At 38.9% G+C, this 117397-nt stretch overlaps 4 protein-coding genes across 12 annotated transcripts in view; all 4 read left to right on the top strand.

Moving 5' to 3' along the window:
• Positions 1 to 20122: 20122 nt before the first annotated feature.
• Positions 20123 to 50055, top strand: LOC104605493 (uncharacterized). Its single transcript, XM_010270277.3, has 3 exons — positions 20123 to 20521; positions 25769 to 25849; positions 49192 to 50055. Exons 1-3 carry the CDS (start codon positions 20363 to 20365, stop codon positions 49603 to 49605), a joined length of 654 nt encoding a protein of 217 aa, XP_010268579.1. The 5' UTR covers positions 20123 to 20362; the 3' UTR covers positions 49606 to 50055.
• Positions 50056 to 64635: 14580 nt separating this feature from the next.
• Positions 64636 to 71855, top strand: LOC104605492 (uncharacterized). 3 transcript variants are annotated; one of them, XM_010270274.3, is made up of 3 exons: positions 64636 to 64839; positions 66180 to 66856; positions 71337 to 71855. In XM_010270274.3, exons 2-3 carry the CDS (start codon positions 66288 to 66290, stop codon positions 71401 to 71403), a joined length of 636 nt encoding a protein of 211 aa, XP_010268576.1. In that variant the 5' UTR covers positions 64636 to 64839; positions 66180 to 66287; the 3' UTR covers positions 71404 to 71855. The 3 variants fall into 3 exon arrangements, with proteins under 3 accessions (XP_010268576.1, XP_010268578.1, XP_088744942.1); XM_010270276.3 differs by having other exon boundaries at positions 64642 to 64839; positions 66213 to 66856; XM_088888816.1 differs by lacking the exon at positions 64636 to 64839 and adding an exon at positions 64896 to 65809.
• A 13115-nt stretch (positions 71856 to 84970) lies between these two features.
• Positions 84971 to 92008, top strand: LOC104605491 (light-harvesting complex-like protein OHP2, chloroplastic). 5 transcript variants are annotated; one of them, XR_016076652.1, is made up of 4 exons: positions 84971 to 85686; positions 88918 to 88987; positions 90178 to 90404; positions 90665 to 92008. XR_016076652.1 is itself a non-coding variant. In XM_088888802.1 (3 exons), the coding sequence occupies exons 1-3, from the start codon at positions 85241 to 85243 to the stop codon at positions 90704 to 90706; spliced, it is 558 nt and encodes a 185-aa protein (XP_088744928.1). In that variant the 5' UTR covers positions 84971 to 85240; the 3' UTR covers positions 90707 to 92008. The 5 variants fall into 5 exon arrangements, 4 of the variants coding, with proteins under 4 accessions (XP_088744928.1, XP_088744931.1, XP_088744934.1 ...); XM_088888802.1 differs by lacking the exon at positions 90178 to 90404; XM_088888805.1 differs by lacking the exon at positions 90665 to 92008 and having other exon boundaries at positions 90178 to 90643.
• A 25069-nt stretch (positions 92009 to 117077) lies between these two features.
• The window catches only part of LOC104605600 (TSL-kinase interacting protein 1-like), a 6154-nt gene continuing 5834 nt past the window's right edge, over positions 117078 to 117397 (top strand). For all 3 annotated transcript variants that reach the window (XM_088889303.1, XM_088889300.1, XM_088889301.1), the window contains exon 1: positions 117078 to 117393. The gene's annotated coding sequence lies outside the window, so the exon portion shown is untranslated. The remainder of the gene's footprint in view (positions 117394 to 117397) is intronic.

Here is a 117397-nt window from a genome sequence, read left to right as displayed (position 1 = left end):
CTTTTCTGTTTTACATAGCTTTGAAAATCGGACTGGACCATACGATCGGACCAGTTTGACCTAGGAATTAGTCAAGGCTTTGGGTCTGGTTTTGGACCCCAAAACCATCCAACCAGGCTTCGGACTGGATGGTCGAATCATTTGACCCAAAAACCGGTGGCCAAAAACGGTCCTCACCATTTTCTATCAAAGTAAATGCAGCCCTGTGAATAACCTCTATATTGCTTTTGATAAGGGCGGGGGGTTCCCACTTCCCACCATTTGGAAAAAATAAAATAAAATCTTGGAAAGCCCTAATCATCAATTTATATCTTACAACTCATAGTCAAAAAGAAAGGGACATAAAGAAATTTATATTACATTCTCGGTCAAACCAAACAAACAGTGAGCCGTGTTAAGAGGAATACTTTGAGCACCATCAACCTCACGTCACACCGCACCACCCACCTTGGGCTTGGCCTTCACTTTTGCTACGGTGCAGTTTTAACTTCTAGTCATGTGTAAAACAATGAACAAAGGCCTTTGATGTATTGCTGTAATCCCACTTGATATTTCATCCAATTCAAGGTAGGGTCATAATAAATTGATAATGTATTGCTGTGGTCTCACTTGATGTCATTTCATCTCAAATGTTGTTTATTGTGGTTACACCAATACTTGAATACTATGATTTCCGGTTTATTTATTCTAGCAGAGGTTTCTCCTTAAGGCTGTGTTTGGTTGCAAGTATAAAATGCATGGGAGTGCAATTGTAAAAAAATGTAAATTCTTGTTTAATTTTGTTTTAGATTTTACTTTATTATGCTTATTGTCTTAATTTACTTCATTTGTAATGCAATCAAACAAAATAAACTAAAAGTTGAAATAAAATTAGGTTATAATTTACACTTAAATCATTTGCACTGTCATGATTTTGCATCAGTGCAAATTTATTTGCATTGCAACCAAACACGGCCTAAGGGAAAAACTTTGGCTGTTGGGAATAATGTTCAAAAGATTGGATTAGGTACCGCATTGAAAAGGGAGAGATTTACGAGTTAAAGGCTCAATTGAGATCGAATTAGAGTTCAAACCGAGATTATATATAATGCACAACTATATAATATACACTAGACATGTTTATAGGTTAGGCTTGGACTTAGCTTTTGCCAAATTTTGAAAAAATTAATCATATTTAAGGCCATAAAAGACATTTTTTGACGAAAAATAGTGGGGCAAAGCACCTTGTTAACACATAAATCTAAATCTTTATTATATTATACAACTATTAAAAACGTGAATGAGAGTGTGGAACTTTTGCCCCATAAGAAGATCATGAACTTTTCCTCTTGCCATGTGCAGGCTTTCCTCCTACCATGAGCAGGTTTTCAATTAACTTTCTTTCCCTGGAAACCGTCATTGCTTAAACCTCTATCCAAGGTTCAAAGTATCCGAAACGCTAAGTGTATTGGAAAGCCAAATTTAAGAGACATATCAGAATACACATGGATACAGACGATAAACTAAGATACACAGAAATACATGAAAACACTACAAATACTCCAATAAATCATAAAAATACATTAATAGCATTAAATATAAGGCCTAAATGAGTTATATATACATGAAAATCACATTTGTAGTGATTTTTATGAAAAAATATATCATAATCAACATATCGGAACATAAGGGTACTCTTTAATAAGGTTATAACTATAAAATATAAGCCTAATAGTTATTTAAGGAAACATTTTCTTTAATTTTTTATACAATTATTTATTTCTTATTCAGATAATTACTTTATTTTTTATTCCAAAAATTCTAACAAAATTAAAAAAAAAAATGTAACAAAAAAATAACTTATGGATGTGATAGATCATCCATAGATTTACAACATGGTAAATATTATGGTTAGACCACACCAAAAATTAGAAAAAAAAAATATTTTGTATTCTAAAAATTAAAAATATATAAATATTTCACAAAAATTTTCAATAAATCTATGAATTAAAAAATTAGAAAAGATAAATATTTTTTTCAAAAATTACAAAATGTTTTAAAAATAAATATTTTTTATTACAAAAATTATAAAAATTAAAAAAATGAATATTTTACATGAAATTTCAATAGATCTATGGAGATGGTAGATCACCCATAGATCTATGACACAATTATTCTTTAAGGGTAGATTACACCAAAAATACAATTTTTTTGTTATTTTATATTTTTTCTGAATTTTCTTTAAAAATTTACATAGATCTATTTAAAGCACAAAAAAAGGATTATCAATACAAGGAGAATATATCAATCTATATAAAAGCATTTCCAAGCATCAAAACAAAAAACAAATACAAAATATTGCAACATATTATCAAAAAAATTGAAAAAAAAATACCTATTTTTGCAATTTTAGAAAAAAGTTGAAAAACTTTAAAAATCTTGAGCTTTTGAAGGTTGTTTTTGGGGTTTTTTTAAAAGATCTTGCAACTAAAGAATGTGTAAGGATGATTTGGTGAGTTTAAGAGAGAAATTAGGCTTTTAGAGAGAAAAGTCTTTTTTTTTTTCTCGAAGGTTTTAAGTTGTTTTTCACCAATAGAAAAGTCTTATTGTATCGATTGATGCACTTGATACACCCCTAATATGCCCATAATACACCCTGATATGCCCTCGATACACCCCCGATACACTTTGATATGGTCATGATATAGGGTTGGCACGACGATAAGATACAATATGAAGGATTTTGTAGTGTTTCCCGTGCCAACCCTTTAAACATATGACACATATCGACCGATACGAGCCAATACATTGCAAAATTTTGAACCTTACCTCCATCATCTCTCTCTTTTACATTGCTTTGCTCCCCCCGCCCCCCCTTTCTTCTTGTTCTCTCCTATTCTCATTTTGGTAGGAAGTCTTACAACTCATGGTGGATGAAGATATGTTGAGAGATCTATCACGTATACTCTGCCAAAGGGTAACAATCCAATTGAGGCGAGAGAAGATGATGCTTTGCCTAGTGATTCTTGGCGACGTTCTTTAATATTCAAGGTCTTGTCTGATAAACCTTTCAAAGTTGCAGGTTTAATAGAAATGGTCTCAAAGGCTTGAAAGATTGAGAATAGTGCAATTCTTGACTTCTCAACTAATAACTCAGGGTGAACTTTCTCAATAGTTTTGAAAGAGATCGAGTGTTGGATTGATGTCCTAGATCTTTGACAATAATATATTGGTCTTGCATAAAGGTGAAGCAAAAAATATCCCTAATGACTATATCTTATATCGTGTAGACTTTTGGATTCAACAATGGAGTCTACCAAAGGAGTATTTGAATGCCAATGTAGTCAAGTGTATAGCCTCAAAACTAGGTAAACCATATGAACCCTCACGTACAAACATCACTAAATGGAGCAAATATGCATGCATTCAAGTTTCTTTAGATATCACTAAAGCATTGGCCCAAGAAGTCCCTTATAAGCTTAAGAGTGGTAAAACTATTCTTGTTCGTGCTCTTTATGAGAGGTTGCCTAGATACTATACATGTGTTATGTGCAAGAATTGGTCATGAAGCTTCTAGTTGTAGGGTGAAGTGACGATGTGGGAACCGAAATTATTGGCACATCAAATTTGGAAGGTGGAAGTACACCCAACACACTTGAGAGTGATTTCATTAAATTAAGCAAGCCACAATTCATTTCTCCACCTTCTATTCACATTCCACTTATGGTTTCCGTTTCCAATTCTACCTCTTCTTTATATTTGAATTTAAAATCTCTAACACCGTTACCTATGGACATGGACCGAGATGAATTGGCTAATGACTACTCTACACAATAACCCACATGTACAAATACCAATGGCATAACTCATTTGCTAGTGGCAGGAATAACGGATGTTACAACAAAATCTTCTAGTCATCTACATGATAATGTCCAATCATTGAATGATGACCTTGGCACCAAAGATGGTAAATGATCATGGTCTCACTAATGTCGAGGGGACCTCCCAAATGTCTACTACATCAATGGACAAGGAAGCAACCAAAACAAATCTTGATACTTATCTTGAAGCAACACCTATGATCTTGGATAATAAGAAAAGAAGGTGTGAGGCTGTCAACCTTGCTAATAATATCAATAAATCCAAAATCAAAGATGGAGGTCTAATTAAGTGTAATCTAAAGGCATAGCTCATGTTGCCTTTAGTACTTTACGAGTGGAGGAGGCATGCCCTAAACATGCCCCCCATCATCCATGAAAGTCCTTGCTTGGAACTACCAAGGGATGGGGAGCCCCAAGGCAGTTCACTATATTGCTAAGCTCCTCGCTAGTACAAGGCTTGAAATTGCTTTCCTTTTTGAAACTAAATCCACTATTGATCGTGCAAAGAGAACCTGCATGTCTTTTAGGGGGGATGAATTATCATTGTGTTGATGCAATTGGACTCTCTTGTGGCCTCTATTTACTTTGGGATACTAGTGTTACACTCGGTATCCTCTCTAGCAACCAAAATCTCATCATTGCTTGGGTGATAGATGCAATTGGTAGAGGGGAATGTCTATGGATTTCCCAACCGAGAAGACAAAATTCACCTATGGAAAATGATTCACTCCTATTACATATAAAATGATGTCTCATGGGCTCTAGTTGGAGATTTAAATGTTATTCTCTTGGCTAAAGAAAAAACATAGTGGCACAAAGGTCTCACCCAAACAGATTAGGGAGTTTGCTAGTTTCATTAATGATTGTGGTTTACTTGACCTTGGTTATCAAGGTCTAGCTTACATTTGGACAAATAGATGTTCATCTCACTTGTTAGTGAAGGAACGCCTTGATTGTGTCATTGTCCATTCTTCCAGGCTTTCTTCGTTCCCGAAGGCAACAATGAAGCACTTACCAGCCCTAGGTAGTGACCACAACCCCAATTTATGTTGACCCACTGGTTTCATCCAAAAAATATAAGCCCTTAAGAAGATTTGAGGTTGTATGAACTACCTATGCTGACTACAATGATACCCTTAACAAGATATGGATTTCAAGTAATGGCGATTTCATTGACAAGTGCAGAACTAGAAAATCCAACTCAGTAAGTGGTACCATTCTATGTTGCAATTCAAAACTCGAATGAAAGAAATTAAAGCAAAAATACAAGAATTATAAGCTGAAAATTTGGAGGAACATCCATTTGTTGAGAAAAAATATATACTTTGGAAAGAGCTTACAGTCTTGTATTATTAGGAAGAACTATTATGGAAGTAGAGGTCTCGGTGTGATTCGCTTCACTATGGAAACAAAAATATTCGCTTCTTCCATATCTTAGCCACAAATAGAAGAAGAAAAAATATCATTTATTGGCTCAAAGATAGTAATGGGAATTGGACTTTAGACCCAGAGGTAATTAATAATGTGATCACTTCATATTATCAAAATCTCTTTTCTTTAATTTGTCATCCTCTAGCTAATGTTGATGAATAGCTTTTTTTTGCCTACTACCATTAATGCGAAGAATACTACATTAACCAAACCTCTGGATATGTTGGAGGTCAAACACACTTTGTCTAGCATGGCATCTCTAATTAAGAGCACCAGGTCTAGAGGGATCTACATGCTCTATTCTTCTAGAATGGATGGAACATGATGAGGACTGAACTCAATGATTTCATTTTTGGTTTATTTGTGAACCCTTTTCTCATCACCTCCATTAATGATACTTTCATTGTCTTATTGCTAAAAAAGGAAGAGGTGGAACATGCTTCTAACTTCAGGATGATTGGTCTTTCCAACATCACGTATAAGTTGGTAATTAAAATCATTACAGCTAGATTAAAGCCTTTGCTATAAAGAATTTTTCCCCTTACCAAAATTCATTCATACTTGGCAGACTGATCCCAAATAACATTGTGATTACCCGAGAGATGGTTTATAGTACAAACAAATGCAAAAGAGGACCAAGATATTTTATGCTAAAAGTTGACCTTTCGAAGGTCTATGATCGAGTAGAATGACCCTTCTTCATCCATTGCTTGTCTTTTTTGAAGACTTTTGTACTCTCATTCAGTCTTCTATGGCTTCTATGCGAGTTCTTATTAATGGGACTCCAAGTAAACCTTTCACTCCACATAAAGGTTTACAACAGGGATGCCCATTAAGCCCCTACCTCTTTATTATTTATTTAGAACTCCTCTTAAGAATGTTATCTAAGGATGTTGTTGATGAACTTCTCAAGGGTACTAAACTTGGAAACCTAGGAATAGTATTAAATCATTTGATGTTTGCAGAAAGTGTTACAGCTAAAGTCAACTCTTGATTTGCTTTGTAGTTGGTCTGGCCAAGTAATTAATTTTGAAAAATCATCTATCTACTTTAAAAAGTGAATTACTTTAAAAGTAAAAAAATGCAATTATGGCTACACTAGGGGTATTTGAAATGAAAAACAAGATATTATCTTGGGGGCCCACTACTAGATGCTAACAAAAAAATTTCACCATGAAAATTTATTGTGGACAAAGTGAGATCAATGCTGAAGGGCTGGAAATCAGGTACTCTATCTCATGTTGGTCATAGTACTCGGATCAAATCCACTTTGTTGACTATGCAATTGTTTTATATGGTCACCCATTATATTCTCTCATCTAAAAACAAGGATTTGAATGCCATATGTCGAGATTTCTAGTGGAGGAGGTCCCTTTCTACCATAAGATGTGGTGCTCTTTCTTCAAGCCTCTTAAGAAGGGTTGTTTGGGCTTTAAACAACCATCTATTATGAATAGAGAACTTTTAATGAAGTTGATATGGAGATTCCTTTAAGATGATGACTCTTTATGGGTCAAAATTCTTAGAGAAAAATATGTTAAAATGATTCCTTTTGGAAGTTACATAAGAAAAATTCAAAATCCCCTCAATGGTCTTACATTCTAGACTATTGAATGGACCTTATAAAAGGAAGTAGGTGGCTCATTATAAATGATTGGAAGGTGGGCATATTCATTGACCCATGGGTTAATCATGAGCTACTAAACAAGCAAAGTAAATGGCCTAAAGACTTAATAAGGTGGCTATGCTTATTTAATCCCAATACAACATGCAAAATCCTAACTATTCGTCTCCCCCGCTCTAAACCCTATGTTGAAGAAAAACTAATCTAGGTTCTCAATCCCCACAGTAGGTATTCTTGTAACTTTAGATACAAATTTCTTAATGCTCATGAGAGTGAATATTCAAAGGCAATCTGGGTGTCTATAGGGCTTTCTTGGAATTCTCTATCGCATAATAAATTTCTCATACCTCATATTAAGGTATTTTTGTGCGATATTGGTTGGGTGCTCTCCATGTTTGTGTTGTACTAGCCAAGAGATCCAACCATATTGATCCTATGTGAAAATTATGCAACTGCGATGTTGGGACTGTTGATCATCTATTCTTCCATTTCCCAATCATTACACCAATCTGGCTTTCTTTGTTGGGATTTCATTCTGACGTAGGTCAACCCATGGGACTCACCTTTTGGTTACAGGAGTGGTGTCACTTGGATTTCAATCTAGAAAACATTAACAACACTAATTCTTTCATTGATATGTTCTCTTATACATTACTACACATCTCTTGGATATTTCTGAGATTCAAACTCTTGACGCCAACATTGTCTCCACCAATAAGATGCCTGGAGTGGTTGATTCAAGATGGCTAAAACCCCTAGTTCATTATCTAAAAATTAATTTTGATGGTGCATGGATTCCATAGAAGGTTGCAATCAAGAATTATCATTCAAAATCATTTTGGATCATTCATTGTCAAGAGAGCTCTAGTTATGAGTTGTTCCTCCCTAGAGGAGATTGAAGTTGTGGCAACACTTGAGCCCATATTACTAAATAAATCCATGGATAGATAATTTTATTCTAGAAGGGGATGCTAAGCAAATCATTATTGCCCTATCTATTGGCTTTGATCCTCCTTACCAAGCTCTTACCACGGTTCAAGATTACAGAAGGCTCATTTCCTATTTCTCCTCTCTAGAACTCAACTATACATCTCATTCTTGTAACATGGTAGCCCATGGGCTAACTCACTTCACTCTTAGCGTGAGATAGCATTACGACATGGTCTTTTATTTCGGACTTTATTAGGTCTATTGTGGAGAAAGAGATGTAATCATATCTTGTTGAATGATTGTGCCTTTGGGCTTCCAAACAAAAAAAAAGAGTGTGGAACTCTTGTTTAACTAAATACCCATTTTTTTAATTTGGCCCCTTTATAATTTTAAGGATAAAAATGTAACTTGAACTATAACTTTTTTTTTTCTGATTCAAATCCCTCTTATTAAATAATATATTTAAGGTATTAACTCCCATTATGATTCATTGAATCCTGTTTTTGACTAGAATACCCCTATTTTTCAGTTTGGTCCTTCTCTAATTGTGATGACAAAACGTAATTTGAATTACTATATTTCTCCTCTATTAAGTCATATAATTAGGGTATGAACTTCCATTGTCTCATTGGATCCTATATCTAAGTTAATTTTTTCATCGATAAATTCTATCAATTGTATTTATATTGAATACTTTTAACAATATAAAACACATGTTTTTTAAAATTAACCAAAAATAGAACCATTATTCCATCCTAGTGGCAAGTAAGTAATTAAACCATTTGGGTCAAATGAATCAATTCATCATGTCATAATTGAATAAAAAACTTTTCAAATATAAATAAATAAGAATATAGAAAATTGGGCACATCTATAATGTTCTATATTAATCATATTAGAGAAAAACAAGTGTGATAAATAATAACTAGTGAGGATTGATCAATACCGAATTATTGGGAGAGTAGAAAATGAATAAAAAACAAAGGTGATTAAAAAACTAATTTAAGTTCTTCAATTACGAAGATCGTATCGGTGTGGAATGATTATCCTCCCTCTTAGTTACCTTTTTTTTTAAATAAATATTTCTTTTACAAAATGCTTTTAACTTGAATTCAAGATTAGGTAGGACCCATACATGTCTAACAATCAATGTCGATGCAATCAATGGTGAGAACATAAGCCTTTTTATTGCCTTTAATGGTATAGATCCAACGGGGGGTGAATTGCAATCCATCCCTTTAAGTAGGCATAGTTACTCTCAAACTAGAAATTTTGTAGGTGGTTATCCCCTTCTACCAAAATTTGTTTCAACAGTTGCACCACTATATTGAACATTTTTTGTTTGAAAAATTAAGAGGAGGGAAATTTAAGTGTTATATTCTAATGGATATTTTAGGCAAGAAAGGAATATAGGAGAAAATTTTAGAGAATAAATTTAAAAAATGGAGAAATCAACATTTTATTGCAAATAGCCATGTTGAATTTAGAAGCTTAACAGTTGAACCACGACTTGTTTACAAATTAAAAATCCAAAATTTTTGATACCTCACCATATCTGGGTTCCCATTTTCCATTTGAGCCTTTTCATTGGAAAAGAAACGACCACTCAATAAGATAGACACACCTAACTTGTAAATAGCCTTTGATTCCACAAAAAGTAAAGCAAAAGTCCACAATCATAGAGTGTTAGTGGTCCAGAAAAGTCTCCCAAAGGTCACTAACCACCTCTGCTCATATTCCATACCTCCATTCAATAGCTAACAAAGCCAACCAAAATAGCTTCTTGGCCACATCAATAAATGAATTATCTCCCCCAAGATGACCTTGTTCTTATTGAAAAATACACTCAATCAAGTTTTAAGCAAATGCTTCCATGGCTGGCTTACTAGGCAAACACACTAAACATAGTTAAAATTCTAATAGCCAAAATATGCAAGACTGTGAAGCTTCAATACAGAGATAGCATTCGACAAAATAGGACGACAACATGTGTGTGTATGTGTGTGTGTGTGTGTGTGTGTATATATATATAAGGAGACCTTATAATTCCATGTGAATATCTTGGACAACTACAAACTGCGCATACCTAATAGCATATCAAATTTTCATATCAACACAATTGGATATTTCTCTGCTATTACCACCCATTTCCTAATAAAAGCATTCACAAAGCTATTACCAATCTTGAGACCCATTTGAAAGAGCTATTCAGATTTTAGTCTAAACCCCATGCTTCTCAAATTGTAAACCTTAGGGTCCAAACCTGATGGGTGTAAAATTTTTCATATGAAATAGCAAATAAAAACATTGAGGATTCATCTCTTGTAGCCTCAAACATAAACCATTTCCAACCAAAAACCCATAAAACATGAAATAGAGAGAACACCTTTGAAGTATAAAAACACTAACAAAAACAAATATATATAATGAAAGTCCACTAAAAAATGGAAGAGAAAACAAAAAGAAGTAAACTAATAATACCATTGAAGTAGTGAGTGTTGAGAACAAAGGGTCTACTAAGAATTGTAAGGGCCTTTTCGACTTAAGTAAGCATGTTGCATAAGGCAACCTATTTGCTATTGATCTCAATCTATCTGCATTTAAACTATACACCACATATTAGAATCAATGAAGGCCTTCCTCTATTCCAACATCAGGACCAAAGATAACAATCACTCTACCATCACACCTAGGAATGCCTTCCTCAACTCTAACATTTGCTCCCTTTTCCTGGTATACTTGTGATGGAATGGTACCACCTTTGCCAATCACACCACCAATCTCGGAAGCAGTATATAACATATGAAAAAACCTATGTCTTGATAAATAAAGCTAAATAATAAACAAAAAACATGAAAAACTTGGATTAAGTAATGAACAAATTACAAAAAATGGCTACTAACTTGAATGGGCCCATGAAATAACAAAGTAGCTAGATGTTGCTATCATCTCACCAACAATCTCATTGGCACAAACTCTCTCTCATTTGAGCGTCTCTTACTTGCTAAGTAACCAAGCCAATAAGAAGACACACTTGAAGGAAAAAATTTGATATAGTCATACGATATAATATGCTTAAATAAAGAAAGAAAAGGCATTATGAGCTCTAGGAGCAACCACTTTGTTCTAAAGTTTTGGATAATTTTAGTGCACATTTCATGCCCAACCCCCTGTCCATTCAACCCCCTAAGACCCTGGATATAGCTAGGACTTGCTTTGGGTAATGGCCTACTTTTATTGTCATCAAGTGTAATACTTAATCCAAAAGTTCAAATGAAATAAATAATCGAGATATCAATTTCAAAATCAACCAAAATCTAAAAAAGAAAGGTTAATAAAAAGAAGGCCCAAACTATTGATGGCATCTAAGCAGTACTAAAACTTGCACCATATCAATACATAAATGAAATTTCCTTTCTCTCTCTCTCTCTCTCTCTCCCCTCCTCCCTTAGCTTCACCCTCTCCTAAGGGAGAAAAAGGGAAAAGATATTGGATGGTGCTAACCAAAAAAAAAAAAAACTTGAAAACTTATAATCCAACAAAAGTAATTAACTATCTATGAACCCAGGCTTGACTTCTAATCCAAGAACAATTATAAGCAAGAACACTCCTTACATTCTTAATAAAAAAAATATTAGAGTTCCTAGGAACTATAGCATATTGTAATCTTTCTAAGAATGAAGGACACCACTAATTGATGTTTGAAGTTCGATTCATTCCTTTTTTCATGTTTTTTGTATATGAATTGGCTGAGCTTAACTTATATCTAGACCATCATATACATGGAATATCAACAAGATTTTAATGGAAGAGAGAATTACAAAAAGAAATAAGGTGGTAAAACTATTGTTCCATTCAGTAAGAGAGGAAGTGAAGAGAAAAAGTAATTTCAAAAAATTAAGAAAAAAAACTAAACCTAGATGGACAAAAGCCATTTCCCTTATTAGTGAGTGAGACAAAGATAGTAATGGAAGAGATAAAGGGATATTACAAAGAAGAGAAAAAATATAGCAGAATAGACCATGTTCTATTTAGAGTTCAACGAGACAATTAAATAAATTAAAAGGAGAATAAGAAAAAACAAGGGACAAAACCCTTCTTATGTATGCATACACACACTCAGAGGGGAAGGAGAGAGATGATTGGGGGTAGGCAATATAGTTTAAAACCTTTATTTTTACTTATGAAGGACAATGCAAGAAGAAGATTCCTAGATTAAAGGAATCAGTGAAGCCTTTCAATTTGTTATTAAGTACGTCTCCCCATCTACCTACCAGTATCTATCAAGGCAAAGATACCAAGTGGGAAAAAGTTGCAGGAAAAGCTTTCAAGACCAATAATTCACTTTTGCTATTAACAATGGTCAAAGGAACTTTAATAAATGACAAAATAAAAATATGCTATTTGGAAGATCCAATCACATGAAAAGGGTAGCTCAATTAATTAAACCAGGCTCTCTTCAACTAAATTGGAAATATGTATTTAATTCAAGTATATTTTAGGTCAGGTTTGAATTTTTGAAACAAAATTTATCTAACATTTAAAAAGTAAAACAAAAATCAAATGTCTCTAGTTCATTTTTTATGCAATATAGAAGATTTAATCATCACTAGAGTAATAGATATTGAATCTAGTTAGGTATGACCCACAACAATTAACAATAATAACCAATTTTTCCTATAACCCAAGTATTAGATATGATCCACAACAATTTTCCAATTTTACAAACATCATTGACAATATAGATACATAAAAACAATTGGAGATCAATATACCATGAAATGAACTTTGAAAATTTGACAAGATGGGAAGTTATTGTGTCCATGTATTTCCTCCTAAGATAAAGGCATAGGACCTACAATTCTATGCTACATAACTACAAAGAACAATAGAGTTATATATGTTGGCAGAAAGCCAAATAAAAAAAAAAAGAATCCTAGTCCTAAAACAAATGAAGTTGATAGTGATAAAAAAGTAAATAAATAGAATTTATTCCCAAGCTAATCAACCAAAAATGAGAAAATCTTTTACATCCCAAAATTATGCACATGTTGGTTATAAAAAAGCCCTAGTTTAATAAGAACTAAATAATCATTATAGGTGTAACTAAATAATCATTATATGTGAATTATGTTGAAAAGCTTCAAGAAGTTAACATCTGGATTTGGCATTAGTGGTTTGGAAAACATGCAGATTATCATTTTTCATGGAGTATCCACTTTTTGTGGAAAACAATGCTATAGGTTAGCACCAAGAAAGCCAATGAGGACACAATCCAGAGAGTTTAAGATATTGTGGTTTTTTTTTTATATTTATATTTGATATCTAGGCAGTTACCTCCCACCTTGCAAATGTATTGTTCCCTTTTCTCTCTAATAAAGTGTCTTTCATTGTAATGTGAAAAATGGTAATAAGAAATAAATGATTGCAACAATACAAGAGGCTTATTCTCACTCTTTATATGATGACCTTCTATTGATGTCTATTTCCCAATAGAAATACCAATGTACCTATGGCAATAATTCTACATTTTTTTCTTTTAATTTTGCCACTATGCTCATTATATGTAACTTTGTGGTCTTTAAGAAGCATCATTTAATGTTTTAACGTCTTTCACCAATTTTGATTCTTGGAGACACCTAAAGATGCACATTTACTTGCATGTATTTTTTTTTCATTTCTCTTCCTACATTTGTTTCATATGTGATTCCTTCTTCTCCATTTTTCCTCCTACATTTCCTAACATCTCATATAAGCTCAAAATCATCAAATGAGCATGTAGAAAAACTAAATCCTAAGAAATAAAAAGAGAAGAAAGCATTATACCTAGAAATGCAAAGGTTGTTAGAACTAGACGAAACACCAAAAAACACTGTAAGCACAAAAGTAGGGGTGCAAAAGGATCAGATCATGATCCGATCTAATTCTATTTGGTTGAATTTGGATCACCCCTGTTCGGATCTTCAGATCAAATCAGATTATTCGATCCAAGAAGATCTTATCCAATATATATTATATATTTATAAATATAAATATATATATGTATATGTTATTTATTTATTTATAAACATATTTTTATATTATTTTTATAAATTTGTTATATTATTTTTTTTGTAAAAATATGTATATATATGATGAAAACAATTAAAAATACTTGTATTTTTTGTTTTTACTATATTTAAATTTTCTTTTAATAATTTATTAATTTTTAAAGAAAACAAGTCAGATCAGATCATATCTGAAGATCCGACTTACCGATAGGATTCGAATTTAAATCAAGACCTATCAGATCCGATAGAATCTTCAGATCGGGTCAAATCTGACATGAACAGTATCAGATCGTATTCGAATATACATCGGTTCAAATCCAATCCAATCCATTTGCATCCTTACACAAAATCATCCAATGAACATGTAGAAATACTAAATCATAAGAAATAAAAGAGAATAAAGCATTATATATACCTACAAATGCAAAGGCTTCCATGACTAGACCAACAACAGAAATCCCTCGAGGAACTAGAGCTGACATTAGAAAAACATGTAAGAATTAAATGATACAAAGATGAAAGCAAAGGAGTAAGGTGAATGGAAAATAAAGAAATATGAAACTTTTTAGTGAGTGCATGTGGATTCAGGGGAAACTAATGTAGAGGAGAGGAGGAAGGTGAAAGGAAAGTGGAATGGAAATGAGTGAGGGGGTACATGTAGAGGGGGAAGAAAGAGGAAACTAATGTAATGATTAGTGAGTGCATGAGGATTCAAAGCCTCTAAACTATTGATTGGGCAATTTGTTATGCAAAAAAAAATCCCAAAATCATCAATATTTATATAAAGATTGAAAGATTCAATTCAATTGCTGAGTGGCCAGGTAAGATATGATACCTACAACACTCAACAAAATGAATGTTGCAACTAGCTCTTCAATTCTCAAGGAAACATGAAGGAATAAGGATTGAACTCTCTTGAACCAAACGACACCATGAACCCTGAACAACCAACTCTGCACTTGAACAGGCGAATTGAACATTCTCGAACCAAATCCAAATCATAGTGAAGCCACTTGGACCAACGCCAAATCATAGTGAATCCACCTGGAATAAGAATGTCCGAATGGTTGGAAAGTCTCATCCTCCCCTGTTCTAGGATCTAAGAGCTTAGGGGGGGTCTGTTTCCAGTGTCATATGTCTGACATATTAAACAATAATAAGTATGATAAATAAGAAATTTTTTATTAATGATGAAAATGGAATATAAAATTAAAACCAATTGGAAATAAAACTATTTTTTTATTCTTTCTCATTAAAACTTATATCTAAGATATATTCTTTCATTAAATCCTATATTTAAGATATATTTTTCTCATCATTAAATTCTATTAATTAAATCCATAACATTAATTTTAATAGTATAAAAATAAATATTTTGAAAAGTACTTTAAAAACAAAACCATTTTCTTCCCTCCCAATGGTGGGTAAGCAATCAACCATTTGGGGTCAAATGGGTTAATAAACAATACCATAATTAAATAATAAAAACTTAAAATAAATAAAATATGTAATGTAAGAAGTATTTTATTAATCATGAAAATGGAATGCCAAATACAAAATCAACCTAGAAATGAAATGATGTCATAGTCAAACAATAAAATTTAAAAAAAAATAAAATACAAAGAATCACAAAAATAAAAAAATAGAGAAAAATTTGGATACATATCTAATTCTATATGTTTATAAAAATAAAATATTGGGTACATCTCTAATATTAAATTCATTATATTGAATAAAAATAAGAAATAATATTATCAATGATGAAAATGTAACAAAATTTAATGTCAGCCTAAGATCAAAATATTTTCCTTTTTGAGTGGTGAATTAGTGGTTTGGGTCAAATAGATTAATCAATGATCTGATGGTTAAAAAGTTATATATTAATTATGTCAAACAAAAATTCAGTGTAATGAGTAAAAATTATTTATACAATATAATTTAAAACTGATTCAAAAGCGGAGCTATTTTTTCTTATCTAGATGGCCAGTCAATGATCCAACTTTTCAAAAGACTCATGAAATCATAATTGAATAAAAAATATTAAAAAAACATGAAACACAAAAACTGAAAAAATACAAAATTTTGTCGAAAACATTTGGGAACATTTCTAATGTTATATATTCATCATATTAAATAAAAATAATTGTTAAAATAAAAATTATTTTTATTTATGACAGAAATAGAATACAAAATTTAATAATAATAATAATAATAATAATTTATTATTATAATTTAAAATTTCCATATAAAATGCATGTGCACATTTATTACAAACATTTAAGTTTATTTTTAATCATATTGTTACTTTTGTATATTTTTAATTTCTATCTTAACTATGATATATATAAAATTCAAGTAATTAATATGAAGAAAAAGTTTTCACATGTAATGCACATGCTTAATTTCTAGTCTTCTAAAATTAAAGAAGAAAGTTTTAAGTCATGAGGAAGAAGTAGAGGGTTTTGGTGTTTGAGGAAGAAGAAAGTTTTGAAGAAGGCATGATCATCAATTGGCGGCATGTTTGAAGTGTGAGTTATGAAGAAGTAGAAGAAGAGAGTTTGCGACTGGTGGTATGTTTGCAATGCGAACACGTGGGAATCTATAGTAAGATTCCATTTTGCATAAGGGAAAGCACCCCTTTTGCAAAAGGGGAAACCTGGATGGTTGAACTGCTAACATAAAACAGTGATCAAAGCAGCTCCATTACGGGTTGTTTTATAAAACCTTGGCCCGACATGTTAATAGAAGAGACTTGGATCAAACCCCATTGCCACCAAGATTAGGGTTTAAGAGGATTAGGGATGGGCTACCCCCACTGTCTATCCACATAAAGCCAAAAAAAATAATAAAAAAAAGCGTGAACTAGTGCCAAGGGTGTCAATGGACTAGTTTTGTATTGGACCCTGTCCAGTCCAAAATCAATTTGGATGGATTGGATGGACCAACAAGACATGTTGGATTGGACCAATCCGGTCCAAAATATTTAATAGATTGGATTGGATCTGGTATGTCCGTAACAAATTTATATTGGATTGGGTTGGATTAAGCCAATATCTGGTCCATTAATATAAGATAAGAATATATGTGTCAATGGACCGGGTTTGGGTTGAAACCAATCTAAATCAAAATGATTCAAGATTGGACGGTCTAGACATTGAATTGGATTGGTCCAAAACATTCTTTGGATTGGATTGGACCTGGTCTATTTATAATGGGCTCACTCTAGACATTGAATTGGATTGGTTCAAAACATTCATTGGATTGGATTGGACCTGGTTCATTTATAATGGACTCACATTGGATTGGATCGGATTGGACCAAATCTAGTCCAATTGACACCCTTAACTAGTGTTGATTCGGATAATGAAACAAGCATCCAACTAAAGAGAAGTTCATCCCACTTCTCCCAAGAGAGAAATGTTGGATTAAGCATGGTTTTCAAACCATTGTTGACCGGGATGGTAAGACAATTCGGCCCATAAACCGTATTGGCAACCGATTCTATTTCACCTCTAAATATGGAATTTTTCTAAAAATCGTTGACTTGGTCAGTGACTCACTGACCTAGGCAGTCGAATTGTTAGACCCAAACAGTGGTTTTGACCATTTTTTATTTTAACTATTTTTGTTTTTTATTTTTATTTTTTAAATTGCAATGAATTATCCATTTGGATCAGACAAACAAACCATTGACCAAAAAACCAGTGATCAAAGCGGTTCCAATTCCAGGTTGGTTTTTAAAACATTGGGATTAGGAAAACAAATAGTAGTACTACCACCAACTAGCCGATGAGGATGGTGAGGTGAATTGTTCAAGTCATGAGCTTGAACCATCAAAATAACGAAGCAAGTCATCTGCTTCAAGAGCAGTTTTGACCAAATACTTTTGCGCGATACATATAGTTGGATCCATCCAACTATCTCTAGTTCATTGAGATAGTTGTTGACAAAAACATGGCTTGTGAACAGGATATTAGGCTTTGATACAATGTTATATTACATGTTGATGAGAATTTCTCACAAAATTGAGAGAAAATTATATGATTTGTGTTATATATTGTGTGAAGTACAATTGAGTAACTATGCACATTGAAGAGATAAGTTACAAGTAAAAGGTAATTCATAATACAGTCAAACAACAATGTATGGTTAGGATAAGTTATCCCATGATGATGTGCAAGAGTCGAGTAGGGATATACTCCCAACAGAATGCTCCTAACATTGTCGCAATGGATCACTGCAGCCGCACATTGGGAACAATCTCCCTTGTCTTCCAATTCCATGTGCAGATGTTTACGATGTATATCGCTAGAATCATAGGTTGGGACGTTGTTGGGACCATTTTTTAGTAGCTGATCTGAACTCTCATGAGTCTACTATAACCTATTCAATTTAGTTTTGTTAAAAGGATGTATGATAAACATATTTTAGATACATAGGTGTGGGATAATCAACCTCCCAATTGGTTGACTAATACAAGAAGGGAAGTGCAAGTGGAGTTCAGATTGGCACCCCACACACATCCCACATGCACATCTCAATGTGCATTGGAAACATCTTCCATACATCTCATGGGGAGATATTCCCAATACACGGTTAGGATGTGTTGTGGGGCGCATTCTATGAAGCCCCATGTTTGCATTAGGCTTAGATTTATGGGCTGGGCTTGGGTCCAAGAATAGTAACCATGAACACTAGGAGAATACAACTCGAGAAACCTCTTCAAATAGCACAAATATCATGAAAACATAGAAAAAGAGGGTCCCCTACTTCAAAAAACATGTTTTTGAATCTGGTTTGAAAAACATGTTTTCATTTAATTATTCAACACCACATTCCATAAATCATACAATTCCTATATTGGGAAGTTTGTTTTTATTTTAAAAACCAATATTTTGGGGGGCGTTCTACAATAGAATACTTTTATTTTCATTTGTTTTTGGACTGACCACATCAGCAAAAAAAACAGATTATGTTTTTGTCTTCAAAAGAAAAAACAAGTTGGTTTTATTTCATAAAGCAATAAATGTTTCTGGAACCATCAAGATAATGGTTTTTAAAATTAAAACAAATTTTACAATGCATAAATTATATGCTTTATGGAAATAACCAGATAAAAGCATGTTTTGAAACCAGAATTCAAGAATATGTTTTTAGTTTCATTTTTGAAAAAAAAAGCACTCACACAACCAAAAACATGTGTTTTGTATCTTTGTTTTGAGAAACAATCTGTTTTCAAATCAGATTGTTTTGATTTGTTTTTGGAACCAACAATAAGAAAAACAATTCATGTTATAAAGTGCCCCCTTGCTTTTCCTTTTGAAAACAAAAACATATTTTTGTTTTTGCTGATGTGGTCATTCCAAAAACAAATAAAAGCAAAAAACATTCATATTGTATAATACCTTCTAAGGGTCCATTTGGTTTGCAGTTGAAATCAGAATCGGAATAATGGAATTGAAACCAGTAGTAATGAGATTTCATTCCCAAGAGAGTGGCAGGGAATGGCCATTCCCTCAAATGGGGGAATGCCATTCCAACAAGAATGAGAATGAGATTTCGATTCCATCCAACGAAACAGTTGAAATCTGAATAATTCCGATTCCAGACCCCTATTCCCACAAACCAAACGGGGCTTAATACTCTCTGGAAACCTGTAACAAACACCACAGCCTTAGTATCTCTTCCTAACAGAAAGAGAGAGATTCAGAAATGTGAAACCGTGAAAGAGTGGGGTCAACCTTTTTGTTTGTTCTCAGGTCTCCCTTTTCCTTCACCATTTTTTCAAGGAGAGAAACAAAGAAGGAAGCTACATAGTAATCTTATTCTTGCAACCAGATGAAATAGACAATTGACAGCCTCTAAATACTTAAATTACCACATCACCAATCATCAGGTGACACATTTACTAAATTTGAATGGGCCAGGGCCCAGATTTTTCTGAGTCAAGCTCATACCCAACTTGATCTCCATAACATCCATGTGGGCCTGGTCATATGCATGAATGCAGAAGGATAAGAAGTCCATCGTTCTTTCTTGCTACTGCATCACATGCCACGTATTCTGGTGGGTCCTGTCCTAGCTACGTGGGCCAGGTTGGTCACTTGATCAATGGACGTGGCTTAAAGGGGGAAGAATCTCAGGTCTCAGGACTAGAGTCCTACTACGATAGGTCACTTGATCAATACGAGATAATACGATTCTCTCAAAGGAAAAAGAAACGAAGTTACAAAATATAGATTTTGCATGTTGAGGGGTATGCGCACGATAGTTATCCTGTCGTACCCCTCACCTCTTCTTCTGTAACTCGGCAATAAAAACAGAGAAACCCCATCGCCTCTCTCCCTTTGAGAGGTTCTGCAACACGGAGGTTGGAGAGAAGAACTTCCTTTGTTGGACCTTTTTAGGTTTTCTAGGGTTTTGGCTGTGGGGGAGAGATCGAAGGGAAGAACTGTACAGGGATTCTCATGGGGAAAAAGAGGAAGTCTGACGCCACGCGCTTGGATGAGGTCGATCGGACGATATACACCACTTTCTGCAGCGCCGCGAATTCGCTGTCGCAGCTTTATACGCAGGCCATGAATCATCAGAAGCTCGTGTTTCAAGCTGGAGAGCGTCATGCATTGGTTATTTTCTTGCTCTGTCTCCTTTTTCTTTCATGATCGTTTATGGGTTTGATCTGATGGGTTTTTCGTTGTTTTGGGGTTGCGGATTGATCTTTCCTTGTTTTTCTTTTTTGTTCCTTGTACGTGTCTGCAGTGGTTTAGTTCGTCTGGTTAGTCGTTTCTTCGATTAATAACAAACTTTAATTGTGTTTGTTTTGATTCCATAACTAAGTCCAATTATAGGGATCATCTAACGTGCATCATTTGATAATTGTAATCTCTGATTGCATTATTGGTCGATTTAGTTTCACAGAACCCCGTCCCAAGCAATCGAAGCAAATTAATTGAGAATTAAGTGTTTTTCTGGAATGCATGGGTGTGCTGTTCTGTGAATGAGATGTTAATTGATTTTTCGTGCAGTTCAAACAACAAAATGGAATTTTGGAGGCTTTATCTTGGGAGGTAGTGATGTTACTGAGGTGGAGATGAGGACTTGTGATTATTATTTAGGGAGAAAAAGGGCGATCTCGCAGTCTGAGAAGCAAACTTTTGGAAAACAGTTGGCAATATGGGCAGGAATTGATCGGGCCAATCTAGACATAGAAGTCCTAAAACGGTAGATGAGCATGCTAAATTTTACATTCGTGATGATTCAAATTGTATATGGGGTGTTCACCCTAGAAACTAAGGAATGTATTTTGTTTCTTCTTAACGAGTTTCCTCATTTAGTTGTTGTTCTTCACCTTAGTGGCATGGTGGAATTTTAATTTACTTTGTAAGTTAACCCCATACAGGTCAGTTTGATGTCTGGATGGAGACAGGATTAACATTTGGTAGATCTGTTATTCAGGTAGTTTGCCTCACTTGACTTAGATTAGTGTGATAGTCAAACCACTCAGGCTTCTAAGAAAAGGAAAAATAGAACCAGGAAAATGAGCTGAAGCTCTATAGCATTCTGGGAAAACATTAGATTCAGCATTTGAAAGGTAGAGCAAAGTAGTTTTTTTTTTTTTTTTTTTTCTTTTTGAAAACTGTAAAGTAAAGTGATTTCATTAAAAAGCAACTATAGAAACCCCTGTATAAAGAGAAATGAACAGAGGATATACAAAGAAACCAAAACAGCCCCATGCAGTCCTCAATCCCCTAATCAAAAAAACTACTCCCTCCTTACAAACAAAAAATTACTCAAAAAAAGCACTTGGGTGTCTGTCTTTAAACAACGGGTGTACAGTCAGCCAAGAGTGGATCATCCCCATAATTTTCCTCAGAACATCTTCTTTTGATTTTTGAATTCCTTCAAATAATCTGTTATTTCTTTCACTCCACACAGCCCACAGAACAGCTGCGGGAATAATACTCCAAGCCCCCTTTCCAGCTTTACTCAGACCACTCAGCCACCAAGCTTCTATAAGTCCCCTAACATCTGCCGGGAAACATAGCTTAGCACCAAATAATTCCACCTCTCTTAGCCATATCCAGTGAGTAAAATTGCAGTGTAAAAGCAGATGACTGGATGATTCCACATTCCCAATACATAGGGGACATGCCATGTCTACCACTTCTAACCCTCTTTTGACTAAATTGTCCTTGGCTAGAATCTTATCCAGCCCTGCTGACCAAACAAGAAAGGCGATCTTTGAAGGCATGGTTCTAACCCATATTCTTTGACTTGGGAAAGATATAGCTTCTTCCTTTGAAACTGCTTTAAAAAACGATTTTACAGAGAACATACCTGACTTCTCAAAACTCCACACTCTTTTATCTTCCCCCTATTCCAGATATGTTTGAGTCATACAGAAGCTGGAGCAATCTGATTAAGGATGCCACCGCCCAATCATTTAAATTTCTCCTGAACTGAGGGTTCCAAGAGCAATGACCATTCTGCCTTTCCAAACATTCAGCAACAGTTGCATTTTTGTTTGTGGTGATTTCAAACAGGTCCGGGAAAACATTTTTTAAGGGGCTCTCTTCACACCAATTATCCTTCCAAAAAAGAACCCTCCTACCATTTCCCACTTTGTATTTTATTCCCTTAGAAAAATGGGTCTGGATTTTTTATATGGCCTTCCAGATTGAGCATCCATAGGGAGAGCTTATCTCCTCTTTTTCCCAATTCCTGCTACTTAACCCACATTTGGTTACTATCAACCTTCTCCATAGAATTTCTGTCTGATCATTAAACCTCCATAGCCATTTACCACGAAGAGCTGTGTTTACCTCTCTTACTGATCTGATCCCTAGGCCCCCATTTGTCTTGGAACAACAGATTTTCTTCCGATTCACCAAGTGGCATTTTGATTCCTCCCCCCAACCCCTCCACAAAATCTCCCTCATCTTTTTTTTTTTTTTTAATGCAGCAGCCCATTTAGCCGGAATAGGGAATAAGGATAAGTAGAAAAGTGGGAGGGAAGCCAGCACACTTTTAATTAAGGTTACTTTGCCGCCCTTGAATAAATATTTTGTCTTCCAAGAGGCTAATTTCTTGTCTACCTTCTCCATGATAGGTTCCCAAATAGATTTGGATTTTCAACTTTCTCCTACAGGCATGCCCATGTATCTACAAGGAAGCTTTCCGACTTTACATCCCCATTCCTCTGCCCATTCTTCCATGTTTAGCACTTCCCCCACAGCCATTAATTCACTCTTCAAGATGTTGACATGCAAGCCTGATACCACCTCAAACCATCTTAATATTACCTTTTTGTTCCCAAGAGGCATCACAGTGAAATAGCATGTCATCTGCAAATTGAATAAGAGCTATCTCCACCTGCCCACTGCCTACTTTAAAACCTTTCAGCATTCCTCCCAATTGTGCTCTTTCTACCATCCAGTACAGGACTTCTGTCACACAAATGAACAGAAGGGGGGAAAGAGGGTCCCCTTGTCCCAGGCCCCTAGAACTTCTAAACATTCCACAAGAGCTACCATTCACCAGGACTGAGAAAGATGGAGAAGATAAGCACACTTTTATCCAATTTCTCCATTTCCTCCCAAAATTAAACCTCTTCAGCATATAAATGAAACAGAAATGAAGAAGGATTGCATGAAAGTGTGAGATGCATTATAGTCCTATTCTTATGGCTAGACTATCTGCAAGGGTGTTGACAGACCTCTGTATTCGTCTGAACAAACTTTTTTCCTGTCATATTTGGTGCCTTAGTGACTTGGGCTATCCAAATGGTTCTTCATTCACTTAATCACTGCCATAAAAGTCCCCCTGGGGCACATCTGGCCTGTCCAGGCTCAAGATGTATCCTACTATTAGATCTTGCAATAGGACTACAATTTCTGTCATTACTGCTATACTCTCTGGTACCCATTGCTGGAAATGTGATCACCTATGGTTCCCAGATGTGGATACAGAAAATGGGGATTTGACCTTCCATTTCCAAAATCTTGGACACAGATATGGTATTGGTATTCCATATTATGCTTATTATCATGTTTTCACATCTAGTTTTTTAAGATAAATGTCCTTTCTGAAGACTTATGTCTTGCCAACTTTAATTAAATTTTTATCACATGCAGATAGTATAATTTGTTAAAACATACAATTTATGAGATGGGAATCCATAAAAAGAGGTTGGAATGTTCTCAGATGATTTATAAATCCCAGGGTGCACCTGTCACAAATGGGCGGTTCTTCACCTTATATCCTCCCAGAGCTTCTCTTCTGCCTGATAAAAATGGGAGAAATATGGATGGATGGGAATTTATGAGCAGATTTTCTGAAAAATCAGCTTCTACCTCTTTGAATTTTCATTTGTTATCATGGGATATGGTGTGTAGGAAGGATGATGGTGGAATTGTTTACCTACATTATCATATTCATGAGCAAAGTTATGTCATGAAGTGGCTGTGGAGATTTTGTGAGGAGATCAGCATTTTATGGAGGTAAAGCAAGATCTGGAGCAAAAAATAGAAAAAAGTATTGCTTGTGGAATGCATATAATATGTAGGACGACAACAGAGCGGGGTGGGGCGGGGTCGGGTTTTGCATACCCCCATCCCCAACTCCAAACTCAAATACCCTGCCCTGTCTTGGCCTTGTACCTCATTGGGGCTAGAAATCCTAACCTCATCTCCATCCCCATGGGGAATGGGGATCCTCAAATTTGCCCTGCCCTGCACTGGTCATTCCTACTTGTATACCTTTTTTTTTTCAAATTTCTTTGAAAACCTCCTACCTACAACTGTTTTATATTATGTAATATAATATAATAAAGTATACACACATAGACACTTTTAATTGGGGTGGGGTGGACAAATACCACCCCTGCTTTGTCCCCGGTCACCAAAGTTTTGGGTTTCCCCAAAACCCACCCTGAACCTGATCAGTGCCCCACTCGGTGGGGGTGGGTCAAATTTCTATCCCTAATCATATGATTACTTCTGCAAGGAACAGGTTTATCTCAGTTAAAATCATATGATTCTATAATGCAAATCAATTTCTTAACCATGTTATGCAACTTGGGGAAGGGGCAGGGGTGTGCTCCAGAAAAGAAATATATTTTCAAGAATGGAATTTCACGTGTTTCAATTGGTATGCACACTTTGCCTTTTGTCCTATAAGAGCCATTACATAGATAGAAGTAATAATTCTGCATGTTATGGTTGAACTTATTCCTATAGTTGTGAGGTTTTCTTGGATGTTGACCTAGGTTGTTGAGGAATCTGTTTTCATCCTCCTCTCCTAAACTTATCAGCAGTTCAGCACAACATTGCCTTGAGATATGTTACATTTTCTTATAAAATACTTGCCTATTTGATATATTTTTTTTGATAGATATTGCCTATTTGATATATTCATATATACACAAATATATACATAGATAGTCAGATGGATAGATGGATGGATAGTGGAGGGAGGGTGGCGGAGTTTCTATTTGTCTGACATCTTGGATATTTGCATTATTTAACTTGACTGCTACTAGCCTTCGTTATCATTTTGGTTGATTTGGACCATAGTTATGCTACAGTTTCTTATACAATACTTGCTTATGTGGTACACAGCACACACACATACACACTTGTGCACATAGGGGGGGGGGGTGAGAAGTTTTCTGCTCTGGTGCATTGCTTAACCTGTTGACTTGGATAGTCTTTATCCCTGCTGTCTTGGATATCTGCATTGCTTAACCTGTTGACTTCTACTAGCCTTATACTTCTGTTATCTTGAATTATTAACTGATAGAGTTCTTTTAACTTTGTAGCCTATAATTTTTTATGATTTTACTAATTTCAGCTTCTTCACTTTGCCTTATGCAGGATAAACTGTACCAATGGATCTTGAGGCAACAAGAGGAAGGAACAAGAGTGACGACAACAGATATACTAGCTTACCTGCAGGTTTTAAGTTGACAATGCCTTTCCTTGTGGCTCTTTTCTGATTTTGGATTCTTTATCTGTACTTAACATATTAATTAAGATGTATTACTTGTATGGCTATTTGGTAAATAATATATCCTGCTTATTCTTCATGATTTTTTTTTTTTTTAATCTTGTTTAGTGCTTTTTTGCCATTTTATATATGTTTATGATTGAACTGTTGAGTGTTGAAGTTGAATTTTGAATTGAGCTTTTAATTGTATTTCTCATTAGGCTGCTCTAGGCTACTTTAAGTTGTTAAGAAAAGATTAGGTTTGGTGGGTTTATATGGACCTTGTTTTATTAAAGGTAGTTCAATCAATTCTATCTGTGATGCACACTTCACATCACAGTATATAATTGATAAAGTGACCGCAAGCTTTCTATCCTCTCAAGTCTGATGGCTGAGGCAATCAAGTTTAATGGTAAGCTGTTTGGAGTTTATGGGCACATTCATTTTTTGGTTATGCTTTTTTTTTGGGGGGGGGTGATTTAGTCAATGGGAAAATGGTTGCCATTGACTAACAATCCCATGTTCTGTTTAAGGATTCATGTGGAGCCTTTACTTTCTCACTTTCCCTTTCCTGCCTGGGGGGAAGTTGTTAGCACATGATGGGACAATATTGTCCCTTCTAATTTTGTCTTTTTAAGGATAAAATGGTCATTATCTCACTCACTTGAGAAATAAATTACCCCGGTAAATGGCCAAAAGAAGAACAAATGGGGCCTATATTTCAATAATTTGGTCCATTGGTAGGAGTGAGGATTAACGGAATGCTTTCTCATGTTACAAATTCTTGTTTTTTTGTAGATTGGGAGGAGGCATGGAGGGGCTTGGTGATGAGAGCCCTACCTAGACCTATTTCGGATCACTGTTCAGTTAGTTTGTCACAAGAGAGGTTAGGAGAGGAGGACCTTGCCCTTTTAGGTTTGAGAACATGTGGCTACTGCACCCGGACTTTAAAAAGAGAGTGCAAGAATGGTGGTGGGAAGAGGATTAGGTGACTTATAGATGGAAAGGGTACATATTTTATAAGAAGTTCCAAAAGTTGAAAGCTAGGTTAAAAGTTTGGAATAAAGAAGAGTTTGGTAGAGTGGAAGGAAAAAAAGGAGAGTTTGCTAAAAAAGGATATAATATTTAGATGGGGCTGAAGCAAAGAGGAGAGTTAGAAGAGAGGGAAGGGAGATGGAAGTTGAAACAAGATTTTAGAGGAAACCCTTAGGAAGGAAGAGATAAGCTGGAGACAAAAGGCGAGATGCAAATGGTTAAAAGAAGGGGACGGTAAAACAAGGCTCTTTCATAATTTGACAAGTGGGAGAAAGTGGAAGATTAATGTAGCAAGGTTGGAGTGGAATGGAGAGGAAGAAATTCCAAGAGCTTTTTTGGAGCATTTTAAGTCCATCTATGACAAACCTAGCAGAGTGAGAGAGACCCTAGTGGACTTTGATTGGTAGGTTGGAGATAGGGAGCTTCTGGAACCCTTAGAGAGGCCTTTTGAGGTTTAGGAAATAAAAGATGCTTTGTTCTCCATGGACAGATCAAAAGCCCCAGGCCCAGATGGATTCTCAATGGCCTTCTACCAATATTGCTGGGATATACTAGGACATGATTTGATGGAGGTTTTCTTGGAGTTCTATAAAAGGGGGAAATTCAACTTTGGTGCAAATGCTACTTTTATAGCCTTGATCCCCAAGAAAGTAGATGTAATTCAACCCAAGGACTTTAGGCCCATTAGTTTGATTGGTAGCATGTACAAAATCATTGCTAAAGTTCTTGCCCCGAGGATAAAACAAGTCCTCCCCTCCTTAATTTCCCAAAATCAAGGGGCCTTTGTCCTAGGGAGACAAATTGTTAACCAAATTCTAATTGTAAATGAGTGTGTGGGTTTTAAGAAAAGAAAGGGAGAGAAGGGTTTGATAAGAAAACTTGATCTTGAAAAGGCGTATGACCTAGTGGACTGGGATTTCTTACTAGAAGTCTTGAGGAATAGAGGATTTGGAGATAGATGGTGCAAATGGATTAAAGGTTGTATCACTACTTGTAACTATTCTGTCTTGGTAAATGGAGTAGCTTGGGAGTAGGGACTTCTTTCCTGCTAAGAGGGGCCTTAGACAAGGAGACCCCCTTTCCCCCTTCCTCTTTACACTTTTAGTGGATGTTTTTGAGCGCCTTGATCTCTAAGGCTGATTTAAGGAATTTAATTAGAGGTTGGAGAATTGGGAGACAAGAAGTGGTTGTTACTCACCTACAATTTGTAGACGACATCATAATTTTTTGTGAAGGGGATCCAGAGGAGATGGTAAATTTGAAAAGGTTAGTGACACACTTTGAAAGAGTCTTGAATTTGAAAGTCATTTGGAACAAAAGTTGTGTGGCGGGAGTAAATAAGGAGGAAGAGGAGCTGTTCTTTGTGGCTCCTTAGGTTGTGAGGTAAGTGGGTGGCTTTTGGTCTTTTTGGGCTTGCCCTTGGGGGGAAATCCAAGATAAAAAAGGTTTTGGTACCCGCTTTTGGAAAAATTCACAAAGAGGTTAGCAGAGTGGAAAAGAAACTATATCTCCCTTGGGGGTAGAATCACACTAATCAAGTCCACTTTAGCAAACCTACCGGTGTATTTTTTATCCACTTTCAAGATACCTGCCAAGGTTGCAAGGCAAATTGAAAAAAATGAGAGATTTTCTTTGGGAACCCGGTGACTCAAAAAAGGGCCATTGAGTAAAATGGGTAAGTAGTCTCTAGGAAGAGGGAACAAAGGGGTTTAGGCATTGGTAACATTAGGTTAAGTGGTTGTGGAGGTTTCCCTTAGTCCTGGACAATTTGTGGGACTCTATAGTAGAACGCATACATGGCTTGGCAGCAAATGGATGGGAAAGCCATTGCTAGAGTTTTGTCTGCCTTTCAACCGTTTGTTAGGTATGATTCGTGCTCAGGTAACAAAATTCTGTTTTGTGATGATATTTGGTGTGGGAACACTCCCCTAAAGGATAAGTTCCCTTCTTTGTATTCCCTTTCCTTAAATAAATTCAAGACTATTTCGTCCTACCAAGGGTCTGAAGGCTCTTGGGACTTGGGCCTAAGGAGAGGTTTGAGAGATTTAGAGGTGAGTTGTGCAGACGCTTTGTTTTCTTTGTTATCCTCCGTCTTCCATGATCAGTCTTGTCTGGATAGTAGGATTTGGTTGAAACCCTCCTCATGGTTTTTCTCTTGCTCTTCTTTCTTTAATGTTGGGCCTGCATCCTTTCCTATGAAAGAAGTGTGGTCTTCTCTTGTCCCACCAAAGATTAGGGTGTTTTGTTGGGAATTGGTACTCCAAAAGATCAATACCTTGGATTTGCTTCAAAGAAAAAGGCCAGATCGGTGACTTTTCCCTAATGTTTGTGAAAGAATGGTAGGATCCATCTAATGGACGCCATAAAGGTTGCGGAATGGGTGGGGCGAATTTCAAAAATTTCCTACCTTCTCCCAACTGGGAATCATATTCCCTGAATTTAGAATACAATATTCAAGGATCTACTTGAACCCTAATCAAACCAGATCTGTACCAAAAGATAAATGGGAGGATTATACCTGATCCGGAGAAGCAGTATCTCCCAAAGTTGGTGTTCACGCCCAAATAATGCTCCAAGATCTGTCCCTGCTGAAGATGACACAGCTGTGGATGGAACAGAACCAGCAGGGTGCGCCCTACACACTGGATCCTTCACAAGAATCCCCTGGATGTACTAAACACTGAATTCTTTCAGTCTTTCTTGCAAGACTGATGTCAAGAACTGGTTTCTTGACTTTCTTTTCTGCAAAGATCAAATCTTACAATAATGCAGATGGCGGCGGCAGGAGGAGATTTCCAGAAACGAAAAGGCTGAACTGTTTTCTTTTCTGGAGAGAATGAGATCTAATCTCAATTCGCAGGAACCCTTCTTGCTTACCAGAACCTCTTGGATCGAAATCTGATTTCCCTCTCTTGGTTCATTCGAAAATCTCCTCCCTTTCTTCTTGATTAAGAAATCTCCTAATTAGGAGTTATCCCAATCCAAATCAGTATTTGGATAGGGGATAATCTTAATCCCTTTCCCAGATAGAGTTAGCTTACTCCTGATCTTATCAGGAGGTTACCAGATTCAAATCTGATTTGAATTTGGTCTCTAAGAGTGGATAAGGCTAAGAGCCCAATCCTTTTTGCTAACTTCAATCTCAAATTCGCCCCATTGATGGGTGATCATATCAGCCCACCTCGAAATGGGCTTTTGGCCCATTAAGTATTCAGTGTTTAATTAGTTTCCAATCTGCTGCCCAGTTGGGCTTCTTTGTATGGCGTGGGACCCAAGCATTGATCTACACACCAGCCACATGGGTTCGGCTCAGCCTTTAATACAAGGCTCAGCCGAATTCACTGAAAATCTCAATGAACCCCTTGAGTCCATCGTATGAACCCTATGGGCCCAACACTTACATTAAGTGGTCCCTGGGCCAAGCCATCTTATAAAAACCCAGGGACTGTGGGCAGGTGCAAGATTAGCCCATTAGGTATTATCCTAAATGGTCTTACACTTAACCTCTCAGCCCTTAATGATCAAGCACTGCCCGACAAGAGAGGACCTCTCCCTCGGCTGCAAGGAACAGTGCCGCACTCTCCTCTCACATGGATCCCGGGAATTAAAACCATTTGCAAACATTTTGAAACCGTACATATATATGTAAATATATTAATTTTGCAAAAACAAAATTCCAACGATTGAAATCAACTGCCGGCAGTTTGGTTTCCATCAGAGAGAGTGCATTCCCGATCATTACCCTTTGTCCGACAAAGTGGCTGATTCTGTCACTATGACCACCCACTCAGATGAATTCTCAAACTGCCCCAACATACCCAGGTTTTGATCCCCACTAAGGATCTCACTGATTGGCATATCAAAGGCAGCCTGATCCAGCACCTAGTGAAGTGTCATAATCGAGTCTAGGGGTCAGGTGTAACTTTCCAGTTTTGCCCATCTATCTCCAAGGTCCAGGGCAAGACTGGAAATCTGGTCCGGTTCAAGGATTCAAGTAATCCCATGCTGTATGTGCCTCGGGTCTTACCCTGATGGCTGAGACAGGCCATCCCAACACTTGGTGGCACACCAGTATCAGCCTTGGCAGGATAAATCTCCCCAGACTTATCCAACGGCTGTGAACATTTAAAACTAACATGAGTCTCTACAAATGTCCAGTTTTAGGGTTTTACACAGAATTAAACCAAACAACATGAATCAAACATGCACTTTATTTATTTCCACTAAATAACAAAAGTACATCAAAATGATTGAAGCTAAGGGCATACAAAACTGTCTAACAGTTTGTTGCCTCTGTTTAAGGAGTGGTGAGATGGTGGCTCATCTATTTTTGTTCTATCCCTTTGTTTCTTACTTTTGGGATTGGTTATCCTCTCTCTTTGGGTGCAGCTGGAATCCCTCCTTGTGTGTACTAATCTTTTTGACCCTAGTTTCTTCTGTCAACCAAAGAAAAGGGGTAGGGTGATGTGGAGATTAACAACAGCAGCCATTCTTTGGTCGATTTGGGAAGAAAGAAACAACAGGATCTTCCAAGGAAGCACTTGTTTGAGGGCATTACCATCAAAATTTTACATTGTCTGAAAATTCAGTTCACGGACTTCTCTTATGATGGTTTGCTTAGAGGATGGAGTGTCATAGCATCTTCTTCCACCCATTCTCATACTATGTAGGAGAGTTGGTCCCCTTCTCTGCATGCTAGAGTAAAGCTGAACTTTGATGGTAGTTCTCTAGGCAATCCGGGTCCTTTAGGCATTGGAGGAGTCTTCAGAGATGAGGAAGGAAAGGTGCTGGCCCTCTTCTTAGGTCCAGTTGGGGTAGGAGACTTACTAAGGGTAGAAATAAAGGCCCTACTACAAGGGTTGAGATTGGCTAAGCAGTGGGGTATGCAACAATTAGAAGTGGAAGTGACTCCAAGCTGGTAACCAATTAGATGCAAGCAAAAAGTTTAGGAGCTTGGCCTTTCAGGCAATAGCTAAGGGAAATATTGTATTTAGCAATAGAGTTAAGGGTTCACTTTAATTGGGTAGGGTTAGCTAATGAAATGCCTAATGCTCTAGGTAAGCAAGGAGTAAATAGGGGGGCTTTATTTTGGGCTTGCTTGTACAATGATTTTTCTACTGGTTTCATTAGCCATCCTTTGGGTGGTGACAATTGTACTCTGTTAATCTCTTTAATGAAAGTTATTGTTTCCTATCAAAAAAAAAAAAAAAGAGAGAGAGAGAGAAAGGGGACCCCTTTCTCCTTTCCTCTTTACTTTGATTGCAGAAGTGTTGGGGAGACAAATAGAGAGGGTAGATTCAAGGAATCTAGTGGGGGGGGGCGGAGGGTTGGAAAAGATAGAATACCCATCACTCATCGAGAATGTCAAACATGAAGGTGAACTATGATAAGAGTTTTGCGATGGAGAAGACAACTCAATGGAGGAGCCTATTCCCATTCCAATAGAGCAATACACTCTCCTTACCGAATCGGAGGAATAGGAATATTTCTATTCACAGAACATAAATTCAGTGGTTGAGGGACAAAATTCTAAGGTGGATTTGGATATTACAGTTAACAAAATAATAATAGAACCAAATACACTCCCACATTCTCCTTAGACACAAGGATTGGTGGCAGACCCCAACCACCTTTTTGGGACTTCAGACCTTGCGTCCTCGCCCCTTACTGGTCCAGGTATGTCTGTCAATTCGGTTATTGGTACTGACGTGGGTTTTGTGCTCCAAATAGGTATCTTAGCTTTTCAACCGGAAAGAACAACTATTAGAGGGGAAGGTGTGGGCATAGATAATGGTTGTGTTGAAAAGGAGAGAGAGCTTCTATTGAGAAAAAAAGTAGGAGTTAGAGAGAATTTGGAACCTAATATATGCTCTTCTAGAGGAGTACACACAAAGGGAGAAGTTGGGTGTGGATTCTGAGAGCGTGGACAAAAACTGTGGAAATGAGGGGGGAGAGCTATTCTTGAAAAAATTGTAGGAGGAAGAATTAGAGAGGATTTGGAGGCAAATTTGTGCTCTGTTGGAGGAGTATAAGCTCCAAAAGGATTATTTGGAGGAAAAACATATATGAGAATTGGAACAAAAAAACTCTCCAAGCACTCGGGGAGTGAGAAGTAATGGAAAGAAAAAAGAAAAGAACTGAGGTAGAGAGGTTGATTTCAGATATAGAAGGGGACATTGAGTTTAATGGTAGAAGGGGAAGAAGAAAGGCTCCCAAGTAGGAACCTTTAACCTTAGTTGGGCTCTAAAATTTTGTTTCCCATGAAAATCATTAGTTGGAATTAAGTGGTTTAGGGAGTGCAAGGAAAAGGAGGTTAATTAAAGAACTTTTCAGAAGGAGTAGGCATGATATAGTGATGCTATAGGAGACCAAATTAGCTGAATTTGATAGAAAATGGGCCAGAAGTGTGTGGAAGTCAAGAGGAATAAGTTGGGCCTCTGCACCCTCTTGGGGGGCTTTAGGGGGTATTGTCACATTGTGGAGAGAGGATGTTGTAGAGGCAGAGGAGGAGTTAATAGGAAACTTTTCAGTGTCTATAAAGTCCAAGACGATGGACGATGGTTTTGTTTGGGTGTTGATCAATGTGTATGGCCCAAATATCTATAGAGAGAGTAATGATTTTTGGGAAGAGTAATATGGAATACAAGGGCTATGGGAGGGTCCTTGGTGTTTGGGTGGTGATTTTAATGTATTTCGCTTTGTTAATGATGAAGGGATGAGAGATCCATCATATGGATGGCTGAATCCTACAGGTAGGTTGGGCGAAATTTCAAAAATTTCTCTCCCATGTGGGAATCACATTCCCTATTTTAGAAAATTGCATTTTCAAGGATCAATCTTGAATCTAAACCAAACCAGATCTGAAACCAAAAGGTAGGAGTAGTAGTAACCCCCCAATGAAGGTGTTCACGCCCAAGGAGATTACCAAAGACTGCTCCCATTGAAGATGACACAGCGTAGGGTGGAGCAAAATCAATAGGATGGCTCTTCAGCAAGAACCTGATTCTTTACCAAGAATCTGATGGAGGGCGAGTGAGCACGACTTCAGATCACCTTTTCTGCCAAAAGGTGATAACAAGAACCCTTCTTGATCGCTCCTACAGGTGGAGATCGAACTGGTAATGGCGGCAATAACAGGAGAAGGCAAGAGCAAAAGATGGCGTCAGTCTAACTGTATGCTGTCTTCTCTCTTGAATCAGTAAGACTGAAGGATGAACTGGAGGCTCGCCTTGCCAAATCTTGTATTTGGATCTGGACTCTCTTTAAGAGATAAGGATAATTCCTTATCTTATCTGCAGATAAAGATCAGCCCTCCTAATCTAATTAGGAGTTTCCTGATCCAAATCTTTATTTAGATCTGGAATCTCTGAGTGGATAGGGACAATCCCTTATCCTATCTGTTGATCTAAATCCCAGAACCCATCAGGTATTACCCTCAGTGGTCTTACACTTAACCTCTCAGCCCATAATGATCAAACACTGCCCGACAAGAGATGACCTCTCCCTCGGCTGCAAGGAACAATGCTGCACTCTCTACTCACCTGGATCCCAGGAATTAAAACATTTTGCAAACATTTTGAAACCATAATATATATGTATATATCTCTATATAAATATATTTTGCAAAACAAATTTCAACGGTTGAAATCGGCTGCCGACAACTTTGATTTCCATCAGAGAGAGTGCATCCCTGATCATTCACTTTGTCCGACAAAGGGACTGATCCTGTCACTAGGATCACCCACTCAGATGAATTCTCGAACTATCCCAACATACCCAGGTTTTGACCCCCTCTAAGGATCTCACTGATTGGCATATCAAAGACAGCCCAATCCGACACTTAGTGCAGTATCATAATCGAGTGTAGGGGTCAGGTGTAACATTATAGTTTTGCCCATCTATCTCCAAGGTCCAGGGCAATACTAGAATTCTAGTCCGGTTCAGGGTTTCAAGAAAACCCACACTGCATGTACCTCAGGTCTCACTCTGGCAGCTGAGACAAGCCACCCCAACCAACTTGGCGGCACATTAGTGTCAGCTTTGGTAGGATAAATCTCCCCAGATCTATCCAATGGCTGTGAAGATTCTAAACTAACACGAGTCTCATAAGCGTCCAGTTTAAGGGTATTATACAAAAACACACCATAATAACATTAATCAAATATGTACTTTATTCATTTACATTAAATGTCATAATGTACATCATTCTGATTGGAGCTAAGGGCATACACTGTCTAACAGCTCTCACTGGCACTTAGGTCCAATCTGGTATAAGCTGGAGTCTCATGCTTTCCACGTGTTTCTCAAACACTTTTTGTGCCAGTGGCTTAGTCAATGGGTCTGCTACATTTTCCGCTGATGCTACCTTCTGAATTAGGACGTCACCTCTTCCAATTATTTCCCGTAGTACATGGTACTTCCTCTCGATGTGCTTCGACTTCGAGTGGGCTCATGGCTCCTTAGCTTGAGCACTAGCTCCAGTGTTGTCACACAACAATGGAATGAGTGATGTGCTAGATGGAACTACTCCCAATTTGTGATGAACTTCTTCATCCAAACGGCTTCTTTGGCAGTTTCACTTGCAGCAATGTATTTGGCTTTGGTTGTGGAATCTGTCGTGGACCCCTATTTGTTGCTTTTCCAGCTAACAACACACGATCCTATCGTGAAAACGTATCCAGATGTAGACTTTCTATCATCTGGATCTGACTGGAAGTCGACATCAGTATACCCTTGGATCTGTAGTGAACTACCATCGAATACCAGACAAAACTCTTTTGTCCTTCGAAGGTACTTGAGTATGTTTTTCACAGCAGTCCAATGCTCCTGCCCTGGGTTTGACTGGAATCTACTTACCACACTCACTGCTTGAGTGATGTCAGGACGAGTCCACAGAATGACATACATGATGCTCCCTACGGCTGAGGCATAGGGAGCGTCCTTCATGCCCTCAATCTCCTCGGGAGTCTTGGGAGACATACCCTTGGAGAGAGTGATTCCATGCCTGAAAGGAACATTTCCTTTTTTGGAGTTCTCCATGCTGTATCTCTAGACTATCTTGTCAATGTAAACAGATTGGATAATCCTATTTATCTTCTCTGATCTATCTCTATAGAGCCGAAGACCTAGTATATAGGAGGCTTCTCCAAGATCTTTCATGGAGATTTGCTGTGAAAGCCATACTTTCACCGTAATCAACATTCCTACATCATTCCCAATGAGTAGAATGCCATCTACATACAGAACCAGGAACGTAACCTTATCCCCACTGGATTTCCTATAAACACAGGGCTCATCTGGATTTTGCTCAAAGTCAAACTTTTTGACAGTAGAGTCAAACTGGATGTTTCAACTCCCAGAAACTTGCTTAAGTCCATATATGGATCGGTTTAATTTACATACCATGTGTTCCTGACCCGCATCTATAAAACCTTGCTGCATATAGATATGTTCACTAAGATCTCCATTTTGGAACGTAGTTTTGACATCCATTTGCCAAATCTTGTAATCATGGTATGCTGCTACAGCTAGCAGGATCCTAATGGATTTAAGAATGGCCACCAGCGAAAAGGTTTCCTCATAATCGATTCCTTCTTTCTGAGTATACCCTTTCGCCACAAGACGAGCCTTGTAGGTCTCAACCTTACCATCGGGGCCCTTCTTCCTCTTGTAGATCCATTTGCAACCAATTGATTTTACCCCAGGGGGCGGATCTACCAGAGTCCAGACTCCATTGGTTTCCATTGAGTCCATCTCGGCTCTCATGGCATTTACCCACTTCAAGGAATCTATGTCCAACATAGCTTCCGTATAAGTCGCGGGATCCTCCGCACTGGTCGTGGCTTCCACCAAGTAACTATCCTGGTCATAGCCGAAACGAACTGGAGGCTTGGAAACTCGGGTAGATCTTCTAGGTTGGTCATTACCTGGAGCTTGTGGGACATCTCCCACTACCCCTGAGCTTTCCTCATCAAGAACAACTTATTGACGATGATTGTTCAGGATGTAATCATCTTCCAAGAAATGGGCATTTCGACTACAGAACATTTTCTGTTCTCCTGGGTCATAGAATAGGTAACCCACAAAGCCTTTGGGGTAGCCTACGAATAGGCAATGACTGGTCTTGGATTCCAATTTGTCCACACTCGTTCTTTTAACATGTGCCGGACAATCCCAAATCTTCGAGTGTCTCACACTTGGTTTCTTACCGGTCCAAAGCTCATAGGGAGTTTTCGGAACTGATTTGGTTGGAACCCGGTTCAACACGTATATCGCAGTCTCCAATGCGTAACCCCAAAAGGATGTGGGTAACTCTTGAGTGTACGAGAAGTGATCGGACCATATCCAATAAAGTCTGGTTCCTCCTCTCTGACACACCGTTTAGCTGTGGTGTAGTAGGAGGAGCTAATTGTGATACTATCCCATTGACCTTCAAGTAGTCCCTGAATTCATCAGAGAGATACTCGCCACTTCGATTCGATCGAAGGGTCTTAATTTCTCTCCCTAACTGTTTCTCGACCTCTTGTATGAACTCTTTGAACTTTTCAAAGGATTCAGACTTGTCTCATTAGGTACACGTAACCATACTGAGAGTAATCATCGGTGAATGTTATGAAATAAATGTGCTGGTTACGTGTCCTAACACTCACGGGACCACATACATCAGTATGTATAAGGTCAAGCGTGCCTGTACATCTTTTAGCCTTACCGTTAAATGGCCGTTTTGTCATCTTACCCTGGAGGCAAGGTTCATAGATTGGAAGATCTTCTATAGTTAGAAAATCCAAAGGACCATCCTTTACCAACCTTGTGATACGATCTATGTTAATATGGCCAAGTCGGTAATGCCACAGACACGTGGGATTAATTGTATCACGGGTTCTTTTCTTGGGGATATCATCCGACGTAGTTTCGGTTATGTTAGTTTCCAGAGAAGGATGGAGTACATAGAGACCATTCTCAAGCTCTCCGTATGCGAGGAATTTGTTATTTTCTTTTGATAGTAATCGTATTAATAAAGAGAATAGAATATCCATCCGCACACAGTTTTGAAACATAAATCAGATTTCTTCTCAAATTCTGTACATAAAGACAATCTTTTAGTACAATAATTCCTTCTCTGAAAATTAACTCTACAGTTCCTATAGCTGTAGCTGCAACACTTGCAGAAGTCCCCAAGTAAAGAGTCACTTCTCCGTCACTCAGTCTTTTGCTTATTCTGAACCCCTGTAGTGAATTACATGCATGAGTCGAAGCCCCAGAGTCAATACACCAGGAAGCAGAAGTTACCAACAAATTGGTTTCTATGACAAAGGATTCGAAATTACCTTGTTTTTTTGGATTCCAGGTATTGAGGACAGTTCCTCTTCCAGTGGCCGGCCTACTTGCAGAAGTGACAAGCATCTGATGGTTTGTCCTTCCTCTGCCTCTTGGATTTAGTAGCTTTCTTCTGAGGCTTTTTCTTAGCCTCCCCCTTCTTCTTGCCCGATTTGCCAGCTTCAACAAGCATGGCAATGGGCTCATCCTTCTTGATCAGTTCCTTGGCCCTCTGCAACATATTGCTGACTTTTTGGATGCTAACATTTAGCTTCTTCATGTTATAGTTCATGATGAACTGATTGAAGGAAGGAGGCAAAGAATTTAGGATGGCATCCACCTTAGTGACATGGTCAAGCCCGAATCCAAGAGCCTCAAATTCATTGATTATCCCATTATCTTTGGACAATGGTCATGAACCTGTTGGTTCTTGGACTTCTGCGCAGTCATGAACTGTTTCAAGACCTTCTGTCGAGTAGAATGATTATGCTCTTCATACATCGTCCTCAGTCTGTTTAGGATATCCTTGGACAATTCGATCTGATCGAATTGTCCAAGGATGCTATGATGTAGCAGCGAGCAAGGGAATTTTTCTCTTCCCATTCTTGGTAGTCCCTCCTATGGGCCTCAGAAGCCCTATCACCCAGACGTTCCAGAGCAGGGTTTTGAGCTACTTTGTCCAATTTTTTTGATGTCAGGACCAGCATAAGGTTTTGGTACCAGTCAGCGTAGTTTGGGCCTTTGAGTTTGTTGTCATCCAACAATTTTGCGAATTGTCCGTTTGCCATTTCTGATAAAAAGCAAATATTAGTCCACAACCTTATTTGATTCATGTTATCTACATAGATATGGCTTTTAATCTATGTTCTATTCCCATTTGTTCATCTCTGAGATTTCCCTCCTATCTCAGTAGCGGATACTGCGAATTATGTATCTGGAAATGTGGAAAATCACATAGGGTGTATGGAGCCAACTGTTTCAGCTGCACAACCCCACCACCTTTCTGTGAAGGATCATATCCACTCATCTTATGAACTTTCTCTTTGGCCTCTGTCAGACATGGTTCATTGCCATTTTAGGTTAAACCTTTCTGTCCAGTGAGTGCTCACCCATCATATTCGTGAACGCCAAGGTACCGTGAGAGAGTCTTCCATTTTAGGATAGGCCCCTTCCACATCGGTCTATGACGCCCCTATCATCTTATGAAACATTCCAACAGATCCAGCAACAAATGGATAGCCCAATTTTATGGTGTGTTTCCTCATTATTGAAGGACCCATCTTCATGCTAATGATAGAAGGCCTTTAGAGAGTTCATCATATGAATCTCCTTATTACATGCACTCATATTTCAGCGGAGGGAACAAAAATTACGCCCTAATTTAATTTAGGTCAAACCAAAGTGGCTCCCACCGACTTTCATAAAGCCAGATTTCGATGGGCCCTAAACGGCTAGGGTTCTGCAAGGTTCCTCTTGGGGAGGTGTGAGGCCCACCACGAAGGGAGATCATCCAATGATCTTAAGGACACCATGGCAATGATGTGCATTCAGCCATGGTGTGTGTAAGAGCCACTATCGTATCAGCATGGGCCAAGTGCTTATGGCCCATGAACGTTGCACATCACACATCCATACATCACATGCAGTAACAAAATTGATCCAATCAATTAATATCTGTAAAACCCATTATTAAAGCCCATAATAATCCATAATATTACTGATTAATATTATCTACGTATATGGGCTGAATTGCAAAGAGCAGTTCGGCCCATATAGCTTTTATGCAGTTAATGGGCTAAAGCAGTTTTAACACATTAAAACTGGGTTTTATAGGTGTGGGCCGAATTACATCTTGTAATTAACCATCAACCCCTAGACCCAAGAATGAAAAATTAGGGCTGAGAACAACCCCCATCAAACCACAGATTTGGTCCAACCAGTTTGGTCCAATCTGGTTCGAATGGGTCTAGGGTTTGATCTTTAAATCAAGATTATGATCTGAAATTAAATTACTGATAAAAGACAGTCAAGAATCAGTACAGGGGCTGTTCGTAGATCTGCTACCCTACAAAACAGATGTTAGTTCGTAGTTTACAGTTTCTCAAACTGTAAATCGCAAACAGCCGAACCCTAATCTGCGAAACTCCTTCCTTCTGTGCAATCAACTTCGAATTTGAATGGAATAAAATAAAAAACCCTAATTTCTATTAATATTACATCAAATCAAATTCCTATACAATCAGTCTAAAAATTAAAAAAAATTAATTACAGACAAGAATGTAAAAGAACTACAAAACGCAGATTTCTTGCGCCAATCAAGATTACGATCTCCATCGTACGAACAACCCATAAATCAAGATAAATATAAAGAACTATTCTAAATATATATCAGATTTAAAAAGATTTAATTTCAGATCATCGCCCTTCATCTGGGAACCGATTTCCCAGAAAATCAATAATCTGCGCAAATCGGGTAGAACGCCTTCTGTCCATTTGTGTAGTTTCAGATCTGACCAATTTCGGTTCAAGATTTGAACCTCGCTCTGATACCACTGAAGGGATGAGAGATCCATCATATGGATGGCCGAACCCTACAGGTAGGTTGGGCGAAATTTCAAAAATCTCTCCCATGTGGGAATCACATTCCCTATTTTAGAAAACTACATTTTCAAGGATCAATCTTGAACCTAAACCGAACCAGATCTGAAACCAAAAGGTAGGAGAGGGATATACCTGATACGTAGTAGTAGTAACCCCCAACGGAGGTGTTCGCGCCCAAGGAGATTACCAAAGACTGCTCGCACTGAAGATGACACAGCATAGGGTGGAGCAGAATTAGCAGGATGGCTCTTCAGCAAGAACCTGATTCTTCACCAAGAATCTGATGGAGGGCGAGTGAGCACGACTTCAGATCACCTTTTTTGCCAAAAGGTGATATCAAGAACCCTTCTTGATCGCTCCTACAGGTGGAGATCGAACTGGTAATGGCGACAATAACAGGAGAAGGCAAGAGTAGAAGATGGCGTCAGCCTAATTGTATGCTGTCTTCTCTCTTGAATCAGTAAGACTGAAGGATGAACTGGAGGTTCGCCCTGCTCCTCTATTTATAGCCTTAAAGAGAGCATCTCCTAATCCCATTAGGAGTTTCCTTAATCCAAATCTTGTATTGGATCTGGACTCTCTTTAAGAGATAAGGATAATTCCTTATCTTATCTGCAGATAAAGATCAGCCCTCCTAATCTAATTAGGAGTTTCCTGATCCAAATCTTTATTTGGATCTGGACTCTTTGAGTGGATAGGGACAATCCCTTATCCTATCTGTTGATCTAAATCCCAAAACCGCCCCTCTTTAATTAATCTAATTAAGCCAGTTCGAATTGGGCTTTAGGCCCATTAAGTCCATGTGCTCACTTATCCTCCAAACTGCTACCCAGTTGGATATCCTTGTATGGCGTGGGACCCAAACATTGATCTGCACATCAACCACATGGGTTTAGCCCAACCTCTGTTACAAGGCCTGGCCGAATTCACTGTAGGAGACGGTGAACCCCTGAGTCCATCACCATGGGCTCTTAATGGTCCTTGTGTCAAGCCACCTTATAAAATCCCAAGGACTGTGGGCAGATGCAAGATTAGCCCATTAGGTATTACCCTCAATGGTCTTACACTTAACCTCTCAGCCCATAATGATCAAACACTGTCCAACAAGAGAGGACCTCTCCCTCGGCTACAAGGAACAATGCTGCACTCTCTACTCACATGGATTCCGGAAATTAAAACCTTTTGCAAACATTTTGAAACCATAATATATATGTATATCTCTATATAAATATATTTTGTAAAACAAATTTCAACGGTTGAAATCGGCTGCCGACAACTTTGGTTTCCATCAGAGAGAGTGCATTCCCTGATCATTCACTTTGTCCGACAAAGGGGCTGATCCTGTCACTATGATCACCCACTCATATGAATTCTCAGACTGTCCCAACATACCCAGGTTTTGACCCCCTCTAAGGATCTCACTGATTGGCATATCAAAGACAGCCCAATCCGACACCTAGTGCAGTATCATAATCGAGTCTAGGGGTCAGGTGTAACATTCCAGTTTTGCCCATCTATCTCCAAGGTCTAGGGCAATACTGGAATTTTGGTCCGGTTCAGGGTTTCAAGAAAACCCACACTGCATGTACCTCAGGTCTCACCCTGGCAGCTGAGACAAGCCACCCCAACCAACTTGGCAGCACATCAGTGTCAGCCTTGACAGGATAAATCTCCCCTGATCTATCCAACGGCTGTGAAGATTCTAAACTAACACGAGTTTCATAAGTGTCCAGTTTAAGGGTATTACACAGAAACACACCATAATAACATGAATCAAATATGTACTTTATTCATTTACATTAAATGTCATAATGTACATCATTTTGATTGGAGCTAAGGGCATACACTGTCTAACAAATGAAACAAATAACCTCCAACAACTCATTACAGCTAGCATGAGAGAATTTAATGATTTCTTAAATTGTAGTGAGCTCAAGGAGTTTCTTCTTATGCAAGGCCTTTTTACTTGGGCCAACTTCCAAGAAAGCCCAACTTGCTTGAAGTTTGACAGATTTCTTTTTAATGAGAGTTGGGAAAATCATTGGAGAGACTTGCTATCCAAAGCTCTACCTAGAGTTACCTTTGACCATTTCCCCATTGTCATCTCTTCAATCTTCCTCTTTGGTCGTTCATTGCCTATAGTCTATAACTTCTAACATCCTTGAGCCTTCATCTTCAGTGCTTGTTAGTATGGTTACTTCCGAATATTCAACTGTTGGCATGCCACTATTTCTTCATCTTCGAACGGTTGTGGTCGTTAAACACTTGAACTTGAACCTTTGTGGCTGAGTGGCTCTGTTATTCCATCACCGTCAGCATCGTTGGCAAAACACCACCCTGTGCTGGAAACTAGCACGTCTCCCTCTTTTGCTGTCTCTCTCACTCTTTGACTCAGCCATTTAAACTCAGAAATGGGAGGGTTCATTGCAACCAGCTTCCAGTTCTAGATCTAGAGTTCCAGCCAGCAATAAGGTCATTGCACCCGGTCCATCGCTCGGGGATGCAAGTAATTTGTCTCTTAAACCGTAAGTCTTGTACTCACCCACTATTAATCTGTCTCTTTCTTTTCTTGTATCGTGTATAGTAAACTGTAGATCTTCTACTCGCTGAAAGTTCTCAATAGTTAATAATCGGATATTCGTTAAGATTAGCGGACCGAATTCAAATCAGCCTTGGCAGATTCTCTAGCTAAACAAGGGGCCTCAAGGGATTCTCTGTTTTTGGCTACTTTGTAACTGTAATCTGAAAAGAGTTGGGTTTGGAACCACCCTTAAGGGGATGTAACACCTAGTGCCTCCTCTTAGGGTGCTTCATGCTTGGCATTATTTCTATCTCTATTTAATAAAATACTATTCATTCATAAAAAAAAGAGTTGTCTGTGGTGAGGATTATTAACATGGCGGAGATAGCAATGCTGGAGAGGGCTAAAATTCTAGGGTGTGTGGTATCACCATGGCCCTCAAATTATTTGGGGATGGCTTTAGGGGATAATCTGAGGAACAACAGCTTTTGGAGCCCTGTAATTGATAGATTCGCAAAAAGTTAGCCTGTTGGAAGAAGAGTTATCTATCTTTGGGTGGCAGAATCACTTTGATAAAGTCCACTTTGTCTAGCTTGCTATTGTACTATTTATTTGTATTTAGGATCCCAGAGAGAATAAGCAAAGTCTTGGAAAAATTGATGAGATATTTCTTGTGGAACCAGGGGATGGCAGGAAAGATCATAGGGTGAAATGGGAAATAGTATCTAGGAGTAGGGCTGGAGGAGCTTTAGGAATAGGTAACATTTGGGAGAGAAATGAAGCTTTGTTGGGAAAGTGGTTGTGGAGGCTAGTAGGGGATAGAGATAAGTTGTGGGCTAAGGTAATATTGAGTATTCATGGGACAGTTGTTGGCAAGGACTACTAGAGCTTCTCCCTGGAGATCCATACATGCCATTCTTCCTTCCTTTCTACAATACATCAGGTATGATCTTTGTTTTTGGAACCAAGTGAAGTTTTGGGAGAACCTTTGGGTGGGAGATGTGCCTTTGAAAGATCAATTTTCCTCTTTATTTCTCTCTCCCGGTATAAAGGGGAACTTGTGTCTAATTTTCTAGTCCCTTCCGAGTCAAACTTTGGGTTTGATTGGGATTTGGGGTCTTAGAAGAGGCCTTAGGGATTTATAATTTGAAAATGTTTTGGATCTAATCCAGGTTTTGAATGGGGTGGTATTGGATCCTTCAAAAAGGGATAGTAGAATTTTGGACTTTATCCCCCCTGGTGTTTTTTCCTGTGCTTCTTTCTATAAGTCTTTGGTGCAATCTGTCAACAACAATGTCCAAACTTTCCTAGTAAAGGAAGTATGGGGTAAACTGATCCCTCTAAGGATTGGAGCTTTTTTTGTTGGGAATCCTTCTTGGAAAGATGCAATACTTGTGACCTACTCCAAAGAAAAAGGCCTAATTGGTGCTTGTGGTGCATCCTGTGCAAGGCTAATGGTGAAAGCTCCTACCACTTATTAATTTCTTGCCATTTTGGTTATGATATTTGGGAGTGGTTTTTAGCTTTATTTGGTGTTTGCTGCTTCTTTCTTTAGGTGGCCGAAGACAAGGGGTAAAATCATGTGGAAATGTGTGAGAGCTGCCATATGCTGGACTCAATGGGAGGAAAGGAATTCAAGGACCTTTTCTGAAAAGGAAAGGAAGAAAGAAGATATAATTGAAGTTATAACAGTTGGGGTGGTGCAATGGTTAAAATTTTTGGATCTGTTTGCTGATGTCTCTATGGGTATGCTGCTTAACAGTTGGAAGGAGGTGGCAAATTCTGCACTAGCTCATTCAACTACGTGTCCTCTGTGGTCACCACCAGCCTCTAGTTTTATAAAGTTAAACTTTGATGGTAGTAGTGAGGGCAATCTGGGACCTTTAGGAGTAGGAGGTGTTTTCAGAGATGAAAATGGGAAGGTGGTTGCAATGTACTCAGGTCTCATTGGGGTTGGTGACTCTCTTAGAGCTGAGATGTCTACTTTAATGAAAGGATTAATTAAGGAAGGTAAAGGAGCTGAATATTCAAAAGCTAGTTGTTGAAGGAGACTCAAAGCTGGTTTTAAACTGGTTAGAGGACAGTGGACTCTAGAAATATGCCATTGATAGGAGGGAGGTTAACTGGTATTCAGGGGTTGGAAGTTCAGTTTCATTGGGTGAAGAGAACAGCAAATGCCTTTGCAGATACTTTGGCAAAGCAGGGGGTGGGAAGGGATCAAATGTTTTGGGCCATTTTAATAGTATAAGTTTCTGTTATTGAGCAAAACAAAAATTTTCAAACTCTTGGATATGAGCAGTACTTTTGTCAGGCACCAACATATAACCATCTGATGGATCTCAGAATCCCCTTCATTGTTTTCTTTTCTCTGATGGGTAGGAAGTTGGTGAAAGACATGTTTGATTTGAAGGGACTACATGATAGGGTCTTATATGGATGCTTGAAATGATAAGGCACTCTGTTTGTGTAGACAGTGGATTTTCCTGGCTTATTTTCTACCATTGACATGTTCAAAGCTCAATGACCTGGCTTTCATATACTGAGAAAAAATTAATCTGGAACTTATCAACAAAGAAAATGAAAAAGTAATCTGGCTTTTATAATTTTGGCTTCATGATATTACTGGAATATTTGAGTCTCCAGGAAATGATGGAGAAATGAAGTTTATGGAAGCATCCGATAAATGTTTTAGTACCAAGGGCCTCCTGGTGGTGATCATGGAGTTGGCTAGCATATGTTGTATGGCACATTTGGCATTATTGAATCCCTTTTTTATCTGGATCCTAGAAAATGTGGGTGAAATTTAGAATCTTATGGTTTATTTCCAAAGGGGTAGATGTTCTCCCACATTATCCTGCTAGATGAGACCTCCTTTCCATGCTTAAGGTTTGTATTGATCAATATTTTGAAAGAGATGTTATCAAGTTGTTTCTGGTTTCCAAAAGGGATAAATGGTTCTGAAGAGTCTTTTGAAAGTGAAGCTAATGGAAGTAGCGAGGGCCTTGCACATGCTAACAGGAGAGCCAGTTGGAACTTATACCATATGAGTCCTGGTGGTGACCATGTAAGTTGAGCAAAGAGAAACTGATAAAAAATCCATTTTTTATCTGGATCCTGGAGGATCAGGATTTGAATCTTATGGTTTGTTTCCAAAGGAATAGATGTTCTCCCACATTAGCCTGGCGGATGAGGCTTCCATGGTTAAAGTTGGTATTGATTGGTCTTTTGAAAGAGATGTTATCAAGCTATTTCAAAGAGAATGGTTTCTAATGTGGTTGGGAGATCTTATTATTGTGTTTTTTTATAGCTTTTTTGTGTTTATTCTACATCCTCACTTGTACTCCCTTCTGCATTTGCTTGGCTTGTTCAAAATGAAATGTCACTCCTCTTCAAACACATGCACACACACACACAGTAATTTGATGTAATATATATATATATATATATATATATATTACCAACAAACAGTAATTTGATGTAAAATGTATTAATAAAATTTCACGGCACCTAGCTTGTTATTTTTGTCACCTAAACAGTCGCATTATCTAGACGGACACCTTGTTGATATAACTTATGGCATTCAGGCTAGGTGCTTACCTATGGTTGTCTTATTTTCCAAGGGATGCTTTGACAGCTGTTTTTATGTGTTTTCAATTGCAAAAGTCACGGGAAGTTTGTAAACCTCCACAGAGGTGTGGGTCCCAGTCATGAGCCAAAACAAAGCTATGGAATCTCTTTTAAGGATTCAAAACTCTCACAGGACAAAAAAGATGGCTTTATCACGTCTCCCGGAGTTTTAGGGAATAGAGAAGTATCAAGTTAAAGCCACCTGCCACCTCAGATGGCTCTAAAGTTCCCTCAAATCAAATTGCTGATAAGTGGGAGGAGCTGAGGTGACCCATATGCAATGCAGCACTGAAATTGACCTATTTGACATAGAGAGTCCAATGTCATGGTCATTGTGGACAAGGAATAATGTTAAAAAAGCTTAACTAGAGCTGCTGTGCTTTGGAAATTTGGTCACAGCTCTCTTTTATGAGAGCAGAGCAGATTCTCATGGTTGATTCAATTTGAATCTACTGGAACTTTGCAGAAAAGATTATATCTCTAGAATGCTGTAATTTTTTTTTGACCAGCAACAGAAAATTATTAATAACGAGATAAAGTTTCAGCCTTTAGGTAGCCTCGGTTACCCAAAACAAACTTAAGCACAGGACATCAGCTAACAGAAGCTACAACTTTTTTACTTTACAAGTTAGCCGAGAAACACTGTTCCCTGTTTACCTCTTGCTTTGCCAAGTGATCTGCTAAACTGTTGGCTGATCTTGGGATCCATTGAAAAACCAATTGCATATATATCCCTTGGAAGGCTGCTAAACCTTTTGATTTCATTTTTGAAACACCAAGGAGTGACTCCTTCAACTATCAGCTTCCTTGCCCCTTACTCCACCGCTTTTTGAATCCCAAAGACCACTGGGAAAGGCAAAGGGGAAGTAACTGAAGAAGACAAAGATTTAAAGAAAGAGGCACAACTGAACACCCCTGAAGAAGACAACCCAATATGGCTATCCCCCTTACTGTCATTAAAGAAAACCCCATCAAGAATTTGTAGGAGATCTGAAACTAAACCCAATTCTGTATCTCTTCCAACTCTCCAACCCTACCCTATCAGCTTTGGAGATCAATCTGCTGAACACCTCTGCATGAGAGTAAACAGAAAGGAGGTAGTTATTTGCCAGCTCTGGAATGCTGTCATTATATGGTAGTTATTTGCCTGGGGTATACCCTGACCTGGCCCACAATTTTCTGGGTTTGGTAGGTTTTGCATCCAGGTCTAGAATAGACCAGGGCCCAATGCTCATACGCTTGTCTAGGTTAAACCAGTTATACTAAGCCCAGCCTGGCCAATGATCATCCTTACTGCTTGTGAGCTGAAAGGGTTCCTCCTTTTGAACTGATAGTTGAATGCATTGGCTTTTCCCCTAGCACTGTGACCGCTTGGTCTAGGATTTGTCATGGTTTAGAGACTACCACACATAAGAAAGGCTAAAGCTGGGCTATGGCAACACATGGGCCAAACTAAATCACAAAATTTGAAATAAAGGACCTGTAATTCTTTCACTTTAGAACATTTAACTGGACAGTGGGGTCAAGATTGTTTCTTTTGAAGGCTGCCTCACTAAAGAAAAGGTTTTTCTTTTGAAGCTAAAAAGAGCTGTATTAAAATACCCGGCTTAGATGGTTAAAGTATCTATTCTGATATTTTGTACAACCATTGCTTTACTTGGGACCTATTAAATAGTAGTTCCTGATTGTTGAAACATGGGATAGGTGGCATTTTATTCGAGCCTCAAACCTGTCTGTGGGTTATGTGTCTCCAGGGGGGACCCAGGGGAGCCATGGTGTCCCCCTTGGCCCTTCCATATAGATTTCCACCCTCTCCCTAATCCATGTTAGGTTTTGGTCACCCCAAGAAAAAATCCTGGCCCTGCTCGTGTGCTCCTAGATCCAAGATGCTCCTATTTAGAAATAGATTTTTAACTTCGCTTGTATATAAATGTCAATTATCCTTGCAAGGTGCCAATTAGCTGGTTGGTAAGGTCTCCTGCTTTATAGCAGAGACTTGGGATTGAATCCCGCTTACACCTGGGTTGGCGGGGGGGGGGGGGGGGTGTCTGTTGTATAGACCGTTGGAACAAAAAAAAAAAAAAGAAAAGATATCAATTATAATTGATCTTATGATTCTATGATCCTCTTTAATCTAAGCTTTATTTTTTTTTCTTTTTCTTGTGTTTTTCTGATCCTCATTGTAAAAACTTATTTCTGATCCTCGTGTAGAATGAAATTGATTATGGTGGAGAGGAGCCATCAATGTCCCCCAGGCAGCCATTCCAAAATCAACACTCTCAACCGACAATGCACTTTGTGAACCCAGCAGGTGCCCAGATATCTTCTGGTTCGTTTGGGTTGGCTGCTGCTGGGCAAGGTCCTCGGTCTGTTCACTCTGATAATCAAGCTAAGAATTCAGTCTTCTCAAATGCTCTTTCAAGTCCAGTTCGCCGGAGCCTTCAGCACTATCATTTAACACAGGGAGGTTATTATCCTAATAGTGGTATGCCCTCTGGAAATGTAGCCCGGAATGTTGAAGCCAGCTTTTCTCATCACCAAAACAGGGATTCTAATTCCCCCAGCTCCAACGATTCCTCCATGGACATGCATGCTGATAGTCCTGGTCATGAATCTCCTTACTGATGAGGTGCTTCACAGGTCGACTTCCATTATATTGGTCAGTCTTGAAACAGAGCTGCAATTCAGTCTCTATTGGTTGCTGCAACTCCATATAGATGAAAAAACATGATATGAGAAAGGTTGCTGCTTGTGGAAATAAGCATGTGATGCTTGTGTCTTGGCGTGCGGTTTGCAGAGCATAAAATTAGTGGAATGTTCTCGTGGAAGAGAATGCAATGTGATGGATGCCAAAACCGTCAACTGATTTGTTGAAAGGTTCTCTCCAATCTTTTTGCTTTGGTGTTCTATGTATTAAAAATATTAGGTGCTCGTTTTGGATTGTTTCTGGATATTTGGTAGTAGTCTTTACAGGTTCACATTGACAGTGTTTAGTAATATTCTCTGATGTTTTTTAGGATGCCTTATTGTAGTGAACTCTTTTCTATGTTATTAACGTCATTGTATTTGTAGATATGTACATCGCCTATGCATTCTGTGTGGCTGTGGCTGGTTTCCAAAATTTACCATGTAATGGGTAATGTCGACTTTGGCTTCAGAATTCAGAGCTCACCCTTTGCAAGCTGAAACCTTACCAAGTCATTTTTACACTTACTTGACAGGAGAACGGGTTCTATTTCATTCCTTGCACTTACTTGACAGGAGTGAAGAATTTTATTTTTTAAAGAGAAAAAAGGAAAGCTTTATTGATGCAAACCAATGGGGGGGGGGAGGTGACCTGCCCTCTAAAAGTACATCAGGATTCAGGAGCAAAATTACTCTATAAATCAGCAAACAAATTAACGAAAAAAATGGTGATGACCCTTGTTTTTCCTTCCATCCTTGGAATTCCTTTTCTTTTGGGTAAATTGTTGAAACATCATTTCCTGAAATTTCTGTAGTTGTTTAAATCTCCCCTGAAGTTAGGTAATTTCCATCATCTCTAAACTTTTTAACATAGTTGCAATTTGACTCCGTCTATTAGATTCCTCAATCCTTAACAAGAGGCATGGAAGTTTTTCAAATTTTCTCTTCATTTCAATTGTTATTCCAAAATTTTCCAATCTCTTTTCTGAAATTGATTTATTTTTTAAATTCTCTTTTTTTTTTGTTTATACCGTTTGTATTGGTTTTTTATAAATCAGATTCGATGGAAACTGCATGGGAAATGGGCGTTTTGTGCCTCGATTTTAATAAAAGGGGTCTAATTGCAATTGTGTCAAAAAGTTTAGGGGGGTTTCAGCAATGATCAGAAACTTCAGGTGAGGTTTCAGAAATTTACATTTTTCTTTTTCTCCACCTCATTGTTTTCCTTTTTGGGCTTTTTGGGCATTTGAAGAAGATTTGTTTCTATTTGTTTGTCTCATCGTTAATTAGATCACCCTTTAACTTTACATTCTATCATTCTAAGGCCTTGTTTGTTTCTTGGGAAGTAACTTACCTGGGTAAATGCACACCCGTGTAAGTGTCATGTTCTTTTATTTTTCAGATAAATAAGATTAATGACCATTTTAACCATAAAAAACCATTATTAAAAGGAGCATTTTTGTCCATTTAAGTGTTGACAATTTTCTCTCTAAGTGGGAAAGGTATTCATTTGAGAGATGGTTTCACTTACCTAGGGGAAATAAATTTTTCATAGACCCTATATAAATCTTAAAAAAGAACATGGATATCTTAGTCAATGGGAACAAAAATCGCATGAAACCAAAATTTTCTATTGAACCAAAATCCTATTAATTGACCAAATGTCCCCTTTTCAAAATCTAAAAAATGAATAGGCCCTAAATGCCTTGTAGCAAGATCTTGTTATACAACCATGAATCAAACCAAGGTTTTAAAAATCGAACCAGAAATTGAACCATTCTAGCCACCGGTTCGATTGTTTGGGTCAAACGGTTTAAATATTTTAACAGGTGATATATCATATTATTCGTTAGATTGGAATATTAGGGTAAGATGCATATAAATATAAGAGAAATAAGGTTTGACTGTTTGAGAACAAGAGAGATTTGAGATGCTTTCGACGGCTAAGAGAGTTTAGAAGAAGAAGAAGGTCACTTGCAGGCTGCAGCAACGACAACGACGGAGACTTATAGAGGCAACAGTGATGGCGATGGTGGCAAACTGGCAATGAAAGTAGATATGAGATTTCTTTCAGTCTTAGATCTCTCTCTCTCTCTCTCTCTTAGATTTGTCGTCTAGACTCTAAACTAACTCTCCCAGATCTCTAAATGTGAGATCTCTCATATCTCTCTCATTGTCTCACACATCCCTCTCTCTCTCTCTCTCTCTCCAGTAGATCTCAGATCTGAGAGATATTCTCTTTTCATTCTTGTTCTAACTTGTTGGAAGTAATAAATCGCAAACCGTTCTCTAGGTCGAACGGTTCAACGGTCAAACCGTTTGGGTCAATGGTCCGTTGACTAATTCAACGATTTTTGACCAAGGACCAGATTTGGGTAAAACAGAACCAGTTGTCTGAATGGTTTCCGGTCCGAACGGTCCAACCGTCCGGGTCAATAACGATTCGAAAACATTGAATCAAACAGGTGGTCTCCTTCGCCCCCGCGCCCCAGTTTTTGTTAATGAATGGAGCGACGTGGTGATGCCATACCCTAAAATACCTCAGCTGTGAGCTGGGAAAAATAGCATCTCATCCAAGTTAGAGGTCTGTATACTGTGGATTGATATGGACCAATATACATGTCAAGATGAACCGGTAACTTGACAAGGGCAATAGAAATCCCCTTTTTTATATATTTTTAACCCCAAACAATAGAAATCTCTTTTCCTAACTGGAAGGGAAGATGGGTGGGGGCGGACGTAAATGCCTTACCCCACAAAAGAAGATATACAAGAAAATGGCCACTCGATTCAAAAATATAGAAATCTATTTGAATCACCTTATTTTGGTATAAAAAAATTGTGGGAAGCTCCTTAAAGCCTGAGTGACCTTTGATCCATGGTTTTTGAATTGTTGTTGATCCAGACGGTTGGACCATTTGATTTAGACATCATCCAAGCAACTGGTTTCGTTTAATCCCAAATTCAGTCCTTGGTTAAAAATTGTTGAATCGGTTAATGATTCGTTGATACAAGCGATTAAATCATTGACCCGTTGATCCATTCAATAGTTTTTGGCTGTTTTTTATTTTTAATTAATTTTTTATTTTTAAAATTTTTATTGTCAGAACATGCCGTTCATTTGAATCAGACAGTCAAACTGTTGACCCGGAAACCGGTGGCCAGAACGGTTCTGTTTCTGGGTCACTTTTTAAAACCATACTTTGATCTATCCTTTTCTTTAGTATCACGATTTTTATAAAAAAAATTGAAAATAAGGAACCAGGCACAGAGAGAGAGAGATGAATAAATACTTGACTATCATTGTAACTTGCAACCAAGGATCAAAGTATGAGGTCAGTGGGTCATTAATCAGTTCAACGGATTTGGCAAAATAGCAGTTTGGGGTCAAAACAAAACTGGTACTAACAGTTCTCGGGCCAAACAGTTTGGCTGTTTGGATCTGCGGTTTGAAAACCATGCCTAAATTGACCTAAATTAACTGATTGCCCTTGGACACATACATGTTCATGCAATCTATCTATCTGTGTGTACAAGAAATATGTAGATGAACATTATTTCCATTAAATAATAAATTGCAGACCTACAATAATTCAAAATAATACAACATTATTTTGAATTTTGAAATATGTAGATGAACATTATTCACTGGTTTGAATTGCAGACCTACAACAATTCAAAATAATAAATACCTCCACCTACAACATTATACCTGTGAGTGAATTGGCATCAATTCTGAGCTGTCACCCACCCCCAATTATACGGTGGAGCTAGGATTTCTGAGATGGACAGTAAAAATTTTATTTTATTTTTAAATTAGACTATGAGACCTAAATGAAATATACACATACAATACACCCGGATGGGAAAACCATTTTATTAAAAAAAAACATTTATCCAAACTCCCTTTAAATAGTCATATCGGGAATCAAAAGATACACTCATACACCCCAAATCAGGCATATTGTATTGAAGTTTTGAATGTAGAAAACATGAGTGAGAAACATTTGAAACCCAGCTGACCTGTGAAGCTCGATCATGCCCAAACCCTGCCTGACTTGTGTTGGGTTTAACTCAGGGGTTGGGTTTGGATAGGCAACTCTGGCTCTTACATCAGGTGTAGGCCAAGCCTGTGCCCGAGATGTAGGTCTCAGGATTGGGCCTGGTTGACCTTAAAACCAGCCCAACCCACCCAAGTTGCATCCCTATTCACATGCCAACCCATATATAGATAGATGGACTAGCTAGGGTCTAATATTATACAAAACGAAGGACAAAAATAAGAATAATTGATTGATATCTAATGGATCAGAATCTCTATCTAAAATCTTATGATTCATTAAGCATAATATCTAGTTGTTATGTTTTTGAAACCAAAGAAGTTTAAGACTGCATTTGTGGTTTCACTAAAAAACACTACAAATCAAGAATGTATTTCATGTGTTTTTGTTTGACCAAAATAATATTCATTCAAGCCATTTGTGAAAATTCACATTGGAGAACACTCCTCAAGTTTTCAAGGTCAACAGTTTTACTAATAAAGAAGGAAGGTGAGCTCTCAAAGAATCCATTTCATTTATGCCTTTTCTAATTAAGCATTTCCTTTATTCTAAGCTTTAATAAAGCATCTTCTAAGCATAGGAAGAAGAGTTTTCTTTTTGGTAATTAATACAAAAGATGAAGAGAACTATTGTTATGGTCATACACATTATAGTCCCTACTCCCTACACACTGCTCATGATCCAACACTGACTAAGCTCCACTCAATAGAAAAGTGGTTGAACACCTTTATGGGGCACTTGACTTTTAGTCTAGGGCTATGTATGTGTCAATCGCTTTTGGAAGTTCTATCTTCCCCAGGAAATCCAGAGGGAGGTTGCTTCATTCCATCTGTTCAAAGTACAATTAAGGGGTTCCTTGTCCTTACAAAACTAGCTTTTCCCACAAAGGCACTGTATATCTTTTGGCTAGTGTTAATTGTGTGAGAAAATGTAGGATAATCTTGGTCTCATCCTTTAAGTACATCTCCCAATCAATTTGGGGTTCTACATAGATTAATTATAGCTTAATATATAGAATTTCTAGCCTGTCTTAAAAAGCATGATATTGTCCTGTCATCATTATTAATTGTTAATTCCATACTTCATATAATTAATCAACAGAATTAATGGAAAACTAGCGGAGGTGCCCTGCTTCGTAGGGGCTGGAGTGGAATTATTAACCCGATGATCCGTTGATCTGGTCTTTGCCCAAAAATCGTTGAACCGGTTAATGATTTATTAATCTAAGCAGTCGAACCATTGATCCGTTGACATGTTTAATGGTTTTTGGCTGTTTTTTATTTTTTTAATAGGCCATTCAGGCAACTAGTTCCGTTTTATCCTAATCTCGACCCGTAGCAAAAAATCGTTCAATTGGTCAACGATTCATTTTTTTTAATTTTTTTAATTTTTATTATCATAACGGGTCATCCGTTCGAACTGAACAGTCGAACCATTGACCCAAAAACTGGTGGCCAGAACGGTTCCGTTTTTAGGTTGTATAAGCCACACGCTTGAATGAAATGACACGTATGGTAATGCTTAATGGACCTCACACACTCAATTTTTTGCATGTAATTTTTGTTGTCAGAATGTGTCATTCGTTTTTTTATTTTTTTTAATTGGAAATTGTCCAGGCAACCAGTACCGTTTTACCCCAATCCTGGTCCCTATCCAAAAACAATTGAATCGGTCAACAACCCATTGACCTGAGTGGTCGAACCGTCAACCCATTGACCCGTTCAATGGCTTTTGGTTGTTTTTTATTTTTTTTAATTTTTGTTGTCAGAACTGGTCATCCGTTCGAATCAGACGATCGAATCGTCGACCCAAAAACCAATGGCCAGAATGATTCCATTTTGGGGTCGTATGAGTCACACACTTGAATGACATAACATGTATGATACTGCTCAATGGACGTCACACACTCAATTTTTTGCCTATAATTTTTATTGTTAGAACTAGACTGTTTGTTCGAACGGATGATTGAACCGTCGACATGAACACCGGTGGCCAAAACAGTCCCGTAAATTTTTGCTTATAATTTTTTGTTGTCAGAACGGATCGTCCGTTCAAATCGAACGACCGAACGGTTGATCCAAAAACTAGTGGCCAAAACGGTTCCATTTTCGCGTCGTATGAGTTACACGCTCAAATGACATAACATGTATGATACTACTTAATAGACCTCACAAACTCAATGTTTTGCCTATAATTTTTGTTGTTAGAACGGACTGTCCGTTCGAACCAAATGATTGAATCGTTGACCCGAAAATCGGTGGCCAGAATGGTTCCGTAATTTTTTGCTTGCAATTTTTGTTGTCAGAACGGGCCATCCGTTCGAACCGAATGGTCGAACAGTCGATTGTCAGGACGTTATTAACAATATTTATCAATAATAGTAAGTAATTATACTATTTAATTAAATAATCATTAATGATAGTTTTAATAATATTATTTAGTTATTTTTAATATAACAGTAATTGTTAAATTTATGAACAGGATTTATTAACAATATTCATTAAATTAATAATTACCAAAATTAAATTAAATTAACAGTATTTATTAGTAATAGTCAGTAATTATAGTATTTTATTAAATAATCAATAACAATACTTTTAATAACATTTTTAATCATTTTGAATATAACAATAATTACTATATTTATTAACAGTATTTATTAATAACAGTGTTTATAATTTTAATTTAAAGTAAAATTTAAGTAAATATCTAGTTATTAACAATATTTATAATAACAGTAATTATTAATTATAATAACTAATTATATATTTATTAAATTACTGTAATAATCAGTAATTATTAAAATTTGGGTTACTAAATTTATTAACAGTATTTTTTAATAACAATATTTATAATTTTAATTCAAAGTAAAATTAAAGTAAATATCTAGTTATTAACAACATTTATAATAACAGTAATTATTAATTATAATCACTAATTATATATTTATTAAATTACTGTGATAATCAGTAATTATTTTATTACAGTAAATAATTACTGTAATTAATTAGTAATATAATTACACTATTAATTAGTAACATAATTAGTAATTATTATTACAGTAATTATATAATTACACTATTAATTACTGTAATTAATTAGTAATGATTGTTATTAATTAGTAACTAATTACTGGAAATGGGTGCATGTTATTACACTATTAATTACTGCAATTAATTAATAATTATTGTTATTAGTTAGTAATTATTGTTATTTTTAACGGAAAATGCCAATTTGATGAGTTATTTATTGTAAACCCATCTTCACATTCTAGCAGATCTGCTTATAAAGTACCCATCTGAGAGAAAAAATCATCTTCTTCATCAAGTTTTTCAGGGATTAATTCTTTACCCTTGTTGCTACATGCATCACTGGTTTATATGTTGAGCAATAATCTTTTCAGCAGCTATAGATGAAGACACAGCAACTAACAAGGTTATACTAGGTTTAAAGTGGGAGGCCCAGTAATGTCTGTACTTCCCAATGTTCACATGGATCACTCTTGGCTTTACTCTCATGTCTCCTACTCTCCTTTACATCTAAATCAACTCTATCCTTTAAACTTGACTTCACACTGAAAACGATCCTCATGGAATGTCACTCTGACCCTGCATGAACTATTCTACGTACCATCCCTCTGCTCTTAGATGATGCAACTCAGCTAGACTCTTCAGACTTTGGAGGTTGTGACTTGTGATGACACATGCAGGGAAAACTCCAAAATGGGGTGAGTTGACTCAGTAGTTAGATAAAATTTCTCTACAACATCAATATTGATCAATCAACCACTGCTTGTCATCCTATGTCTGATTAGTGATAACCGACACTTCTGGGATATGTTTGACACCTTTTGGTGGGGCCTAGTAATGCATAAAGCAGACAATTGGCATGGGCCTCCTCCGGCTTTCAAATGCATCAATTTATGAAATGGAAATGGCGATCATCTAGATCTGTCAATGGGTCGGGTTTATCCAATTGAGCCAAACCAATCGAACCAATCATGTTGATTTTGAGTCTGTGGTTTGTGTATGTTCTCATTAATAACTGATTAATAATTGGTAATCACCCCTCTATACTTAGATCCAATTCCAAGGTGTTATTATCATAGGTAATTAGATCCGATTATCCTGATTAATAATTGGTTCAATTCTGGGTCTAACCGATTAATAATCGGTTTCGGACTGATCCACCCTATCCTGAACCAGACCCAGCCCATTGCCAACTCTATCTACAATGCTGAGGTCTCATTTCTTATTTTTTTCTCTAATGCTTTCCTATGGGTTAGCAAGCTCACATTACCCAACAAACCTTTAACCCACAGCACATAAAGTTCAACTACTTGGTAAAATAAAAAAAAAAAACCTCTACTTGATCCAAGAGAATATCCATTTCAGGACCCTGATCTGCTTGAGAACCAAGAAAAGTTTCATCTTTGGGGGTTACAACTCTTGCCCTTTTTGACCATTTAATCATTCATCCAACCATCTCTTCCTCTGTCTAAGCCTACATGACATACTTTCCAAGCATTTTTAGATATAAAAATGTATAAAAAGTGTCCCCAGTTTATTTGTTATTACTGGTTTCAGACCCATGATGGTGATTAGCATAATTGAGGACTGTTGGCTCGAATTTAAGTAGCTTTATTCAAACACTGATTTGGGATTTATTTTCCTCCAATGGGGACTCATAAAGATGACAATATTAGTTATCAATGATTTAGGTTGCAGTAATGCAGTCCCACCTCACCTAGTCAAAGCAAACAGTTGTATATGGACTAATGGACATCAATGCTCCAATTGACATGTGATTTAGGTCCTAAGCTATAAGACTATAGCCACGTTCTTCATCAAGCTTCTACAGTTGGGACCATCTATCTAATGTGGCCTAGCCTAGAGCAACCATCAGTAGGAGGTCTGTTTGGTATTGTTGCCATATCAGCACAAACAATATTGTCAAACACCCTTTAAATTTTCCATCAGATTTCACACATGGGGTGTTGGAAGAAACATCAAAATAATGTTTCTTGAATCAGGGGAACGTTTTTAAATCACTTTTTCTGGTGCAAATATGTTTGAAATAATGCCAAACGGCATCTGGGTTTGATGTCATTAGAGCCAAAAGTGTTAATATATATTTCAATCTGGTTCAAGTTAAATGGATGGAACCACCAACCAAACCAAATGATGGTTGACAGGGCATTCTTTCTATGTTTCTTTTTTTTTTTTTTTTTTGGAAAAAAGCTGAGGGCCCAATACATAGTCATCATACTCACCATTATTATCACTTGAGTCTTAAGCTTGCTGAAGGAATCTTATTCATCAAGAGATTTTGCCAAAAGCAGGTCCTCATCAAATATTCTTGATTGTCACTGATCTAAACAGTTCAGTCTTTTTTTTTCTTAAAAAAAAAAAGATCTCTCATTTAATGCCATTACCAAGTATCTTGGGATGCATTAGTTTTTGATACGTTCATATTCATCCATCACAATCATCTTGATTTTCTTGGTTTCTCCATTATTCTACTTCATAAATATGTTTATCTCAACAAGGACCATTCTATATTGGTACTGGGGATGATCAAATCAAATCTCCTATCACTTTTTTATAGATTTTTGGTACTTTATTATTATTATTATTATCTTGTGGATAACAGTCATGAAAAAGAGTGGAGGAGATTTAGAGCTGATCATATCTGCCAGGCCTACCCGACTAGGGAGGGTAATTTCCACCCTACCCAGCTGGTATCTATCCCTTCCTGCCCCATTGGAGTGTTCTTTTTTTTTGTTTGGAAAATGGATTTTAGGGAGGGAATGGCTTTTGAGATTTTATAATCTATACAGGTAGGGCTGTAAATGGATTGGATTGAATCAGATATAGGCATATCCGAATTTAATTTGTTAACATTCGAATTTGAATCCAAATCAGATCATATCTATCTAATATCTAGCGTATTCGAATTGAATTCAGATTATAATCAAGTATTAAATAGTATAAATAAATTAGACTAAAAATAACCAAAATATTATATATTATTAATAAGATGAGCTAAAAATGACTTTAATAATATATTTTATGAACAAAATATTGAAAATTACTTGTATAAAACTTGAACATATTACAATTTAGGGAAAATACAAACATTAAGACCAACTACTTCAATGACAGATATAATATACTTTTTAAGTATATATGAACATATATATTTAAATCGAATCAAATTGGATTATATTGGATCAGATAGGGTAGGTCCACACTTGATCCAATTATAAATGGATCAAATTCAGGTCAGGCTTAATAGGACGGAATTCGAATTTGGAATCAGATAATCGGGTACTGTTTGCAGCCCTACGCACAAGTATGGTTAGGGTATGGTATTTGGCTAAACTCGACCCACCCCTAGTGCTTATACATGTTTCAATCAAATAATTGGAAACTTTGATGTTTGTTCATGTTATTTTACTTGCTTATTGATCATGTATAATATAAAGTTAGATACAGTTGATGACGACTTTGCATTTTCATATTTGAGGAGAATTTGAATCATGAAAATTCAACCTATTACAGGTTTGGAGATGGTACAGATTGAGATCTTTTGGGAGGTGGGGAGGGTCTAAAATTCACAAAATCCTCTCCGAACACGCACCCTTGCCATCCCTATACCCAATCCAAAAACTTTTGGGCCTATGCACAAGTTTATTTGAATATAAATAGATTTAAATTTTAAGTTTCCAAAAATTAATTTCATTACCTTAAGTGGTCAAGCCTGGATATTTTGCTCATCCCGGAATCGTTCTTACTGGGATTGCAAAACATGTTTCACAACCATGGATCAAGGTTTTAAAATCTGGCCCGCAGGTTGAGCTGCTTTCCCTCTTAATCAATGAACCAGTAGTTCAATCATCTGGTTGAACCAGTAGTTAACCCAACCCGCGAATCCATGATGTCATCAATATAAAAGATAAAAAAAGGATAATATAAAAACTCAATAACCCACTAAACGAGTAAGATGGGTCAATAGTTCAACGTTTATCAAATCAAGGAATCTATGCAATTAGACTTGGCAAAAAGTTGGCCCAACCCGCGAATCCAATCCAACCCAATCCGAAAAAACAGGGTTAGGGTCTCATATTTAGTTACCCGAATGCGAAAGCGACTGACCTGAACCGACCCGTAAAATATGATTGGATTGGGTTGGGTCATGGATCAACCCGTTGACCCGATTGTCAAGTCTAATTGAGGTTATTTATGCATTGTTAGAAGTTTCCACTCTTTAATTTTTTCTATTTAGTCTTTACTTTTTATTGTTTACTCTTTAAATGGTTAAATGTTCAAGTTTTTTATATTATATTTGGAATTTTAAAGTTAATTATTTTAGTTTTGACATTTTTCATGTAATTTTTCTTTATTTTTTTAAATTTCAATTATTTTTTAGGATGATCCAAATTGACCCATGGATCAATCCTAACCCGAATATTTAAGGTTAAGATCTATCATTTAACAACTCAACCCAACCCACCCAATCCAATTGCCATGTCTATATGCAATATAGCAGTCTAAAGAATGACCAAATTAGGATTAATGACCAAGCCACCGAGTCACTGATCCAACTGAACTGGTCAGAAACGGGTTAAAAACACTGTCATGCTTGAATTGCTTTATATCAACACTGTCTGTTTTACAAAGGCATCTAACGTGAGACTTCTTCTGGATGATCAATTAATTAATTAATCCATAGCCAAAACAGTCAACCATTTTTCCATCTTTTGACCAAGTGAAAAATTTGTACCCTGTTCATTTTTTATTTTGTTTGTTTGTTGTAATTATGATTTGCATTCTTATCTTATGTAAAACTTGTACTTTCTTCTCTTTTTCTCTTTTACAATGCTGCAACTTTTGCAGCCTAAAAAATGATGCAAAATTTGCATCACTTTCCCCGTATCTCAATTATTTCTCATAATAAAGCAGGGACTGCATCTTGCATCGTACATCACTTTTTAGATGGATAACTCTCCTACCTCCATTCTCTTTCGTTCAAAATAGATGTCACTTCATTTTACTTTATATTTATTTTTCACAAACAAACATGAGAAAGTCAAATTTAAATGAAAAGTTTATGCTCAGCCTATTTACACTCTCATTGCATAAAAAACAAAACAAAGAAAAATTACACTCTCATTCATTTATACCAGTGCAAACGAAATTTGCACTGCATATAAATTTAACCTTAAGCTCCCTTTGTTTGCGGTGCAAATTCTAGTTTGTACTGGTGCAAATGCATGAGAATACAAATGACTTTAGTGTAAATTCTTGTTTACTTTTTTATTTGATTTGAATTCAATCTGTTTAATAATGAGGAGTATAATAGAAGGTAAAATAAAATAGCAGTCTCCATTGTTTGTCTGAGAGGAATAAGGTATGAAGCAAAACGACGAGGTATCTTTATGAGATGGAATCAAGGCAGAAGAGAAGTATAATTTTTACATCCGAGAAAGCTGATGCAAAATTTGCATTGACAGTAGAAGTTCAAATCACAGTTACAAAAAAATGAATACTTAGGTGAACCAGGTGCAAAATTTGTAACTAGATGCAAGAATCCCATGCTCTTTCATCAGATTTATGTGGGGACCAGGGAAAGTTTATTTTCCTGGGTAAATAACTTTCCCATTTGGGGGAAAAGTTGCCAACACTTGAATAGGATAAAAATGCCTCTTTTAATAATAGATTTTTATAGCTAAAATGAGCATTGCTTTATTTACTTGGAAAATAAAAGAATATGGGTAAATGCACTTACTTTGATAAATAAATTTACTGAAAAGTGAATGGGATCTAAATACATTTTGCTTTGGGATTAAAATTCTCAAGTTATCACATGTCTAATTAATTAACCAAGGATTGTCAATTCCTAACTTTTGAGTTCATCTCTCTTGAGAGAGCTTGTTTCATTAGAATGCAATATTTGCAGATCTAGAATCACCCCTGTATACTTATTGGCTGAGAATTGGTGCCAAGAGTTCTTTCTTCTCCATATTAATTTTCATCATTTGCTTTTAACCCCTCTATACTTGGCTGAGAGGGAGACGTAAGTTTTGAGGGAAGAAGAGATGAAGGGGGTCGGTTGCAGTCAGCCAACTTGAGTATTCATGTGCTCGTTCGATCCATCCATCCCTTTTCAACAGCTGAAGGAATCCGAGACTGCCAACCTACGCTCAACTGTCAACATATTTGGTGCACATGCAGATGAACTTGGCTCTCTCGTGTGTTCTCACGTATGATCGATGATCACATATGAGTTTTCTTGGCTGAAGTTCAAAATGTGAAATTTGTTGTGCCATATATATGCTTGTTTCGATCGATATATCACATTGGGTTGGGTGTTTGCAAGATACCATTGCCATTTCTGCTTGCAACATTTTAGGTTGGTTAATACAAATTTTTGAGAAATTATCTTCTTACATTACATTAGATAATTATTTTTACTAAAAAGTAGGCATTGGATTGGGTGTTGACATTTATAGTAAAAATACCAAATTTGATGTATTCTGAAGAAATCTTCAGCAATGGTATCAAATGTTGTATTGCTAACTCAAAGCATTTGTGGTAGAAAAAAAAAATTCTCATAAAATTTGTATTAAACAACCTAAAATATTGTAAGTAGAAATGATAATGATACCAAACACAACCTCAGTAATTAGCCTAGATAGATGAACCTCCTGACCCAACTCTGGTTTAGTAGATTTAGGTTGGGTTTGAGATGAATAAGGTACAATTATATTAGGAATATGCATGAAATTATCTATTTTTTTTTTCTGTTTGCTTATTGGTAGGGGATGCCAGTGGGTCGAGTCATGTGGGTTAAACCCACATTGAACCCAACCCAATCCGTTGACATCTCTAGACATATGTATCAAATCTAGAAAAGTACGGACAAATCCAATGCAGATTTCTGAATTCCACTGTATATCTATAAACATTCAAAATGTCAAAACCTCCCGTTCTATGCACCAATGCCCACTCATGAATTGGTATCAATTCTAAGCTGGCACCCACCCCAACTGTACTTTGGGCCTAAAAATTCTGACCCTGGGCTGAACCGTTATTCTCCTTATCAAATTTGGATCAACTACAATGTTGACTATGGAAGTTATAACCGACACTACATCTCCTTAACCAAAAATCTTGCAAACAATTTGAAAGCACAGCATCCAGCCCAAGAGGTTTTCTGTTCATGATTTACTATATCTCCACCCATATTATTATTATTCTAAAAAAGTAAATAAAAAATATTATTCTTTCTAAGAGAAATATTCCAATCTAATGGTTTTTTACTCCATATCTTTCCCATCAAACCCCCCTTTCAAACTACATTTATCTATGAAAGAAAGAATATATTCTTATTTAGCCAAAAAAAAAATATCTATTCTTAAATAATGAAAATTAATGATCTATAAAAAAAAAAGAAAATTAATGAGTCAAGACCTTTTACCTTATCCAATATACCAGATTTCAATCCAACGCTTACCACTTACCATCCAGGGTCACACCCCTGGATACCTTTTATTAGAATTAGACCCAAAGCTGAGTGCCTCTATCAATCAAATCATGATCATCGTGTTGGTAGACCACGAGAATAGTGTGTCCCACCATTTATTCTAATCCAATGGTTGTCAAGGAGGGAAGATTCACGAAAAGGAACTCCTCTGGGCTCTGACACACTTCTCTAAGTTCTAATTCATATGGGCGAGGGCGGCAAGCAAACAAAAGCGAGCTTTCTCCTTTCACCGTAAAAATCCTCTTTCATTATTGGCGAGATATGGAATTCCGAGGGGCCCATCTCTATCATGCGCCGATGCGTCGTTGTCCTTCGCTTTATTACACACTCCTCCAATTCCTCGCCAGACCACTCTCCTTCAGTCCTTTTTATAAAAACCTCCTCCTTTTTATTTTCTTTATTTTTCTTCCCAACTTTTTCTTTCTTTTTTTTTTCGTTTTTTTCGCTCGTCTCTGTCTTGGACTGTTGGACAGACGATCTAAAATGCCGGGACTGCCGTTTCTTCGAGATGCGATCGACCATTGAATCACCAGAGATCTCTCTCAGATCTGGGAATCTCGATCAGGTACAGATTTTCAGTAGTTTTCTGAGTTTGAACTTTGAAATAAATTTAAAAAAAGAACGGGTTTTGATTTCAAAGCTTTTCGAGCCGGTGAATTTACTTATTAACTTGTTTGTTTTCAAATTTGAGTTCAAGTTCTTTTGTTGGTGGAGTCTTCGAATGTGAAGGAATGGTGGGTGGATGGGTTCTGTGAGAACTGAGAACTGAGAACTGTTTGGTTGTCGCTGTGGGAGTAATGGAGGTACTGAAATTAGTGTCATGGAAAGCGGCAAATGTCAGCAAATGTGCTTTGTTTCATCTTCAAGTGGTCTTATTTAGATATTTTCCTGTTATTAGTTGAGAAGTAAAGAGATCCTTGGCAGGTAGCTTTTGGGTTTGCAAAAAATAGTATCTTGTTTCTGTATGTGTTAATATGGATAGGGGTTAGTTTTACTCGTTTTGAGCAGAAATGGACTAAGCTTGACTAGGATTTTTCGGGTTTATCGAGTGGTCAGAAGTGTTCTATGCTTTTCTTTTGATTGTTTTTTTTTTAAATTTCTCGGTGTTTGATTGGGTTAATTGGAATAATTTATTTTTATTTTTTTTGGGTCGAAGTCAGGTTATATTTTGTGTGGTTTGAGTTCTTTTTCAGTTTTCCTTTTCCTTAATCTTTTTCCAGGTTTTATTGTTTAGTTTGCAGAGAAAGCGACCTTATTCCGGGTCAATTCGGTCTATTGTGTTCTATGGAGAAAACATTTTCTTCCGCTTTTAAATAAATTTATGTGATTATTATTATCTTACGAAAATGTTCTATTTTTCTCTTGCCTTTTGGCCATCTTCTTCCTTAGTGTCTACATGTCATGGTTCAGTTCAGTGAATGATACATAATATCAGCCAAAATAGAAGCTAAAAGAAGAAAGCCAAATAGGGAAAAAAGATTGATGAGAAAAAGAGAACTCTTTTCCTAGTCTTTTGGTATTTGGCTAACGCAGAAGTAAGTTTTCTCTTTGAAGATCGCTACCCACTACCCATACTTTTGAATTTTTCACTTTTCTTCTGTGAGGGAAGCTCGCCCTCAGCTATTCAGTAATTAAACCCTTTTACCACTTATCAGAAAAAGAAACCAATTTTCTTAAGCCTCAAAAATTGCACGGTTTCTGGTTAAAAAAAGGAACCCCCCCCTCCGGGCCTTCTTTATAATTATTGCATCTAAGTTTTGTTTAGAAAATTATCTTTTATTTGTTTATAATTGGTAGAGAGTCAATCGTGGACCATTTATTGGAGAAGTAGGGGGAATTGCAGTGTTGGTTACCTAACAACATCATCATTGAATAATTTCCCTTTTATGCTGTTGTTTCTGACAGGGGGCCTAACTATGAATTGTGGTTTGGTAACAGAATGGTGGCTTAAGTTGCAAGAGAAAAAGGTATTTGTATAGAAATTTTTTGATGGTTCCCAGATGACCAGAACTGATGTTATTGGCAGTAGAAGGAGGAGGTTTCTTCTCTTCTTCAGCTTCTGGATATAGCAAGGGCCTGACCCTTCTTCTCTTGGGTCGGAAGAACGAAGAAAGACCCATGAGAGTTTCGCCGTGGAATCAGTACCAGTTGGTTGACCAAGAAGCTGACACTGACTTCCAGCTGGCTTCAGGGAAGAACCAGGTTTCCTGCGGATGCGCTTCCTTTGTCTGCTTTGGTCGCGCTTCCGCAGGACTTGAGTCCCCCTCTCCTCTGAAAGTCGGTCCCACTCAACTGCAGGATGCTTTATCAGAGCCTCCTGCTGTTTCTGATAAGGACGAGGCCTGTATTGCTAATCATGGAGAAGATAAGGACACAAGGAAAGTCTGTCTCAAGAGTAGCTTGAAGAAGCCTTCCAGTTGTGCCCCAGTACCTAGCAGAGAAAGCAGAGAAAGTGACCTACATGTGACACCAATGCCAGATGAAACTGGTACTGAGTTTCCGGGTTGTACTGAACGGAGGAAAGTGCAGTGGACAGACACATGTGGAAGAGAGCTTGTTGAGATCCGGGAATTTGAACTTAGGTATTGGTTCTTTAAACCTGAATTAAGACTTATTGAGATCAGTTCTCCACCTAATGCATTTTGTGATTTCCATGCTTTATTTTATTGATAGGTGCCTAAGAATTAGATTATTATGTATTTGTTTTTAGTTAATGCTTTTGTGGCATGTTCTGTGCACATTTGTTTCCTCTCAGAATTTCTGAAATGATTGTCATTATGCTGCTTCTTGTCATAATTCGTCTTCTCTTTGGTTTAAGAATGTCACAGAGTTTTTAATTCATTATTCTTGTCTTGCCTGTAACTTAATTCACTAGCAGGTTCTACAGATGCCAGATAGTTGATTCTTCTCTTAATCTATGCCTTTTGTATCTATCCCTCTAGAGTGTCTGTATGCATTCAGACTTTGGTATTTCTTCTATGAGTTCTAACCTTACTGGTGCATAATTTTTGCATCCTATCAGCAATTGTGAACTCATGGTTCTGGGAAGCTTAACTGTTTTCTTCCATTATTCTTTTATTGACCTGCTACACATTCTGGATTTGGTATTTCTTGTATGTGTTCTGACTGTACTACCAACTATTGTAAGACATCTCTGTTTTCTGGTTGGACTTGTCCTTCTGCATTATTAGAAGCATTGGTGAAACACTGCAGGGAAAACATTTTTTTGTGTTCTTTTTTCCCCTTTGGGGGGTTTGGGATGCCTTTACTAAAGTTTATTGATATGAAAGGTGGGTGGGGGGATCCAAAATTTACTTTTACATTATCTCTTTTACAAATTCCAAATGGATATTAAACTCCAGCAGTTTATTTATTGATTTGAAAATTATAATAATTACCAGTTTGAAAATCATTATAAATAAACTACTTATATATCTTTTCTTTTAATGAATTATTTTTATTTTACTATAAAAGTAATTTTTGAATCAGTTGACAAATTTTCCTGTTGTAAGCTTGTAGTCAGGATCCCTGCCAATAAGTTTGTAAGTCCTGGAGTCTTAGAAAAGTGCTTTGGCTACAATCTTATTCATGCCTCTAAAAGACAATTGGTATAGGCAGCAATCCTTCTGGTCTCTGTTTGTCCTTCCTAATCATTTTAAGAATTGAGTTGGGTGCATGCTAGATGGTATGATGAACCAATAATTGGATCCTTTGATTGATGGCTTCAATGTTTACCAAGTATGTAAGACCATAAGCAAGCTGTCTAGAGAGCTATTACCGACAGACGGCTTTCATGAATTATTTCTGACATGTCTCCAACAATGGATCTATATAAACATGATGTCTATTTAGTCTGTGTTGTGGAGTCCTTGAGCACCACCTATTGGGAGAAGTAGGCTGGGTTTCACATGGCAAATTCAAGTATGTTGGTCACTATCACCTTATAATGGGACTCTGCCATCATGATGAAAGAACCTTCAATTAGACATGCCCATTCATCATTGCAAGCCAGAAGACACCTCATTAGAAGAATTAATAGCAAAATCCATGCTTATTTCTCCTAGTATTAATGTCAAACAAAAGAAGGCCCTCGAACAATCCAGCCTATAGTCTTACCTGTCATTAAATTAGTTAAGAGGAAGGGTTTGAGCCTAGAAAATTGCTATATGTCAATAGGTTTTATGCTGTTATCACTTTTTTAGGGTTTTGGCAACCTATAAAGATGATGTAAAGGAAACCTACATGAATACTTGTTAATAGAATTTTCCTTTGTGATGTTAAGAAGACTTTAATATTCTTAGAACGGAGATTTCTCAGACTGTTGATTCTATCTAAAGGTTGTCTCACAGATTCAGCATTGTTCATCCGTACTTTTTTTTTTGGTATTACATATTAGACATTACAGGGATTCCGGGGTGGGGACAGAACAGGGTGCATGTGAGGTCCACTGACCTTACCACTGAGAGCCCGTGGTTCCGTGGTTTTGATCCCACACCTCCAATTTTAGAGGGAAACTGAGTGACCTTCTCAGCTACTGGGTCATTGGCATCATCTATACTTGATTGCCAGTGTTTCATGGACTCTCTTTTTAGCTTCTTTTTCTTTTTTTCTCCTTGTTTGACAAAAGTGATTCTAAGGAGTCAATTTTTTTTCTTATACAATGTTCTAGGCATTAAAGAGAAACATTTATGGATGGCCTTCACTTATGCCGTTAATATTGGTAAACGATGGTAGAATTAACAAGACATAATTTTTTAATAATAAATGCTTTTTCACACTATCCCTGAACCCCTATGTTTTCAACTTGCTGAGTCAGATTCTATAACAGAAATTGAGATCCTGCTTCTGTGTCCATATACATGAAAAATTGTTTACTGTGGGTTCTGCCTAGTACTTGCCCATTATTTTTCATGGTGCATAACTTCAATGCCTGAATGCCATGTCAGTATTGCAATTCACAAAATGTGACTCTCCAAGGTATAATAGTAGTCCATGACAACACGTCTTGTGGGATCACATTTTCTGATTTTCATATACTTGTGGTCGAAACCCACATCCAACTGATTTTCTTTTCTGCCTCTCCATCTTTTAGTAGAGGAAAAGATGATTTTTCTTTTATGTTGAAAGTATTCCACCCCTCCCCCCATTTAGCACTTTCTCTTTTGTGACCATACACATAATGTGGTACACTAATACATGGTTCTCACAGTCAATGGATTTATTCCTTTTTATTCATATTCCAGACATGCATCAATAACTCAAAGCAAATAAAATAACAATAAAACAATAAAGAGGCAAAAATTATTTTATCGACAAAGAAGGCTCAATAAAGTTGGACAATTGGCTAGAGTTCTAATCCCATTTTCATTCTATAGATTACATGAAAGTGTGAAGAACTCCAAAAACATCAGACTGATGATGTTGGAAGTGACGAATAACATAGATACTGATTTTACAAGAATGCAGAACTGAATGTCTAGTCAAACAAGGATGCTTGACATCCTCTGTAACAATCATTTGTGTGCATTCAATCAAGGATGCTTGGAAATGCAGAACTTGCCTTCCTTAATGCTGGAAACATCTTGTGGATCTTTATCTGTAACTTCTAGTCTTACATGTATATAAGTTTACTTCTGTGACTAAAGAATATAGGGAAGGGAAGTTACAACCCACAAGATACGTAGACATTTGTGCTTAAGGGATATTTGATAGGGGCCATTCCTTGGTGCAATAGTAAAAACTGAGGCTGAAAAGTATGAATATGTGGGTTTAAGTCAGAGACTGGCCACTTTGTGCAAAGTATGCCAAAGGTTAGGCTTGTATCCAGTCCACCCCTCCCAAGACCCTGGATAGCCAGGACCAACATTGGGTAGTCCTCCTTGGGGATATGTGTTATATTATTTTGAATAGGTCTCTCAAGTTCCTAGTGGAAGGAATTCACTGATTACTCCATCAAGTTGAACTCTCTCTCTAGTAAATTGGTGGCTTGGTAAGTTGCAATTGTTATAGCATCTAGTTACACATGATGCATGTCATGTTCACATGGTATGTTTATGAATATTCATTAAGGTTTAGCTATGCTTTTTTCTCCCATATTCATTAAATATTGAAACATCTCATTCATTAAGGTTTAGCCTTGTTTTTTTCTCCGTTAATCATTAATAAAATAAAAGCAGGGAGCTCAATTAGATGGTTTCTCTGTAGGAAACTCGAGGCATTCAGAAGTTGGCAGTGTTGATGTAGGTTGGAGGGTTAGATCATCCTTGTTTATTTTTATTTCATTTGGAGTTGGGGACTATGGCTCTGAGAATAGAGATGTTTTCTCTCATTTTAGCCCTCGGGCTGTCCTCTGGAGTTTGAGAAAGATGGTGGTAAGGGATTGCCAGATGGTTATTTGGTGGATTTGAGATGATTTAGATGGCTTTTGCACTTTAAGATGCTGGTATAATATGCTACATTAAGCCAGAATTTTGGTTTCCAGAGTAAGCAACTAGTTCAGATGGGATTCCAAAGGTCTCTCTGCTAATTCATTTGCAGAGAGAGAGAGAGAGAGCCTTCAAGGGAGGAGCAAGGAGGAATGGATTCTCTTGTTTTCCTCATTGATGCTTCTTTGCATGTATTCACCCTCAGAAAAAATTTTCGCTCTTTGAATGGACACAAACGTCCTACTGAGCATCCTACTCATGGACTTAATTTTTTTTGTTCAGGCTGCAATTCTACTTGGTTAGTTTTTTGGTAAAAACAATTCTACCTGGTTACGTGTCCATCATTGGAGTGTTTGGAAGGGTGTTGTATCCTTCATTAAATGAGCGAACATAAGTTCACCTTCACCCTTTCTCTTACCTTGTCATTGGTCAAAATATAAAGAAACAAAAGCACCTGAGGCTGATGGGCGCAAATTTGAGGGCCAAAAGCACCGACTTCATTATTATTTGCATCTTAGTAAAGTTTTAAGTCTTCATTCTGCCTTCATAGCCTGCATCCTTGTTGAACACTTAATTCCAATGACTGTGATCCTTAGCTGCATTACGCTGCTGATTTTAGATCTCAATTTGATGGCAGTGATGTGGCATCAGATGAAGAATTAGAAGGTGAAAATGAACGGAGTTGTTCATGTGTGATTATGTAGTTTCAAGTTCAACTTACTAGAGTTTGTGGAGCAACCAGATGCACCCCCTGTTACGGGCCAAGAGAGCTTGCAAATGTAAAGGCTATGTAGGTATCTGGTGAACTAGCGATTGTTAACAACCATTGATGAAGCTTTTTCACTTCTCAGTTATACCCATAGATGGGCGAACTGGTCCTGGAAGAGGAAGTGAAGCTAAGAATCCACGCGACCACTGCACGGATTTCTGTTACATTTGGTTCAGATTGTTCATTTGTTTCTCTTTTCCATCTTTGGGATTTCAATTTTGTTGTCATCTGGGCTTCTTTGGTTTCCCCCCGACCCCCGTTACTGTTTCCCTTTCTTCATTTGTAATACGTAATACTGGAATATACGTGCTTCTACGCTACATATATGTATGTGAAATTGTGAATTTACTGTTTTCATCGGAATCAAAATCCATACATTTTTTTTTAGCTCCCTGAGTTCAATGGAAGCTTCAGACTTCAGTTGCTCATTACGTCGTCGATGCGTTGATTGTGTTAGAAAGGATCAGAGATAAGCCAACGATTAGGGGGCCTATGTATCTGCTCCAGTCTGATAAAGCAGGTTTTTTTTTTTTTTTTTTTTTGATATGTCCGATAAAGCAGTTGGATCATGGATGCATGGCTTTAGGGATTGATTCGAGATAAAATATGAGTTCGAATTTGGTTTTGGCTCAATATATTGGAACTATACAATGGGCTTTGAGTTTGGCTTGAAATTCAGTTTCACCTAATCGAGTGTTTTACAAGTTCGTAAAAATATTGGTTCTTATTCAACCCAAAATGGCTCCAAATCAAATCAGCAAGGTGGCAAAGACATTTAGGCCCTATTGGCTTTTTGGATAAGTTATTTATCCATGTTCTTTTATTTTTCAAATGGTGATGTGTGATTTGGTCGCTTTCTATTAGATGACAGTTTGGACACCGGGTTGGTAAGGTTGTCTAGTCGAATTATAAGAGAAGGGTATTAGAGTCTCGAGTTGTTAGAATGCAAAAGATATGCGAGTGCTGTATCATACCTACATTTTCTGATCATTGGGATGCCTTTAAATAGATGCAGGTTGTTGTGGGCTTCACATTGCATGCCCGAGATCTCCAGAGGGATGTGGTTTATCGGCCCACCTTGTTCGAAGCAAGGTTCAAAATATCGATACGTCCGATAAACCGATAGAGACATATCAATAGTTTTTTTAGTTTTTTTTTTCAAATATGATTTAGAAGGGCCGGTTTAAACACCCAATATGGTCCGATAGGTATTGATATTTTGAACTTGGAGGCAATTTTGGCATAAGGCTACATTTAGTAGAGGTATAAAATCGAACCGGGGTAAACTTTACACCCCGGTTCGATTTTGTAGGCATTTGGTAGACATGTAGTTATGTAAAATTACATTTTACCATTTAATTACATCGAAAATTTTGCTGGTGGTGTCTATTGGCAGCATCGGAGCGAATCCAGCCATCGAAGACCTACTGTGAACCGAAGCAGAGGAGATCAATAGTCATGGCGAAGAACTCGTTTTAAGGAAGCATCTCCCTACCTGACTCTATTCTCATTATGTGATGTCTGCTCTATCCGTTGCATTCAATGTTCTTTGCAGCCAGCTCAATCAGCCGCCCTCTTCTTCTTCTTCTCCTAGTACTTCCCCCCTTCCCTTCTTTCTTGCTTTCTCCTCTCTCTCCCTCCTCTGCCGATCGGGAGGAATATCAGAACTGAGAAACAATCCGGTCAATCCTCCCTTTCTTTCTTCTTCCTTTCCCTCCCCTCTCCTTCCCCTCTTCTCCTAGTTTCTTTTCATCCGGCCACCCGCCATCCAACTTCACTGAGCACCACCTGATATTGCAGTACCATCACTGTTTTCGACAGCTGCACCTCCGTAGAGCAAACTCGCCGCCACCATCTCTCTTATCTCCTACTTTCTCTCTCCTTGTCTCTCTCGGTGTCTTCCCATCGGCGCCGTCATTGATAACAGTGGCTGCCTCAAACAACGATCTCGATCATCGTCCTCGTCAATCAGTCATTGCCAGCACACTCATCGAACTCAATTCACTGTGGGGGCTGTGTAATCATAATCGGGCCGCGTTCTCTTAACCGAATCACAGCAGCTAGGGTTTCCCATCTTGCAGCATCAAACCCATAGTTTCTGTTGCGTTTTCGTGCAGTTAAAAGATGGGGTTCGACAAGGAAGCGAGTTCGTCTTATTATCGCCTCTGGCCACTGGCCAGAGAAGACACACCACTTGTGGGAAAGGCAGCGGCAAAGGGAGAAGACTTTGCAGTTGGGAGAAGATTTTACATCGATCTTCCAAACACAGAAGTGTAAAACAAGTATAAAGTCGGTTTGCTTTTTACACCAGAAAATCTAATCGGTGTTAAACTCCATCCATGTAATTTTACACCGCAAACAAACGCAGCCTAGAGTAATAGAGCTCACCCCATTGCCTCTCTAGCGGATGAGGCGGGAGTCAAGTCTGTCGATGGGGCGACGTGATCCCGGAGGTTTAGAGACGATAGTCCACTTATGAGCTTTCCCCTCATGCTGAGGTCCCTAGCTCAATCCTATGATGACCGACCTGGTCCAGTGAGGACCGATCTAGTCCTATGATGGCTGACCTGGTTTTGAGATGGTCAACCTAGTCTTGAGATGGTCGACGATGAAAGGTGATTTGACTCGATCTCGTAACAGGGGGACACATGGACACGACCTGGCTAACAGATGACAGCGCAGTATAACCAGTCCGCGGCACAACAGTCTTGGATACCCATCTACCTCGAGCTAAGGCGACATTGAGACAGAGTCACCCCGAAATGAGATTGCCTCGGTACCAGATCGCAACAAGAATACTTAAATGCCAAGGCACTTCGACACTCAGTCCAGTTCGAGACTTTAAGGCGTCAACTCGAGGATACCGACATGCCACTACGAGGATCCCGAAAATCCCTCCGACGGTTCCCGGACTTCACGGGATCACACCGCGTAACAGCTAGCCTTAATCGCGGAGACGGATCTCATCGTGACGAGGATTCCGAAACTATTCCGCGAAACTCGTGAGGACTCCATTATATAAAGGCTCCACCCCCCAAACGTGCAAGGTATGCGTGATTTCCTGCTCTCAAGCTCTCTCATTTTCAAGCAATTTTAGCTTGCTACTAGCCTACTAACTTAAGCATCGGAGCGACCTCGCCGGGTTAGCATCCCAAGTTCTCTGATATCCTTGCAGGTTCAGTTTGTCGTCCGTCCGGAAACCAAGTCACCTCCAACTGGGAGCAGCCAGATCGCGCTCAATCAATTGGCGCTGTCTGTGGGAAACGCTACTAGAAGCCTCTTTCCACCAAAAATCTCAAATTTAGAATCAATGGCTTCCTCCAGCAACGCCAGACAAAACGGAGAAATGAACGTCTCCAGGGGGCAACCTCAAATCCCGACTGTGTGCATCGGTCAGTTTACCATACCACTCTCCGTGGGTGGGATCCCTACACTGACTGTGCCTCAAGCAACCGTGCCCGTGAACGCCCCACTTCCTCCTGTAGTGGGTGCGACTTTTGCTGAACCAACTGTGGTTCCCCCTAGAGTCGGATAGAATCAGTTCGACAACCTGGTACACTGCGTGCGGGCTATTCAAGCCCAAATGCAACAGGTCTAGTAATTTCAGCATTACCAACAGCAGGTTTTGCACCACATCTACCAGCAGCAGTTCCCACCGCTGCAACAAAATCAACAGCCGGTTCCACGTTGGCATCCGACAACACAACAAAACAAGTCTCGCCTTCAGAACAATCGCCCTCCTCGCCGGGGAGAGACTTCCCAGATCCAGAATCCTCTCGGGAGCCAGGTCTCGTCTTGCGGCAGGAGGGAAAGGCAAGTTACTCCTCCCGCCTCGCAGCAAGTGAACAGGTCGGAAGACACTCAACCCGCCAGAGCTACTTCACCTCGGCCCTCGCAACTTGAAGGTTCGCTTGCAGGGATCTGGTTCGGGGTTCTGGCCGCGGACTCTAGATGAGGTCCCTCTGTCCACAACAGCCAGCGTCAGCAGTTCAAGCCACTCCATGCCAGGACATTGCCTGACAACACTGAAGTCAGTCAGGAAGCAGCAAAGGCGGCGTTCCAAGGCACGTTGAGCGGTAGCTCCAAGCCAGCTCGCTAGGCCCAGTCAGCCCAAGTAGCCTAAAGGTAAAGAGGAGGCGAGCTCGGAAGCCACGAAGACCGCTCCCCTCCTTTCTGTGTCATTTCCTTTGTCCTTCAAGCTTCTGGCAACCCCGATGCCGAAGGACTTCAAAGTACCTCCACTGGATAAGTATGATGGGTCGTTCGACCCAAATGATCATGTAGACTCCTTCCAGTCTCAGATGCACCTAGTTGGGGCTGACGAATCTTGCATGTGCGTTGCCTTCTCCACAACTTTCAAAGGGGTAGCTCGCACATGGTACAGGAACCTCGCGCCAGGGACGATCAAGAGTTGGGCGCAGTTCGTGCAGATGTTCACCTCGCACTTCATCACCAACAAGAAGTGTCCGAGGTCACAAGAAAGCCTCCTCAACATAGTCCAGAGGGAGGGGGAGTCGATTCGAAGCTACATCAAACGCTTCAACGACACTTGTTTACAGATCCTCGACCTGGATCCTACTGTAAGACTTACGCCAGTGAAGAAGGGTATTACCCACAGGGAATTCAAGTGGCACGTAGTGACAAACAAGCCCAAAGACATCACCGAATTCCTCAAGCTTTCCGATCATTTCATCGGGACCGAAGAGGAGATGAACCAGAAGACTGAAGCCCCAACGGAGAAGAGAAAAAGGGAAGATGACAACCCGAACAACGACGGCGGCAAAAGAAGGAAAAGCAAGTCCCCGACTAGGGGAGGAAACAAGTCAGATCAGCGCTCCCGAACTCCTCTAGTTGAAAGGACGAGCTACACGCCCCTCAATGCGAAGCGGGGAGAAATCCTCATGGCAATCAAGGACACCTCTTATGTGAAGTGGCCACCTCGGCTGAGGGGAGATCCCACCACTAGGAACAGAAATGTTTGTTGTCATTTCCATAAAGATCACAGTCATAGTACCGAGAATTGTAGAAATCTCCGCGTTGAGATAGAAGAACTCATCCATCGCGGATACTTGAAAAATTTTATACAAAAAAGAAAATAAAAACCAGACAGATCGGCAAGGGGAACAGAGGAGAAATGCTCCTGAGTCTAGTAGCAGACAGAGTGAACAGCCGCAAAGACAAATGCCGGAAGAGAGACTGATCCGCGGAGTGATTAATATGATTATTGGCGGGTTCATCGTCGCAGGCTGCACCACAGCAGCGGGGAAAGCCTCGGTTCGCGAACTGGAACATGAAGAGCAGAATCCACCAAAGCGACCTAGGCTCGAAGATCCAATATTCTTTACGGAGGATGATGCACGCGGGGTTCAGTATCCCCATGACGATGCCCTAGTCATAAAGATGAAGATCAACGACTTCGAGGTGAAGCGCATCCTGGTCGATTCAGGTAGTTCAATTGACATCCTGTTCAAGGACGCATTCGACAAGCTCCAGCTCCAAGAAGGCGATCTCAAGCCGACAAATACACCCCTGGTGGGCTTCAATAGAGAAGAGGTCAGACCGCTAGGTCGAGTCTTAGTATTCGTAGAGGTCGGCACGTGGCCCAACGTTGTGAGATTCGAGCATACATTCCTAGTGGTCGCGACTCCCTCCCCGTACAACGCCATAGTAGGTCGGCCAATTACTCACGCACTTCGCACAGTGGTTTCCACTTACTATATGGTCATGAAATTCCCTACTAATTACGGAGTAGGGGTAGTGCGAGGCAACCAACTCGAGTCTTGCAAGTGTTATGTCGCCTCTCTCAAGGGGAAGGCCAAGCTAGCGGCTGATATTGAGCTTGAGTGACCTGTGGAGTATCTTGAAGAACGAGCTACGCCAACTGAAGAGACGGTCCGCATACCGGTCTCAAAAGAAGATCCAACCAGAACTCTCCAGATCGACGCATCAATCGAGGAACCACTCCGTTCTCAGCTGGTATGTTTTTTACTTAAAAATTTAGACGTATTTGCATGGTCCGCGGCAGAGATGCCCAGAATAAATCCTAGTATTATAACTCATAAATTGAATACTGACCTGAATCAACGGAAAAATGCAACCTCACCCCGGAGCGTTGGAGGATAGTCGACGAGGAGGTCGGGAAGCTCCTTGCAGCCGATTTCATTAGGGAGGTCCATTACCCGTGCTGGGTGGCTAACCCAGTTCTGGTAAGAAAGGCCAACGGTAAATGGCGCATGTGCGTCGATTATACCGACCTGAATCGAGCTTGCCCGAAGGATTGTTTCCCACTCCCTAAGATCGACCGTCTAGTGGACGCGACCTCAGGGCATGAGTTGTTGTGTTTCCTAGACGCGTACTCAGGATACAACCAGATCCGGATGAACCCGGCCGACGAGAAAAAATGGCATTCGTGATTGAATTAGGATTGTACTGTTACAAGGTCATGCTCTTCGGGCTAAAAAATGCCGGGGCGACCTTCCAAAGACTTGTAAACAGACTATTTGAGTCGTTGATCGACAATAAGGTTGAGTGCTATGTAGACGATATGGTTGTTAAGACCCAGTTTTCAAACTGTTTAATAAATGATTTGTAGTGTGTTTTTAAAATTTTGTGCAAGTATAATATAAAATTAAACCCTAACAAGGGTGTCTTTGATGTCACCTCGGGCAAATTCCTGGGCTACATAGTCAACCGACATGGCATCGAAGCTAATCCTGAAAAAATAAAGGCCATCCTAGATATGAGGCCACCTCGTAAATTGAAGGAGGTTCAGAGGTTGGACGGTCGTATAGCCGCTCTGAGCCGCTTCATGTCCAAATCGGCAGATCGCTAAAGTAAGGACTTTGAGTGGACCGAAGAATGCTAGCTCGCCTTCGACAAGCTGAAGAAATACCTAGCTAGCATCCCGGTTTTGACCCGACCCGATGAGGGAGATGTTTTAAAGCTGTAACTCTCTGCGAGTGACGAGGTAGTCAGCTCGGTATTGATAAAAGAAGTAGATCGGGTCCAACGACCTATCTTCTATGTCAATAAAGTTTTGCAGGATGCCGAGACGAGATACCCGAAGATCGAGAAACTAGTGTACGCACTGGTCATTGCAGCTCGGAAGCTTCGTCCGTACTTCCAAGCCCACACCGTCATCGTCCTCACCAACAAACCTCTAAGGAAAATATTACTAAAGCTCGAGGTATCTGGCAGACTGATGAAGTGGGCCATTGAACTTAGCGGTTACAACATCCGATACGAGCCTCGGATGGCGATTAAGGCCCAAGCCTTGGCCGATTTCGTTGCAAAATGCACCTTCCACACCGCAGTCCCTGAATTGATTGAGCTCGAGCACAGAGAGGAAGCTTCAACTAGTGCGACACTAGTCCCGGTTAGAGCAAGGTTGACCTGGGACGAGGAGCCCTGGATCCTCCACGTAGATGGCTCATCTAATCAGCAAGGAAGCGGAGTCGGCATTATTCTGTACGGTCCAAGCAGGGTGAAGCTGGAGTACGCACTTCGGTTCGAGTTCGAAGCTTATAATAACGAAGCAGAGTACGAAGCACTGATAGTCGGACTCACCTTAGCAAACGAAGTGCAAGCAAAACACATCGTCATATGCAGTGATTCTCAGCTCGTGGTCAACCAGGTCACCGGTGATTATGAAGCTCGTGACCCCACCATGGCTGCTTATCTGGCCAAGGTCAGGTAAGTTGTACGCAGCTTCCAGTCATATTTCATCAGGCAGATTCCAAGGTCCGAGAACATTGAGGCCGATGCCTTGTCCCGGTTAGCCAGCACAAGCAACAACACCATGAGGACCGTGTATATAGAGAACCTACCTCGGCCCAGCATTCTCGGGGGCAGAAGAGGTCGCTCCTATTGCACAAGCAGGGCCGAGCTAGATTGACCCACTTGCGAGCTACCTGCTTCACGGGACCCTCCCTGTAGATCGCAATACTGCTAGAAGGGTAGAGCGCTAGGCAGCCAAGTACGTCATGATAGACGGACGGTTGTACTGGAGATCCTACATGCTCCCTTACTTGTGTTGCTTGCGACCCTCAAAGGCTGAGCTCATTCTCTACGACACTCATGAAGGCCTGTGTAGCAGACACTTGGGAGTCAGGGCTCTCGCCCAAAAAGCACTGTGACAGGGGTACTATTGGCCCACATTGAAGGCAGACGCATCGAGCTTATCAAGAAGTGTGATAAATGCCAAAGGCATGCCAACATCCACCACTGACCTGCTGCCGATCTAAAGTATCTCACCAGCCCGTGGCCCTTCGCACAGTGGGGAATCGACATTGTTGGACCATTCCCGCTAGCGACAGGACAGTGGAAATTCCTAGTGGTAGTAGTGGATTACTTCACGAAGTGGGTGGAGGCGGAACCCCTAACAACAATCACAGCCCGAAGCATACAAAACTTCTTTTGGAGGAATATAGTATGCCGCTTTGGGCTACCTCGGGTGCTTATCTCTAACAACGGTAAGCAGTTCGAAGATATCAAGTTCCAGAATTGGTGCGCCGAGATGGGGATACAACAGAACTTCACTTCGGTGGCACACCCTCAGGCAAACGGGCAAGCGGAAGTCACGAACAGAGCTATACTCCGTGGACTAAAGGCCCGCTTAGCCCGAGCCAAGTGACTATGGGTAGACGAGCTGCCCAGTGTGCTATGGGCTTACTGTACCACTATTAAGACCGCCACAGGTGAAACCCTCTTTAAACTCACCTATGGCACGGAAGCGGTAATCCTAGCCGAGATCAAGGTACCTACATTACACCTGGAGGCGTACGACGAGGAAGCGAACGATGACGAGCTCCGCACCAACCTCGACCTGGTGGAAGAAGTACGAGAACTAGCATACATTCGGACTATAGCCTACCAACAAAGGGTGGCTCAGTACTATAACGCCCGAGTCAAGAAACAACACTTTCGTGTCGGCAACCCGGTCCTAGGAGAGTCATGGTACCTGAGCCTAGTGTTGGTAAGCTCGGACCGAACTGGGAAGGTCCGTACCGAGTAAGATGGGTACTCAGGAAAGGTACGTACGAGCTCGAAACCTTAGAAGGAAAACAGGTACCTTGAGCGTGGAACATCGGCAATCTAAGGCGATACTACCTGTGATTGCTGAACTGGAGAGAGGACTATGAGTCACTCCCTGAAGTTCAATGACTAAAGTGTCGAGCTGATAAAAGACCTCGACACTACGATAAGTCCCAGTTGCCTCTTCGGCATGGGCACATAAGTCCCAGTCACCTCCTCGGCATGGGCATTCAAGACCTAATCACCTCTTCGGCATGGGTAAAACCAAGGGTGAGGAGAGCGGATTGTGAGTCGCTCCCAAAGCTTAAGGGTTAAGGTGTCAAGCTGACAAAAGACCTCAGCACCTCATAAGCCCTATTCGCCTCCTCGGCATGGGCATACAAGTCCCAATCGCCTCTTCAGCATGGGAAAACACGAACTAATCGCCTCTTCGGCATGGGCAACTCATTTTCATGCCTAAGGTATAGACAGTTCAGGTATAAACCCTACGATGTCTAACCCACCTTGGCATACAATGAAAAAGTTGAACCCCAGCAAAGGGACAACTAACATTACCAAATAGCCTGTGAACAGATAGGTCGGGTAGATACCCTATAATGTCCACGCATCTCGGGTACATCGTGTGAAGTTACCTCTACTTGTAGCCCAGCTCGGTAGCTCGACAGTTCGGGGTAACCTATGCTTATTTGGTTAGTTCGTCAGTTAGAAAATTATTTGCACTTAGAGCATTTGGAAAAAAAGTGTATTTCATTGATGTGAAGAGCTCGTTACAAAAAAAAAGAGAGAAGAAAATTCTCTACTCTAAGCCGAGCTCGCAGGCCCGAGATGTACAAGACTCAGTGCTCTTTGCCCTTGTTCGAGGCCTCAGTAGGACGATCAACCCTTTCGTCAGCACCGTCCTCTCCGATGTCAAGCGGCTCGTCGTCAATCTCTGCCTCAGAGTCTGGGTCTTCAGTGGCTTCGATGGCCATTTCATTTGTAACCTCGAGGTGGTGATAGTGCTCAGATCGAGTTGTGGGAACTCGCACCTGGTCAGCCACTTGCTGAGCTTGAAGCCCTTGCGGTAACCTTCCGTCCTGGCTTCCATCAGCTCTCCTTGGAACTCTTCCGAGCTCTTGTACTCTTCGACGACCTTTGCTTTGGACTCTTCCATCGCCTGAAGGAGTACCTCGATTCGTTCCTTGACATGGGCCTCGAGGTTTTCCACCTCTCGCTTCAGCGTTGCATTCTCGGACATTAGTGTCGCCTTCTTGGACATTAGTAGTGAAATGAGCTCCTTCTGAGCCCGGGCATTGTTCTTCAGCTGGTTGATCTCGCTACGGGCCAGATTCAAGTCGGTGTGAGCTTTGCGAGATGAAGACTCAGCTGCTAGAGCCCGTTTCAAGTGAAGCTCAGACTGGTACGCCAGAGCGTGCACGACGGAGTTCACCTGCCAAGAAAAACCACAGTTAGTATCAGTGAAGTTTTAAACACGAAATTAAAGAAGTCAAGACGAAACTTACCACCATGTACTGAGTAGCCGCTCGAGCTCCGAGCTGAGCGACCGATAGTTCAGCCCAGCTAGCGACCTTTTCGGCGTACACCGCGCTTTTGCTCTTGAACCATTTCCTTGCTGCCCGAAGATGCAGCGGTTGCAGGAGAGGGCTCCGAAGACGCCTCCTCAGGCGTGCGAGGTTGGGAGGTCTTCCCTTGTTCCTCCTCGGGTGTGGAGGTTGCACATTGGGGGACTGTTCGGGCTCAGGTGTGGTGGACTACGGTGACTCGACATGAGCTCTTTTGGCTGCTCGCTTCTTCTTCCCCTCCATTCGGCCAAGGAGTTGATCCACAACGAGCTAGATGGGAGCTGCAATAGAAGCAGAACGTCAACAAGATTATTAGAAATAAAGTAAAGACACAAATAGAGACGACCTACCAGGACTTAGGCTAGCTTGCACGAGTTTGTCTTCAACCACGTAGTCCGCGAAGTTGAGGCCGAGCTCCACCTAAGATTGGAGTGCTTCCCTTGTTTTCAGGTCTAGCTTGACACCGGGATCCTGAATAGCCGCCCTCCATTGGGTTGGGAAGGGCCATCCCTCAGTATTTCAGACCACAAAGTAGCCCCTCTTCCAAGGAGGGACCTATTTGGGAGCTTGTGCAAAAGCTTGTAGCCCGGACGAGGAGACAGGTAATAGGTCCACCTATGCTCGGGAAGGACACAGGAGGCATTCTTCTTGATGGACAGGATCAAAGAGATGATATCGAGGTCAAGGGACAGGTCATAGTCGCAAAAAAGCGAGATGGTTCCTATTACATTGCGGATTGAGTTTGGATGCAGTTGGTCTATAGTAATGTTAAAGAGCTTCAAGACTTCTACGATCAAGGGGTGCAACGGAAGGCGAAGACCAGTTACGAGCTGCTCCTCGAAGATTACGATCTCATTGTGATCATGCTCCCAAGGGAAGTTGCCTAGCGGAAGACTGTAGATGGGGCTGTTCGGGAGATTGTACCGAGCTATCAAGGCCTGGAGCTTGTTTGCCTTCATTGTCGACAGGCCGAAGTTGTCCGGCACCCGACCTCGCTGCGAAGTGGATGCCTGGTTACCAGAGGTCTCTCGAGCATCCCGGAGTGGTTGCACCTCAGGAAGGCAATAGACCATTTCTAAACCCGAAGTAGCTTCGGTATGACTATCGACCTGGGCTGAGGCATCCACCTCGGCCTCATCTAGAAGACTATCGAAACTGAAACTAGACATGAAAAAGAAACTGAATCGAAGAGGAGAGCTAGGGAGGACTCACCAAGGAGGAAGACCGAACCGAAAAGGGAACACCGCATAGAAAAATCCGAGCTAAGGAGCTTGAACGCGACCTCAGACCGAAGGCTAATGAACTTATGGCAAAGAAAATGAGTCTCGGATCTCCCTATTTATAGCCACTGTATCGGAGAATCAATGGTCAAGATCAAAGTGATCCGACGGATCCTAAGAAAACCGGTTGCGCGACCCCCGAGGTTGAAATTGGTTTAACGCGTTTTTTGACGTCCATGGAGTTTGTAGATCGCGTGATGTCCGTGCGTAAACCAGACGCAACCCGGGTTATTCTTGGTTGAGCCGAACAACCAAACTGGTCTGACCAACGATTCATCCGATGAAGCGGCCTGAACCTCGAGCCAAATCCACTTGTCACATCATGAACTCCCCGTACTAGGTCTGGACCCCTAGCTCGGGGAGTGGGGGGCAATTGATGAAAGGTGATTTGGCTCGACCTCGTAACAGGGGGAAACATGGACACGACCTGGCTAACAGATGATAGCTCAGTATGACCAGTTTGCGGCACAACAGTCTCGGATACCCATCTACCTCAAGCTAAGGTAACCCTGAGATAGAGTCACCCTGAAATGAGATCGCCTCGGTACCAGATCGCAACAAGAATACTTCAATGCCAAGGCACTTCGACACTTAGTCCAGTTCGGAACTTTAAGGTGTCAGCTCGGGGATACCGACATGCCACTGCGAGGATCCCGAAAATCCCTCCGACGGTTCCTGGACTCCACGGGATCACACCGCGTAACAGCTAGCCTTATCTATCCCGACCAATTCGAGCGGACTCGATAAGCCCTATCCGTTGGCAGCACTATCTCCCATTAATCGTAGAGACGGATCTCATCATGACGAGGATTCCGGAACTACTCCGCGAAACCCGCGAGGACTCCATTATATAAAGGCTCCACCCCCCAGGGGTGCAAGGTATGTGTGATTTCCTGCTCTCAAGCTCTCTCATTTTCAAGCAATTTTAGCTCGCTACTAGCCTACTAACTTAAGCATCGGAGCGACCTCGCCGGGTTAGTATCCCGGGGTTCTCTGATATCCTTGCAAATTCAGTCCGCCGTCCGTCTGGAAACCAAGTCACCTCCAACTGGGAGCAGCCAGATCACGCTCAATCAGCCGACTTGGTCCTGCGATGGGCAACCTAATCTTGTGATAGCCAACTTAGTCTTGAGATGGTTGACTTGGTCCTGTAATGGGCGACCTAGTCCTGAGATGGCCAACCTCGTCCTGTGATGATCGACTTGGTCTTGTGATGGGCAATCTGGTCCTGCCATGGCCGACCTTGTCTTGAGATGCCCGACTTGGTCATGTGATGGGCGACTTGGTCCTGAGATTGCCGACCTGGTCTAGGGCAGAGGTGCTTATAGACCGGCCTTGCCTACGTGATGCCAAGGTTTTAAGCAACGGTTCAGCTAATTCACCAAGCCATATTGAGAAATTGCATTTGATAATTGATATCATCCCTTGAAAATCATGTGAGGAATTGGTCACTCTCAAATTTGTGTTCACACTTGGGGGTTGAAATGGACCGAGATAGTTTTATCATTTTTTGGAACCATGAATCGGGGCGTGATTTTTAAAGTGGTTTCTGATTTGTAGCCATGTTTCCATGCCAATTTCTTCAAACGCCTTAAAATGGGCGATTCCAATGGAAATGATTCCTCTTACCAAAGACCCACTTCGACAGTTCGACACCGTAAAGACTTTTCTCAACAAAAATAAAATTCGAATGGAGAAAGAGAAAATCGAAACAAAACTTGGCAGTTGGCTGTTTCATTCTTATCCACAGGTTTCTCACGCGTTCTTTGGTTATTTGGTAGGCATTAGCCCGATCATCGTCGTCTCCTTCTGCATCTCTTACCAAATTACGTATAAAAGCAAATCAAATACAGACTTACAAGAGAGAAAAAACTGAGCAAAGAAGGCCCAAAGGAAAATGTTTGTGGCTTCCTCTTCAATCCCGTGCATCAAAATCTGTAGCTCTTCTTGCTCTTCTTCAACACCAGCAACTTGCTCTTCCTCCACTTCATCGTCTTCTTCGTTCAGGTTCTCTGCTACTAAATCTTCCATCATTACTATAAGGAGTTCCAACGCCGAAGGACCTGTTCGAAGACCCGTTGCTCCTTCTTTGCGACCACCCTCTCCTTCTCTCAAACCCGCTCCTCCATCTCCGTCTCCGTCCCTGACTCTACCGCCAGCCCCTTCTTCGGCTCCTCCCAAGCCGGTTTCCGTGGCTGGGTCGGATCCTAATGTAATTACTTTGGAGTTTCAGAGACAAATGGCTAAGGAGCTTCAGGAGTACTTTCGGCAGAAAAAGCTTGAAGAAGCGAACCAGGGACCCTTCTTTGGATTCATTGGCAAAAACGAAATTACAAATGGAAGGTAATAATATCCTTATCTCCCTTTTCCTCTGATGGGTCTTTGTGGATTTTATTAATCAAGTCGGTTTTTGGGTTTACTGATGGTCCTGATGGGAAAATTAAATTTCAAACTTTTGAATTATCTCTCTTTTTTAGTTACTCTCTTGTAGCTTTGATTTATAGTGGACAGAACAGAAACAATAACTTGAGGATTCAATGATTAAATGTTGAATAAGGCAGGTTGTTTTCATCACTCCTATTCAGGGGTTCCTTATCTTAGATGGTCTCTGCACTTGTTCTCATTTTTCTTTTGATTAGCTAGAAAAACATATAAGCGAAAACGAAATGAAAGATGGAAGCAAATTTTGGGGAAATTCTTATCTACATGTTGGGTTTACTAACATGACCTATTGACAATGTGCCATCATATTCATTTGTGTTTCATCTTTGGAACAAAAAACATTTGAAGTCCAATAAAAAATGACAAGTGTGACTCAAACTTCCACAGGGGATCCTCCTTTTTCTTAATTGGGACCCCAATTATAATGTCTGTGTCATCTGATTTCACCAATCAAAAGTGTCATCTGATTCTACCATATGGCTATTCTCAGAATGAATAATCATTGAAGCCATGCCTTAACTTCTCTCTCATTTGAATCCTTCTAACCAATCCAACAGGGCTGATGTAGGATAGACCTATCTAATACAAAATTGATGCAGGATGTTCCTGCAAAATAAGAAAAAAAAAAACTAGGAATCAGAACTTAGACTTCTCTAGGAGTCAGCACTTAGAGTTACTATTTGGAATCAGCACTTAATATATTGTTCATGGAATCAGCACAATAATTAAATGTTGAATAAGGCAGGTTGTTTTCATCACTCCTATTCAGGGGTTCCTTATCTTAGATGGTCTCTGCACTTGTTCTCATTTTTCTTTTGATTAGCTAGAAAAACATATAAGTGAAAACGAAATGAAAGATGGAAGCAAATTTTGGGGAAATTCTTATCTACATGTTGGGTTTACTAACATGACCTATTGACAATGTGCCATCATATTCACTTGTGTTTCATCTTTGGAACAAAAAACATTTGAAGTCCAATAAAAAATGACAAGTGTGACTCAAACTTCCACAGGGGATCCTCCTTTTTCTTAATTGGGACCCCAATTATAATGTCTGTGTCATCTGATTTCACCAATCAAAAGTGTCATCTGATTCTACCATATGGCCATTCTCAGAATGAATAATCATTGAAGCCATGCCTTAACTTCTCTCTCATTTGAATCCTTCTAACCAATCCAACAGGGCTGATGTAGGATAGACCTATCTAATACAAAATTGATGCAGGATGTTCCTGCAAAATAAGAAAAAAAAAATTAGGAATCAGAACTTAGGCTTCTCTAGGAGTCAGCACTTAGAGTTACTATTTGGAATCAGCACTTAATATATTGTTCATGGAATCAGCACAATGTAGTAATTAGAATCATTGCAACGTTAAAAGTAGAAAAGGCAATTTATTATTTGATGTCAAAAGAAAGAGCTTGCACACAGGCAAAGGTTGGACAGCCATTTAGCCTTGTTTTCCTACCTCAAAACCAACTATGAGAAACTACTGATAATTAATAAACAAACTAGAAATAGGATAAATGCTAGCTGGCTAAGGATTAGGACTTTGACTTAAAGACAAATTTTAGTTGACTTAAGACTTGGAATAACCAAATAAGACAAATCCTACTTTATAACTATGACATTGACCTACTAATACCACTAAGGAAAGTAATAAATCAAACTCCTAATGTGATTAGCAACACCAGTTCCTAACTTAGCTAGGAAAACCAAATCCTAATGTAATTGGGAAGATGACCAATTCCTAATGCAATTAAGAGCACTACTAATTGATTGAATAGTGAGATGACTTTTAAAATTATGAAGTAACCCAACTATTCATAAAAACATAAAAGTTCAGAATGCCAGCATCTACTTATCACCTTCCAAACAGAATATATTTGAAATGCTCTTTCACTTGTTTCCACCAATAGTCCTCACAAATTGATAGAGGTATGCTTTCTTGTTTTTGTTGTTGTTGTAGTACTACTTCTTTCCTGACTTTTCCCTTGGCTGACCACAAAGAATTCAGCCAGAGCCAATTTATGTCAGACTGAAGACAGCAATTTCAAAGGCATCTGGAAACCAAACAATGGATAAAAGGGTGTTAGCGTTTTCTTCTCTTTCACACAATAGAGTCTGTAAGGAAGGCATCAGGCTAGGTCTGGCATTCACATGATTCATTCCAAGGAACTTATCAAAAGAGATGTCTAAATAAACTCTGTTATTGTTAGGAGAATTGATTATTCCCAATGTTTTGAAAATGATTAGAAATTGAAATCTTTAACTAGGATATGAGTTAAGGATACAAAGTTTCAATAATACTTCACCACTCCATTTCCACTCTCTGCCAAATATTAGACAGCAAAGAGAAGCTTGTGAACTTGGGCAATGTTATCTAAATGGACTGTGGAATGCTTACTGAGGATTATATGGTACAGAAGAAATTTGACAGGCTTTGTTAGTCATATCTGGAGAACTTTACAATTTAACTTGAGATAAATAACTGACAAAATAAAATTTCAGATTCATAATCTTTGCCTGCAAAATTTTCTTTTGGATACATGAGGATTCCTGTTTAATTCAGCTTCTAAATGGAGAAACAAGGACACTTTGCTGCTTTTTGTTCATACGATATTATTGACAAAAAAGAAAAAAGTGACATACTTTTATTATTAGTTACTCTTTTGACATGATAATAGATAGGCTTCAATTTAATGGATCATCTTCTTTCTACTTCTTAAGTCATCTAGGATCCTAAAACTTATATCTGTATTCCATTGGGCTCAAATTCAAATTCAGTGAATTCCGGCTTTTTTTCTTTTTTGTTTCTTGATAATAGATTGTTGTGCAATTTATATCCAACTTGATTACAGAAAGAAGAATGTTTAATTGATGTGCTCTATTTACTTTTTGTTTTGTATAAATTGATTATTTTAATTACACTTGGAGCTTTTATACTTTTTTTTTGTTTCTTGATAATAGATAGGTTGTGTAATTTATATCCAACTTGATTACAGAAAGAAGAATGTTTAATTGATGTGTTCTGTTTACTTTTTATTTTGTATAAATTGATTATTTTAATTATATTTGGAGTTTATTTAAGACTGTTGAAATTCTGTTGCTGTTCATTGATGATGGTTATGCAGATGGGCAATGTTTGGTTTTGCTGTTGGGCTGCTAACGGAGTACGCAACTGGCTCAGACTTTGTTGATCAAGTAAAGATCCTTCTCTCCAATTTTGGGATAGTAGACCTGGAATAATTTTTTGTCTGCTATTGTTATAGTCATATCCAATGTTTCTTTTGTAACATTTGAGTGAATTACCATGCTGTCTTTAACAAATTCAATGTCATAAATTGTGTCTTCACTATTCATTTTAACTGTAAGAAAGTATAAGCTCCATATTTTACTTCACCAAGTCCTTTTGGATATCAGTTGGGTTTCTCTTTTATGGAATCTCAGCTACTATTTCAGTTTGGGGCCTGATGGAAATGAATTGTCAACCGTGACATCTGTTATCACAAATTTGCTGCTACACCAAGGTCTTTTTGCTACTGTACGTAACAAATATGTAGGGAGCAGCTGTGCTAATCAGGCCATTTAGTGAGCTTCACGAAATGACCAAGGAATCTTACACATGGCAAATTTCTCTGCAATTCAAATGGAGTATTCACATTTCTTCCCTGACCTGTTTTTATGGCTCTGTTTGTTTGCAGAGGAAATCTGCACCAGATACAAAATTTGCACCAGGACTGTGATTTCACTTATTTGTATTTTTTATCTCATTTGCATTCATTTTCCATGCCAGTTTTGCATTGCAGTACCTTCCTCCTACCTCAGTTCTCTCTAAGATAAAGTAGGGACCACATCGTCTTGCTTCTTTGCATCACTTCCAAAGAAATAACCCTCCTACCTCCATTCTTTTTCATACAAGGTTAGGATTATATCATATACTTGTTTTACTTCTCATAAACAAATAACAAGTCAAATCTAAAGTGAAAGTGAACCAGGATTTGCATTCAGCATGTTTGCACTCTCGTGCATTTACACCAGTATAATGAATTTCACACTGCAAAGAAATTGAAGCGAAAAGTTTTACGGGGTGTAAGACAGAAGCGAAAAAGAAAGAAAATTTAGGAAGGATTTAAGCGGATCTCTGATTCTCTGTAACACAATAATGGTTTTCTTTGCTGTTCCCGGTCTGAGCGATCCGATCATCTGGGACCCAACTTTGATAACACTTGGTAGAAAGAGTGATTGATTGTTAAAAGCCACCCAATCCAGATTTCATTCTTTTTTGATTCTTGGGCCTAAGACACACCATTTTATGGATATGTTCAAAGAGATTAAATTGGACTACGGCTAACTCTAAATCTTACCTTTCTCTTTACCACCATGCCACGCAGACAACCATATACACTAAGCCGTTGTAGTGCAGACAACAACTACAAGATCCCCCAGCTGGTGAAATTGAGATGGGGTTATGGTCTGCAATTATACCAGCACTAATGCACCGGATTCCATCAAAACTTTGAAGTTAAGTGTGTTTGGGCGAGAATAGTACTTAGGATGGATAACCTCCTGGGAAGTCCTCATGTTACATCCCAACTTCTAGATGGAAGGGTGATGAAAGGTAAATAATCTGAGTCTTGTTCTTTTACTGTGGCGTGGTTTGTTTTTCCTTCTTCAGCCTTGTTTATTTTCTGTTCTTAGCCTCCCTCTTCCTCTCACTGCTAACAGCCTTTTGTTTCCTGGGTAGTTTCTTAGTTTTCTTCATTCACTGTCTTTGAAGCTCATAAAACTCCCTCGTTTCCTTTTGGAAGTCTGGAGGCTCATATGCAATACTCTAAGTTTCTTTCGAAGCCCTCCACTAATTCAGACTTACATTACCAGGGTTCGGACCACAGGATACATTATGGGAATCAAAGGAATTAGGAAAAAGAAAAGACGCCTCAAGCAGAATAAATTGTTGAATACTCTTTGCAACTCGGCAGGAAAGGTCATTGGCCCGGAAAAACAAGTGTGAACACTCAAGCCAACAGATTCCAGCCTCGGGCTACTAGGCCAGATATAAAATATGAAAAGCTGGTATATTTCAATAGTTCCAAGAAACAAACACTTTCAGCAATTCCAAGGCCTCACAAGCAGGAACTAATGGCTAAGGCTGCCATAGCCATCCGATTGATTTTGGAGGCTTGAAACAAGAAGCTCCATGAGAATAAAAACTCAAATTCTCTAGCTGTTGCACAAGCAGTACAAAATTACTTAGTTTATGGTGAAATGGACCCACTTGAAAACCAGAGGGACAACAAATCATCAACTCCTGACTGTACTTTATCAACATGCTTGTACGTGGATGGTTCATATATGTTGAATATACAAAGAGCTGCCAAAAGTTGTCATAAGAGAGATGGTTCCAGGGTGACTGCAGCAGCAGGAAGTAGGTGCCAGGCCCAGGAACCAACAGAAGCCGAACGGCAAGCACTTATCCTAAGATTGCAACAAGCACAGTGCAGGGAAATCACCCAACTAAGTGTGTTTTTTTTTTTCTCCTTAAAAGATTCATTAAAGGAAATCAAGGGAACATTTGGGCCCCTTTTTTATAAGATTCCAAAAAACGATGAACTAGGTTCACCGAACTGGCAGTACTACTCACAAAAGAGTTTCTATGCCTAGCTCGTTTTGCTAATTCATGTGCTGGCGTTACTAAGTCCCTGTTTATATACAGAATTGTAATATTATCAAAAAGTAAGAGAAGTTCAGATAAATGATCATATAAGGCCGGTAGATCTCACGTAATGTGCTTGTTTGTTCCTTTTAACTTTATTAAAACCTCCCTGGCATCCGATAGCAAAAAACCTGCTTTAACACCCATACAAAAAAACTTGCGTAAGCCTCTAATCACTGCTCAGAGCTCAGTTGCTGCTGGTGATCTTGCCAAGTATGGTTGTCCTTCTGCAATGATAAGAGGAGACATGTGAGAAAACATATATATGCCAATGGATACAGTTTGTGTGGTGGCAAACCAAAAACCATCCACTAAAATGATTGGGAGGTTTGTGAGGAGAGCTTGTTGCAAATCCCAATCTGATTGCATATGTGATGAATTGGAGATTTTGAGCTCAGTTTCTTTATAGTTGTAGTAACTTTCAGCCTTTCTTAGAATTTGAAGAGGGTCTAAGTTCACTTTATTAAAAATTTGATCGTTTCTTGCATCCCACAAACTTTTGAAAGTAACACATATCTTTGCAATATAGTTATACTTTTGAATTTTGTTCTGCAAGTGAGAAATATGTTGCCACCACCATTGGATCAGATCTTTTTGTCCAGAGTTTAGAAAAATCTCCGGAACAAGACCCACATGGGTCTGCATCCAAATAACCCTTGAGAGAGGGCATTCCAAGAAGAGGTGCTCTTGGGTCTTTGGAGATTCCTTACAGAATGTGCACCAAGTGTCTTATCTTCTTCTATAGATCCATATTTCAGTTTTTGTTCGAATAGCTTTATGGATGAACTTTTACATGAAGATTTGACATCTATGAGAGCATGAGCTTTTCCAAATTCTGGACCAATTCACTATACTTGATCGTGTTTGAGGTGGGGTTTCTAAGAGTGAACGGTAAACTGAATTTACAGTGAATTCCCCATTGCTTGTGTTCTTCCAGAGGAGCCTATTAGGCTGTTGCTGAGTCCTTAAGGGAATACTTAGGATTGCTTCAACTAAGTGTGTTATGTGATGCCAAAAGAATAGTAAATATTTACCTCATATAACACAAATTGCACATGGAAAGAGAAGTTGTAGGACTGAGGTGCAGAACTTACTTATAAAGGGGTTTGAAATATGTAATATTTGCCATATAAGTATGGATGTAAATAAATTAGCCCATAAAATAGCTTATGAAGTATGTAAGAGGGGTATATGTAAATCTTTTTGAGAAATTAATATAATTTTTCTTATTTTTTGACCAAAAAAAAAAGAAATTCTTTCACTCAGTCGACCTAACTAAGAACCTAAAGGAGAACAAATTGGCAAAACAAAAAAAATAACAAGAGAAGTAAATCGTCGGCAATGGTGATAAACTGATAACATTCCATAGGAAACGCTCGACCTAGGATCTCACCAAATCTTTAGAAGGGTTGAGACTTAGCGACCATGGAAATTCGTATAAAGGACAATTATGAATTATCCCTGAAAACCCTAAACCAAAAAAGGGGTACAATGCAGACACGAGGATACATATATACGTAAAGCATGCATGGGGCCTCATGGATCATGCACGAAGAATGACAAGGGGATCAACAGATCCCATGAGCCATGAAAGTAAAACTGCGAAGCTCCATGTTAACAATGGAAATATGAATTTAAAAAGCAAGAAAAAATTATTATTGGAAAATGGAATGGATTAATCTTAGCCTCAGGAGTTGATGAACATTCAACCAGGAGGGAAGACGATATGATGTCAAGCCATTCACTCATCAGTTAGCCCTGTGTTAATGATGGAAAAAACCTAGAGTAACCAATCAGGCCCCTCATATACGTAGACCAAGGAAGTGGGGAAAAACGATAATGATACCAAATTTGAGAAAGGCCATGAAGAAAGCGATAATAGTCTTTAGAAGATCAAAGGGAAACAGAATAACCAATTGTGTTACTGAACGCCCAGTCTGTAACAGTACCCCTCTAAATATTACAATGACAAAATTTCAAAATGAAAACCAAGAATCAAAGCTCAACAAAATTGACAAGATGGATCAGACGGCTCAGTTAATGGATTGCTACAATCTTTCCCAGTAGTGTAATACCTAAAATCCCTAGAAGATACAGAGTTGCTACAAGGCAAGTCCAGCTAGTAGTCAATACCCCCTCATAGAAACCGAACAATCTAGAGGGAAAGTAATGAGATCAATGGTTCTAAATGATGACAGCTCCAAAAGCATAGCCATAACTGGACCTATAAACTATTCGAACTTGGGGCTTGTTCGTTTCTTGCTCTTAACTCTTATCTTTTAAGATGAATCTTTTAACTTTAAGAGAAAAATGGTTGTTCATTTCCTCGTATCTATTATCTCTTAAAATGCAATCATATAACTTTTTGTTTTCCAATGATACCTCCAAAAAGACAAACAAAAACTCTCATATATGGGATCAAAATGGATATTTGATAATTTTCAAAATTCAGAATTCAGAACAATATTCTTTGCATTCAGAGTTTAGAAGAAAGAAAAGTTAACCAATATACCTCTTAATGTAATTATTGCACTTTCATATGTCAAACTATAGAGCAAACGAACAAGCCCTTATTCTTAAAGGGTAACTTGAAGGAAGCTTAGGAAAGGAAAAGTCACCAAACGGGGAACATGCATGTTAAGGGAAATAAATGGGACATTACCACCATGAGGAGACTAGACTAGCCTCTATGCAGGGCATGGTGACTCTAACTAATGCATACCATGATAACAAGCCAAGTCAGAATATCTTCTCAAGAATCCAAGAGAAACCAGAGAATTATCAACTATGAACAAACGAATGTCCTTACAAAGGTCAATCAATAGTCTCTTCCCTTTTGAAAGAGAGTAAGTTTTGGACAAATAAATAAAGATAGGCCAGTAATACTAATATTTGGATTTGATTCAATATCCAACGAATATCAAAAATCCCTATTCAAACTTGATTTCAATTATCAAATCAAATATTTGATTTGATTCGGATCCGGGTGGGCCAAGTGCGAGGGCACTTAGAGTGTTAGACAATGTATGCCCTTAGCTCCAAGATAACAAGCCAAGTCAAAATATATTCTCAATAATCCAAGAGAAACCAGAGAATAATCAACTATGAACAAGCAGATGTCCTTACAAAGGTCAATCAATAGTCTCTTCCCTTTTGAAAGAGAGTAAGTTTTGGACAAATAAATAAAGATAGGCCAGTAATACTAATATTCGGATTCAATTCAATATCCAACGAATATCAAAAATCCCTATTCAAACTTGATTTCAATTATCAAATCAAATATTTGATTCGATTCGAATCCGGGTGGGCCAAGTGCGAGGGCACTTAGAGTGTTAGACAGTGTATGCCCTTAGCTCCAATCAAAATGATGTACCTTATGACATTTAATGTAAATGAATAAAGTACATATTTGATTCATGTTATTATGGGGAGATTTATCCTGCCAAAGCTGACACTGATGTGCCGCCAAGTTGGTTGGGGTGGCTTGTCTCAACTGCTAGTGTGAGACTTGAGGTAGAAGTAGTGTGGGTTTTCTTGAAACCCTGAACCATACCAGAATTCCAGTATTGCCCTGGAACTTGGAAACAGATGGGCAAAATTGGAATGTTACACCTGACCCCTAGACTGGATTATGATACTAGGTGTCGGATTGGGCTGTCTTTGAAATGCTAATCAGTGAGATCCTTAGAGGGGGTCAAAACCTGGTTATGTTGGGACAGTTCGAGAATTCATCTGAGTTGGTGATCATAGTGACAGGATCAACCCCTTTGTCGGACAAAGTGAATGATCGGGGATGCACTCTCTCTGATTGAAACCAAAGCTACCGGCAGCCGATTTCAACCGTTGAAATTTGTTTTGCAAAATATATTTATATAGAGATATACATACATATATATATATATATTATGGTTTCCAAATGTTTGCAAAAGGTTTTAATTCCCGGGATCCATGTGAGTAGAGAGCACATCACTATACCTTGTAGTCGAGGGAGAGGTCCTCTCTTATCGAGTAGTGTTTGATCATTATGGGCTGAGAGGTTAAGTGTAAGACCATTGAGGGTAATACCTGATGGGCTAATTGTTAGACAGTTTTGTATGCCCTTAGCTTCAATCAGAATGATGTACTTTATGAGTTTATTGTAAATGAATAAAGATACATATTTGATTCATGTTCCCTTGGTATGTTTCTGTGTAATACCCTTAAACTGGACACTTAATGAGACTCGTGTTAGTTTAGAATGTTCACAGCCAGTGGGTCGGTCTGGGGAGACCTATCCTGACAAGGCTGACACTGTAGTGCCACCAAGTCGGTTGTGGTGGCTTGTCTCAGCTGCCAGGGTGAGACCCTAGGCACATACAGTGTAGGATTAATTGAATCTTTGAACTGGACCAGATTTCCAGTATTGCCCTGGACTTTGGAGATTGATGGGCAAAACTGGAAAGTTACACCCGACCCCTAGACTCGATTATGATACTACACTAGGTGTCGGATTGGGCTGTCTTTGATGTACCAATCAGTGAGATCCTTAGAGGGGGTCAAAACCTGGGTATGTTGGGACAGTCCGAGAATTCATCTGAGTGGGTGATCATAGTGACAGGATCAGCCCCTTTGTCGGACAAAGGTAATGATCGGGGATGCACTCTCACTGATGGAAACCAAGACTGCCGGCAGCCGATTTCAACCGTTGAGATTTGTTTTGCAAAATATATTTTATATAAGATATAAAAGTATATATGTATGGTTTCTAAATTGTTTGCAAGAAGGTTTTAATTCCCGGGATCCATATAAGTGGAGAGTGCAACACTGTTCCTTACAGCCGAGGGAGAGGTCCTCTCTTGTCGGGCAGTGTATGATCATTATGGGCTGAGAGGTTAAGTGTAAGACCATTGAGGATAATACCTGATGGGCTAATCTTGCATCTGCCCACAGTCCCTGGGTGTTACAAGGTGGCTTGGCCCAGGGACCACTTAGTGTAAGTGTTGGGCCCATAGAGCCCATTTGATGGGTTTCAGGGGGTGCACTGTCATTAACAGTGTATTCGGCCCGGCCTTGTAACAAAGGCTGGGCCGAACCCATGTGGCTGATGTGTAGATCAATGCTTCGGTCCCACGCCATACAAGGAAGCCCAACTGGGCAGCAATTTGGAAGCCTTTTGAGTACATAACCTTAAATGGGCCTTAAGCCCATTTCGAACTGGGCTGATTTGATCAGTCATTTAAAGGGGGCGAATTCTAAAGAGGGTCAGCTGAAAGGATTGGGCTTAGACCCTATCCACTCAGAGAGTCCAAGATCTAAATGGGATTTAGATCTGGAAACCTCCTAATTAGATTAGGAGACAGCTGATCTTATCTGCAGATAAGATAAGGGTTATCCCTTATCACTAAGGGACTTCTAACCCAAATATGATTTGGATTAGCAGCTCCTAATCTGATTAGGAGCTGATCCCTTTTGAGATTATAAAAGGGGAAGGGGGCGGCAGCCTACTACACAACATCATCAACAGCATTCTTCTCTTAAAGAAAGAGAGATTGAGAGATTTCCTGCATACTGCGAATTCTCTCCTGCCGCCACCTTCCTGCCATTGCCATTCCTTCAGTTCGATCTCCAGTTCTTGGGAGCAATCAAGATTGGTCTTGATTTCAATCTTTTGTGAAAAGATTGGTTGGAGCTGTACTCAAGTCGTCCAGTTGATCCTTACGAAGGATCAAGTTCTTTTGAAGAACGTTGCTGATTCTGCTCCACCCTGCACTGCGCCATCTTCAGTGGGAGCAGATTTTGGATCCTTCCTTGGGCGTGAACACCTCCATTGGGAGATAGTATTTCTCCGTATCAGGTATATCCTCTCCCACTCCTTTTGGTTCAGATCTGGTTCAGTTTATGGTTCAAGATTGATCATTGAAAATATGATTTTCTAAATGGGGAATACGATTCCCAGTTGAAGGGAGAGATAAAATTTTTGAAATTCGCCCCTTATTCCGCAATCTTTGGGCGTCCATAGGATGGATCTCTCATCCCTTCACTAATCTTACATTTTCCCACAGTCCTTGTGTTTTTATAAGGTGGCTTGACCCAATGACCTTTTAGTGTAATAGTTGGGTCCATTAAGAGCCCTTGGTGATGGGCTCAGGGGTTCATTGTCACCTACAGTGAATTCGGCCAGGCCTTGTAACAGAGGTTGGGCTGAACCCATGTGGCTTATGTGTAAATCAATGTTTGGGTCCCATGCCATACAAGGATATCCAACTTAGTAGCAGTTTGGAGGATAAGTGAGCACATGGACTTAATGGGCCTAAAGCTTAATTCGAACTGGCTTAATTAGATTAATTAAAGAGGGGCGGTTCTGGGATTTAGATCAGCAGATAGGATAAGGGATTGTTCCTATCCACTCAGAGAGTCCAGATCCAAATAAAGATTTGGATTAGGAAACTCCTAATTAGATTAGGAGGGTAGATCTTTATCTGTAGATAAGATAAGGGATTATCCTTATCTCTTAAAGAGATTCAGATCCAAATACAAGATTTGGATTAGGAAACTCCTAATGGGATTAGGAGAACCTCTCTTTAAGGCTATAAATAGAGGAGGAGAGCAAACCCCAATTCATCCATTAGATTACTGATACAAGGAGAAGATAGCATACAGTTGGACTGACACCATCTTCTTCTCTTGTCTTCTCCTGCTATTGCCGCCATTGCCAGTTCGATCTCCACCTATAGGAGCGATCAAGAAGGGTTCTTGATATCTCCTTTTGGCAGAAAAGGTGATCTGAAGTCGTGCTCACTTGCCCTCCATCGGATTCTTGGTGAAGAATCAGGTTCTTGCTGAAGAACTATCCTGCTGATTCTACTCCACCCTACGCTATGTCATCTTCAATTGGAGTAGTCTTTGGTAATCTCGTTGGCGTGAACACCTTCGTTGGGAGTTACTATTACTTTGTATCAGGTACATCTCTCTCCTACCTTTTGGTTTCAGATCTGCTTCGGTTTTGGTTCAAAATTGATCATTGAAAATGCAGTTTTCTAAAATAGAGAATGTGATTCCCACATGGGAGAGAGAGAAATTTTTGAAATTTCGCCCAACCTACCTGCAGGATTTGGCCATCCATATGATGGATCTCTCATCCCTTCAGTGGTATCAGAGCCAGGTTCAAATCTTGAACTGAAATTGGCCAGATCTGAAACTACGCAAATGGGCAGAAGGTGTTCAACCTGATTTGGCTGATTGTTGATTTTCTGGGAAATCGGTTCCCAGATTAAGGGCGATTGATCTGAAATTAAATCTTTTTAAATCTAATATATATTTAGAATTGTTCTTTATATTTATCTTGATTTATGGGTTGTTCGTACGATGGATATCGTAATCTTGATTGGCGCAAGAAATCTACGTTTTGTAGATCTTTTACATTCTTGTCTGTAATTATTTTTTTTTTTAATTTTTAGACTGAATGTATAGGAATTCGATTTGATGTAATATTAATAGAAATTAGGGTTTTTTATTTTATTCCATTCAAATTCGAAGTTGATTGCGCAGAAGGAAGGAGTTTCGCAGATTTGCGTTCGACTATCTGCGGTTTGCAGTTTTAGAAACTACAAACTGTGAACAAACATTTATTGGATATGGTCCGATCACTTCTCATACACCCAGATTTTCCCACATCCTTTTGGGGTTATGCATTAGAGACTGTGATATACGTGCTGAATCGGGTTCCAATCAAACCAGTTCCGAAGACTCCCTATGAGATTTGGACCGTTAAGAAACCAAGTGTAAGACACTTGATGATTTGGGGTTGTTTAGCACATGTTAAAAGAACGAGTGCAGACAAATTGGAATCCAAGACCAGTCGTTTCCTATTCGTAGGTTACCCCAAAGGCTCTGTGGGTTACCTATTCTATGACCCAGGAGAACAAAAAGTGTTCTGTAATCGAAATGCCCATTTCTTGGAAGATGATTACATCCTGAACAATCATCGTCAAGAAGTTGTTCTTGATGAGGAGAGCTCAGGGTAGTGGGAGATTTCCCACAAGCTCCAGGTAATGACCAACCTAGAAGATCTACCCGGGTTTCCAGGCCTCCAGTTCATTTTGGCTATGACTAGGATAGTTACTTGGTGGAAGCCATGACCAGTGAGGAAGATCCCATGACTTATACGGAAGCTATGTTGAACATAGATTCCTTGAAGTGGGTGAAGGGATGAGAGATCCATCATATGGATAGCCGAACCTTGCAGGTAGGGAGGGCGAATTTCAAAAATTTCTCTCTCTTCCATATGGGAATCACATTCCCTATTTTAGAAAACCGCATTTTTAAGGATCAATCTTGAACCCTAAACCGGACCAAATCTGAAACCAAAGGTAGGAGAGGGGTGTACCTGATACGAAGTAACAATAACTCCCAACGAAGGTGTTCACGCCCAAGGAAAATGCCAAAGACTGCTCCCACTAAAGATGACACAATGTAGGGTGGAGCAGAATCAACAGGTGCTTCTTCAGCAAGAATCAAACTCTTCAGCAAGAATTCGATGGTGGGTGAGTGAGCACGACTTCGGATCAGTTTTTCACCAAAAACTGATATCAAGAAAACTTCTTGATCACTCCTACAGGTGGAGAACGAACTGGCTATGGCGGTAGCAATAGAGGGAGGCAAGAGCAGAAGATGGCGTCAGTCTGATTGGAGTTGTCTTCTCTCTTGAATCTGTAATCTTGTAGAATGAACTAGGGTTCACCTTCCTCCTCTATTTATAGCCTTAAAGAGAGTTTCTCCTAATCCCATTATGAGTTTCCTAATCCAAATCTTATTTGGATATGCTCGTCTTCTCCTGCTATTGCCGCCATTGCCAGTTTGATCTCCACCTATACGAGCGATCAAGAAGGGTTCTTGATATCACCTTTTGGCAGAAAAGGTGATTTGAAGTCGTGCTCACTTGCCCTCCATCTGATTCTTGGTGAAGAAACAGGTTCTTGTTGAAGAACCATCCTACTGATTCTACTCCACCCTACGCTGTGTCATCTTCAGTGGGAGCAGTCTTTGGTTATTTCCTTGGGCGTGAACACATTTGTTGGGAGTTACTGTAACTCCGTATCAGGTACATTCCTCTCCTACCTTTTGTTTTCAGATCTGCTTTGGTTTAGGCTCAAGATTGATCCTTGAAAATGCAGTTTTCTAAAATAGGGAATGTGATTCACACTTGGGAAAGAGAGAAATTTTTGAAATTTTTCCCAACTTACCTGCAGGATTTGGCCATCCGTATGATGGATCTCTCATCCCTTCATAGAGAGGGGGTATGAGTGAAAAGCTTGATTGGGTCCTTATGGAGGCAAACATTCCCACAAGCAAATCTCGAAAACTTACCATTTTTAAGCTTAGATCACGCCACCATACTACTAGAAACAAAAAAGCAAATAAACTGGGCCCTAAGCCCTTTAGAATTTAGAAAAAGTGGACCATTGACTAGAATGTAGAACATCTCATCAGAGATAACTAGAATACAAATATTGATGGATCTATGGGAGTCAAAATTCATAAAAATTCAAAGCAAATAGCTGAATGCCTTAAGCAATCAAACAAAACCTCTTTTGGTAATATATTCCAGCAAAAGATAAAGCTTATTAATCAGCTCAAGGAAGTCCAACAAGAGAGAGTTCTTGACCAAAATAATAGGTCAATTAAAAACAAAAAAGAGGCCATGCAAAAATAGATAAACAAACTTTTGGAGAGAGAATAGATGTTCTGTGCCCGAAAATCCAAATATCCTTGGCTTAAATGTGGGGAGAAAATACCAAATTCTTTCATGCATCAACCTTAATAAAGAGAAATAAAAATCATATTTCAAGCATCAAGGAATTTGACCAAAATTGGATCAGTATAGTCAATCAAATCAAAGAAATTCTAACAACATCTTTCATTAGTAGAATGACTAGTGAAGGAACAAAGAACAGGGAGTATGTAGATATCATAACTCCTATAGTATCAAATAACGAAAATTCCCTCATGATTAGAGAAATTGGGGAACAAGAGATTTTGGAGGTTCTCCATTCAATGGGAGATTTAAAAGCCCCAATGTTGGATGGGCTAAATGTAGGGTTCTTCAAAAAGTACCAGCACATAATTGGAGATTTGATTGTAAGAACAATTACAACTTTTTTTTCATTTAAGAAGAATGATGAGAGAGCTAAATAGAACTATTTGGCTCTTATCCCCGGAATTAAGAATCCTAAAAAGCCTGATCATTTCTGACCAGTTAGCTTGTGTAACATCTGATGGTGCGTGATCTGGCAGCTCCCAGGTGGCAGATGACTCGGACACCGAATCGGAAGTTTCTTCTGTAGGTGACCGAGCTGAGTTTGGCCGAACTAAGTCTAGCCGAGCTATATGATTCTGCAGGAGAGAGAGAGAGAGAGAGAGAGAGAGAGTTAGAGTGCCCGGGTTGCTTTTACCTAGGGAGTTGCATTAAGTTCTGAAAGGTGTCAACATGGTTCACATGGTCTGTTGTCCCATTGTAGGACTCGAGGCTGGGGGCCCTGAAGTCTTTGGGCCGAGGAGCTATAAGTATCTTGGGGGCCAATCGCGAGGTGCAAGATATAGGCTGCCCAAATGAGGTGTCTGCCTAGCTGATTTCTTTGTTTTCATTCTTCTTGTCCATCACGCTCACAGACGGAGCAAGCTGACTTTTCTTTGAGGCGCGGTGAGTACGTCTGTGGTGCCTCCTTTTGGACCCCTCAGATGAACTAGTGGCTTTTGTTCCATTGGGTGCAATAGCCCGGCTTTCCATTGGGAGCTGGTTCTGGTTTTGGTCAGGTACCTGGTTGAGATTCTAATTTGGAACCCGAGCAGGAGCCAAGTTAAGGTTGAGCCTAGCATTTTGTTGCTACTGTGGTCGCGGTTGTTGTGTTCGCTGGTTTTGATGTTGAGCCTACTGTTGTTGTGACTGTTGTTGCCCCCTATTAGGGTGCCAAACTTATTCTCCTAGGCCCTCATTTGATCGCTCATTCCACGGACACACTACACCAAGTCATAGAACTGGCGCACATCAACTCCAGCAGGAGCCATAGAGGGATCGACTACAGAAGAAGGTGCTTCACCTGAGGTGGTGGTACGACCGAGTTCAAAGCAGGAAAGATGCTTGGTGAAGTCAAAGGTACATTAATTTGTTCGATAGTCATTAAATGTACTTTTGGGATCATTCCAAGCTGTTCGTGTCCTCCAGTGACCTTATTATTATTGTTGTTAGAGGGTTGGTTGCTTGATGAAGCCATGGATATTAGTATAAAATGCTTAAAGATGAGAACTTAGCTTTTCGTAGTGTATTCTCGTAGACTGTGCCAATTGATGGTGCATGATCTGCTAGCTCTCAGGTGCCAAATGACTTGGGGGTCAAATTAGAAATTCCTTCTGTTGGTGGTTGAGCTGAGTTTGGCTGAACTAAGTCTAGCCGAGCTATATGATTCTATAAGAGAGAGAGAGAGTTAGAGTGCTCGGGTTGCTTTTACCCGGGGGTGGGCACTCTGATGCTTAAGTCAGCGAAGAGTTCTTAGAAATTCTTGAGAGATTAGAGAGTGCGAGAGCTTAATCACGCATACCTCTTCAAGTGGAAATGAAATCCTTATACAGGTGTGAGTGGTCTAAGACTGATAACTCTATATTTTGATGCCTTAAGGGTATCACTTTAGGGGTATTTTAGACCTTAGACTGACTAATATGTACCATTTTTCCAGTTAAATTCAACGTTGTGACCTTTGAGGGTCCCTGTGCAAATTTTGGGTAAAAATTAGGAAATTTACAGAGTTTTTTTGTAGATTTTGGAAAGGTGGTGAGAATTTCAGCTGAGAGAGGGGGTGTTTTTGTGAAAAACTGAGCACATGAAGGTGCCTCCTATCTACTAAACCTAGAAAGACACTTCTCCTACTGTATTAACATACTCTCCTCTCCTTAGCAAACCTTAGAGCGCCTCCCCACTCATTCTTTTCACCTCTAACAAACCCTAGCTGCCCCTAATTGCTAAATCTTCACCTTCCACTCCTCTCTAACATCTAATCTCAACCATCCAAGCCTTAGCAACCTCTCATACCCTTAGATCTTCACCTTGCAATCTCTACCGCCCATTCTAGGGCGCCCTCTCTTTAGCATTTTAACCCTAGGGCGCCACCTAACTCCTAATCCCCACCATTAAGCCTTTAGCCACTAGATCTCAGCCCTCCATTTCACTCTCTATCTCAGCCACTCACCCTAGGGCGCCACCCACTCCTTTTAATCTCCATCATTCAATCTTAGGAGCTTAAATCCCAGCCTTCCATACTTATAGGTGCCATCTCCTTTTCACTCTAGCCATTGGATCCCTCTAGTTTAATCCTAGCCCTCCATTCCTAAACCCTAGGGGCGCCCATTTTCTGCATAAACTCACTAGCCGCCCCTCTCTTTCTCTCTAATCCCAGTTTTGTCCACCCTTCTCTATAAAAAGGACCCTAGGGGCCCTTGAGAAGGGGTTGGTTAGCCCAGTTCACAAGGCCAAGGCTTCTTGAGTGGTTCAAGGGTTACAGGAAGGAGGATGCCCAGTTCTTGTCAGGAGGGGTTCCTGCAAGCAATTCGTCCAACCTGCAACTGCTGCCATTAGAGCTGATCCACTAATTTTATTTTGTTTTATTTTCATTCTTTTTGTTATTCAGTTTTTCTAGAAATTTAGTTTATGCAATTTTTTATTTTGGTTTGATTTAATTTTTGTTTTTCTTTGTCTTTTGTAGATCTAAATTCGCCTATTTCAAGGCTAAGGTGTCTCGAGGGGTTTGAGGGCTGAACGGAGGAGGAACGACTTGTAGTTTGTCTTCTCAGAAAGCTACCGCCACTGGATTTGAATTTCAGCATATTTTTATTTATTTTCTTGTTAATTTCAGTTTTATTTAATTTTTGAATTTTATTTCTTGTCTTTTTCAATTCTAAATATTTAATTTCATCTTTAACAAATTTTATTTTCTTATTTTCTGCAAATCCCGAATCTGTTTTCTTTTTCTTATTTCTTTGGAACAAAATAATAATTTTTAACCTTGCTTCCCTGAGGATTTGACCCCTTTCTCACCACTAAACTATGTTCTTTATTTAGCTTTGAGGATTGGAAAAATATAAATTATTAAACTGGTGTCCCAGGTGTTTGACGATGCATCCCGGGCGCACCAGAGACCTCCTATAATGGGTCCCTAACTCTCGTAGAGCCATTTTCCTTAAGTCACGGGAGAGTAATGATGTCAGTTACGTAATCTGTGCAGAGGGCTAAGATCCATCTGATTGACTCTAATGCATGTGATGTGGGTAGGTCGGCCTAGCTGTCAACTCATTAATACTCCAGAGAACTTGGTCTAGCAACGGATCTATGTGACAAGTTAGCGAGCATTCCTTGTAGGCCACCGATAGTACCTTTCTTGGCTTGGCCTGTCCCTAAGGTAGGTCGTTCCTTGTTCGGAGGTCTTTCAAGTCAGTCAAGCCAGGGTACTTTAGATCGGCCCTAGCGAGTAGCTACTACCCGACCTGCCAAGGTGATCGGTTTACTTAGCGCTGAGGTATCACTTGAAAGCCATGTGTCGTGATGTCATTCGGAGGACCAAATTACCCCTCATCAACATCAATTATAAATTAACCTCGAAAATCCTAGTAAACAAGCTAAAGCTTGTTCTGTAAAAGCTAGTCTCCCCACTACAATCAGCTTTCACTTAGGCAAAAAGGTAGTTGATAATGTGCAAATAACATATGAAATTTGATACTCCATCAAAAGGAAAAATGGCAAATTTGACATAATGGCCTACAAAATTGACATGAAAAAATCCTACAAAATTGACATTAGCTACCAAGTGCTCATAAACGAATCCCCGACCAGGCCATTTAAGCTAACTAGAGGCCTAAGATAGGAGAGCCTCTCTCCCCTATTTATTTGTTCTCTGCTATGAAGCCTTTACCATGCACTTACAAAAACAAGCTATCGGCCCTAAAACCAATATTGGAAATAAAATTTCATGAAGTGGACCCAAAATCCTTCTACTCCAATTTGCAGATGATTGATTAATTTTTGCTAAAACAAACTTAGAGCCTACTACAATAGTAAGGACACTTTAAAATTTTTTGTTGGGGCCTCAGGTCAAACACCTAACTATGAAAAGCCGGCCATGCTCTTCTAAAAAAAAGTGCCTTTGAGATTCCAAAAATTATTGACAAGAGCTATCAGAATCCCATGTTCAAATAAAGAAAACAGTTATCTGGGGCCCTAGTAACAAACCAAAGAATAACAACTAAAACTTTCAAAAGTCTTTTAGAGAAATATGAAAGGAGATTAGAAAGTTGGAAGAGTAAATTCTATCTCTATGAGGTAAAATTACCTTGTTCAAAGTAGTACCGGGACACCTTGCCCAATACCAAATGTGTATGTTTGGGCTCCCAAAAGAAAAAAAAAATAAAAAAACAAAACAAATGGATAAGTTATAAAAAAAAAATTCTTGTGGAGGAAAAAACAAAATAACAAGTCCTTTGCACTAACAAGCTGGAACTCCATCTATACACACAAATACCAAGGGGGATTAAGCCTTAAAAATGACAAAATTTAACCAATCAAATCTAATGAAGCTTGGCTAGAAGGTCCTAAAAGATAAGAACAATTTTTAGGTCCAAGTGGTCCAAGAGAAATATTTAAAAAACACCCCTTTCCTAGACCATGTAGCCTCCTAAAACAATTTCATGGGCCTAGAAACAGATTCCAAAACAAATAGAAAGCATTAAAAAAGGGGTTTGGTTGAATATTGGAAATGAAGCTTCTTGCAATTTCTATAAGGATAATTGGATAGATAATTAACCCATTTAGCACATCCTACACATTAAAATGAATCCCAAATTAATCTTGGCTCAGAAGTTAAGGACTTCATAATCCTAGAGACAAAAAAAATGGGATCAAGATAAATTAATTGGGATGATTCCTCCTCAAATTTTAGAAAAAATCTTGGCAATCCACATGTCTGGGTACATCGGGGTCGCTCACTATGAAATTAGCCTACAACTCCCTTAAGGCTATGTTTGGTTTGAAGGAAAAGGTAGGGAAAGACAAGGAAACCTATACAAGGTTTGTAAAGGTTTCCCCACCTTTCCCTTCCTTTTCCAACCTTTTCCTTCAAACCAAACACAACCTTAGTGAAAGCATTTTAGTAGATCCAATCTAGTTAAAACAAATCAAGCAACAAAGAAAGGTATGCTACTCAGTAAAGCTTAAGACTTTCCTCTGGCTATTAATAAAAAATAAATTGCCTACCAAAATTAAGCTCCTTGAAAGAGGTTTAAACATTCAAATTGATTGTCCCTTTTATGGAGAACCAGAAGATAAAGACCATATTCTGGCTAGATGTTTATGAAGGGATGAGAGATCCATCATATGGATGGCCGAACCCTACAGGAAGGTTGGGCAAAGTTTCAAAAATTTCTCTCTCTCCCATTTGGGAATCGCATTCCCTATTTTAGAAAACTTCATTTTCAAGGATCAATCTTGAACCAAATTGGACCAGATCTGAAACCAAAAGGGAGGAGAGGGATATACTTGATACGGAGTAGCAATAACTCCCAATGAAGGTGTTCACGCCCAAGGAGAAAACCAAAACTTGCTTCCATTGAAGATGACATAGTGAGGTGAAGCAGGATCAGCATGACGACTCTTCAGCAAGAATGGAGTAGAGGGCTAGTGAGCATGACTTCAGATTGCTTCTTCTACTAAGAAACAATATCAAGAACAATTCTTGATCACTCCCACAAGTGGAGATCGAACTGGGTAGGAGCGGCAAGAACAGGGAAGAACTCTGTAGTTCTCTATATCTTGTATGGTGGTTTTCATGTCCGCCTTGTTGTCTTATTTATAGCCTTAAAGAGGCAACCTCCTAATTTGATTAGGAATTTCCTTATCCAAATCTTTATTTGGATCTGGGCTCTTTAAGTGATAAGAATAATCCCTTATCTTATCTGCAGCTCAAGATCAGCTTAATCCTAATCAAATTAGGAGTTTCCTGATCCAAATCTTTATTTGGATCTGAACTCTTTAAGTGGATAAGATTTATCATCTTATCCTTATCTGTTGATCCAAATCCAGATCTACCACTATTTAATTAATCTAATTAACCCAGTTCAAAATTGGGCTTTAGGCCCATTAAGTTTATGTGCTCACTTAACCTCTTAACTTGTTGCCTAGTTGTCTCTCTTTGTATGGCGTGGGACCCAAACATTGATCTACACATTAGTCACATGGGTTCAGCCCAGCCTTTGTTACAAGGCCTGGCTGAATTCACTGTAGGAGACAGTGAACCCCTGAGTCCATCACTATGAGCTCTTAATGGGTCCAACATTTACACAAAATGGTCATTGGGTCCAACCACCTTATGAAAACCCAAGGACTGTGGGCAGATGCAAGGTTAGCCCATCAGGTATTACCCTCAATGGTCTTACACTTAACCTCTCAACCCATAATGATCAAACACTACCCAACAAGAAATGACCTCTCCCTCGGCTGCAAGGAACATTGTTGCACTCTCTACTCACATGGATCCCGGGAATTAAAACCTTTTTGCAAACATTTTAAAACCATAATATATATGCATATCTTTATATAAATATATTTTGCAAAAACAAATTTCAACGGTTGAAATCAACTACCGGCAGTTTAGGTTTCCATCAGAGAGAGTGCATCCCCCATCATTCACTTTGTTTGACAAAGGGGTTGATCCTGTCACTATGATCACCCACTCAGATGAATTCTCGAGTTGTCCCAACATACTCAGGTTTTGACCCTCTCTAAGGATCTCACTTATTGGCATATCAAAGATAGCTTGATCCGACACCTAGTGTAGTACCTTAATCGAGTCTAGGGGTCAGGTATAACATTTCAGTTTTGCCTATCTATCTCCAAGGTCCAAGGCAATACTAGAATTTTGGTCCGGTTTAGGGTTTCAAGAAAATCCACACTACATGTACCTTAGGTCTCACCCTAGCAGATGAGACAAGCCACCCCAACCAACTTGGCGGTACAACAGTGTCAATCTTGGCAGGATAAATCTCCCCAGATCTATCCAATGGCTGTGAAGATTTTAAACTAACACGAGTCTCATAAGTGTCCAGTTTAAGGGTATTACACAGAAACACACCATAATGACATGAATCAATTATGTATTTTATTCATTTACAATAAATTTCAAAAGATATATCAATCTGATTGGAGCTAAGGGCATAACTATTTAACAGTTTAGTAGCATATTAGGTGTGGAACTTAGTAGATAATCTGATACATAAATTGTTGGGTTAGGGGAGTTAAAAACTTATTGAGTGGTGGGAAAGAACAACCCTTGGAAATATAGACAGACAATTGCAATGGTTCTAGGAGAGAATATAGCTACAACTTTCTGATATCTTTGGGAAAGTCAGAATGAAAAAATATTTAAAAATAATTCTTTCTGTCCCCCTCAGATTGTGACAAAGGATTGGACCTGTGCAAAAGAGTATATGGAATCAATCAATCTTCTATTTCTCCAAAGAGAAAACCATACAAAGCTTTTAAATTGGATTAGGTGGGTCCCATCGACCTCAAATAGCCTAAAATTGAATTTTGATGCCTAAAAAAAATCCGAAGGGAGGAGCTCCTGTGGTGAGGGATGTAGAAGGTAGAGTTCTAAAGACAAGTTGGGACAAAATAGGTTCTACAACTATTTTAGTAGCTGAAATGCGGGCTGCCATAGAAGCCCACAAGTTAGATATCCAATTTCAAGATCTTTCCATCATCATCCAAGGATATTCCCTTCTGGTGATAAACATCCTCAAAGGTACCTCAAAAGTCCCCCGGCAATGTTCATTGCTTCTCCAAGAGTGTAGGAATTTGGTGCAAGTCTCTTCTTTAATCATCACGTATGGGTGCATCATAGAAAAGGAAATGCTGTTGCAGATTGGCTAGCCAACCACTGTGATCAATTAGAAGGCACTATCCAAAGTTCTTCCCCTTGGGATTTTATACTGGGAGGGTCCTCCCCCGCTGGTGCTAGTTTTCCTTGTATTATAAAAAAATGGCCGCGACTTCATAAATAGAGATTGGGCATACAAGGTCCTAAGTGGTTAGTTGGGAGTGCTTATTGGATAAATAAGTGCTTATGATTATTTAGTGAAAAATTGCTTGTTTCAAATGGGGGTAGTATAGGTATTTGCCCTTATCTTAAGAAAAAAATTACAGGAGAGATGAACATTCTCTTTTCAAGATTTGTCAGACACAACACGGTTTCCGATTCGATCCATTGGAAATGGGAAGATGACTTTGGCATCAGAGCCTTTTCCACTGCTGCAATGAGTTGCAATGGCGGTGATAAAACCGGAGAAGGGAAGAAGGGGGGGGAGAGAGAGGCTGAAGGTGGAGGGGGTTATTGTCACTATTGGTCAAGGATCGAGACAGCTAGGGCACCGTCCATTTACAGAGAGAAACCTTATCCCCGGTCTTAGTGCGCTTTGGTTTGAAACACTATAACTGTTGGGTGTGGGTCCAGCCCATATGGAGGGGCCCACCCCACCTTCATTTACTCCCTAAAGAAAAGGGAGCCGAATAGTGGGTTACCACATTATTCGGTTTTGGTTTTTTGGCGTCAAGTTAGTAACCACCAAATAGTGAAGAACGAAGAAGAAGAAAAAATTACAGAACCAAAAAAAGAAAGTTTTTTCTTGGTTCTTTAAGTTTTGTGAAGAAGAGGAAAAAGCTGGCTTCTGTTTTATTCAAGATCAGGTTCAGAGGTGCCTTTCAAGCTCGTTCTTAATGATATTAAGTGCTGGAGTTAAGAATCCCACTCCAGTTCAGATTTGGTGATTCTTCTTCATTTTTTTTACTTTTCAGTTCAGATTTACAGCAACTTGGTGAGATCTAAACTTATGTTTGTGTTGTATCCACCTTGCATTTGGTGATATTAATGCTACTCTTGTGAGCCAATGATTATTTCCTTGATGTTTGTAAGCCTCTAGTTGCAACTAGAGAAGACTATTGTACCCATTAATTTTTGAATTAGTGAAAGACTTTTACAGACCGTAGGTCCTGTGGTTTTTCCCCGAGTTTGGGATTTTCCACATAAAAATTCCGGTGTGCTATTGTGTGGTGATTGTTATCTGTTTTTCTATTACTTGGCTGAATTGTTTACTTGTTATTATTGTTGTTGGCAAACCCATTTTGACACACAAATTTGGGGGAAAGTTTCTTGCTGTCATAGGATTGGTTTTACATTCATTTCTACTACTATAATGTAACTTACCCAACAATGGTATCAGAGTCAGGTTGGCTGAAAATAATTGTTTGTGTTGATACAAATGGAGGAATCCTCGGGTGTTATGGTAAAATTGACTTCATCAAATTATGCCATTTGGAAACCCAAAATGGAGGACATTCTTTATTGCAAAGATATGTACCTACCCATAAGAGGTGATGAAGTAAATCCAAGTGACAAGTCAAGTGATGAATGGAGAATCATGCATAGAAAAACTGTAGGCCAAATCCAACAGTGGATCGACCACAGTATTTTTACCATGTTGCACAAGAAACTAGGGCTGATGTTTTATGGAAAAAATTAGAGTCTATGTATGAAAGGAAAACAAGTTTAAACAAGGCTGCCTTGATTAGAAAACTAGCACACTTGAAGTATAAAGATGGGAGTAATATGTCTGAACATTTGAGTGATTTTCAAGCTTTGATAAATCAATTGACTACTATGAAATTGAATTTGGATGATGAAGTGCAGGCCTTGTTATTACTTAGTTTTTGTCTGATAGTTGGGAAACCTTAGTGGTTTCAGTCAGTAATTTAGCCTCTAATGGTATAGTAATCATTGACACAGTCAAAGATGCTTTGATGAATGAAGAGTCCAAGAGGAAAGAACAAGGGACTTACTCAGAATCTCAAGCTCTTGTGATAGAAAAGAAAGAAAGATAGGGAAGAAGTAAGTGCAGAGGTCCCCGTAACAAATATGATAAATCCAGAGGAAGGTCCATGTCCAAGAAAAATATCATTTGTCATCACTGTAATAAATCGGGACATTACAAAAATGAATGCAGAGTCTAGAAAAAAGAGAACAAGCCAAAGGAAAAGGTGAAGGGAAGAAAGAAAAAAAAGATATTACAGCTGTTGCAGCCGAGGGTGATGTTGTTATTGTTTGTGATGATAATTATGTCAACTGTGCATGCCTAGATAGTGATTGGGTCATAGATTTGGGTGCTTCTTTTCATGTTACTCCCCATGGTGAATTTTTCACAACTTACACTACAGATGATTTTGGACATGTTCGTATGGGGAATGCTGTTACATCCAAGAGTGTTGGTATGTGAGACATTTGTCTAGATAGCAATACTGGTTGCAAATTAATTTTGAAGAATGTTAGACATGTTCCTAATATTTGCCTAAATCTGATTTCCACTTGCAGGTTAGATGATGAGGGTTATGCAAATACCTCTAGTGATGAAAAATGGAAGCTCAGTCGGGGTTCACTCATTGTGGCAAAGGGAAAGAAGCATAATACCCTTTATGTGATGCAAACAAGGTTGAGCAAAGGAGAGGTGAACGCAATTCATGATTCATTCATTGAGCTTTGGCACCGAAGGCTTGGACATTTGAGTGAAAAAGGGATTCAGATACTTTCTAGAGAAAATCTTCTTCTTGATGTGAAAGGTATGCCTCATGAAACATGTGTACATTGCTTAGCTGGCAAACAAAGTAGAGTTGCATTTCATAAATTTCCTCCATTTAGAAAGCCTCATATTTTAGATTTAGTTCACACTGATGTTTGTTACATGAAAGATAGATCTCTTGGTAGTGCATTATATTTTGTGACATTTATTGATGACCACTCCAGAAAAGTGTGAACATTTGCCTTGAAATCTAAGGATCAGGTGTTGGATGTTTTCAAGTATTTTCATGCCAAGGTTGAGAGAGAAACAAGGAATAAGTTGAAATGCATCCGAGCTAATAATGGTAGTGAATATAGGGGTCCTTTTGAAGAATATTATAGGATCCATGGTATTAGGCTTGAGAAAAGTGTTCTTAAGACTCCTCAACAAATGGAGTAGCAGAGAGAATGAACAGAACAATTACTAATAGAATCAGATGCATGCTCTCTCATGCTAAGTTACCCAAATCCTTTTGGGGTGAGGCTATGAGAACTGCAGTTGACCTCATCAACCTTTCTCCTTCAGTTCCTTTGAATGGAGATACTCCTGAAAGAATTTGGACAGGGAAAATCGTATCATACAGTCATTTGAAAGTGTTTGGCTGCAGGGCATTTGTTCATATTCCTAGAGATGAAAGATTCAAGTTTGATGACAAGGCTAAACAGTGCATCTTCTTAGGCTATGGGCACGAAGAGTTTGGGTATAGGTTATGGGATCCAGTGGACAAGAAAGTGATCAGAAGCAGAGATGTTGTATTTCTTGAGGATCAAACAATTGAAGATATAGAGAAAATTGATAAGCCAAAATTCTCTGTTGATGTTCCAATTAACTTAGATCTGGTTTTCCCACCTATAGTTGATGGTGATCACGGGGGAGCTGTACCAAATGAACAAGACGATACAGTTAGTGATGACACTCCTATAAATGAAAATATAGAGGAAGTTCAAAATGAGCATGTATCTCCAATTCCTTCACCACAGGTTCAGCTTAGAAGATTAACTAGAGAGAGAAGACCTTCCACTAGGTATCCTCCGCATAAGTATGTGATGCTGACAGATGGGGGAGAGCCAGAGACTTATCAAGAGGCTATGTCACATGATAAGAAATATGAGTGGTTGAAAGCAATGCAAGAGGAATTAAAATCCTTGCATGAGAATCACACCTATGATTTGGTGAAATTACCAAAGGGGAAAAGGGCACTCAAAAACAAATGGGTTTATAAATTGAAATCTGATGAGAGTGGCTCACAACTAAAATACAAGGCAAGGCTGGTTGTGAAGGGTTTCAATGAGAAAAAGGGTATTGACTTTGAAGAAATATTCTCTCCTGTGGTGAAAATGTCTTCTATTCGAGTTGTGCTTGGATTAGTTACAAGTCTAAATTTGGAAGTTGAACAGCTTGATGTGAAAACTACATTCCTTCGTGGTGATTTGGAAGAAGAAATCTATATGGAGCAACTGGAGGGATTCAAAGAAAAAGGAAAAGAACATTTGGTGTACAGATTAAAGAAAAGCTTGTATGGGTTGAAACAAGTACCAAGATAGTGGTACAACAAATTTGACTCCTTCATGGTTAATCATGGGTATACTAGGGCCACTTCATATCATTGTATATTTGTAAAGAAATTTTCTGATGGTGATTTTACTATTTTCTTGCTTTATGTTGATGATATGTTGGTAGTTGGACATGATTCTAACAAGATTGACAAGTTGAAAATTGAGCTTAGCAAGTCTTTTGCAATGAAGGACTTGGGACTAGTTAGACAGATTCTTGGTATGAAGATCTCTCGAGATAGACAGAATGGGAAGTTATGGTTATCTCAAGAAAAATATATTGAGAAGGTTCTTGAGAGGTTCAACATGAACAATGCAAAACCAATGACTACTCCACTGGCAGGTCATTTCAAGCTCAACACTAAACAATGTTCTACAAGTGAGAAAGACAAAGCTGAAATGAAGAAAGTGCCTTATGCTTTGGCAGTTGGCAGTTTAATGTATGCTATGGTGTGCACGAGGCCAGATATTGCTCATGCTGTTGGTATAGTTATTCGATTTCAGCTTTGGTATAGTCCAAAGAACATTGGACAACAGTAAAATGAATATTCAAGTATCTTAGAAATACTTCTCAGATATGCTTATGCTTCGGGAATGGTAAAGCCATGCTAGATTGGTACATTGATGCAGACATGGCTGGTGATGTTGATTCCCGAAAGTCCACTTTGGGATATTTAATGACTTTTGCAAGGGGAGCAATTTCATGGCCATCCAAACTTCAAAAGTGTGTTGCATTGTCTACTATAGAGGCTGAATACATTGCAGCTACAGAAGCCTATAAGGAGATCCTATGGTTGAAGAAGTTCTTACAAGAATTGGGCGTGAAGCAAGAAAGGTATACTCTCTATTGTGACAGTCAAAGTGCTATCCATCTCTCTAAAAATCCAACTTTCCACTCAAGATCCAAACATATTAATGTAAGGTACCACTGGATTCGGGATGTGTTGGATATAAAGTTTTTGAACATTGAGAAGATTCATATTAATGAGAATGGTGTAGACATGTTAACAAAGTCCTTGCCTGGAGACAAATTTGAATTCTACAAAGAAGTTGCGGGCTTGATGAAGCCCCCCATATGAGCTAGAGGGGGAGAATTGTTGAGTGTGGGTCCAGCCCATATGGAGGGGTCCACCCCACCTTCATTTACTTCCTAAAGAAAAGGGAGCCAAATAGTGGGTTACCACATTATTCGGTCATGGCTTTTTTTTGGTGGCGTCAAATTAGTAACCACCAAATAGAGAATAACGAAGAAGAAAAAAAATTACAGAACCAAAAAAGGAAAGTTTTTTCTTGGTTCTTTGAGTTTTGTGAAGAAGAGGAAAAAGGTGGCTCTTGTTCCATTCAAGATCAAGTTCAGAGGTGCCTTTCAAGCTCGTTCTTGATGATATTAAGTGCTGGAGTTAAGAATCCCACTCCAGTTCAGATTTGATGATTCTTCTTCCTTTTCTCTACTTCTCAGTTCAGATTTATAGCAACTTGGTGAGATCTAAACTTATGTTTGTGTCGTATCCACCTTGCATTTGGTGATGTTAATGTTGTTCTTGTGAGCCAATGATTATTTCTTTGATGTTTGTAAGCCTCTAGTTGCAACTAGAGAAGACTATTGTACCCATTAATTTCTGAATTAGTGAAAGACTTTTACGGACCGTAGGTCCCGTGGTTTTTCCCCGAGTTTGGGATTTTCCACGTAAAAATTCCGGTGTGCTATTGTGTGGTGATTGTTATATGTTTTTCTGTTACTTGGCTGAATTGTTTACTTGTTATTATTGTTGTTGGCAAACCCATTTTGACACACAAATTTGGGGGAAAGTTTCTTGCTGTCCTGGGATTGGTTTTACATTCATTTCTGCTACTATAGTGTAATTTACCCAACAATAACATCACCGTCCCGCTCTTGGTCTCGATGTCCTGAGTTCTATGAGGACAAGCGTTGCCATGTCTTCAGTGGTCCAATTGGCTCAGAGGTTGCCATGCGCATCGACCTGGAAGTGGAATTGAATGAGTGTTGCCATGTCATTGGGAGTAGAGTTCAGAATTGCTTCTACCGTTATCTTGAGTTTGGGATTTCGAAAGGTAGCACCATTGGCAACTGCAATGATAACGGAAACATCGACATCCTCACGAATAGGGTAATATTGGGTTTTAAAAAAAATTTATACTTTATATGGTGTCATATGTATATGGATTTTGATGGAACATTAACGGATGCTAACGGTAGGGGTATAGTTAGTCAATTGTCAAAAAACTTAGGAGGTACTCTAAGACAATATGTAAATAGTAAGGGTAGAGTTAGCCAATTAACTAAATAGTAAGGATAGTTTGAAAAATTTGTCCTTTTGAAAATTATAGTGTGAGCCACCAGTGTTTAGAAAATGCAATAAGGCCTTTTTTCAAAAAGCACTTTGAAAAAATGTCAAAATTTGGAGCTTATTCAAAATGACCTTTTTTCCTTAAAAAGTGTTGATTGAACCTTATTTTCCAAATGCAAACAAGTACTTATTGGTGTGATTTTGCCTAAAATAAATACTTTTTCCAATAAATGCTTAAAAATAGTCCCAAACAGAGGCTTATATTAGAGCCTAATTTTCAATAGAGCCTAAGTAGGGTAGATTAAACTGGGCTACTATTTTTTCGTTTGCAATCCCTATCTAGGTGTAAGTGAGTTGGTTATCATGGGTTTGGAGTCTGGGCCCTAACCATACGCCATACCACGGCCCAAGTCCAACTCCACTAGTCCTTCATGTTTTAACTTTTAAGGTAAAATACAAAATCTCTCCTGAAGTTTCTAACAATCATAAAAACCTCCTCTATAGTTTCATTTTAACAAACACCTTCCCTGAATTTTTGAAAAACTCAACAAAACTTCCCTTTTGTCATAGTCCCGAACAGAAAACATTAGATTGATGCATCAGTTTTTTCTAAATACCCATTATACCCTTTTATAAATTATTTTATATACAAAATTACTGAAGTAATCCCATTTTAACTCAACAAAAACCTCTTTTAATGATCATTTGAGTAATTTTACATATAAAATTACTGAAATATGTATTTTTGTTGAGTTAAAATGAGATTATTTCAGTAATTTTGTATATAAAATAATTTATAAAATGGTAGAATAGATATTTGGAAAAAACTAGTGCATCAATCTAACGTTTTCAGCCTGGGAGAGTGATGGAATGAAGGTTTTTATTGAATTTCTCAAAAGTTCAGGGGAGGTATTTATTAAAATGAAACTATAGGGGTGGTTTTTATGGTTGTCAAAAAATTCAGGGGAGGTTTTTGAATTATACCCTAACTTTTAAGATACAAAGGTCAAGAAATTCTCTCTTCCGGTTATCATACCCCTTCTGGATTCGAAAAGGCGGCAGATTTTTTTCTGCGAAATTTTGTATTTGAAAGAAGGCAAATCAATTCTCAAAATATTTCGCGGGTTTCTGTGTGTTCTCTGCAGCTCCTTTGTAATTCGTCTTTTAATCTCTAAACTTGGAAGAGAAGAAAGAGATCCGAAACCTCGCTGGGATTGTTCTGCGACGTTCAGATCGCTACGAACGAGGGAGATACGCGTTCGTTATTTATTTTTAACCATTTTCTAGGATTTGTTTCGTTGAATTTCGCTCACTTGACCGATTTCGACTGCAATTCTATAAGACCCATTTGAGGTAC

This window comes from Nelumbo nucifera, chromosome 1, assembly GCF_055504915.1.
Source record: "Nelumbo nucifera cultivar China Antique chromosome 1, China Antique-T2T, whole genome shotgun sequence".
Classification (NCBI taxonomy): domain Eukaryota; kingdom Viridiplantae; phylum Streptophyta; class Magnoliopsida; order Proteales; family Nelumbonaceae; genus Nelumbo; species Nelumbo nucifera.
The sequence above is the reverse complement of the archived record's forward strand: the minus strand, read 5'-3'. Positions and strand labels throughout refer to the sequence as shown.

Bases quoted from the DNA above. Each gene is read 5' to 3' on its own strand.
- LOC104605493 (XM_010270277.3), top strand. From the start codon at position 20,363: ATGGGGAAAAAGAGGAAGTCTGACGCCACGCGCTTGGATGAGGTCGAT. The intron at 20,522-25,768 runs GTTATTTTCTTG...TGCCTTATGCAG, and splicing joins CTGGAGAGCGTCATGCATTG to GATAAACTGTACCAATGGAT. The intron at 25,850-49,191 runs GTTTTAAGTTGA...ATCCTCGTGTAG, and splicing joins ATATACTAGCTTACCTGCAG to AATGAAATTGATTATGGTGG.
- LOC104605492 (XM_010270274.3), top strand. From the start codon at position 66,288: ATGTTATTGGCAGTAGAAGGAGGAGGTTTCTTCTCTTCTTCAGCTTCT. The intron at 66,857-71,336 runs GTATTGGTTCTT...ATTTGATGGCAG, and splicing joins ATCCGGGAATTTGAACTTAG to TGATGTGGCATCAGATGAAG.
- LOC104605491 (XM_010270270.3), top strand. From the start codon at position 85,241: ATGTTTGTGGCTTCCTCTTCAATCCCGTGCATCAAAATCTGTAGCTCT. The intron at 85,687-88,917 runs GTAATAATATCC...ATGGTTATGCAG, and splicing joins AACGAAATTACAAATGGAAG to ATGGGCAATGTTTGGTTTTG.